Source organism: Coregonus lavaretus (assembly GCF_964263955.1).
Source record: "Coregonus lavaretus genome assembly, chromosome: 2".
NCBI classification, from domain to species: Eukaryota; Metazoa; Chordata; class Actinopteri; order Salmoniformes; family Salmonidae; genus Coregonus; species Coregonus lavaretus.
In genome coordinates this window covers 41106127-41250305 of record NC_139989.1, presented here as the reverse complement: position 1 = coordinate 41250305, position 144179 = coordinate 41106127, and the positions used below count along the sequence as shown (strand labels likewise).

Here is a 144179-nt window from a genome sequence, read left to right as displayed (position 1 = left end):
ATCAAGGACATTTCTAAGTGACCCCAAACTTTTGAACGGTAGTGTATATGTACTGTATATTAACATTTCCATCACAATATATTTTAAATGCATCAGAAAATGTACTTCAAAATACATTCTGAAATACATTTATTGATGTATTTGGTAAATATATATTTTTATGTATTTGGAAATGTTTTGTAAAATATATTCCTACATGCATTTAAATGTATTTGTAAGAAATATATTCTTAAATTAAAATGTATGGCAAATATAAAACAATTCCCAAATCATATTGTAACGAAATGGTGACTGTCTTAACAATGAAACTTTAGTAGGCTCTTTAGTATCACATGCACTTATGTCTGTCTCATTAACAGTAGGGAGGCTATATACAGGGGGGTACCGGTACAGAGTCAATGTGCGGGGGCACCGGTTAGTCGAGGTAATTGAGGTAATATGTACATGTGGGTAGAGTTAAAGTGACTATGCATAAATAATAAACAGAGTAGCAGCAGCGTAAAAGAGTGCAAATAGTCCAGGTAGCCATGATTAGCTGTTCTTATGGCTTGGGGGTAGAAGCTGTTGAGAAGCCTTTTGGACCTAGACTTGGCGTTCCGGTACCGCTTGACGCGTGGTAGCAGAGAGAACAGTCTATGACTAGGGTGGCTGGAGTCTTTGACCATTTTTAGGGCCTTCCTCTGACACCGCCTGGTATAGAGGTCCTGGATGGCAGGAAGCTTGGCCCCAGTGATGTACTGGCCCGGACGCACTACCCTCAGTAGTGCCTTGCTGTCGGAGGCCGAGCAGTTGCCATACCAGGCGGTGATGCAACCAGTCAGGATTCTCTTGATTGTGCAGCTGTAGAACTTTTTGAGGATCTGAGGACCCATGCCAAATCTTTTCAGTCTCCTGAGGGGGAATAGGCTTTGGGCACAAGGTGTTTTGATTGATAGTGTCCTGTCCTCCCAGGCTGTCGGCCTGGTGTAGGATCAGATAGGGCAAAAGTAGTGGAATAGTGATAAGGCTTTAATGGGTGTAGGGTTAGTTGGTGGGGCAATTTTTTCACAAAGCAATTGTGGGTTCGATTATTTTACAGTAAATTCTTGTACACCCAAGTACTTCTCTGCAGCTGCCACCCCAACATCTATCCTCTGTGATTTATGTTTCATTCCTGCAGTACAGGTGACAACCATGGCCATGAACGCCAAGAAAACAACCTTACTGAAGCACGTTATTGCTATCACTCTCTATTGACCTCAGCCTACTCACAGGGATCCTCTCAGGATTCCTCACCCTGGACCCATCTTCCTCTACTACTCTCTTCACTGCTTCAGCATAGGACACCTTCTGCACTACTCTGATCCTGGCAACCTCAACCTGCCTTTCTCTCACCTGACACCTCTGAGACAAAGCAATGTGTACCCCTACCATGGGTACCCCTACAGTTTACACACATAACTTCTTCCAACGACACTAAACATTCCCTCCTGCACACTTCTCACATCTAGGAATCTCCCTCCTACACACTGCTGCCACATGACCATAACTTGACTTTATCTGGTAAAAACTTCACCAACCCAACATTCTCCAACCTCTTCTCCACCCAACCTGACACCACATATGGATCAACCAGAAGGCAAGGATCCATTCTCTCAAAAAATCTCACTCCCACTTGGAAAAAAAACATATTTATCACCATCGGGACGAGGCTCAAACTCGCATCTGCCACCACAGTTTATTCATCCTCACTCTCGTCATGTTCAATTTCCTTCTCCAGCACTCTACATTTACTTTTAATATGTTCCACTTTCTTCATTTTTTCCCTATCCACCATCTTGTGACTCCACAGCAGCTTAACCTTCACAGAACACAACATAACAAATTAACTGCCATGACAATCCGTCTCATGGGAGACCACACCCCCAACAAGCCACGCCTCCAAGTCTTCTAATAGGCTGCCGCCACTACAATATAGTTTGTCAAAATTGTACTTGACACATACCAAAAGCACTAAGATGCATTTAAATGACTACATAAATGACAACACGATACATTATCGGTCATGTAGTGACCGTGTGCAACAAATAAACAAACAAACTTAACGAGAGCATTGCAACCAACGTCCAACGGGGAGAACTTAACGTGTACTGGGTCGTTCTTGCATTCAATTGGACCACCCTGTTGCACACAACAAGCTTCCATTCCCCCTGTCACAAGGGGATTCATGGCTGATTTAACTAGTAATTACCAATGATTTATATATGCACTAGATGACTAATAGGGGGTGCTGTGTTGAAGCCACCGTGTCTCCATCTTGGCACTCCCCCACCGTTATAAAAAATATTGATGAGTGCATTGCAACCAACTTCCAACTGGCAGAACTTAACGTGTACTGGGTCATTCCACGAAATGAGTACCTTTTAAATGCATTTGATATGTTAAGTAGAAATGATGCACCAATATTGCATTTTAAAAGCCTGTTATATGAAATGAAGTGCCCTTTAATATAGACCACATGGAGAATTCAGTAAATCAGATTTTCAATATGAACAAAGACTTGCTAAAGTGCCAATATTCAACATTTTGACATATTCCCATGTGCACCCTCTGTGACTTCTAGTAAGATTTTAACCCACTAACCCCAGAAATACTCAAAGTTTTTACCATCATTGTAAAGCCCTAGTTTTTTTGTTGCTTTAACAAAGTTATATCTGAAGATTATTATTTATTTCATGGGATTAGTGATTCATTTACGTGTCCCCTCATTTTAAGGTTAACCCTGTTACGTGAACTGAACTCTCATTTTAATATGGTGAAACTATTTCTTTTTAAAATATTTCTTTCAAAATCAAAAGTAAAATCATAGTGTAAAAGCAGGTGAGCTGGTTCTACTCTTTTTGGCCATTTTATGGTGTTTTATCATGAAAAACTGAGCGGGTCGAGCATAACACATCCACCCTGCTCTACCCATAGATAGACAGGCTAGAAATGTTTTAACAATTAAAACATTTTTGTGAATTTTTGCATTCAATTGGACCTCCCTGTTGCACACAACAAGCTTCCATTCCCCCTGTCACAATGGGGATTAATGGATGATTTAACTAGTAATTACCAACAATTTATATTCAGTGCCTTCAGAAAGTATTCACACCCCTTGACTTATTCCAAATTTTGTTTTGCGTTACAGCCTTAATTTAAATAAATTAAATTGAGTTTTTTTGTCATTGGCTTACACACAATACCCCATAACGTCAAAGTGGAATTATGTTTTTCGAAATTTTTACAAATTAATTAAAGCTGAAAAGCTGAAATGGCATGGACTCTGTGTACAATAATAGTGTTTAAAATCCAGAAAATCACATTGTAGGATTTTTTATGAATTTATTTGCAAATTATGGTGGAAAATAAGTATTTGGTCAATAACAAAATTTTCTCAATACTTGTTATATACCCTTTGTTGGCAATGACACAGGTCAAACGTTTTCTGTAAGTCTTCACAAGGTTTTCACACACTGTTGCTGGTATTTTGGCCCATTCCTCCATGCAGATCTCCTCTAGAGCAGTGATGTTTTGGGGCTGTCGCTGGGCAACATGGACTTTCAACTCCCTCCAAAGATTTTCTATGGGGTTGAGATCTGGAGACTGGCTAGGTCACTCCAGGATCTTGAAATGCTTCTTACGAAGCCACTCCTTCGTTGCCCGGGCGGTGTGTTTGGGATCATTGTCATGCTGAAAGACCCAGCCACGTTTCATCTTCAATGCCCTTGCTGATGGAAGGAGGTTTTCACTCAAAATCTCACGATACATGGCCCCATTCATTCTTTTCTTTACAAGGATCAGTCGTCCTGGTCCCTTTGCAGAAAAACAGCCCCAAAGCATGATGTTTCCACCCCCATGCTTCACAGTAGGTATGGTGTTCTTTGGATGCAACTCAGCATTCTTTGTCCTCCAAACACGACGAGTTGAGTTTTTACTAAAAAGTTATATTTTGGTTTCATCTGACCATATGACATTCTCCCAACCCTCTTCTGGATCATCCAAATGCACTCTAGCAAACTTAAGACGGGCCTGGACATGTACTGGCTTAAGCAGGGGGACACGTCTGGCACTGCAGGATTTGAGTCCCTGGCGGCGTAGTGTGTTACTGATGGTAGGCTTTGTTACTTTGGTCCCAGCTCTCTGCAGGTCATTCACTAGGTCCCCCCGTGTGGTTCTGGGATTTTTGCTCACCGTTCTTGTGATCATTTTGACCCCACGGGGTGAGATCTTGCGTGGAGCCCCAGATCGAGGGAGGTTATCAGTGGTCTTGTATGTCTTCCATTTCCTAATAATTGCTCCCACAGTTGATTTCTTCAAACCAAGCTGCTTACCTATTGCAGATTCAGTCTTCCCAGCCTGGTGCAGGTCTACAATTTTGTTTCTGCTGTCCTTTGACAGCTCTTTGGTCTTGGCCATAGTGGAGTTTGGAGTGTGACTGTTTGAGGTTGTGGACAGGTGTCTTTTATACTGATAACATGTTCAAACAGGTGCCATTAATACAGGTAACGAGTGGAGGACAGAGGAGCCTCTTAAAGAAGAAGTTACAGGTCTGTGAGAGCCAGAAATATTGCTTGTTTGTAGGTGACCAAATACTTATTTTCCACCATAATTTGCAAATAAATTCATTAAAAATCCTACAATGTGATTTTCTGGATTTTTTTTTCTCAATTTGTCTGTCATAGTTGACGTGTACCTATGATGAAAATTACAGGCCTCTCTCATCTTTTTAAGTGGGAGAACTTGCACAATTGGTGGCTGACTAAATACTTTTTTCCCCCACTGTACAATTACCTCTAAGGTCTCTCAGTCGAGCAGTGAATTTCAAACACAGATTCAACCACAAAGACCAGGGACCTATTGGTAGATGGGTACAAAAAACAAAGCACTTTGGAGGGTGTATCAGTACACCCAGTCACTACAAATATACAGGCGTCCTTCCTAACTAAGGTTGCCGGAGAGGAAGAAAACCGCTCAGGGATTTCACCATGAGGCCAATGGTGACTTTAAAACAGTTGCAGAGTTTAATGGCTGTGATATGAGAAAACTGAGGATGGATCAACACCATTGAAGTTATTCCAAAATACTAACCTAATTGATAGAGTGAAAAGAAGGAAGCCTGTACAAAATAAAAATATTCCAAAACATGCATCCTGTTTGCAACAAGGCATTAATGTAATACTGCAAAAAAAATGTGACAAAGCAATTAACTTTTTGTCCTGAATACAGTGTTATGGTTGGGGCAAATCCAATACAACACATTACTGAGTACCACTCTCCATATTTTCAAGCATAGTGATTTTCAAGCATGGTGACTGCATCGGGTTATGGGTATGCTTGTAATCGTTAAGGACTGGGGAGTTTTTCAGGATAAAAAAAATTAACTGAATGGAGCTAAGCACTGGCAAAATCCTAGAGGAAAACCTGATTCAGTCTGCTTTCCACCAGACACTGGGAGATTAATTCATCTTTCAGCAGGACAATAACCTAAAACACAAGGCCAAATCTACACTGGAGTTGCTTGCCAAGAAGACAGTGAATGTTCTGAGTTACAGTTTTTACTTAAATCTTCTTGAAAATCTATAGCAATACATTAATTCCTATGGAGGACTGCTCCTAGCCAATATGGCCGACTGGTGGCTCCAAAGCCTCTCAATGGCCAATACATAGCATCAACAATCCAGGGTTTATATACATCATTGGTAATTACCAGTTGGAAAGCTGTACAAGTGGATTTTTCCCAGATGTGGTAAATTCCCACTTCCCACTTGGCTACGAATGCACCATAACACCACTAACCATCCACTGTAGAGCTGTATAATACCACTCATTTGAAGCACACAACATAGATCTACATTTTGACATATGGTGGAGCATTATACAATGTATGTTTTTTGTTTAAATTAATAAATATTAAAACAAAAACTATACAAAAACAACTAGATTTTTTTCATTGTTTAATTAAGGCACTTACTGTTTTTTATAGGAAAATTTGTTTTTTATGAAGTTGAACATGTGCTCTTTATGACAGAATGTTAAAATTAGGTGAAATCCTAAGTTGTTTTTTACTCACCATCACAATTTAAATTATATCACCCACAAAGTTTTGGCTTGATGGCCCCAAAAAATGTCTCCATTGATCATTAAGTAAAGAGTAATTTCAGAAGCCGAATTAGGAACCACTTTGGCCACCCTGTACACAAGATGTCAAAGCCATGCATTTCTGGAATATTGTCAGGCATTAATTACATGCATTTGAGCAAAGACGCAAATGTATGTACATGCATCTCTGGAATACAATTTAAGTCATTACATGCATTTTAGTGAAGATGCAAATGTATTTATATGTATTTGAAATATGTACATTTTGCGTGACATTAAATATATTGAAATTGTTTTTTTTCCCATATGGGTCATCATGTGAAGCTCCTTGCAGCCTGCAGACAGTGTGGCCAGTTGGCCTGAAATGGGAGAGGATGCTTCTGCACAGTGACCAGATACAGCTGAGGACTGGGAGAAACAAGTATCTAGGGCATGGCCCACAAAACACTCACTCAATTGTGTCCAGCACTTCACTGGGTAATGAGCGATGAAGTTATGGAAGTCATATGCTGTGGTCGTCACATGGCATGGCAGGAGGCGAGCGGGCGCTTTTAATTCCTCATTTTCATGTTGGCCTGTTAACTTCCTTTTAGAAGCTCCTCACTTTTATTTGACTAAGAGGACACAATGTGGTGTCTCATTTATAATTTAACTCCTCTATCCTTTTGCTTAACAACCCAAATGTTGAGTTTTCAATATTGTTGCTGAGCTCAACCGCAATACTCTAATGCTACAATTTCTCCATTACATTTTACAATATGTATATTCCTATTACATACAATATGTCAAATAACATTATTAGCTATAAGATCTCTCTGACCTGTAATTCAAGGTCGACTGGTTCATAAAACATTTTAACAAGACAGGAGCAAGTCTGAAGAACCACAGTTAAAATCTACTAGATTTTCTGAGAGAGGGCTGCTGGCATGTGGGCCTTCTGTTCTACCATTTCCCACCTCACAGGCCATGCCAAGAAAAAGAGCCTCTGACTGCCAAGGAGTTCATTTCTTGGAGTGGAGCAGCCCTTTGTGGGATATATGGTGTTGCTTCACCACACCTATTGTCACATGCTTCCATGTTTTGAATATTACTGTGGCTGTTTGGCAGTCTCTGCTGTTTCTCATAAAAGCGAACACAAAAAGGTTTCACCATCTCGAAAAGCTGTTTACATCTGATATTTTCAAACTGTCTCAGTTACCTCAGCAACTGAATTGCTGCCTGTCATACATGGTCAAGCTTTTGGCTCAGATTTTGTTTTGTTTTGTGGACTGTACACGTAACATACTGTAGACCAGTGGCAGTCGTTGCCGTTTAAGATGAGGGAGGAGTATTTTATTTTATTTTATGAGCATGGCCTTATTTCTATTACAGCATATTGGATGACTGTCATTCATATTCCATTCACCCAGCTCAATGTAACATCGATAGGTTTAGGCTACTATATGAATGAAAGTTTACAATATATGTGCACAGGTCGAGAGAAAAATGTTAGTAATCAAGGTGGCAGTCAGTGACACATTCAATATCGCCTTGCACACTCTTGCCTGCATCTAGGTGATCTAGGGTGTAATCATTAGTCCAACAGTTGCAATCAAGAGTTTATATTGGACAAATTCAGGTATGTTTATCGCCGTTTGCTTCAGTTTAAGAAATGTTTTTCAACATAATGAATACACCCCTGATCACACGCAAACACAGTTCACTTTCATAGCAGCCACATACAAACAGCATGATCACAGAAATTCCTTCTTGCATCTATGCGCTCTCCTCCTCTCACCTTTTCCCCTCGCTTGTAGACTTCAGTGCACAACAAATCAGCTGTCTGTGACCAGGCAAAAAAAAAGGTTCCAAGCCAAACCTTCATATCATAAACGCTGACCGCTACACCAGCCTACATCGTTGTCACCATATTAGCTGGTAATAAATTAATAAAACCAAAAGCTTACCTTGACTTGGAAGAGTTTGAGTGTTGGATAGCCAGCTATCTAACATAGCATCCCTCTCTGTCAATGTACCCAGAGGAGGACGGAAACTCAATGTCCTCCGGCTACACCATGGTGCTACCGTACAGAGTGCTGTAGAGGCTACTGTAGATCTTCATTGCAAAACAGTGTGTTTTAATCAATTATTAGGTTACGTGAATATATTTTCACTATTTTTATTTTTATGAAATTCACTGAGGAGGATGGTCCTCCCCTTGCTCCTCTGAGGAGACTCAACTGATGTAGACATGATGAGGAGCAGTTGTGAATATTAATGCTACCATCACCCAACAAATCTACCATTCAGGTCACTACAACAGCCTGCTGAGTCACAATGTTGACCATCATTCACATGGCAACTTAAAGTCCTACAATCAACCAATGACTGGAGTGTGTAATCTGATAATGAAGTTAGAGGGATCTGTCTCCTCTCTTTCATGCCTTGAGGATGAAGTAGCTCTCCTGTAGATACCTATACAATGATTATGAAAATCATTCAGTGAACTGTATTTCTGATTCGCAGTGGGTCAAACCAAATGAGGGACTTTTATCTTCACTTCTTTGGTGAGAAAAGAGAAAGGGGGATGTGTGATGATAAACAAGGAAAGTGTCCTGAATTGCAGCAGAAGAAGTTGAAAACGCTTTTGAGCAACTGAGGGTTTTGCTATGTGCAGTGAAACATGTCTTAACCTGTTTTTTGGTATATGGCTTCAGCTAAATAGAAGAGAAATGTAAGGTTCAGTACAACTGCCACACTGGTATATAGTATCATAACCCAATAATTAAAGTAATTTTAATATTTTCTAAAGTCTAGCAACCTTGCCAGCAGGCATGCCAGCTAAGATAGTTAAGACAAGCTACTCTAACTTGATTGATAGCCTGAAATGGCTTGGTAGCTAGTTATGAGGTTGGGAGATTGGGACCCTATTTAGCTAGCTAGCTAAAGCAGAGCTATAGCTAGTATTACAGAGAAACAACAAAACATTGCCCATCACCAGCAGCTAAAATCAAATCAAACGCTGTGTGTCAATCGACGCTCTCTCTCCTCCTTCACTGGCAATACAGTCTGCACGCACTAGAGTATCTAGCGTCCTGCCTATCATATCTTTGCTCATGGTGGACCTTGGAAGGAACCACTTACTAGGGAGGATGTGGGGGTACTTTTTGCCTGGTCCAGTCAGTGTGCCCTCTCTGCAAAATACCGCTGACAGATCTTTTTAGAAATAATGAATGCATAATAATAAAATGTTTAGTAATTAATTGAACAAAAACAGGACAAATATGAGGTGCCCTTGTGACCCCTATGGGCATGATGCCTCTGTATGGATATAGCATCGTTTTTTTCCTCATGTGTTCACCATGAGAATGCCTTTTGGCTCTATTTTATTGCACTTTTAACAAGAGACACTATAGAGGCAAACATAGATGGCCCAAACAGATTCTGCTAAACAAGAGGCCATGCAACAAAATTGTTTGTCTAAAACATTTTCTCTGTTGTTCTGTCCCCGTCCTCTACTCGTCTCATAATAGACATTCATTCATTTGGTTTGGCTACAAAAGGCCTGCATGTGCTTCTGGTTAGAGGCTGTGCTGCACTGCATTAATCAGGAGAGGAGGCGTGGTTCAGCTCAGCCCGATCTATATCCCCCCTCCCTATTCCTTGACCCCATGACTCATGAAAATGAGGAGTATGGTCCTGTGTGGACTACCAATGATCTTCTCCCAGTCAGGCAATACTAAAACAAAAAATGCAGTCTACTAGGTCGCCACGCAATTATCCCATAAGAGAAAGAGAGGGAGAGAGAGAAAAAAAAACCTTGGCCATGGTTCATGAAATGTCCCACTGGACACAGATGTCAATTCAACGTCTATTCCACGTTGATTCAAAGAAATGTCATTGAAATGACGTGGAAACAACGTTGATTCAACCGGTGTGTGCCCGCCCAGTGGGGAAGGTCTTGCACGATATTCTGTGTCAGTTGTGCCAGTCAGCATTTTAAATCCTATTTGATCTTTTCAACTGGGAGGATAGAATGCTCTCCATATGGTTTTATATTCAACTTACAGTAACATTTCCCTTAGACAAATGGCCTCGCAAAGGTAAGAAACATTATCATTTGCAATGATGGATTGAACAAAGGGAGTCTTTCATACTATTTTTAACCATTTGATGTAAAAAAAAGTAAGAAAAAAAAAGAAGTAAAATAAGCACCGTTGTGCAGATCCTGGTGAAGATCGAGCATGTCTGTCATATGTTTTCAGAACCCTGTCAATTCAGCATCCTTGAAACACTGTCAGTGGGTTTGTTTACATTCTGCCAGAGGGCCGAAGCACAGAGACATATTACTTGCCTCTTTTCCACAATGTTCAGACTATGGTGGACTCATAATAGCTGGCAGTGCAGCTTGTCATTGACCCACAACAACATGGCTGCATCCCAAAGTCATAACCCAACCAGCCAAAATATCTTGGAGTGATTTCTTAACCACTGAATCAACAGGAGGATCTTATTTTGCATTTGTGTTTTTACCTGCCTATATGAAGACAATAACAACACTACCTGCATTTATTTTCTGTCAGCTTTGCCTAATGTAGATATCTCTTTAGGTACAGTACATGTCTATTGTGGTTGTTAATTAGGCTGTTACTCCTGGGTCTTCATGCTAGAGAGCACTGGGCCAGACTGCAGTCAGCAGGGCCTGATACTGATTCATTTGGGGGCTTCTCTCCAAGGCCTGGCAGTCATATGAGGGAGCTGTGCTCTACTGCACAGAGCTGGTCTCCAGGGATGCCTGTCAAGGATTCTGGATTTAACAAGAATAATAGATTCAGTTAATGGAAATCCTACTTATTGCTCAGTGAGGAAAATGTGCTATGCTGTGAATTTGAACTTTTAAACAGTTTTTTCCCCCCAGTGTCACGCCCTGGCTCTAGGGACTCTTTTAAGTTGAGCCAGGGTGTGTAGAGTTTATGTTTTGTGCTCGTTGTGTCTGTTCTAGTTTTGTAGTTCTATGTTGGCCAGTGTGGTTCTCAATCAGAGGCAACGTGTATCAGCTGTTGCTTGTTGTCTCTGATTGGGAACCATACTTAGTCAGCCTGTTTCCCACATTATGGTGTGGGATCTTGTTCCTGTATAGGTTTTTGTTTTGCGCCTTTGGACGTCACGTTATCGTTTGTTGTTTTTGTTCGTGTTATCATTCTAGTTAATAAAATATGTTCACCTTCCACGCTGCGCCTTGGTCCTCTGTACCCGACGATCGTGACAGAAGATCCCACCAATACAGGACCAAGCAGCGTGCCCAGGCAGGAGAGGAGAAGCGGCGCCAACCGGGCAGTCGTCGGACAGGCGAGGGGCACCCCCAAGAAATTTTTAGGGGGGGGCACATGGCAGGGACGACGGGGCCACTGGAGGCAGATAAGGGGCGAGTTGGTGGACGAGGAGAGAAGGCCACCGGGTTACGGGAGCCATTGGTGTATAGAGGGAAGGAAAATGTAGAGGCACGGCGAGAGGTACTGAAGTGTGTTGCCAGTCCGGTCCGGCCCGTTCCTGATCCCCGTGTAAGGCCAGTGGTGTGTGTTCCCAGTACGGTCCGGCCTGTTCCTGTCCATCGCGCCAAGCCTATGGTGCGCGTCGCCAGCCCGGCCCGGCCTGTTCCTGCCCCTCGCACCAAGCCTATGGTGCGCGTCGCCAGCCCGGCCCGGCCTGTTCCTGCTCCCCGCACCAAGCCAATGGTGCGCGTCGCCAGCCCGGCCCAGCCCGTTCCTGCTCCCCGCACCAAACCTGTGGTGCGCATCGCCAGCCCGGTCCGGCCTGTTCCTGCTCCCCGCACCAAGCTAGTGGTGAGCGTCGCCAGCCCGGCCCGGCCTGTTCCTGCTCCCCGCACCAAGCCAATGGTGCGCGTCGCCAGCCTGGTCCAGCCTGTTCCTGCTCCCCGCACCAAACCTGTGGTGCGCATCGCCAGCCCGTGCCCGTTTCACCGGTCAGCTGCTCCACCGAAGTCCAGTCCAGCTCCAGCCAGTGGGGCTAGACCAGACCAGGGGCACTACGGGGGGGTTAGTAGAGGGTGGTGGTCAATCCCGGAGCCGGAACCGCCTCCGAGGAGGAATGCCCACCCAGCCCTCCCCTGTTCGGTGATGTTTAGGGGGGGGTACTGTCACGCCCTGGCTCTAGGGACTCTTTTAAGTTGAGCCAGGGTGTGTAGAGTTTATGTTTTGTGCTCGTTGTGTCTGTTCTAGTTTTGTAGTTCTATGTTGGCCAGTGTGGTTCTCAATCAGAGGCAACGTGAATCAGCTGTTGCTTGTTGTCTCTGATTGGGAACCATACTTAGTCAGCCTGTTTCCCACAGTATGGTGTGGGATCTTGTTCCTGTATAGGTTTGTGTTTTGCACCTTTGGACGTCACGTTATCGTTTGTTGTTTTGTTCGTGTTATCATTCTAATTAATAAAATATGTTCACCTTCCACGCTGCGCCTTGGTCCTCTGTACCCGACGATCGTGACACCCAGTTTCGTTCGGGAATTGTACATGCACTTAGATTTTCAATAACCTTGTCCAATTGTGTGATTTGTCCATGCACTTGAGTCTGGTTAAAAACTGTGCTTAGCAGCATGACAGTGAAATAAAGCAGTCCACATCCCCATATGTCTAGTAATTGGTCCACTTTGATGACCCTCCTGAGTGTTCACATAGGTCACAGGACAACGTTCAAGTATGGTTTATAGATGTGATTACCACAATGAATGTTGTCCAAATATGCTCAATGCTAAACACATTTTGCCTTCACAAAGCAGTCTCACAAAACGAGACATGTGAGATTAGTCATATGATCCCCACCCCCAAAGGCATATTATAATGTTGAATGATTCAAATGGGACCTCGGCACGGTAGTTACACAACTGTATATTGTTACAAACCCAATAACTAGCCTACTATTGTTTCACTCACTTTGTCTAGGGGTCCTAGGCCTAGTTACATGGTCTGTAACCTGAATCAATGTGTGCATTTATGTGAGAAATCAGTGTTTGATAACCATGTTGGATGCACATGTCAGCGGGTGCTGTAGGTGGGTGTGGTGTGGGAATCAGGCACAGGACGCAGAAGATAAGTCCAAAAGACTTTAGTAATGCACACTCAAAACACGATCCAACAGCCCGGAGGCGAGAAAATGAGCACACAGGCGTAAACAAAAGGGCGCACTAAACATGTGCGAAAAATACTCTCCTACACAAAGGAGGCAAGCTACAATAGCGCACTGTAAATAGTAGCGCACCAACACGACAGCGAAAACAATCACACACAACACCTGACAAACACAACGAGAACTTATAGGACACTAATGACGCTAAACGACAACAGGTGTACATAATCCAGACAAAACCAAACGAACATAGAAACATACAACGGTGGCAGCTATTATTCCGGAGACGACGAACGCCGAAGCCTGCCCGAGCAAGGAAGAGAGGCAGCCTCGGCCGAAACCGTGACAGTACCCCCCCCCTTGACGCGCGGCTCCAGACGTGCGCCGACTCCGGCCTCGGGGACGACCAGGAGGACGCGGAGCAGGGCGCGTCGGGTGACTACGGTGGAATTCTGTCAGGAGAGACGGGTCCAAAATGTCTCTCCTCGGCACCCAGCACCGTTCCTCCGGGCCGTACCCCTCCCACTCCACCAGATATTGGAGACCCCCCATCCGACGTCTCGAATCCAAGATGGACCGCACGGAGTACGCCGGTGCCCCCTCGATGTCCAATGGGGGCGGAGGAGTCTCCTTGATCTCATTTTCCTGGAGTGGGCCAGCTACCACCGGCCTGAGAAGAGACACATGGAACGAGGGGTTAATACTTTTATACTCAATAGGTAGTTGTAATCTGTAACACACCTCGTTCAATCTTCTCAGGACTTTAAACGGCCCCACAAACCGCCGACCCAGTTTCCGACAGGGCAGGCGGAGGGGCAGGTTTCTGGTAGAGAGCCAGACTCGATCACCAGGTGCGTACACCGGTCCCTCACTGCGGTGGAGATCGGCGCTCGCCTTTTGACGACGGAGGGCCCGCTGCAGGTGGACGTGTGCAGCGTTCCACGTCTCCTCCGAGTGCCGCACCCACTCATCCACCGCAGGAGCCTCGATCTGGCTCTGCTGCCAAGGTGCCAGAACCGGCTGGTAACCTAACACACATTGGAAAGGGGTTAGGTTAGTAGAGGAATGGCGTAGGGAATTCTGGGCCATTTCTGCCCAGGGAACGTACCGTGCCCACTCATCCGGCCGGTCCTGGCAGTATGATCTAAGAAACCTACCCACATCCTGGTTCACACGTTCCACCTGCCCATTACTCTCCGGATGGTAACCCGAGGTGAGGCTCACGAGACCCCCAACCGCTCCATAAAGGCTCTCCAGACTCTGGAGGTGAATTGGGGACCTCGATCAGACACAATATCCTCGGGTACCCCGTAGTGCCGGAAAACATGGTTGAATAGAGCTTCGGCGGTCTGTAGGGCAGTAGGAAGGCCCGGCATAGGGAGCAAACGACAGGCCTTAGAGAACCGGTCCACAATGACCAGTATAGTAGTATTCCCCTGTGAGGGAGGAAGGTCAGTGATGAAGTCCACCGAGAGGTGAGACCATGGTCGTTGTGGAACGGGCAGGGGTAGTAACTTACCCCTAGGCAGATGTCTAGGCGCCTTACACTGGGCGCACACCGAGCAGGAGGAGACATAAACCCTCACATCCCTCGCCAACGTGGGCCACCAGTACTTAGCACTAAGGCAGTGCACTGTCCGGCCTATACCAGGATGTCCAGAGGAGGGTGACGTGTGAGCCCAATAGATCAATCGATCCCGAACCTCGAGCGGAACGTACGTCCGACACTCCGGGCATTGAGGAGGACTAGGGTCGGTGCGCAACGCCCGCTCGAGTTCAGCATCGACCTCCCACACTACCGGTGCCACCAGACAAGACTCCGGCAGTATGGGAGTGGGCTCCACGGACCTCTCCTCCGTGTCATACCGCCGAGACAGTGCGTCTGCCTTACCGTTCTGTGACCCAGGGATGTACGTGATCTTAAATACGAACCGGGTCAAAAACATATTCCACCGCGCCTGGCGAGGGTTCAGTCTCCTAGCTGCCCGGATGTACTCCAGGTTACGGTGGTCAGTCAAAATGAGGAAAGGGTGTTGAGCCCCCTCAAGCCAGTGCCTCCACACCTTTAGGGCCTGTACCACGGCTAACAGCTCCCTGTCCCCTACGTCATAATTTCGCTCCGCCGGACTGAGCTTTTTGGAATAAAAAGCACAGGGGCGGAGTTTAGGTGGCATGCCGGACCGTTGCGAAAGCACGGCTCCTATACCGGCCTCTGACGCGTCCACCTCTACCTGAAATGGTAAAGAGGGATCCGGATGCGCCAGCACCGGAGCCGAGGTAAACAGGTCCTTCAGCCTCCCAAAAGCCCTGTCCGCCTCGGCTGACCACTGCAAACGCACCGGACCCCCCTTCAAAAGAGACGTTATGGGAGCTGCCACCTGTCCAAAACCCCGGATAAACCTCCGGTAGTAATTCGCAAACCCCAAAAACTGCTGCACCTCCTTCACAGTGGTTGGCGTTTGCCAATTACGCACGGCTGACACCCGGTCAACCTCCATCTTCACCCCTGACGCAGACAACTGATAACCCAAAAAGGAGATCGATTCCTGGAAAAACAGACACTTCTCTGCCTTGACATACAGGTCGTGCTCCAACAGCCTCCTCAACACTCGGCGCACCAGAGCCACATGCTCGACTCGGGTAGACGAGTACACGAGAATGTCATCTATGTACACGACCACCCCCTGCCCCTGCATGTCCCTGAATATCTCATCCACGAATGATTGGAAAACTGAAGGAGCGTTCATCAACCCGTATGGCATGACAAGATACTCGTAATGGCCCGAGGTGGTACTAAAGGCTGTCTTCCATTCATCGCCCTCCCTAATGCGCACCAAGTTGTACGCGCTCCTGAGATCTAATTTAGTGAAAAAACGCACCCCGTGCAATGACTCCGTCATGGTCGCAATCAGAGGAAGTGGATAACTGTACTTCACCGTGATCTGATTGAGACTACGGTAATCAATGCACGGGCGTAACCCTCCATCCTTTTTCTTCACAAAAAAGAAACTAGAGGACGCAGGGGAAGTGGATGGCCGTATGTATCCTTGTCTCAGAGATTCGTCTATGTAAGTCTCCATAGCTCTCTTCTCCTCCTGAGACAGAGGATACACATGGCTCCGTGGGAGCGCAGCTCCTGCCTGGAGGTCTATCGCACAATCTCCCTGCCTATGGGGAGGCAACTGCGTCGCCCTCGACTTACTGAACACAATAGCCAAATCCTCATACTCAGGGGGAACGTGCAATGCGGGCACCTGGTTTGGACTCTCCACCGAGGTAGCCCCTACGGAAACGCCTAAACATCGACCCACACACTGGGCAGACCACTCCATCAGAGCCCTCTCCTGCCACGAAATAGATGGGTTATGGATACTCAACCAGGGCATGCCCAGCACCACCGGATACGCAGGCGAGTCGATCAGAAATAGCTGGATCATCTCCTTATGACCCCCCTGCGCACACATCCTAAGTGGCGCCGTGACCTCCCTGATCAAGCCCGATCCCAACGGACGGCTATCTAGGGCATGAACGGGGAATGGGACGTCAACAGGAAGAAGGGGAATCCCTAATTCTAAACAAAATTTCCTATCAACAAAATTCCCAGCCGCGCCTGAATCTACCAGCGCCTTATGCTGGGAATGAGGTGCTACCTGTGGAAAACGCACAGGTATACAGAAGTGCGCAACAGAGAGCTCTGGGTGAGTGGGGCGCCTACTCACCTGGAAGGACTCCCCAGTGCGGGGCCTGTCGTCTTCTCCCCTAGGAGGCCATCCCCAGCACCTAGCCGCGGAGTCCTCCACGGCCACAGTTGGTGCAGGAGACGGGCCCCCTCGTACTCCGACCCCTCCTCTCTCTAGCGCCAGCGCCCCCAAGCTCCATAGGGCTCGGCTCGGAGGCGCTGGAGGGTGAAATGGACGGACCCCCCTCGGAACGTCCGCGGGTAGCCAGCAGGGTGTCCAGCCTGATGGACATGTCGACTAACTGGTCGAAAGAGAGACTGGTGTCCCTACAGGCCAGCTCCCGACGGACGTCCTCTCGTAGACTAAAGCGGTAGTGATCGATGAGGGCCCGCTCATTCCACCCTGCATCCGCCGCTAGAGTACGGAATTCTAACGCGAACTCCTGGGCGCTCCTCCTCCCCTGCCGGAGGCAGAACAGACGCTCCCCCGCCGCTTTCCCCTCCGGTGGATGGTCAAACACCGCCCTGAAGCGGCGGGAGAACTCAGCGTATGTGATGGTAGTAGCGTCTATCCTCCTCCACTCGGCGTTGGCCCATTCCAACGCCTTGCCGGTAAGGCAGGAGATGAGGGCGGACACGCTCTCGTGTCCCGAGGGCGCCGGGTGCACGGTGGCCAGGTATAGCTCCACCTGGAGAAGGAAGCCCTGACACCCGGCAGCGGTCCCATCGTAGGCCCTCGGGAGCGAGAGTCGAATTCCCCTGGGTTCCGGAGCGGGAATGGGCTGACTGGCTGATGGTGATGGCAGGGGAGGTGGAGTTGGGGGTGTCCCTCGGGTCTCCCAGCGTTGAAGTGTGTTAATAACATCCTGCAGGGCGGTCCCGATCCGAAGGATTTGGTCATTCTGCTCCCGGACCCGATCCTCCAAAGTCTCCTGTGCTGCTGCGGCTCCTGCTGATTCCATTCTGAATGGTGTGTGATTCTGTCAGCGGGTGCTGTAGGTGGGTGTGGTGTGGGAATCAGGCGAAGGACGCAGAAGATAAGTCCAAAAGACTTTAGTAATGCACACTCAAAACACGATCCAACAGCCCGGAGGCGAGAAAATGCGCACACAGGCGTAAACAAAAGGTCGCACTAAACATGTGCGAAAAATACTCTCCTACACAAAGGAGGCAAGCTACAATAGCGCACTGTAAATAGTAGCGCACCAACACGACAGCGAAAACAATCACACACAACACCTGACAAACACAACGAGAATTTATAGGACACTAATGACGCTAAACGACAACAGGTGTACATAATCCAGACAAAACCAAACGAACATAGAAACATACAACGGTGGCAGCTAGTATTCCGGAGACGACGAACGCCGAAGCCTGCCCGAGCAAGGAAGAGAGGCAGCCTCGGCCGAAACCGTGACAGCACATGTGCCCAGGAGACAGCAACTTACCGAGTTCAGGGCCAGCTCCGTCTTGACCTCTTGGACGGCCATTCCAAGCAGATTATTATTTGTTCAGATGTTGATGAACCATGAATATGTACAAAAAGGAAAAATACCAAAGGCATGCACAAATTAAAGACTCAAAACCAAACGAAAGGCCTCATGTACACCAAACAAACCCAGCAGCCTCACAGCTCGCCAGCTGGGACAGCCTGATGTGCTTATCAACCAGGTTCAGCATCTGGACAAGGTTGCTGCTGCCCCCTGGGGGAATGGAGTGTGGAAGTGTAACCTGGATAGTGTGTTTGTCTATATCCTAACATTTACCTTCCCCCCAATATCATAACATATATTAATATTGTTTAAGTGAGAGTGACAAGTTGGTAATATTTGTCTGGACACATTTTTATTGTCATTATTACATTGTCATACCAAGAGAGCACGGCCTACATTCATTAGTATTACTGTGTTATTCATGTTTGGTGTCTGATTCGAGCATAAGCATCAAGAGAATCATCTAACTTCTTTCCCATTTAGCTTCAAATGCATCATGAAGTCCTCTGTTCATTATGTTCTACTGAAGCTCTAAATATAACTGCAGAGGCAGAAAGGGTAAATGTATCCCCCTCACGCTGTGTGAGGGTGGCTTGTCATGTGAGATTTTTCAATATACTTTCGCCTGCAGAGTTCCCCTGCAAGGTCTCTGTGTGTGTCCCTCTCTGTCTAAGTAGTCCTGCTTTAAAATGGGACTTCAACAGTGTATGCAGCTCAGAGTGAATGATAAAGGAATCTGACATCAGCAACAGTAGAAAACTCAATATGGCGAGATCCACAATAGGATTAGATGTGGGTGGGAGTCTTGGCTGCAAGGGTTTCATACCGTGCCTATTGCTTCACACGTGTCTTGATGTTTTGGACAAGGAAATATATATTTTTCCCTACTAACATTGTTATAAAGCATTCCCAAATGGAACAATTCCAAGCCTTTTTATCATCAGAATGTGTAACACTTACATTGTAACAAGTGCTGTTATGACATTGTTCTTACGCTGTATTTAGGGTCAGGATTACTGTAATTACAGTAATTACAATACTTGTTATATTACTTACAAGTAAGATCAGTGTCTGATGTATGGTGAAAGACTGAAACTAAATGAGCCATCCCATCTTGTGGTCCTGTTCAAGTATTATGTGCATTGACAAGAAAAGGCACATTTCATCTTGCTATGCCACCTGGTCTTTTGTTTAAAAGCTGTGTGTGTGTGTGTGTGTGTATGTGTGTGTGTGTGTGTGTGTGTGTGTGTGTGTGTGTGTGTGTGTCCGTCCGTCCGTGTGTGTGTGTGTGTGTGTGTGTGTGTGTGTGTGTGTGTGTGTGTGTGTGTGTGTGTGCGTGCTCTTGGCCTGCTAACTTTCACACCCTCAGATTGTTGTATCTGGCAGGCTGTCAGTGTGGAGACCTGCGAGCAGAGATTATTAAACAGTAAACTGGGGCTGTGGAGGCGCAACGTGTGCCCTCCTCTCTCTGCTCTGCCTCCTCTGAAGACCACCAAATAACATTGGGAGGACTCATGTGCATGAGTGTAGTGAAAGAATACATGCCACTATCTTCTATTCACTCATACACACAGATCCACTCATCCTATGATGAATAGAGGGAAGGTTCTTGAAGACAGACACGTACACTGAGTGTACAAAACATTACGAACACCCTCTGAATGGCACACATACACAATCCATGTCTCAATTGTCTCAAGGCTTAAAAATCTGTCTTTAACCTGTCTCCTCCCCTTCATCTACAGTGACTGAAGTGGATTTAACAAGTGACATCAATAAGGGATCATAGCTTTCGCCTGGATTCACCTGGTCAGTCTATGTCATGTTTTGTATACTCAGTGTAGAGTACTATACGTTGATGTAGAAGAAGCCTCTCGAGAGGAAGGTTGTACAATTAAATGTGGTCCTCTGTAGCTCAGCTGGTAGAGCATGGCACTTGTAACGCCAAGGTAGTGGGTTCGATCCCCGGGACCACCCATACACACAAAAAAAAAAATGTATGCACGCATGACTGTAAGTCGCTTTGGATAAAAGCGTCTGCTAAATGGCATATTATTATTATTATTATTAAAAACACTACATCCTAAGGACTGGCAAGGACCAGGATATATTGGTCACATCTGGAATCTTAACGGTGGTTGTGGCAATCCAAACCATTTTGTAGGTCATTGTGAATGTACTTTGCTAATTCAGCAAAATAATTATGTTCTCCAGTGCATTCCTCTCGTCTGACATCAGTTTGTCTTTAGCAAGAGGCTTTTGGGGATTCATTTATCACAGAATCTAAACAACATAGTTTTGGTTTATACACAGCAATGCATCAGAAAACATTCTACGTCGTTAGGATTTGAGGGATCATTTAATGGAGATTACTCAAAGGATTACAACCATTGGAAAAAGTCAAACAAGCTTATGCTATTATCTCATTATATTGAACATCAAACGTCTCAGATGAATATCTTGCAGTAACTTTTAAAGATTTCTCAACTATGACAGTCATTTACTTAATCATCTACTTCTTGCGGCACCAGGCATTGCATGACGCAGAAATTATACCGACCTTTAGAGTTGCTACTATCATTATTAATCAGTCTATTAATAGTTTCTCTGTTGTTTTCTCGTCTTGTCATTCACAGTTTAATATTTTAGATACTCATATTGCAATATTCATATTTCAAGATTATTACCATAGGCATTCACTGTGTTGTTTTATTTCAATTTCAATTCAATAAAGGCACAGATCCTTTCTGCCATGTCATTTAGATTGGAACGTTCCGTTGAAGGTATAGTGTGTCAGTAATGACTTCCCCAGCTGTAACTGCCTCCCTCGCGATAAGCACAGACAAACCTGGAAAATCAGCAAATGTTCTGTGATTCAACACAGCCTGACCATATTCTTCACACACAGTGTCTTCACCGCCAGGGAAGGTGTTTACGAATTCACAATCACATTGCACGATGCAAATTATTACAGTTTTGATTCCATATGTCCATGGCTAGGATATGGTTACAATGATATAGATGTGTTTATTAGCTGATATTTTGAGAGTTTATTTAGATGGTGTCACGAATTCAGCCGAGGCTGCTCTTCCTCCTTGCTCGGGCAGGCTTCGGCGTTCGTCGTCACCGGAGTACTAGCTGCCACCGATCTATGTTTCTGTGTTCTACTTGTTTTGTCTATATTGCACACACCTGGTTGTCACGCCCTGACTCAGGGGACGCTTATATGTTGAGTCAGGGTGTGTATATTCCTTGTTGTGTTTGGTCATTGTTTGTCGATCTAGTATGTATGGTTCTATGTTGGCCGGTGTGGTTCCCAATCAGAGGCAGCTGTCGTTCGTTGTCTCTAATTGGGGACCATACTTAGGCAGCCTATTGGCACTAGTGGGTTGTGGGATCTTGTTCCGGTTAAGGTATGTTGTGTCGTCTACCTTGGATTTCACGTTTCGTTTCGTTGGTTGTTTTGTCGTTGTGTTTAATAGAAAATAAACATGTACGCATATCACGCTGCGCCTTGGTCTGTCCCGTCATTCAACGAACGTGACACTGGTTCCAATTACGATAACTTGTTTCCCTATTTTACCCTCTGGTTCCCTCATGGTGTTGTGCGTGATTGTTTGTTGTTTTGTTGTCATTGACATGTGAGTCTGTATTTTCTTCCCTGCGTGGAAGATATGTTTATTTACTTGTGACAAGTAAAGTACGTCGTTGACTAAGTTCTGTGTCCTGCGCCTGACTCCGTCCTACCGCTACACACTGACGCATGACAGAATCACACACCATTATGGAGTCAGCAGGTACATCCATTCCTCCAGGATCAGGAACGCATCCAGCAGTGGGCCAACGCTGAGTGGGGAGGAATAGACGTGGCATCGGTGCGCTATGAAGATTTCACCCGCCGTTTCCGGCCGGTATTTGATCATCCACCGGAGGGGAGAGCAGTGGGGGAACGGTTGTTCCACCTCAGACAGGGGGAGAGGAGTGCACAGGACTTCGCACTGGACTTCAGGACCTTGGCAGCCAGCGCGGGATGGAATGAGAGGGCCCTGATCGACCATTACCGATGCATCCTACGGGAGGACATTCGTCGGGAGCTGGCCTGAAGGGACACCACCCTTAACCTGGACCAGCTGGTGGATTTATCGATACGACTGGATAACCTGTTGGCCACCCGCGGAAGTCCGGATCAGGGTCCGTCCAGTCCATTCCCCAGCACTTCCGACCCTACACCGATGGAGCTCGGAGGTACTGATCTATGGGTGACCGGAAGGGGGGCTGTTTCCTGCACCAACTGTGGCCGCAGAGGACACACTGCTGGTCGGTGCTGGAAAGGGTCCTCAGGGGGGAGTCGAGGCAGCAGGCAGGGCACTGGTGGACCATCCCAGGTGAGTAGGCACCCGACTCACCCAGAGCTCCCTGTTGCGCACATGTGTGTTCACGTAGAATTTCCTGAGTTTTCCCCGCATTCCCAGTATAAGGCGCTCGTAGATTCAGGCGCAGCTGGGATTTTAAGGACCGTCTATTGTGCCTGTTGATGTGCCCTTCCCTATACATGCCTTAGATGGTCGCCCTTTAGGGTCAGGCCTGATTAGGGAGCTCACAGCTCCACTCTGGATGAAAACACAGGAGGGTCATGAGGAGAGAATTAGTCTCTTCCTGATCGATTCTCCTGCGTTTCCAGTGGTGTTGGGGCTTCCCTGGTTAGCCTCTCATGACCCCAATATTTCGTGGCAACAGAGGGCTCTCAAGGGATGGTCCCGTCAGTGCTCGGGGAGGTGTGTAGGTGTTTCCGTAGGTGCAACTACGGTGGAGAGGCCAAACCAGGTCTCCACTATGCACATTCCTCCCGAATATGCCGATTTGGCTCTCGCCTTCTGTAAAAGGAAGGCGACTCAATTACCACCCCATCGACAGAGGGATTGTGTGATAAATCTCTGGGAGGGCGCTGCACTTCCTCGGAGTCATGTGTATCCTCTGTCACAGGAAGAGACGGCGGTTATGGAAACATATGCCTCCGAATCTCTGGGACAGGGATACATTCGGCCTTCCACTTCCCCTGCCTCCTCGAGTTTCTTTTTTGTGAAGAAGAAGGATGGAGGTTTACGCCCGTGCATTGACTATCGAGGTCTCAATCAGATAACGGTGAAGTACAGTTATCCACTACCTCTCATTGCTAGTATGACGGAGTCATTGCACGGGGCGCACTTCTTCACCAAATTGGATCTCAGGAGCGCGTACAACCTGGTGCGTATCCGGGAAGGGGATGAGTGGAAGACAGCATTTAGTACCACCTCTGGGCACTATGAGTACCTTGTCATGCCGTATGGGTTGATGAATGCTCCCTCAGTCTTCCAATCCTTTGTCAATGAGATTTTCAGGGACCTGCACGGACAGGGTGTAGTGGTGTATATAGATGATATTCTTATATACTCCGCTACACGAGCCGAGCATGTGTCCCTGGTGCGCAAGGTGCTTGGTCGACTGTTGGAACATGACCTCTATGTCAAGGCTGAGAAATGTCTGTTCTTTCAACAGTCCATCTCCTTCTTAGGCTACCGCCTGTCCGCGTCAGGGGTGGAGATGGAAAATGACAGAATTTCAGCCGATTTTAGCGATTCTTAGGGTTTGCCAACTACTACCGGAGGTTTATCCGGGGCTTTGGTCAGGTAGTGGCTCCCATTACCTCCTTGCTGAAGGGGAGACCGGTGCGCCTGCAGTGGTCAGCTGAGGCGGACAGGGCTTTTGGTCACCTGAAGGCTCTGTTCACCTCGGCTCCCGTGCTGGCTCATCCGGATCCCTACTTGGCATTCATAGTTGAGGTGGATGCGTCCGAGGCTGGGATAGGAGCTGTACTGTCTCAGCGCTCGGGTACGCCACCAAAGCTCCGCCCCTGTGCTTTCTTTTCGAAGAAGCTCAGTCCGGCGGAGCGTAACTGTGATGTGGGGGACCGGGAGCAGTTAGCTGTTGTTAAGGCTCTGAAGGCGTGGAGACATTGGCTTGAGGGGGCAAAACACCCTTTCCTCATTTGGACTGACCACCGCAATCTGGAGTACATCCAAGCGGCGAGGAGACTAAACCCTCGCCAGGCAATGTGGGCCATGTTTTTCACACGTTTTGTTTTCACCCTCTCGTACAGACCAGGTTCCCAGAATGCTAAGGCAGACGCTCTGTCCCGGCTGTATGACACAGAGGAGCGGTCCAGGGAGCCCACTCCCATACTACCGGCTTCTTGTCTGGTGGCACCGGTGGTATGGAAGGTTGACACGGACATCGAGCGGGCGTTACGCACTGAGCCCACTCCCCCCCAGTGTCCAGTGGGTCGTGTGTACGTTCCGTCTGACGTTCGCGATCGATTGATCAATTGGGCTCATACGTCACCCTCTTCTGGTCATCCTGGCATCGGTAGGACAGTGCGCTGTCTTAGTGGGAAGTACTGGTGGCCTACTTTAGCTAAGGACGTGAGGCTTTATGTTTCCTCCTGCTCGGTGTGCACCCAGTGCAAGGCACCTAGACACCTGCCCAGAGGGAAATTACAACCCCTACCCGTTCCACAACGGCCGTGGTCACACCTATCGGTGGATTTTGTTATGGACCTCCCCCCGTCACAAGGGAATACCACGATTTTAGTTGTTGTGGATCGGTTTTCTAAGTCCTGCCGTCTCATTCCTTTGCCCGGTCTCCCTACGGCCCTACAGACTGCGGAGGCCCTGTTTACTCACGTCATCCGGCACTACGGGGTACCTGAGGATATAGTGTCTGATCGGGGTCCCCAGTTCACATCAAGGGTCTGGAGGGCGTTCATGGACCATCTGGGGTCTCTCACCCCGAGAGTAATGGGCAGGTGGAGAGAGTAAACCAGGATGTGGGTAGGTTTCTGAGGTCCTATTGCCAGGACCGGCCTGGGGATTGGTCGGTTTACATCCCCTGGGCAGAGATGGCCCGAAACTCCCTCCGCCTCTCCTCCACTAACCTGTCTCCATTTCAGTGTGTACTAGGTTATCAGCCGGTCCTGGCACCATGGCATCAGAGCCAGATCGAGGCACCTGCGGTGGATGAATGGTTTCGGCGCTCGGAGGAGACCTGGAACGCTGCCTATGTACGCCTGCAACTGGCGATCAGGCGACAGAAGGCGAGCACCGACCGCCACCGCAGTGAGGCCCCGGTGTATGCACCGGGGGACTGGGTCTGGCTCTCAACCCGAAACCTGCCCCTTCGCCTGCCCTGCCGGAAGCTGGGTCGGCGATTTGTAGGGCCATTTAAAGTCCTGAGGAGATTGAACGAGGTTTGTTATAGGTTACAGCTCCCTCCTGATTACCGTATTAACCCCTCGTTCCATGTGTCCCTCCTCAGGCCGGTGGTAGCTGGTCCGCTCCAGGAGTTTGAGGTGCGAAAGGTCCCTCCGCCCCCACTGGACATTGAGGGGCCACCAGCGTACTCTGTCCGTTCCATCCTGGATTCGAGGCGTCGGGTGGGGGGCCTGCAGTATCTCATGGAGTGGGAGGGGTACGGTCAGGAGGAATGGTGCTGGGTTCCTAGGAGGGACATCCTCGATCCCTCCCTGTTGAGGGATTTCCACCGTTGTCATCTGACTCGCCCTGCTCCGCGTCCTCCTGGCCGTCCCCGAGGCCGGTGTCGGGGCTGCTCCTCCTCCTTGCTTGGGCAGGCTTCGGCGTTCGTCGTCACCGGAGTACTAGCTGCCACCGATCTATGTTTCTGTGTTCTATTTGTTTTGTCTATATTGCACACACCTGGTTCCAATTACAATATTTTGTTTCTCTATTTTACCCTCTGGTTCCCTCATGGTGTTGTGCGTGATTGTTCGTTGTTTTGTTGTCATTGACATGTGAGTCTGTATTTTCTTCCCTGCGTGGAAGATATGTTTATTTACTTGTGACAATTAAAGTACGTTGTTGACTAAGTTCTGTGTCCTGTGCCTGACTCCGTCCTGCCACTACACACTGACGCATGACAGATGGGCTTAGTTATAGAGGGTTCTCCTCCACTGATATTCTACTATGAATGCAAATACAACCATGAAATCACAAATACTTTTGTTTCATGATCCATTCTGTCAAAATCATTCTGATTCTGTCATCAGTTACAAGGTAAAGGTGAAGAGAGATAAATATCTATTCTGCTCGCTCACAGTATATCCCACATAGAAGGAAGTGCTCTCTTGACAGCAGTAGCTACAGAATTGTGGACACACAGAGAGCTTGATGGGTGTGAATGACCACTGACCACCTGTTTCATGTCTCAGCTCGCTTGCTCTGCAGCATATTTCATGAAGACGAGCCGAATTGCAAATGGCCTACTGAAGCTGTTCCTTTGAACCAAAATGTATTTGGTCTTCAACTGTTCTCCCTCATCTACAGTACTTTACAAAACATTTCGGTAATCGAACTAAACCAACTGTTTGGTATTTCAATTAGTGGATAATGAATGCTAGGTTTTAATGATAACACATCCACAGCTGCTGTGACTGCACTACACTGTAAAAATCATTCAGGGGCTTAGTAAATATTATCCCCCAAAATATATGATTTTCACATACAAATTCAGGTTTCGGGTTTTACGTCAATATTTGTAATACCTTATTACTTCATTTGTGTTCAAAAAGCATGAAATTCGAAAATGTAAATTCAATTTAATATACAGTGTATAATTTACTAAATGTTCATTATATTTACTCTCAACTTAAGAATTTTTAATTTTTGCAACAACTTACCATGTGTCTTCAATTTAGAGGATTGTGGGTAATTCAAAATTGTTTGACTATGATACTTTTACACAACCCTTAATGCTAGAGGCACATGCAGCATCTTGCAATGCTTGCAGTTCTACCTCCACTGACTGCTAGTGGAATGAACACTGTGTTCAGCAATGGGTTAAAGTGGGTTAAAGTGGCAAATAATCAAAAACATGATCACTGAATGTAACTGATCAAAAAGATGAAGTAGATCTAACTGTTTTGGAATTGTATAGTATACATAATAATACCTCATGTTGGAAATACTCAAAAAGCTGATGCAAATAGTTCATTTAAAAAAAGTATAACTAGCACAATGTGTAGTCATTCAGTGATCCCAGTCAGCTGGAATTTAACAGGAAAGTGATACACACACAGGGGCTGTGAGCGGACCTTGGTGCAAAACAACTTAATTGTGCACTCAAGGCAATCTGTGACAAGCACAAATTGTAGGCATGACATATGTGAACTCTCTACCAAAGGGCTTGTTCAAGCCAAGGAGATACATTGGTAATGTTAACACAAAAAAATATTGAGCAGTGGCTTGTGTTTGTGTCACATGCTCTGAGCACTGATATGTGTGAAAGAGTGTGTTCTGGCCTTAGCCTCAGGACTAGGATGGAACAATCTGGGCTTTGAAAGAAGACATGGCTTCTTTCTTTACAGGGAAATGCTAAGAAGTTAAAACTACCCTGCGTTAATCTTTTGAAGAATTCTATTGCCTCCTTACATGTTGTAATTGACGCAAACCTCTCACAATTGATATAAAGCCAAAAGCCATACTGAATTATGATTCATGCAATGCAATCATTATTTATTCATCATTAGAAGTGAGATAACAATCTACAAAAGGATAATTAGTATTTTACCTACAGTACATGTAATACTATTTATAAACATAACCTAATTGACCTAATTGCATTATTGACCAATAAACAAAATACAGGTATAACCTTTTCTTTATCCTTAGGCATGAAATGAACATTTTGACAGAGATGTATGTGGTCTACATTAGTCCAAGTTTAAACTTTATTTGTCCCAGAGGGCAATTGGTTTTGCAGCAAGGAGCACGAGACGTAGAAACATAAAAAACACACATGAATCGCAATGATACTGAATGCAAAGTTAGTACATACAATGCTAGGGCATTAGTCATGGGTTGGCAGCCATCAATATAAATATATCAATACTAATGATCAACATTAGCACCAGCAATAGTACAAAGTAAGGCCTTCTGTGACAAGGTGTGAATGAAGGAGTCAGGCGCAAGAGGTAAAATACCGAAGTCCAGAGTTTATACCGTTTACATAAATAAAAACGCACCCAGCATCAAAACGAAACTATCACAAGGGAAAATATTCCACCTTGGCAATAACAAATGGAAGCTCAACCGAGCTACTCGCTCTCACAATGAAACAATCACTCACAAAGACAAGGGGAACAGAGGGAACACTTATACACATACTAATTAGGGGAATGAGCACCAGGTGTGTGTGATTGACAAGACAAGACATGACAAGTGGAGTGTTGAGAATGGGATCGGCAGTAGCTAGTAAGCCGGTGACGACGAACGCCGAAACCTGCCCGAACAAGGAGGGGAGGCAGCCTCGGCGGAAGTCGTGACACCTACATAGAAGTTAAGTAAATTCTCAAAAACATCACGTCAACATCATAAAAAATATGCTGACCTAAAACTAAGCATAAGAAATTATGATTACATCATCATCATCATCAACATCAACATCATCATCAGCCCATGTAATGACATCCAAGACAATAAAGCTAGTTAGGACATTAATCCAAGGGTACAGTGAAATGTATAGAGGAGAAAGAGTTGGGTTAGTTTAATCTGATATGTATTTTAGTTTAATCTGATATGTACTTTAGTTTAATCTGATAGGTATTTTAGTTTAATCTGATATGTATTTTTTACACCCCCATAAGCACAATGATAGGAGATCAGTGCAAGAGCAATAAGGATTTTTAGGGGCATTATGATGGTGAAACTGAAACACAAGTGCCCCCAAAAGCCCTTCATTCTCCCTGCGGCGTTACATTTTAACTTCACTGGGCACCACTAGTTTGACTATTTATTCTGTCCCAACATAATCACAGTATCATACAAACAAACATAAAGTTGGGCTAATTGGTTTTAAGATGAGAGGGTGAGTCCCAGAAGCGGGACTTTGCGGGCCAGTTGGATTCTGATCAAACTCATCTCGCCCCCAAGATCCCGTGACTAAGATCACACTAAGGCCACTTGACATTCTCATACACATTAAAATTACTTCTAGATACAATATTACATCATCCTCAGCTTTTGTCCTGAGCTCATTTTCAAAGAGTGCAGTTTGTGTGTAGGCTATTGCATGACTGACATTGGGTTATGGTCTAGGGGGTTTGACTGGCTATAAAACAGACGACACACTTTCACTCACTGTTATTAAGAATGTGTCAGTGTCAGCCTGTTATAATCATTAGTTAATCTAGCTACATCCTACATGACCTACAATAAGATTGATTTCATAAGAACAAAGGCTTTACAGTAGCCTGGGAATTTTATACAAATTATGTGCTTATTGATTATGCAATCCTCATGATTTGAATCACTGTGCAATCCTTGAACATGTCCTTTCATAAACTACCCTCTTGATTAGCATCAATCTGACATTTCCTGTACAATAACTGGATTATAACGTGCACATTAATATGATATTGCTGCAATATAACCCTCTGTATAGAATGTAATACAACATGTTTTAATATACAGCTCTTTTGTGCATTTAGTGAATTCACTGGGCGTTAGTTGAGTCCCAGACAGTGTCTGGTTGTCCCTAGAGAGTTCAGGTACTCTCAGACACAATCTGTCTGCTACTATGAGAGCCCACCCCTTGAAAAGAACGGCACATTTAATACAACTCATCATGCAAACCTAATATCAAAACAATAGCATTATCTAAACATTCACAGACAAGTTTATCGTTCATTGTGCTATTCAAAATGATCAATAATATAGGCCTATCATTCTTAGATAATCGGACTGACAGCAATAAGAATTCCCCTCACACCTGCTTGTCCTCCCAGCCCTGGTAGACAGACGACATGACAGCCGCTCAGACCTCTCAAGCAAAACATCTTCCGTGTATCATGGATATAACATCGCTTGAAACTTACCCTGATAATATCAGACCAGTCAGCAGGGTAAGAAGGAACGACTGTCTGATTTGATCTGTTGTTGTTTCTTTAAGTATCCGTGCTCCTAGTGGTGAGCTCACCAGTGTCTGGCGGGTTTGACTCATTGCATTTAAATAAAATCTCGATACCAGCGCCTCAAACATTGCTTCATGGTCACGCCACGAGGTAAGAGAGGCCGTGAAGGGGGTGATGCAGTCTCACAAACAGCAATATGGCATTTATCCAAATATATTTGTTTTTGTTGTTAATTATAGGCTGTTGGAATTCAGAAAAACATTCTAGGGGGTTCGTATCAGTCAGAGATGGCGATGTCCTTCATTGTTTTCTGCAGCTATTGGGGGGTAAAGTTTGGCATATGCAAGGCCTACTGTAAATGGAATTATGACCACTTTTATTTTCTTAAAAGTATCATACAAATATTGAAACTGGGAAATGCTTTCCTAGAAATCCATGGAGCGTCACACTGGTTTGTGCGTTTATGGTGCCCAGAACAGGTCTCCGCGGGCGCCAAAAAGTTTTCAAAATAAGGCTAATGATGAATGGGTTTGAAAATGCAGATGAAATGGGATGTAACAAAAACAAATAATTGTGTTGTTTTAATGTAAAATTCTTACAAAAGTCCCCATGTCTCTCCAAAAATATGAATATATTGCGCAATTTAGCACACTAATTTAGGCAGTCGCAGCCAATATGTCACGTTTCACTCTGAAGGTAGCTACAATGTTACGTACACATTGTGAAGGGAAGATTGTATGGACGCATTTAAAACTTTAGCGTTTGCTGCCCCCTATTGATGCTAATGTAGTTCCACAAAATGTTTTAAAAGTCATGAATGCAGTCGAAGTGAAAATCAACACAAATTTCACTGTTGTGGCTAATCACGTTTTCTATTATAAATTATATTTCGAGTATAGAAATGAGACAGAGATTTTTATAGCAGAAATGCTATCGATAATCACTCAAAAGGCACGGACGGGGTTCGAACCCGCGATCTTCGGTTTACGAGACCGACGCCTTACCACTTGGCCACCGCGCCTGCGCTGGTTAGCGCATGAAAGAGTGTTCCATATCTCATGTAGGCGAAGTAGTATATATATTACACATAGCTACCTCGCGGCGGCTCTATGCAGTTAAATGTTTCATTTAGAAATTATTTTTTCATGGCTTGTGCCGTGTGCATGTTTTTTTAAATGTATAAATTATTTTTTCATGGCTTGTGCCGTGTGCATGTTTTTTTTTATGTACTACATTCAAACTATTTAAATTGGATATAGGTAATGTTTTGTTTAGGACAGTAGTAACAACATTTAAATTGAAAGGGGGTAGCTAGTTGGGCCCCTAACACTGCATGTCAAATATAATGGTTTTTAGCATAGGTCTACTTAAATTAACTGCTACTTTGAACGTGACATTTGGTGTGAGTAAAAACAAAGAATGAGGAAAATAAAATGTTTTGCATGAACCACAAGGGGAGGCTGTTACACTGCACTGTCTTGCAATACTAGCTAGTACACACACACACACACACACACACACAGTTGTTAATTTATTACAATTTATGCAATATACAGTTCAATTCAAATTATTATTCAAACAGTTTTTTACATTTAAATTACCCTTTAAATATGTGATATTCAATCAGGTTGTCTTTGTTGCAAAGACACATTTGTCACAACATTTTAAGAATGACCCAGCTAGTAATGTAAAATGAATGTACTTGCGAATGGCCAAACATTTATATATTTTTTAGGTGCAGTGAAATGTGTTGTTTTACAAGGTCTGCCATAGTATTACGGTGTCCTTGAATGCCTTGTTCAAGGGCACATTGACAGATGTTCCACCTTGTCGGCTCAGGTATTCGAACCAGCAACCTTCCGGTTACTGGCCCAACTTTAACACAAGTTTGTAAATTTCACCCATCCAAACTGTGTTCAAAATACTTATTGAGGAATGCAGAAACGACAAGAGGCCTAAGCAGAAATGCAACATAATCTGTAAAAAAAAAAAAAAAATGTTTTGTTAACGGCAGTGTGTGTTCTTAGAGGCACAGATGGTTTGGTCAGCTGAGTTACACCAGTTGTTTTACTGGGTCCTTTAATCTTCTCTGTCGGTGGGTTCTTTGACAGTGGGAGTGGGCTTCAGTCCTACAGCCTGGAGGGAGGAATAAACAAACACCTTTTGGAGGGAGAGAGAGAGAGAGAGAGAGAGAGAGAGAGAGAGAGAGAGAGAGAGAGAGAGAGAGAGAGAGAGAGAGAGAGAGAGAGAGAGAGGAGACAGACTGCTAGTGATGGGGGAGGGGAGAGAGGAGAAGGAGAGTCACGAGACAGGAAATGTAAGTGTGAGATGTATCCTTATTTTCAGACTGTTAATTGCAGAACATTGGGAACAGACGGACTAACATTCATATTAAATTGCCTTTCTAGGGGGGAAATGTTACATTGTTACTGAGGGTGTATCGTTACAGAAATACAAATCTGTATTTTAGAATATTGCAGATATATTTTAGTGTTATTTTTGAGTCTACTGGGAAAATGCATCCAGAAAAGGAAACTGGAGTTGAACTGCTGTACAGTTTTGATATGGATAGTCAGTACATTTGTATTGCCTCTACATTTAGTGATACAATATGCATGAGGCTGGTGGAGCTCTCACTGTCTTCTTCTTCTCCAAAACCTCAGAGAGAATTGCTTGCCTTAGGGCTTTCATTTGATCAGATATCCTAGGGGTTGTTTCAAAGGCTTTCCAAAATGAATAAGACTCATTACCATTGGGAATGAGTCAGTGTTGAAAACCCACAGATGTTGTGGATGAAACCTTGACCTGCTTATCCCTAATCATCAGTACCTAGAGACGAACAAAAGCTTGCTCTGTTTTATGTTAAACTATTCTGGAGGTTTGCTGCAGCTAACAATGTCTTTATTAAACTAGTTTTACCTTTTATGCTTATTTTTTATACTTAGTAAGTGTAGCAAGCAACTATACTTAGAGATATTTTAAAGCAAAAATGAAATCTAAAAGCACGCAATGAAAAAGTTGAGTTGTGTTTAGTTTGTCTTTGCTTGCTACATCACGGCACAGACATGGCCAACATAAACAGAACATCCACCACAGCTAATGAAGTCACAAATAGTTGTCATTGTTTCGGAAGTAACATGAGGAGAGTGATTTGAGAAGGACAATGGACATGCAATATGACATTATGCAATGTTCAGGACACAAATGGTTTGAATTACCTCTGCTCCTGTCATAGTGTCTAGAAATCACATACAGAATGTGACAGTCAAGATTAGTTGTGGATGGTGTCTATTGTTTGTTTCCATGCTCATTGTTTTGTTGAAGACTGAATTGTAGGTTGAGATTAAAAGTGACTGCAGCTGCTGGCTGCTACTTTGTCCTATGCTGATCATCGGTGGAATTTCATTGTGCATGGTTTATCTCAGGGTTCCAGGTTCTGTGGTCTGGGGACGGTGATAGGTGCAGGGCTGCCCAGTTAGTGAAATGAAGTGAAAACAACATAAACAGTAGGAGATTATTTGTTGGTTCACAGGAATTGTGAAATCCATAAATACAGGTTATACAGTGGTGAAGCGTGGAAAGTTATGGAATTTATGGATTACAATAATCATCAACCACAACCCAAAGCATTTCTATGAGGCCCAAATTATGATTCTTGAGCTAAAAAATACTATGGTGAACACAATTAGAATTGGTAACAAATCTGTAGCTCACTAACCAAATTCGGTATAAGAAAGTCACTTGTATAACGAGAATGGATCTTATTGTATACAGTCTGTGCAAGGTAGTAACTACCCACAGACGTCAATTCATTTGAGAGACGCTCTTATCCAGAGCAACTAACAGTAGTGAGCGCATACATTTTTGTAATGGTCCCCCCTGGGAATCAAACCCACAACCATGTCGTTGTAAGCGCTATGCTCTACCAACTGAGCCACACAGGACTCTCAGTCAACATCTATTCCACATTGGTTAAACGTAATTTCATTGAAATGACACGGAAACAACATTGATTCAACCAGTGTGTGCCCAGTGGGTAGAATCAACAAACATGAACACACAAGTTAGGCTATTCTTACTTTTCTCCTCTGCCAGGCCCTTATTATAAATGCCAAGCACATACACACACCAACATGCTATGTATCTGTCTGCCTATAACAGGGTTGGGCAGTCCTGGCCTATAACATCCAGAATATATTACACTCTCCAGTAGCCAGAGCTCAAGGTTCTGTCCAGAGTTCAGTTGGTACAGAAAATGAGGCTTTGGCCTTGGACAGCCTGATACGCACAGGAGGACATCCATCCTTCTAGCAGTCATTACCAGCCATATCCATTGTCCATTACACTTCTGTTGATAGGATTTTGTTCAGTGACTTTACCTGGGCTTTACTGACCAGTGCCCGTTATGGATGCAGAATGAAGACCGCAGAACATCTAGGCTTTATAGTAAAGAACAGGTATCGGAGGCATGGAGAACATTTGAAAGGGGAACATTTGAAATGACACTGAAAAAATGGTGCCTCTTGTGTTTGAATCTCTATGACAATAAATTGTAACCCTGAAGCTAAAATAGTATGGACTTTGTAATGTCATACAGCATTGATTTTGTGCTCAGAACAGCTCCGTAAATCTGTAAACAGAATCGTAAATCAATTCAGCTCTAAAACCCTGAGAGCTATTTCTTAGCCTGAAATTACATCATTATGAGGCATTTTTATTCATGTGGTGAAACACTAAGAAACTCACTTTCTCCCTCAGAGAATAAGACAACTATTTAATGTAGCTATCTTTTTAATAATGCGTTGCTCCTTGTTATAGACACACTGGCCAAACTGCTCTTTGATAAGCAGGGCTTGTTTTTCGGTTCATGAGGGGAAATATGGGAGTGAGTGTGTCCATGAAAACACAGTCGGCTTCAAATGAGAAATCCACCACTATGAAATATTACCTGATACACGCACAGAGTACTTGTAGTTTATTTTGTCCAAACTGAGGTCTTTGAGTGTTTGTCTCTGTGGTCATACAATGTAGATGTCTTCATTTGTGTATGTGGTGGGATAATGTTTGCTTTGCATTGTTGCAGTAGTGGATCCGTTTGAGGAGTCTCTCTGATGTAGTGATGACGTCATAGTCAGAGAATGTGCAGAGAATGCTGGGAGGTGGCAATACAAACACAATCAAACACAATATAGAGAGGACATTATGTTCCTAACACACCCATGCTATTTTGTAAAATGTGCATCTACTATAATAGTCACTCCCACCAGATGACAGATTTGTAGACTGTACTTTGGCTCTAGATTTTTTTTCTTCTCTAATCCATCTGTTCAGGTATAAATACAAAACATTTCAGGCAAAACTTTCTATCAAATTTCCTCTCTGTGAATATTTCCTCTCTGTAGGTCTGCGTTCGACTGGGGGAGCGTCAGAGAAAATCTGTAGGATAATAAGAAAAAATACATCCTTGTGATCATGACAACAAGATCTTTCTCCCCAAGCCAGGACTTGACTGCTCCAACATCTCACCCCTCCCGAACATGAATCCTGGCTCTCCTTGATACCACTGGCCAGCTGTTACATGTCTTTGAGTGTTGTAGCTCCTCTTCTTTCTGTTACAGTTGCTGGCCAATGTGCCCGAAGGAGTGAAAAACCCCCCACTGAAATCAAGAGAAAATCTGAAAGTAAAATGTATTTTAGTGTGGCGCAATCAAGGCAAATGCAAGTGGCAGGCGACAGCATGGATGTTTGTTGGGGTAGTGTGAATGGAAAATCGGTCATTGTGGGAAGGGTTTGCTGAATCTGACCCTGGCTGCTACAAGACAAGCAAGTGTGAAATTCAAATGAAAGGTAAGCAGCTGATAATGCTATACAACAAAGGCAATATCATCTCTCCCTCTTTTCCCCAGTGTTCTTTTCACTACTCTCATCTGCTTATACCTCTCAGTGGCTGTTGTGTGTTTTTTGGCATTTCGCAATCTTCACTATCCATTAAACACATGCTATCTTTGATCTAAAAATAATACAACTTCAGGTTTTATATGAAAGCGCAGCTATTTCCAGCACTCTCCTTGGCTAGAGAGTTTCTTTTTTTAACCAGACGGGATAAAACCAGACTGGATTGCAGAAGAGGACTCAGTTCAGCTTTCTTTGTTCAAAGCCACTTTTATTTTTGTAATTGTCACCCCTATGTCTCGCCACAAACTGTGATCATATCCGCTAATAGTAAGTGGGCTGTTTCTAATGTTTACCCAGCAATTAGCAGCAAATCACTCATGCCTGCGGGGTCTGTTGCTATAGTTACAATAGGATTCTGCGGACTATCATCTGGTCCTCGCATCCTCCAATGGGGTTGCAGTGAAGAAGCTGCAACATAAAGTAAAGATGCACATCTTTCAGCAACCCACTAGTAAGAAACAGAAACAGGTTCATGAGTATAAGAAAGTAGTCTAGACTGGCAAGCAGGCGACTGCGCCCAGTCATGGCGGACCAGAGAAATCAGAACCGACGACACACTCAGCAGGAGAGGCAGGTGAGAGCATCGACCATTTTCAGACTTAACTGGTTATTGTTTGAAGAAAGTACTTTACGGAACAAAAAAACTGTGACAGTAAACAAGATTAGCCTTCAAATCGAGTCTCCGACCATAAAAGAGGGAAAATAGTCCTATGAGTGGGGTGTCGGAATGGATGAAGAGCATTGTCGGGATGAAAGCAAAACAAAAATGTAGTCAAAGGTCTCTCAGAATTGTTTTTGTTTCAAATGGCGTGATCATAGAACTCCAGCTGAGCCCTTGTTTACTTACGATAGGTGTTGTGCTCTCGATTCGTACATCGAAAGAACGGAAGAACAACAAAGTTGGATCGGTTGGATCAAGCGTTTGTGTCTCTAATACCTTTGTTATCCGTAACATTTGTGACTGAGACTGTACGGGTGACAACAAATTGGCCTAGATCAATCAAAGTCCTCTAAATCTCATTACTCGGAACATCGGACAGAAAGATGTATTCAATAGGCTCTATTGAGGAGCTTTGAATTTGGCCTTCCACACATCAAAGGCCTCAGAGCTGAGATACATTTTTGTTTGGAATCGCTATGTTTTGGAGAAAATCTAGAAACGTCATCAGTGAATGTGCGGCGAGGTAAAGGACAGCGGCCAATGCTGCTTGTTTTGAGATGCCCCCCTATCGGGCGGCACATGAGCCTGTCGATATGGCGGTTTGATGTCAGTCAGAAAATAAGAACCCCCACAACAATCACAGAGGGGGCCGGGACGGAGAGACAAGAACAGAGTAAGAGAGGGGAGAAAGGAAAGAACCATCGACAGATGAACTCAGTTGTGATTAAAGATGGCGGCTGTGCATACCGCAGACTGCGTAGCGCGGGACGTGATCCATAGCAAGACAATCGGAGCAGTCTGCATTTCAGCACAACAAAAACAAGCACCGCGTAACAAGGTAAATTCAAATGGAGGTGGTAGTTTTGCTGTCTGCACAGCTTTGAACCTTTGACAGCGATGGCTGCTTTTGCTTTGTTTACCGCTCCATTTCTTCTTTTCGAACAGTTTAAATGTTTTCTTTCCCAGACGATCTTGTTACTGTTACGGGCCTCCTTGTTTGCCAAGGCAGAGCACATCAATTGTTTTGACTGCTTGAAGTGCATTCCAAACCCAAACTACTGGGCATAATGACAAGCTTTCATGCCTAATTTCATGTGCATTTGTCCAACCCAACAGATCTTGTATGATCAGAGGACTATCGCCATTGGGTGCATGGCCACCGCTGCATGTGACTTTAGGGTTCCATTCCATAACAAACAAAAAGCAGCCTGAATATGTAGTTATATGCATGTTTCGAAGAGTAGAAACTATAAGTAGTAATATAAACTCAAGACGGCAAATCGTTTAATCCTCTGTGCCTAATCCACTCTTGGGTTTGTTAGTCACGATATATTCAGCAATGACAAAGAACATCAGCAGGACTCCAGAATACATTTTCTGACAGTCTTTCGGTATTGCTCTTTCAAGACTTCCAAGCACTAAAAAAGCAGCATATCAATACACCAAAGAGACACTCTTTCTTTTAAGTCCCTTCTATTCAAGTAACTTAATTATTCTTAACCAAAGCTTGACCAAAGCTTGCACTGTGGTTCAAAGTATCCGCAGCTGAAAAACCCCTCAGCCGCTGAAAACATTTGTCTGTGTTTAATTTCATTGTTATCTTTTTATCTGTGTCTTGTTTCATACTTTTCTGATGAGAACTTTGAGACAAATACATATTTTTAATTGCGTTTGATCTTATGCATATTTCATTTTGTGAGTGACTTGAAAACGACTGGTTTTGAAACATGATACCGCCTTGTGTGTACAAATAAATAGAGCATGAATTTGAATGTATAGATGGGCTATTGTCAAGTGAAGAGGCCTCACCAGAGATAAGCCTATTTCAAGCAAGGCCTACGAGGGAGTGAAAATGCACATTGGCAGCCCTAACAAAAGGCATTAGAAAAGAAGAACTGTGGATGTATTAAGTTGTTAAGATTATTCTATGAAAGGAAGCTTGCGTCATTCAATTAGAATAGATGATTGCTGATTTTTTTTTTTTTTTTTTTTTATTGAAATCATTTTATATACTGTCATGAAAGACAGGAAACACACAACTCATTCTTATGAATGTGCTTTTTAATTCTTTGTCATTAGTTGTCATTGTCTGTATTTTAACCTCAAAACCCCAACATTTATTATGGCTTATCCTGATTCAGTCCAATGACAATGTAAACAAATTAATAACATGAAATTAAGGATTTATTCATGTTTATTAAGAAAAATGAAGGTGTACGCATTGTATGTATGCTTCGTCCATCCATCTCTGCATCTTAAAACTGTTCCTAGTGCAGTTAGAATGATGGCAATTACTATATTTACAGTAGTATTGAGTCAATGCCTATTTCGAAAGATGTCTCTACAGCCAAAAGTGGTTCTCCAGAGCAGTGTGAAAGGAAGTCAAAGGAACACCTGCAGGTCGCATTCTGTTCCCTCTCAATCTCAATCGGCCATTATGGCTGTCATTGCCTGTTTATTGAAAGCTTGAGTTGCATATTATTCAGTCACAGCCACTGAAATAGTTGGAACAGAACTTGAGCATTCTGAATGGGTACAGGAATTAGTGACATACAGCTGAGAGATCGGAATGTATTTTGTCTTCGTTCCTGCTGATCAGGATTTTGGAGTGATTGTCCAGCATGTCCTCAAAGGAACTTAGAAACTCCTAAATAAAAAGCAATGAATCAAGCAAGTAGGCATAAGCGTAAAGTACATGTACAAGTATCCTAAACTGTGTCGTAAATGCCATACACAAAATAGGAGTTTATGGCTATGTGTCTGGACTTTTGGCAAAGTGGTATAGCATGTTGGGTTGGCAAGCATCATGTAAGTAAAGATCCTATTCTCAATACTATCCACGTTTCTACAGCAATGAAAAATGTGTCACATACTGAAGTCATTTAGAGAAATAACTCCGCAGTCAGGAAATTATCCCAAAAGGGAGTGAAATTGCAAAAGGAAGGCATGCCCGTTTTTGCTTCATTACATTTCATAAGCTGTTATTTAAATGTATCTGGGATGTAACCTTTAACATAGTCACTGTGAAACATGCACATTGGTCGTTTTTTTCCCCCCTCACCAATGAGACTCTTTAAGCAAACACAGCTCTCAGATGTGCAAATGAGATAAAATGGGCAGGCCGTGGGAGAGCCCTGAGATCTATTTTGGATTTACAGGAACTGTGTCTGGAAAATGAAATGCTAAGCAATCTTAAGGAGAGGAGGTGAGGAGGAGGAGATGAAATTGAAATACCACTTGCTATGCAGAAAGCTCATTTCATTTCATCACGGTCTAAGACAGTGCATGAATTCCCTGCGTGGCCCAGCCCAGGCTCCATTCTTGTGTGATATAGCCCACTGGAGGGATGCCTGTAGAAGCATTTTCATCTGCTGTTGGAGAGCAGATGGCTGGGTCACAGACAATCGAGAACATGAAAGGCGCCTAGAGGCCTGGTTTAGGTTAACTTATCATCTTCGGCAGCTGTGAATTGCAGCACAGGAAATCAAGTACTTTATTAGACCATAGACCATAGGTGGCACATGTTTAAGCTGCTGTTAATTCAGATATGAAAAAATAAAGATGGAGTATTCCGTTCCGTGTGCCTGTTCGTTCTATTCACTTGTAACACAATTGATCTCAGTTCAGTGAATATCTGACTATGGGCTCAATTCAATCAAGCTCGCATTGCAGTAGCATAAACATGCTTTTCCACACTAGGTAGTCCCCCCCCCCCCCCCCCCCACAGGTAAATGCTTACAATTTTCAAAACAAAACTTGTAGTCTTTAGTGGAGAAAAAAACGATACAATTCTATGGAAGCTCTGATTGAATCCCAAGTTTTACTTGGATTTTACCACTAATGCTAAAAGGACTCATGTTAAATTATAACTTAATTCATAACACGTACTATGTTGACAGTGAAGCAGTAGGATGATTAATTGTTCATAAATATTATCTTGCAATAAAGCAGTATTGTATTTTGCATGCACAGCAACTTTGTAAACCTTGCACTTTGCACACCACATGCAAACAATATGTTGACAGTGTACCAACAGATAATACATATTACTTGGACCGGTACAATGAATTGAAGGATTCATCCATGAGTATAATATAAACATTGCATTATTATACCCAAGGGTTTGTCTCCTGGAAATTCAGAGAGGAAGACGAATTAAAGCATAGCTGAAACCAAGATATATTCCTCTGTATTGCATCACTTTGTATTGTTTCATGTGTACAGAAAAATCATCAACATTTGAGACAAATTAACACAGGGACTCAAAGGAAAATCCTTCTTATGTACAGTATATGTGTGATGAGGTGGTGTTGAAGGAGTCAGGCGCAGGAGGGTAAATCACAGAATAACAGGCTTTAATCTACAAAATACAGATTTACGCAGAAATGCGTCAAACACACTCCAGGGCACAAAACAGGTGCGCTGGAAAATACAAGGCACACAGGAAAATACTCCCGTCGATACAAAATACACGAGCTCCACCGAGCTCCACTAACCTCCACAATAAACAATCACCCACACAGACAAGGAAGCAGGGGAAACACTTATACAATGACTAATGAGGGAATAAGGACCAGGTGTGTGTGATTGAAGACAAGACAAATGGAGTGATGATAAATGGATCGGCAGTAGCTAGTAAGCCGGTGACGCCGAACGCCGAAACCTGCCCGAACAAGGAGGGGAGGCAGCCTCGGCGGGAGTCGTGACAGTACCCCCCCCCCTTGACCCCGGCCTCGGGGACGGCCAGGAGGACGCGGAGCAGGGTGAGCCGGATGGCAACGGTGGAAATCCTGTAACATGGAGGGATCGAAGATATCCCTCACCAGGACCCAGCACCGTTCCTCCGGACCATACCCCTCCCACTCCACGAGGTACTGAAGGCCCCCCACCCGACGCCTCGATTCCAGGATGGAACGGACAGAGTACGCCGGGGCCCCCTCGATGTCCAGAGGAGGTGGAGGGACCTCCCGCACTTCAGACTCCTGGAGTGGACCAGCTACCACCGGCCTGAGGACAGACACATGAAAGGAGGGGTTAATACGGTAATCAGGGGGAAGTAATAACCTATAAGTGACCTCGTTGACTCTCCTCAGGACTTTGAACGGCCCCACAAACCGCGGGCTCAACTTCCGGCAGGGCAGGCGGAGGGGCAGATTCCGGGTCGAGAGCCAGACCCGATCCCCCGGTACAAAGACGGGGGCCTCACTGCGGTGGCGGTCAGCGTTGGCCTTCTGATGACGCACAGCGCTTTGGAGGTGAACGTGGGCAGCATCCCACGTCTCCTCCGTGCGCCGAAACCAGTCATCCACCGCAGGAGCCTCGGTCTGGCTCTGGTGCCATGGTGCCAGAACCGGTTGGTAACATAGAACACACTGGAAAGGCGTTAGGTTAGTGGAGGAGTGGCGGAGAGAGTTCTGGGCATATTCTGCCCATGGCAAGAACACCGACCACTCCCCCGGCCGGTCCTGGCAGTAGGACCGCAGGAACCTACCCACGTCCTGATTTACCTGTTCCACCTGCCCATTACTCTCGGGGTGGAACCCAGATGTCAGACTGACCGAGACCCCCAGACGTTCCATGAACGCCTTCCAGACCTTGGACGTGAACTGGGGACCTCGGTCAGACACTATATCCTCTGGTACCCCGTAGTGCCGGAATACGTGTGTAAACAGGGCCTCCGCAGTTTGCAGAGCCGTGGGGAGACCGGGCAGAGGAAGGAGGCGGCAGGCTTTAGAAAAGCAGTCCACAACGACCAGGATGGTGGTGTTACCTTGGGAGAGGGGAAGATCAGTTAGAAAATCAACACTTAGATGAGACCATGGTCGTTATGGAACTGGTAAAGGTTGTAACTTACCAGCTGGGAGGTGCCTAGGTGCCTTACTCTGGGAGCACACTGAGCAGGAGGAGACATACACCCTCACATCCTTAGCCAAGGTAGGGCACCAGTATTTTCCGGTCAGGCAGCGCACTGTACGGCCGATACCTGGGTGACCAGAGGAGGGTGACGTGTGTGCCCAGTAGATCAGATGATCACGGATAAGAGCAGGCACGTACTGTAGCCCATCTGGACACTGAGGTGGAGAGGGATCCGTGCATAATGCCTGCTCTATATCCGCGTCCATCGCCCATACTACCAGCGCCACAATGCAGGAGGCCGGCAGTATGGGGGTGTTGTCGCTGGGCCTGTCCTCTGTGTCATACAGCCGGGACAGTGCGTCTGCCTTCACGTTATTCGTACCCGGGATGTATGATAGAGTGAAGTCAAACTGGGTGAAGAATAGGGCCCACCTGGCCTGGCGAGGATTCAGCCTCCTCGTTGCCCGGATGTACTCCAGGTTACGGTGGTCCGCCCAGACGAAGAAAGGGTGTTTTGCCACCTCGAGCCAATGCATCCACACGGTCAAGGCTCGGACAACAGCCAACAGCTTCCGATCACCAGCGCCGTAATTCTGCTCCGCCGGGCTGAGCTTCTTCGAGAAGAACGCACAGGGGCAGAGCTCAGGTGGCGTACCCGAGCGTTGAGACAGGAAAGCTCCTATCCCAACCTCGGACGCATCCACCTCCACTACGAACGGTAGTGATGAATCGGGGTGGGCCAGTACTGGGGCTGAGGTGAACAGACCCCGCAGTTTGCTGAAGGCCAGGTCAGCCTCAGCAGACCAGCGGAGCCGGGAAGGCCCACCCTTCAACAGGGAGGTAATGGGAGCTGTGACCTTGCCAAAGCCCCGGATAAACCTCCGATAGTAGTTGGCAAAGCCAAGGAAGCGCTGCACCTCCTTAACCGTGGTTGGAGTCGGCCAATTACGCACGGCTGAAATGCGATCTCCCTCCATCTCCACACCTGAAGTGGAAATGCGGTATCCAAGGAAGGAGACGGACTGCTGGAAAAACATACACTTTTCTGCCTTAGTATAAAAGGTCATTCGCCAACAGTCGGGCCAGCACCTTGCGAACCAGGGACACATGCTCGGCGTGCATAGCGGAATAAACCAGGATGTCATCGATGTAGACCACTACACCGCGACCAAGCATGTCCCGAAACACCTCGTTCACAAAGGACTGGAAAACTGAGGGAGCATTCATCAAACCATAGGGCATCACCAGGTATTCATGATGCCCTGTGGTATGCTGAATGCTGTCTTCCACTCATCTCCCTCTCGGATACGCACCAGGTTGTACACACTCCTGAGATCTAATTTGGTGAAGAAGCGCGCCCCATGCATTGATTCAATCACTGAAGGAATGAGGGGGAGAGGATAACTAAATCTGTTCAGTGGTCGATAATCAATGCACGGGCGCAGACCTCCGTCCTTCTTCTTCACAAAGAAGAAACTCGAGGAGGTGGGTGAAGTGGAGGGACGTATATACCCCTGGCGCAGGGACTCTGTGACATATGTTTTCATAGCCACCGTTTCAGCCTGTGACAGGGGGTATATATGACTCCTGGGAGGTACAGCGTCTACCCGGAGGTTTATTGCACAATCCCCGCCCGATGAGGTGGTAATTTAGTCGCCTGCGTTTTAGAAAACGCTTGCACCAGATCGAGGTATTCAGGGGGAATGCGCACGGTGGAGGTACTGTCTGGACTTTCCACCGTGGTTGCACCAATGGAAACACCTAGACACCTACCCTGACACTCTCGTGACCACCCTGTGAGAACCCTCTGCGGCCATGAGAAGGTGGGGTTGTGGAGTGCTAGCCAAGGGATACCTAATACCACAGGGAAAGCAGGAGACTCAATAATGGAAAAAGTAACCTGCTCAAAATGAGTCTCCTGGGTAATCATGGTGACTGGTGCAGTAACTTCCTTAACCAACCCGGACCCTAATGGTCCACTATCAAGTGCTCTGATGGGGCGTGGAATGGATAGGGGAATCAATGGAATGCCTATACGGTGTGCGAATGCCCTGTCCATAAAGTTCTCAGCTGCGCCTGAATCGACTAGCACCTTACACTGGGGAACTACCATGTACTCAGGAAAGGAGATGTGTATTTTACAGTGCACAGCTGAGGGCTCTGAACGAGTGTGGGTGTTCAATACCTGGGGTGATTCGAGAGTGCCCTGCCTGCCGCCTCCAAACCCAGAAGAGCGTTGACGAAAACGTGTGGTGAAATGTCCCTTCGCGCCACCAATGTGGCACTGGCGCTGTCGTCCTCCGCTCTCTCGGCTAGCGGTTCCCCCCATCTCCATCGGTTCTGGATCCGAGTCGGCCGGGATGGAAACAGGCAGACCTCCTCCAGGATGTCCTCTGGTTGCCAGCAGATTGTCCAAACGAATGGCCATGTCCACCAGTTGCGAGAAGGACAACATGGTGTCACGGCAGGCTAGCTCCTGTCGGACGTCCTCTCGCAGATGGCACCGGAAATGGTCGATCAGGGCCTCCTCGTTCCACCCGGACCCAGCTGCCAGAGTTTGAAACTCCAATGCGAAGACCTGCGCAGTCCTCGTCCCCTGCCTCAGGTGGACCAGCCGCTCGCCCGCCTCTCGACCCTCGGGTGGGTGATCGAAGACCGCCCGGAAGAGGCAAGCGAACTCCCCGTAGTTCTCCAACGCGGCTCCTCCTTTGTTCCACACCGCGTTGGCCCACTCCAGAGCTTTCCCCGAGAGGTAGGGGACGAGGGCGGACACCTTCTCCCACTCCGATGGGACCGGCCGTATGCTGGAGAAGTAGAGCTCCAGTTGGAGAAGGAATCCTTGGCACAGCGCCGCTGTCCCGTCGAACTCCCGTGGTCGGGATATCTGGATCCCTCCGGGTGCTGGGGTGTAGGTGGCGGGAATCGGTTGAGCAGCTGGTCTCGACGGATCGGGCTCTCTCCTCTCCAGGTGTTGGACAACCTGAAGAACCTGATCCATCGCTTCACCCAAGCTGGCTAGCATAGTTGAATGCTCCTGGACCCGTTCCACGACTCCAGGCATGCGTGTCTCTCCCGCTGACTCCATGGCGGGTGGGTGATTCTGTGATGAGGTGGTGTTGAAGGAGTCAGGCGCAGGAGCGTAAATCACAGAATAACAGGCTTTAATCCGCAAAATACAGGTTTACGCAGAAATGCGTCAAACACACTCCAGGGCACAAAACAGGCACACAGGAAAATACTCCCGTCGATACAAAATTTACGAACTCCACCGAGCTTCACTAACTTCCACAATAAACAATCACCCACACAGACAAGGAAGCAGAGGGAACACTTATACAATGACTAATGAGGGAATAAGGACCAGGTGTGTGTGATTGAAGACAAGACAAATGGAGTGATGATAAATGGATCGGCAGTACCTAGTAAGCCGGTGACGCCGAACGCCGAAACCTGCCTGAACAAGGAGGGGAGACAGCCTCGGCGGAAGTCGTGACAATATGTCCCTGTTTTAGGAGCGATATAATCATGATGTAATCATGTCAGGTTAATGTGTAACGTAGAGGGTATGATAGTGTTGGGATTACCACCCTGAACATTGTATCTGATGTCCTGACCTCCTTACTCATGCTATGCTCTAGCTCTGCAACATGCAATTATATGATATTTTACCATTTAACTGTTTGTTGATCTCAAAGTGATTATATTACAAGCACCAAAAGGCTCCATTTTTCCAATTATACTGAGAATGAGAATAATGTGTAATATTTCTATGTGAAGTTATGTGAATAGTTATAAAGGAAGCGACCTCATTAGTTACAAGTGGAGACAGTTGGATGGCATGGTGCAAATAAGAAAGAGAGAGCAAGTGCTTGGTTAATGAGTGTGTTTTATTTGGTTAGATAATAATGATCAGCAGTGGATGACATCATTGTACACTATGGGATCTATTTTAACAAACTAACCGCTAACATAAATCTAAGCACACTCGAGTTGTGGGTGTGTCAGAAATACTTTTGCTATTTTGACAGCGGGAATTATGGGCACAACACCTGGCGGTTACGTAAAGAGGCAGACTTTCAATGAAATAACATGTTGTAGGTGTGACGAGGGCTTGACCACTCACTGGCCAATGAAAAACTGCTCCGAAGCTTTTTGCGGTTGCTTAAAGTTGTTTATTTACAGTGTTTGGTGTTCTGTTGTCATAAACTCTGGCGGGAGAAAATGGATGTTCGTGAAAGATAGGGCTACTAGTTTATTAAATAGCATACAGTATAAATAACATACAGTAGTAACCCTATAATAGTCCTATAACAAATGTTTATGTATCCAAATTCTCATATGCCTTTTAAAAAAGGTAATGTGCTTCAACATGGGAAAATTGCATTCAAATTTCGGTAGCCTCTAGCCTAAATTGCATTGCATATCCAAACAATAGACATTGCCTACCAAACAATATAATAAGATTAGCCTACCTTTGCCGTGATATGGCCTGTATGGTGACTTTGCCATGTGAAGAATTCTACAGGTAAACAAACAAACAGTCAAAATATTAGTCTCCATATAGGCAGAGGGGCGGGTTGCCTCCCACAATGTATCCACCTAGGGTCGGGTTTACCAGACTAGGCAAATATTAATACAATAGCGGATTCAGCACAATAATCAGAATTCCTGCGATTTGACATCAGCAGAGGGCAGTGGAAGATTCATTTTTCAACTAAATGATAAACGAGAAACAAGCAGACTTTTAAACAACTTGATGTTTCTAAATAGGCTTGCTGACATCTTTCATTATGTCACGGTTTCGGCCGAGGCTGCTCCTCCACCTGGTTCGGGCAGGCTTCGGCGGTCGTCGTCCCCGGAGTACTAGCTGCCACCGATCTATGTTTCATGTTCGTTTGGTTTTGTCTTGATGTTGTACACCTGTGTCTTGTTAGTCCTCGTTAGTGTCCTATTTAGTTCTCGTTGGTTGTGTTTGTCTTTGTGTGTGATTGCTCTTCTGTTTTCGTGTTGGAGCTACGTATTTCCCTCCAGTGTTGTTGGAGAGGTTTTTCGCACATGTTAGTGCGCCGTTTATTGGACGCCTGTGTGCGCCGTGAATTCGCCTTCGGGCTTATTGTGCTTATTTCTTTACGTGAATATTACACTAAAGTCTTTTGGACTGAGCCTCTGCGTCCTGCGCCTGATTCATGCACCACACCCACCTTCAGCACCCCTTGACAGAATCACACACCCAGAATGGAATCAGCAGGATCTGCAGTTACGCCTGAGTCGCTCGAGGAGCATGTCCGTGGGCAAGATGACCAGATACGACAACTGGGGACCGCTCTACAGGACGTAATCAACACCTTGCACCGATGGGAGGCCAGCGGGGTACCCACACCTCCACCTACCCTGCCAACCCCATCGGCCGGTCCACCAGTCCCAGGTCCGGAACCCAGGGGGATTCGGCTCTCGCTCCCGAGGGCGTATGACGGAACAGCTGCCGGGTGTCAGGGGTTCCTCCTGCAGGTGGAGCTCTACCTGGCCACTGTACACCCGGTGCCCTCGGGACACGAGAGCGTTTCCGCCCTCATCTCCTGTCTCACGGGCAAGGCGTTGGAGTGGGCTAACGCTGAGTGGAGGAAGATGGACGCCAACACCATCACCTACGCTGAGTTCTCCCGTCGCTTCAAGGCCGTGTTCGACCATCCACCTGAGGGCAAAGCGGCGGGGTAGCGTCTAGTCCACCTGAGACAGGGGAGGAGGAGCGCACAGGCGTTTGCTTTAGAGTTCCGGACTCTAGCGGCGGACGCAGGGTGGAATGAACGGGCCCTCATCGACCATTTTCGATGTAGCCTACGGGAGGACGTTCAACGTGAGTTGGCCTGCAGGGATACCCATCTTACCTTCGACCAGTTGGTCGATATGTCCATCCGTCTGGACACCCTGCTGGCCACCCGTGGACGTCCCGAGGGGGGTCCGTCCATTCCGCCCTCAGGCACCTCCGAGCCGAGCCCTATGGAGCTCGGGGGTGCCGGCGCTAGAGAAAGGAGGAGGAGGAGCCCGAGGGGGCCTGTCTCCTGCACCAAGTGCGGTCGTGGAGGGCACACTGCGGCCAGGTGCTGGGGAGGGTTCTCCGGGGGAGAAGACAACAGGCCACGCACTGGGGGGGCCTCCCAGGTGAGTAGACGTCCCACTTACCCAGAGCTTTCTGTTGCGCACTTTTGTATACCTGTTTGTTTTCCACAGGTTGCACCTCATTCCCAGCATAAGGCGCTAGTAGATTCAGGCGCAGCTGGGAATTTTGTTGATCGGAAGTTTTGTTTAGATTTAGGGATCCCTCTCCTACCTGTTGAAAAACCTTTTCCCGTTCATGCCTTAGATAGCCGCCCGTTGGGGTCGGGGCTGATTAGGGAGATCACAGCGCCACTTAGGATGTGTGCGCAGGGGGGTCATGAAGAGACTATACAGCTGTATCTGATCGACTCTCCTGCGTACCCGGTGGTGATGGGAATTCCCTGGTTAAGCACCCATAACCCTGCTATTTCGTGGCAACAGAGGGCTCTCGATGGGTGGTCTGCTCAGTGCGAGGGGCGATGTCTGGGTGTTTCCGTGAGGGCGACTTCGGTGGAAAGTCCAAACCAAGTGCCCGCACTGCACATTCCGCCTGAATATGGGGATTTAGCTCTCGTGTTTAGTAAAACTAGGGCGACACAGTTGCCTCCTCATAGACAGGGGGATTGTGCGATTGATCTCCAGGCAGGAGCAGCGCTCCCACGGAGCCATGTGTATCCTTTGTCTCAAGAGGAGAGAAAAGCTATGGAGACTTACATAGCCGAATCTTTGAGACAGGGATACATTCGGCCCTCCACTTCTCCCGCCTCCTCGAGCTACTTTTTTGTGAAGAAGAAAGATGGAGGGTTGCGCCCGTGCATTGATTACCGTGGTCTCAATCAGATTACTGTGAAATACAGTTATCCACTCCCTCTGATTGCGACCATGACGGAGTCATTGCATGGAGCGCGGTTTTTCACAAAATTGGATCTCAGGAGCGCGTATAACTTGGTGCGCATTAGGGAGGGCGACGAATGGAAGACAGCGTTTAGTACCACGTCAGGTCATTTCGAGTATCTGGTCATGCCATATGGGTTGATGAATGCTCCATCAGTCTTCCAATCCTTCGTAGATGACATTTTCCGGGATATGCAGGGACAAGGGGTGGTCGTGTACATTGATGATATTCTGGTGTACTCGTCTACCCGAGCCGAGCATGTAACCCTGGTGCGTCGTGTATTGAGGAGGCTGTTGGAGCACGACCTATATGTCAAGGCAGAGAAATGTCTGTTTTTCCAAGAGTCTGTCTCCTTTTTGGGTTATCGGTTGTCCGCGTCAGGGGTGAGAATGGAGGTGGATCGTGTGTCCGCTGTGCGTAATTGGCAAACCCCAACCACTGTAAAAGAGGTGCAGCAGTTCTTGGGCTTTGCGAATTACTACCGGAGGTTTATCCAGGGTTTTGGACAGGTGGCAGCTCCCATCACGTCCCTTCTGAAAGGGGGTCCGGTGCGCCTGCAGTGGTCAGCTGATGCAGACAGGGCCTTTGGGAGACTGAAGGACCTGTTTACGTCGGCTTCGGTGCTGGCGCATCCGGATCCCGCATTACCCTTTCAGGTTGAGGTGGACGCGTCTGAGGCAGGTATAGGGGCCGTTCTCTCTCAACGGTCCGGCACGCCACCTAAACTCCGCCCCTGTGCTTTTTATTCTAAAAAGCTCAGCCCGGCGGAGCGTAACTATGACGTTGGGGACAGGGAGCTGTTAGCTGTAGTTCAAGCCCTTAAGGTGTGGAGGCATTGGCTTGAGGGGGCTCAACACCCTTTCCTCATTTTGACTGACCATCGGAACCTGGAGTACATCCGGGAAGCGAGGAGACTGAACCCTCGCCAGGCTCGATGGAGTATGTTTCTCACCAGGTTCGTATTTAAAATCACGTACATCCCTGGGTCCCAGAATGGTAAGGCAGATGCGCTGTCCCGGCGGTATGACACGGAGGAGAGGTCCGTTGAGCCTACTCCCATACTACCGGAGTCTTGCCTTGTGGCACCGGTGGTGTGGGAGGTCGATGCCGAAATCGAGCGAGCGTTGCGTACCGACCCCAGCCCTCCACAGTGTCCTGAGGGTCGGAAGTACGTTCCGCTCGAGATTCGGGATCGACTCATTTACTGGGCTCACAAGTCCCCCTCCTCTGGACATCCGGGTATTGGCTGGACAGTGCATTGCCTTAGCACTAAATACTGGTGGCCTACTTTGGCTAGGGATGTGAGGGTTTATGTCTCCTCCTGCTCGGTGTGCGCCCAGTGTAAGGCGCCCCGACATCTGCCCAGGGGTAAGTTACAACCCCTGCCCGTTTCACAACGACCATGGTCCCACCTCTCGGTGGATTTTGTGACAGACCTTCCCCTCTCTCAGGGGAATACCACCATCCTGGTCGTTGTGGACCGGTTCTCTAAGGCCTGTCGTCTTCTCCCTATGTCGGGTCTTCCTACTGCCCTACAGACCGCTGAGGCCCTATTTACCCACGTCTTCCGGCATTACGGGGTGCCCGAGGATATAGTGTCTGATCGAGGCCCCCAGTTTACCTCCCGTGTTTGGAGAGCGTTCATGGAGCGTTTGGGGGTCTCGGTTAGCCTTACCTCAGGGTACCACCCGGAGAGTAACGGGCAGGTAGAACGTGTCAACCAGGATGTGGGTAGGTTTCTGAGGTCGTATTGCCAGGACCGGCCTGAGGAGTGGGCACGGTACCTTCCCTGGGCCGAGATGGCCCAGAACTCTCTCCGCCACTCCTCTACCAACCTAACCCCCTTCCAATGTGTATTAGGTTACCAGCCGGTTCTGGTACCGTGGCAGCAGAGCCAGATCAAGGCCCCTGCGGTGGATGATTGGATGAGGCGCTCGGAAGAGACGTGGAACGCTGCCCACGTCCACCTGCAGCGGGCCGTCCTTCGTCACAAGGCGAGCGCCGATCTCCACCGCGGTGAGGGGCCGGTGTACGCACCCGGAGATCGAGTCTGGCTCTCTACCAGAAACCTACCCCTCCGCCTGCCCTGCCGGAAGCTGGGTCGGCGGTTTGTGGGGCCCTTTAAAATCCTGAGAAGATTGAACGAGGTGTGTTATAGGTTACATCTACCTGTTGAGTATAAGAATATTAACCCCTCGTTCCATGTGTCTCTTCTCAGGCCGGTGGTAGCTGGTCCACTCCAGGACAATGAGATAGGAGAGACTCCTCCGCCCCCACTGGACATCGAGGGGGCTCCGGCGTACACCGTTCGGTCCATCTTGGACTCCAGACGCCGGATGGGGGGTCTCCAGTATCTCGTGGATTGGGAGGGGTACGGCCCGGAGGAGCGGTGCTGGGTGCCGCGGAGGGACATCCTAGACCCATCTCTCCTGTCGGAGTTCCACCGGGACCATCCCGCGCGCCCTGCTCCGCGTCCTCCTGGTCGTCCCCGAGGCCGGGGTCGGCGCACGGCTGGAGCCGCGCGTCAAGGGGGGGGGGTACTGTCACGGTTTCGGCCGAGGCTGCTCCTCCTCCTCCTGGTTCGGGCAGGCTTCGGCGGTCGTCGTCCCCGGAGTACTAGCTGCCACCGATCTATGTTTCATGTTCGTTTGGTTTTGTCTTGATGTTGTACACCTGTGTCTTGTTAGTCCTCGTTAGTGTCCTATTTAGTTCTCATTGGTTGTGTTTGTCTTTGTGTGTGATTGCTCTTCTGTTTTCGTGTTGGAGCTACGTATTTCCCTCCAGTGTTGTTGGATAGGTTTTTCGCACATGTTAGTGCGCCGTTTATTGGACGCCTGTGTGCGCCGTGAATTCGCCTTCGGGCTTATTGTGCTTATTTCTTTACGTGAATATTACACTAAAGTCTTTTGGACTGAGCCTCTGCGTCCTGCGCCTGATTCATGCACCACACCCACCTTCAGCACCCCTTGACACATTAAATGGGCATCGCACGTGTCTAACGTTTTTTACAGGAGCTGGACATAAATATTATCCAAAAACTGCTCCCAAAAGTGATATTTTAATATAACATTGGTGATATGCTATTCTATTGAATAGGATACTGGGTGCCTCCGCTGGCAAAATCCATGCCATAGACAACTGCCCTACCGCTAAGACCAGCTTTTGGTCTGTCTTTAATATCCCCACAGCGCTGCCTGAAATTGGCACTTTAGCGCACGTTTTTAAGGACACACCTCGAATATTTCCACCCCTCCCACCTCAGCGCAAGCGAGCTGATATAAGACAGGTAAATTACCGACCCTGGCACAAGGGTTTGAAAAGAGCAGAGTGCCTGCTTCAAGAGGTTGAAATTGCAAAAGATTGTGCATTTGAGAATTGCGCTGGGTTAACAGCAGCCGAAAATAGAGCCCTATACCTTTACGAGGCTGTCATCGTGACATGTGCTGCGTCCATTCCTTAGCTGGGTTTATGGTCAGGGATGCCCTTGAAGCTAGTTAATATCACTTGAGATAGACTGTGACATGGTGTCATGATTTTAAAGGTCAAGGAGAGACCGTTAAACTCCCTAAGTACATGCTAAGGGTGGTATGTAAAAATCGCTTGCCACCCTAAACTTGATTTGTGTACCCCATCTTTATTTTTGTTACTGCACTGTGCTTTCCCTTGCATATCTACTGTATATTCCAACCAAACCTTGTAAGGCAGACGGCAAGATTTGCCATACCTGCAAAGCATATGTGATTTCATATAACACCATGGTTTGTTGGACCTTCACTGTACCTTTGCTGCTGAGGCATTGGCATTGGTCAGAAAAGTTACACTGATGCCGGCTACACTTGTGATTAGATACTCAGTGGAGTTTTCCTTATTCAAACTTGTTCTAAGGGCAGCTCTGCCTTGAGGGCAGGAGAGAAGACAGCCCTTACTGTCAATAACCCACCCACCCCTCACTAGCTTGTCAGCTGCCTTGTAGAGGGGGCAGGTACTAGCTCAACCTGCACCTGTCATGCCATTTGTCAATCAGTCCCAAGGCCAATCAGCAGGTAGTCGATTGGCATCTACAGCTGCCAGTCACAATCTCCACACATCATAGTAGAGGAAAACTGCCAAACACAGCTGCCAAATTATTCTAATAGTTTGCTCTATGGGGGGAACATGACATCCATACGTTATATGTGCAGACATCGATATAATGTAAAAGCAACGTGGCCACAAGCCAAATAAAATTAATGTAAGGGTTAACGATTATTTGAGGGCTGCTTCAATGGCTTTATGTAATACTTCATGCAAGACTGACCAGAATTGCAAAGGTAGTTCCTCAATCTGTGTAAATCGTATCCATTCCTTTGGCATTACGCCCAAACTTCTCAATTTTTTATTTTGCTGGTCAGCTGGTGTTGAGCTGAATTGGTATTCCCTGGACTCCTGGAGGCCTGGTGTTGGTTCGCCGTGGGGGGCCCAGCTATCAGGGAGAGGGCTGTGTGTGCAGCTGCTGATGGCATCTGATGGGAGCTCTGCTCTGCCGTTTCCTCTCAATTGGGGAACACTGCTACAGACCTTGTATATTATTCACCAGGTTATGGTAATGTTGAAATAGCCCCTTATCTGGATGACAGTGCTACATAGCTGAGAAATATTGAAATAAACACAGTCTTGAGTTAAAAAGGGGTAGGGGGCCTCTGCACAGCAGTACGTCTCCTTCAAGGTGCTGGTTCTGGCAGGTTTTGGATATTATTTTGAGATGCTTGTTTATTCTCTAAATAATGGCATAAATTCAGTTGATGTATTTCTTCCATTTTTATTTGAGTGAGGTGTCAAAACTTTGAAAAATAAAAGTACAAGTAAATTTGCATTAGCATTTTACATCCTCAGAGCATTGATTTTAAATATTTTATATTTGGTGATAATGCAACCAAATGTTTTCTTGTTCCTCTGTTTCAGAACCGAATGGATAGAAAATACATCCTGATATGGCAAGATTCTCCATGGGCAGGGACCTTCATTCTGCTAGTATTGAGAGAGAAGTTGTCTTTACTGGCACCTGATGTATCCAATGAGATTGCAATGGGAGCCTCAGCAAATGGGTGTCAAATTGGAGGAGAGAAATCCATTAAACAATGGAGTAACATTTTACTAACGGTAAGGCATGTTGTTTTACATAATTAAGCAATAATTTCAAATTCTATTTCAGAACTTGTGGCATTTTTCAATATCGAGCCTATTCATTTTTTTTTTTTGTCTTCAGTCATATGGGCCTGCAGCCTAAGACATGAGCTCTTATTTATAATGAGACACAGATGTCAGGTAGATACAGTATGTCTGTGAGCAGTGCTGCATGTCCTCCTCTCATCGTCATCATATAGAATAGCCCATGGTTAGGTTTGGTCTTTCAAACGATTTTCTTCATTCTATTACTAGCACACCACTCTGCTGCTGTTTCTGTATCTCTTCTGTACATATTTCTTGGAAATGTTATACAAACTTGTTGTGCAGTCATACGTAGACACTCCAGATAATAAATGCTTATAACATGGCATTGTTGAATACTCGTTTCTGATTGGCTTGAAGGGCATTCTAGAGTGTGAATTATTTCCCTATAATGCACGGTAGAATTCAATTCTTACATGTTCTATGTTTGAGCTGCTTTTGAAAACAAAAGTCGGATTGAAAACATTATTGGCATTGTTGAATTTGATTTTCATAAAAGCAAGCTAGGACTGATGGTTTGGTTAAGTAAACTAGGAGACTGTTTGTTTGGTTACCATCTAGTAAACTTGCTAGCTACTTCAGTGGATGTTGAACACATTTCTAGCAGCAAATGTTTTAAATTATAGCCATGGTATGAAGGGGATAATCAACTCGTGGCTCTATGTGTTCTCTGGAAAATAATGCAACTCCGTGGAAGGTCAGTTCCACTCCGCTAGTGCGTCGTGGAACACACCTTCCACGTCGTTCATTAGTTTCCATAGAATGCATAGCCTCTTGTTGATTATCCCTTACATAATGAATACATGTACATGTGTCATAGAGGAGGTGTGATTGGTTCAGGGGCACTGCACTCCAAGTCACTCTATGTTGACAGACAATTCCTCTAGTCAGCCATTCTGTGTCATTTGAGACCTCTGGCATGCTGTGTGCCCTTGTGGCTACAACTGTTGAATAATAGTGCACTTGAATGCAACTGCATGCAGAGGGCTTCGTCACGACATTTTCACAGAGGCAATTATCTATAGGAGGAGAGAGAAAGTTCTGACTTGAAGAAATGTATGTCACTGTAGTTTATAATTTGTCCTCATTGTTTATGGCTGATTCTAGCATTATGGAAATTACATGACAAATCACAATTTTAATGTCTCACAGAATGGACAAACAAAATATAAATGAAACGTTTCATGTGTGTGTCTATAGTACCCTTTGGGGTGAGTGTACAGTGAGGGAAAAAAGTATTTGATCCCCTGCTGATTTTTTACGTTTGCCCACTGACAAAGACATGATCAGTCTATAATTTTAATGGTAGGTTTGAACAGTGAGAGACAGAATAACAACAAAATAATCCAGAAAAACGCATGTCAAAAATGTTATAAATTGGTTTGCATTTTAATGAGGGAAATAAGTATTTGACCCCTCTGCAAAACATGACTTAGTACTTGGTGGCAAAACCCTTGTTGGCAATCACAGAGGTCAGACGTTTCTTGTAGTTGGCCACCAGGTTTGCACACATCTCAGGAGGGATTTTGTCCCACTCCTCTTTGCAGATCTTCTCCAAGTCATTAAGGTTTCGAGGCTGACGTTTGGCAACTCGAACCTTCAGCTCCCTCCACAGATTTTCTATGGGATTAAGGTCTGGAGACTGGCTAGGCCACTCCAGGACCTTAATGTGCTTCTTCTTGAGCCACTCCTTTGTTGCCTTGGCCGTGTGTTTTGGGTCATTGTCATGCTGGAATACCCATCCACGACCCATTTTCAATGCCCTGGCTGAGGGAAGGAGGTTCTCACCCAAGATTTGATGGTACATGTCCCCGTCCATCGTCCCTTTGATGCGGTGAAGTTGTCCTGTCCCCTTAGCAGAAAAACACCCCCAAAGCATATTGTTTCCACCTCCATGTTTGACGGTGGGGATGGTGTTCTTGGGGTCATAGGCAGCATTCCTCCTCCTCCAAACACGGCGAGTTGAGTTGATGCCAAAGAGCTCCATTTTGGTCTCATCTGACCACAACACTTTCACCCAGTTCTCCTCTGAATCATTCAGATGTTCATTGGCAAACCTCAGACGGGCCTGTATATGTGCTTTCTTGAGCAGGGGGACCTTGCGGGCGCTGCAGGATTTCAGTCCTTCACGGTGTAGTGTGTTACCAATTGTTTTCTTGGTGACTATGGTCCCAGCTGCCTGGAGATCATTGACAAGATCCTCCCGTGTAGTTCTGGGCTGATTCCTCACCGTTCTCATGATCATTGCAACTCCACGAGGTGAGATCTTGCATGGAGCCCCAGGCCGAGGGAGATTTACAGTTATTTTGTGTTTCTTCCATTTGCGAATAATCGCACCAACTGTTGTCACCTTCTCACCAAGCTGCTTGGTGATGGTCTTGTAGCCCATTCCAGCCTTGTGTAGGTCTACAATCTTGTCCCTGACATCCTTGGAGAGCTCTTTGGTCTTGGCCATGGTGGAGAGTTTGGAATCTGATTGATTGCTTCTGTGGACAGGTGTCTTTTATACAGGTAACAAGCTGAGATTAGGAGCACTCCCTTTAAGAGTGTGCTCCTAATCTCAGCTCGTTACCTGTATAAAAGACACCTGGGAGCCAGAAATCTTTCTGATTGAGAGGGGGTCAAATACTTATTTCCCTCATTATAATGCAAATCAATTTATAACATTTTTGACATGCGTTTTTCTGGATTTTTGTTGTTGTTATTCTGTCTCTCACTGTTCAAATAAACCTACCATTAAAATTATAGACTGATCATTTCTTTGTCATTGGGCAAACGTACAAAATCAGCAGGGGATCAAATACTTTTTTCCCTCACTGTATATCCCCAAAAAGTGGACTTCTAAACGTTAAGCTAATAAGAAGCATTATCGGTGTTAAATGAAATGGACACACTTTTTGGGGAGACTAAACACATTAGCAAAAGTCTGTGAGTTTGTCAGTCTTAGGTCAAAACATGGATTGCCATTTCGAAGGAAAGGCTTGGCTGAACACATAAACTAAAATTTGGAAAATATTGTAATTTCCATTATTACTTTAAAGAGGACAAACAACTGTTATGGATGTTACACCCTCCGTTATGGCTGTTACAGAGTCTGAAATAGACATTCAAATCTTAAAGATATCTTGATCAAAATCTATCATAACACGTGTTGTCATTTGGAATGTTTTTAAAATGTCAGCAGAAGGCATAGTACCTTATGATTGCATAACTCCAGGCAGCCTGAATAGAATACCATTTCTCTTTAAACATATACAGCTGTCCTCCAGTGTTAGTTATGAAGATTAGATGTTAATGAAGCAATACAGACCCGTAGAATATAATATGTTTTTGTATTGAAAACCCCCTGAAATATTGTAACAAAATATGCAAATGATACAATATACATGTGCCTATACTGCTGATCCACTTTTCTGTATATTTCTTTTTTGGGGGGGGGCTTCCATTTGGAAAAGACACTCCAGGCTCCAGGACTATTCACAGATTGTTGATAAACACTCTTCTCATCTTTCTATCTAAAAAAACAGCACTGCATTGTATGTGCAATCAGAATATATTTTCCAAGAGAATCTTATCTAGAACACATAATTTTCAAGATATCAACAATTGCTTCAGGACAAGTCTGAAGAATACTTCTCAGAACAAGCACACAAAATGTGGTGAATTCACAAGCTTCTGAAGCTAAGATATGATACATCAATATCCATCACATCCACAACTGTTATGGATGTTAAGGAAATCATTGCGCTGAAAAAGGATACTCATAATGAAATGTGAGAAACCAATTATAGACCATATAAAACCTTGTTGAAAGTTGGCTTTACAGAGAAAGTTTCAAGATGATCCAATGTAAGGTGCATGTTTTACAAAAACATTCCTGGATGGATGTTACATTGCCTGTCCCAGTCACCCCACTATCTTTACAAGATAGTAGAACATGAAACAACACTTTGGTCTGTATTGCTATTGCTTCATTAACATCTCATCTTCATAACTAACACTGGAGGACAGCTGTGAGTGGAAAAACCAACTCTGCGAGCCCTTTCTGAAAAGCCTTTTTTGAGACTTGGTAGCCTACTCTGTAATGGTCCAAATTCATGCAATTTCCTACTTAAACTGGTCAAATAAAGCTTGAACTCCAACATATAGAATAATTATCAACGTGGTTTCATTTGGAAATGACTAACTTTATTTGTACATGCTCAGGTTGACCTTCCCACGAAATCACCCTTATCTTATTTGTATTGCACAGTGGTGTACAGTCGTGGTCAAAAGTTTTGAGAATTACACAAATATTAATTTTCACAAAGTCTGCTGCCTCAGTTTTTATGATGGCAATTTGCATATACTCCAGAATGTTATGAAGAGTGATCAGATGAATTGCAATTAATTGCAAAGTCCCTCTTTGCCATGAAAATAAACTTAATCCCCAAAAAACATTTCCACTGCATTTCAGCCCTGCCACAAAAGGACCAGCTGACATCATGTCAGTCATTCTCTCGTTAACACAGGTGAGAGTGTTGACGAGGACAAGGCTGGAGATCACTTTGTCATGCTGATTGAGTTAGAATAACAGACTGGAAGCTTTAAAAGGAGGGTGGTGCTTGAAATCAATGTTCTTCCTCTGTTAACCATGGTTACCTGCAAGGAAACACGTGCCGTCATCATTGCTTTGCACAAAAAGGGCTTCACAGGCAAGGATATTGCTGCTAAATCAACCATTTATCGGATCATCAAGATCTTCAAGGAGAGAGGTTCAATTGTTGTGAAGAAGGCTTCAGGGCGCCCAAGAAAGTCCAGCAAGCGCTAGGACCGTCTCCTAAAGTTGATTCAGCTGTGGGATCGGGGCACCACCAGTGCAGAGCTTGCTCAGGAATGGCAGCAGGCAGGTGTGAGTGCATCTGCAAGCACAGTGAGGCAAAGACTTTTGGAGGATGGCCTGGTGTCAAGAAGGGCAGCGAGGAAGCCACTTCTCTCCAGTAAAAACATCAGGGACAGACTGATATTCTGCAAAAGGTACAGGGATTGGACTGCTGAGGACTGGGGTAAAGTCATTTTCTCTGATGATGCCCCTTTCCGATTGTTTGGGGCATCCAGAAAAAAGCTTGTCCGGAGAAGACAAGGTGAGCGCTACCATCAGTCCTGTGTATGCACTCACTGGTGGTGCCCCGATCCCACAGCTGAATCAACTTTAGGAGACGGTTCTGGCGCTTGCTGGACTTTCCAGTTGCTCTAGATAAGAGCGTCTGCTAAATGACTAAAATGTAAAAAATGTAATGCCAACAGTAAAGCATCCTGAGACCATTCATGTGTTGGGTTGCTTCTCAGCCAAGGCAGTGGGCTCACTCACAATTTTGCCTAAGAACACAGCCATGAATAAAGAACGGTACCAACACATCCTCAGAGAGCAACTTCTCCCAACCATCCAAGAACAGTTTGGTGACGAACAATGCCTTTTCCAGCATGAAGGAGCACCTTGCCATAAGGCAAAAGTGATAACTAAGTGGCTCGGGGAACAAAACATCAACATTTTGGATCCATGGCCAGGAAAGTCCCCAGACCTTAATCCCATTGAGAACTTGTGGTCAATCTTCAAGAGGCGGGTGGACAAACAAAAACCCACAAAGTCTGACAAACTCCAAGCATTGATTATGCAAGAATGGGCTGCCATCAGTCAGGATGTGGCCCAGAAGTTAATTGACAGCATGCCAGGGCGGATTGCAGAGATCTTGAAAAAGAAGGGTCAACACTGCAAATATTGACTCTTTGCATAAACTTAATGTAATTGTCAATAAAAGTATTTGACACTTATGGAATGCTTGTAATTATACTTCAGTATACCATAGTAACATCTGACAAAGATATCTAAAAACACTGAAGCAGCAAACTTTGTGAAGACCAATACTTGTGTCATTCTCAAAACTTTTGACCACGACTGTATATTGAAGCACACCATGGTGGCATAGAATCTGCACTTCAAAGACAAGACTCAAAAGAATATAACAAGAATTGACACTTCATACGACCTATTTCTCAGAGTCTTTCATATTTGTCCATCTTACTTTTTCAAAACAATAAATATATATTTGACCTGATAAAAAGAGTCAAATAAAAAAAGGATGAGGTCACAGTGAATTCTCAGAAGAAGATGGCTCCAGGCCAATCACATAAAGTAGATCATTTACAGGACTTTTTTGCCATTGGAGGTGAAAGGGTTTTTAAACAAGAAAAGATAACTTGAGAAAGATATGATCTTCCACAATACCAGCAAATAGCCTGAGCATGGTCAAAACACATTTTTATTTTGTAAGTGCACACAAAAATTCAGACCATTGAGAAATCATTTTGAAAATATTTGTTTTTAAGCAATTTGTTCAGCCAGAAGTGATTATTTTGGTTTTTAAATTTGTCATTCATTAAATATAAATTATATTATTGAGCTGACTGTGTTAAAGACATGCTCCGGTACTTTGCCAACTAAGAAAGTATTTTTTAAACCTCCTGCTTTGGGCTAGATGTGTCAATGTGTAGTTCATACATGCATAATCTATTAACAGAATTACTGTCTTACGAAATCCCTAGTTTGAAAGCGACTGTTTTCTTGAAGTTGTACGGCCTTTTCCCTACATTTCCCTCCACGTGGGCCAGCCCACTACCAATTCGAGTTCTAGCCAATGAGCTGTAGCCCCTCGCATTTGAGTGACAGCTAGGAAGAGGCCTGCCCAGCATTATCCAATGAGATTGCAGGGCAGGCCCAATGGCTCAGTGGACACAGGAGAGAGAGAGCGAGAGAGCGAGAGAGCGAGAGAGAGAGAGAGAGAGAGAGAGAGAGAGAGAGAGAGAGAGAGAGAGAGAGAGAGAGAGAGAGAGAGAGAGAGAGAGAGAGCAATGACTTGGGGCACATATGTGGCGTAGTACACAATTTCCCGTTGACCACTTTTGGCTCGTGAGTGCTACTTTCAGAACTACTGGCTAAAAAGTATACAAAAGTACCCAGAGAATCTCTTTAACAAAATGTGCCTTGAAGCATAAAGTTATGACATTCAGTCATATTTAACCTCAACCAGGTTACAACAACACAGGGTGTAACTAAGTATACCTCAAGATGTTGTTTATACTCTGATCATTTTACGCAACACAAGGACTTCCAATTCTTGAAGGGCTGCACATATGCCAGATTTGTCTTGGCTCATTCAGTTGCAGTGCAGGCATAAATCCAGCCCCCCCCCCCCCCTAAAATATTATGTACATATAGACTGTACATATATTTGAAAAATATGTACAGTCATTCTCTGTTCTTTTTGAATGATCTAATCTAATAAAATCATCAAGACCAGTAATGTCTTTCTGCATTCCAATGGCCTTTGATCTCAGTACAGTAAAGCCTTGAGATTACAGACCTGATTGTTTGCAGGTGTGTGCAGCTAGTTTGCAGGTCTAGATCAACACACAAAGTGTGATACACAGTCAAAACACATATTGGCCTTGCAAATATACATTCCAGTAAAAATAAATGTTAATTCTTACTCCCTTGTGTATTTCTTAAAGGGGGCTAAAGATTAGTATAGCAAGTTGAAAGCCACCTGTATTAACTTTGTCTAAGCATTTCTATCCTTTGGTCAGGTGGAGGAATACAATCACAGGAATACCTTTGATCTTTATCTCTTTACAAGCTGTGAAAAGGGAGCTAGAAGAGTTGAAGAGTACCAACATACCACCTTGCATTTCTCTTTGGTAAACTCTGGCAGAGCTGATAGATTCAAATGATAAGATATAATAAATACATTCATTGGCTGTTGTAATGTAGTGCACATATGGTGATAATAGAGTTCTCTCTGGCTCTCTTCTTGTATTTGTATTTGTATTTATTATGGATCCCCATTAGCGCAGTTACTCTTCCTGGGGTCCTGCAACATTAAGGTAGTTAATGGTAGATAAACTGCACTCCAAGTTCATATTCCATGTGTGTTAATATTGATGTTTCACGGACATTTTCAAAGTAAACTAACTACAGCAGGCAAACACAATAACCCCATTCTTCATTATTCTGTGCCAGCCTCTGTAAATTATTTCCCTGATATGAGCGTTTTCATTTGACCCTTTCTGCCAAAGGATTTCCAAATAACGGTATAGATGTGTCATTCTAGGCTTTTGATTTGTTTAGATGGTTTGATCAGGTTGTCTTTATTGTCATCAATACATGTGATACAAGATTTTGTCGCCAGGGTAGAGAAAGCCTAGCTACACTATAGAATATTTGAAGAGAATTCACCTCATCCCTCTCCCTCCAGTTCAGGTTTACCCCCCATTCCATTTCTTTTACACGCAGCAGTATGTATTTTGAACGCTCGTGGCGCTGTACATCTTCTGAACCACCACACAGACAGGAGTGAGAGACAGCCATGGAGAGGTGGAGAACGGATTGTTTTCTTTGTTATTTTTAAACTCTTGCTATTCGCATCTATGACACGATTCACAGTGAGCTGTACGAGCAAAAATTCCCGATGCACTCGAAAACGGCAAGTAGGTTTTCACAGGTGAAGTATAAAGCACTTTTTTTCAGCTCATGGTTTGGGATTGCGGTAGCCGGAGATGATATGTGCCATCGCTTTGCTGTGTGTGTGTGCGCAAGTCAATTCTGAGATCGAGTGTTCTATCTCTGCTGCGTCTTTTATCGATTCTGAAAAATTGTGGGGTGTTGGTTGTGAACATCTCTGAACATTCATTACCAAAGATACTTACATTTTAGTAGGCAAATAGTGTTGCAAAGTTGTGTACTAGTGGGTCGGCTGCGGAAGGGCCTGGGTGTGTGTACGGAGTTTGTTTCAGCTTCCCCTCCCCCATCCGTTTCTGCTGCTGTGCTGCTCATACTCAGAGGCCAAGACATGAATGCAATGAATGTGGGGCTCACTTCAAAGCATTAGGGATGGCAGGGAATGGGTGTAGTAATACAGTTATAGTAGCGACAGATTACGATCTTTGGAAATGTACGTGCATATTACGAAACTGAAGACAGCAACACATTATTTGTGAATGTGCGCATGATAATGCTTGCATGATCTACGTGTTCACAGTTGGAATCATATCACAGCCTGTTCTTGTTAGATGTGATCTTGCTATTTTGGTAAATATGCTACTACGTAGGCTACGTTGTGGTTTAATAGAATTCCAGCATCAATATTGTAACTTTTTTTGTTACAGTGTAACGTATTAGGTTCCTGCATGTTTGTTACGTTGTTGCTGGAAGGCTGTGTTGCTAAATTAATTGATTCCAGCAGTGTTGTTTTGGTATTGTACACAGTGAAAGTTGTGAATTCATTGTAGGATTCGTTTTTCATTCTCACCTAAGCTTTCCCCCCTGATTTAAATTGAGCCGTTGAATTAAAGCAATAAAAACGTAGATTTAGGGCTTTGATATTGACATGACAAATTGCATATAATGTTGATGATAGTACAAATCATGATGAATAGTTGGCTGAAAACTAATGCCCAGTAGTCAAAGCAGTTGTCATTAGCTAACGTCCACACCAACTGTATATATATATATATATATATATATATGTTTTTTTTTTGAACTTTTATTTATCCAGGTAAGTCAATTAAGATCAAATTCTTATTTACAATGACGACCCGTCATGGAGCAGGCACAGCACGTTTAACACACAAATAGGTTAAACAGTATCATAGACACAACAGTCAAAAGTACACATAATACCCAGCCAGTAAAAAAATCTGTAAGAGATTCAGTAATGGGCAGCATTTAAGTGGCAGGGGAAAACACATGCAGTTATCAGTTAAAATCTCAGACAGTTGTTTTTAAAAGTACCAGTTGGCTCAAAAGAGCTTAGTTTCAGTGTTTAAAAAAAACCATGGTCCAGTCTCAAGCAGCAGATCATTGAAAAGCATTTTCACCAAAGATACTGAGAGCCTTGGGGATTGGCAGGTTTATGTAATTGCTGGATCTCAGGTTGCTGTTTGTTGTGGGGAGTCTTAGTAGTGAGCTGAGATTTTTTTATTTTTTTATTTAACCAGGTAAGCCAGTTGAGAACAAGTTCTCATTTACAACTGCGACCTGGATAAAGGGGGGGTCTTGCCGAGGAGGGATTTGTATATGAATGTGAGCCGGTGGGTTTGATGTTGTACATGTAGGGATGGCCAGTTAATGGATGACTATAAGTCACAATGATGGGTTTGGAATGGGGCACGAGTGACAAAGCTTATGGCAGAGTGGAAAAGTACGTCCAGTTTATTGAGGGCGGACTTGGGGCCATCCTGTAAATGACATCACCATAATCCAGGATGGGGAGTGTTGTCATTTGGACCAGGGTGTGTTTAGCAGAGTATGTGAATGTAGATTTGTTTGGGTAGAGAAAGCCTATTCTGGATTTGAACTTTGCTTTGAAGATTATTGATGTGTGTGTGGAATAATCGTGCTGTGTCCAGCCAGATACCCAGGTATTTATATGAGCTGACAAATTCTAGGTCAGTTGGTGTCTAGATAGATGAGGACATTCTAAAGATATTGAGAGTCTTGATCTCAAACATGGAAAAATGTCTACGTTTATTTTCAATAGTGAAGAGGGGTCGATGTGCACATTGGTCTCTAATTACAGGAAAAAAAAAAAAAAGAACTTGACATTATTATAGAATGGAAGGAAGCGTCACCTACTACTATGTACATAACCCTTTTTCTTTCAGTTATTTTCAGCCAACCATACCAAGTCGGAAATACATTCAATAGGATTGTCACGAAGCAGTTAGGCTATATCCAAAATAATTTTCTTTATTTTCGCTACCTCTGTATTTTATAGAATAGATTTCATTCATACTAACATATACCCTAGCCACAGTTCAGAAACCTAACAATAAAAATAGGTTCTTGACTCTTGTGAAGTTAAGGTATTGCTGTGGGGAATCATTAGTGGAACGTGCTAATCTGTGTGAACATATGACACACAGATCACTTTTTTTCGTGAGCATCGATTTATTCAATGCCCTTTGCTAAAGCTTTAGGGATTATAGAATTTTATTTCTTAGTAGTGAAAATATTTTTTAAACCTTTAAATGTGTGCTATTGATGTGAGCAATGAAATAATTTATGGCATCTCTGTTTTGGCAGGATTTATTTTTGAAATATTAGACATGGATATGCAGTCAGTGATTTTATTTTCTCAGTATTGAATGCATTTAAAATTTGCCTCAAACGTTTGTTCTTTTTTACTAAGTTGTCAAAATGAGATAAAAACGTCTGAATCATTGCCTGTGAATATGTTTACATTTTGTGTGTTTTAAAGCTTCCACTCATTATGTATTTTTTGTATTTTTCTTACAGGAGAATTTCTTTCACAGTGTCATAAGTAGAGGTGTGGATCTGCTAGTTCTGCACTGTGGGCTGTGCTGGGACGGGGTGTATGGACGCTGTGAACATGAGCGTGGGCAACAAGGTGGGGGGTTACCTGGTGGATCTGGGGGGCAGCTTCACTGAGGATGCCCCTAGACCCCCGGTCCCTGGGGAGGAGGGAGAGCTGGTGTCCAGTGATGGACGGCCCTACAGCCACGGCTTCTATTCCTTCAAGAGCGAGAGCCTCAAGAACGAGGCCTCCACGGCCACGCCCAGACGACCTGACCTGGACCTGGGCTATGAGCCGGAGGGCAGCGCCTCCCCCACGCCGCCCTACCTTAAGTGGGCAGAGTCCCTGCACTCCCTCCTGGATGACCAGGATGGTATCCACCTGTTCAGGACGTTCCTCAAGCAGGAGGAATGCGCAGACATGTTGGACTTCTGGTTCGCCTGCAGTGGCTTCCGTAAACTCGAGGCCAACGAGGGCCAGGGCGAGGAGAAGAAGCTGAAACTGGCGAAAGCCATTTATAAAAAGTACATCCTGGACAACAATGGAATAGTGTCGAGACAGATCAAACCAGCCACCAAGAGCTTCATCAAGGACTGTGTGATGAGGCTGCACATTGACCCAGCCATGTTTGACCAGGCTCAGACTGAGATTCAGACTATGATAGAGGAGAACACCTACCCACTGTTCCTCAAGTCTGACATCTATTTGGAATACACCAGGACTGGGGGGGAGAGCCCTAAACTCTACAGCGACCAGAGCTCTGTTTCTGGGGGTGGGAAGGTTTTACCAGGGTATTTGCCGACGCTGAACGAGGACGAGGAGTGGAGATGTGACCACGAGTTGGAGGAGCAGCAGGAGAGCGATCCCACTCCCAGCAACCGGCTCACTCAGAAGCTGCTTCAGGAGACAGCTTCCCAGCGCGTCACCAGCACCAAGAGATTCCAGGACAGTCACGAGTACAGGTAAATCCTGTCCCAACACTGTCTCTCTCTCTCCTCCAGTCTCTATAACTATCTAGCTTCTCTGTGCGAGTGCTGCCTGAAGTTGGAGATGAAAAGAGACTCTGAGTTTAGCACAGCGGACAGCTTAAGATGAGAGGAATGCAGTGTAGGCAGAGGCCTTTAAGTACCTGTGACTGTGATGGCGAGGCAGGGGTCGGAGGGCGAGCATTTGATGGCTGTTAGAAGGTGGAGGCAGACGCTCTTTGTGTTCCCCACGCAGGTGTTCTGTGAATGGCAGGCTTTTCTAGTGGAAGAAAGGTTCTCTCAGAGAAAAGCTCAACATGATTTCTCTTTTGACTGTGGAAAATGGAGAACTCTGGTTTAACTGTAGCAGAAAGTCAAAGGAAGTATTCCCTGTCTAAGGAAATGAACCTGGCACTAAAAAAGGAAGCATTCCCTTATTTCTCTTCTGGATGACTAAAATAGGATTGTAAAAGTACAGTCTTGTTTATCTGTCTTCCATTCTTTAATCAATAGTAATATGATGCTTATGTTATATTGTACAGAAATCTTTCAGTGTCACAGCCTTGTGACATTCCATATGCGCAGAATGGGATTGTGAGATGTGACTGACTACTTAACTCTAATCCTCGTCCTGTTGCAACAGAAACAGCGCATCTGGGCTTTTTAGCCCACTATGCAAAGGATTAGGCCTACAAATGTTCGTGCCAAAGTCTGTGAATTAAATATCAATATTTTTAAAAAATACATATTCCCACATCTCTGAATTTGTTCCATATTTGTCACTAAGCAAAGCTGCTATCATCACCAGCTGTGAGATTAATATGTGGAGGGATTTTGCAGCTTTATGTTGCCTTGCTCTGAAATATGTAAGAACTCAGCATTTTTACTTTTCAGATGTGCGTAAGGACACTGTATTCACTGTTGGCATTGTCTGGTGCTGAGATTGAAGATTGCGGAATTCTATCACTAGAAGTTGATCCACTTTTCTCACAACAGTCTTAGACAAACCTTGACATATGTAGAAGATGAGGGACTTGAAATCAGTGTTTTCAGTTAGCCTGACTAAAAAGTAACATTTCCAAGTCTTTGTTTCAGTTTAGGACTAGTGTTGTGATTTTGGAAATAGGCCTACTCAGAAATAGCACATAGTTTAGGCTATTGGCCTATGCTAAGGAATATTGTTTTGTCTGAATTTAGTCTATTTGGCTCCGAACAGCGTTTTTAGTATAGTTACAGTGTAAAGGCCTATACGGTGGCTTTTCTCATTTCCAACTGGCCTATAAATGTGACAGAATGAAAGACTAGGATATTTTAAAACCACAAACACTCCACCCTACTTCTGATTGTGTATTCTATGGCCCCTGGATATGATTGGCTTTAATTAGTGAGAGCAGAGCTTTTTTTTAGGTTGTTTTCAAATGACTATTTCATTAGGTCTAGTATTTGGCGGAAATTACAAAAAGATTACCCTCCATTTTTAAATAGCCTTTTAGCATCACCCTTCGGGTTTTTGTGCAACTAAATTTTGCACCAGTCAGATGTCTCTTAATGTGCGAAGACATGGAATCCAGGGAATTAAAAGGGAGCAGCTCTGTTGTGAAGATGGATCCGATTAATTTAGAGAAACATTTTTTTTCTTCAGTTTTGTAGTAATGCACAAAAAATGTTGCAGGATATTTTTGTTGTTCTCAGACAGCCAGTCACTGTTGTTGTAGAGACACAGCTCTCTGAATATGTTTACATGCTATGATGAGCATGAATACAAATGTATATAAAACTGTTCATTCTGAAAGACTAATTTCAACCTGTCTGTCAACTCATTCAATTCACCCCTGACTTATTTTCCATGGGGAACTTTTCTCCTGGTGCCCCTCCTCTCTCTAGGTCTCCCTCGGAAAGTAGCTTAGATTGTTTATCTCAATGACAATTTCTGGTTTGAACAGATTAGATATATAGCCTACATTTTTATGTAACCCTATCATCTTCAGAGTAATTGTAGAGAAAATTTTATGAGTAACTAACCTGCTAGCAGGTCTGATTCCTTCACTTATGTTCCTGTGTATGAGCAGGGCTTTGATAAACCAATCAGTGGTGATCCAGGGGTGGCTGCACTCCGATGTAAAGGGGAGGGACAAAGAACCAGTCATTATTCTCTAGGCGCAAACAAATGCCCAAGTCGTTGGAACAACAAAAGGTCCTACGTCTAATGATTTCGCATTGAGCTTCTCTTACTGTGCCCCCATGGTGCATTAGGAGGACAGTTTAATTGAGTTTTTCAGGCTTAGGCTATTCAAAGGTATGGATGATTTTGATGGGCTTTCTGGGAGGTATGAGTAACGTTTAGGCAAGTGCTGCTGTTGTACTCAGGTATTTCCTCATGTTCATCGAAAGCCATCTAGCCTACATCAAAAGCTTACTCAACGGTCATAAGAAACGTGATGAAATGTGATCCATTTACAGCTGTGCACCCACACTGACAGACTGTAGCTAAACAGAGCAGAAAAATACAACAATAATGAAACCAGTGTTGGTTTGAAAGCATCTCTGTCCTCCGGCTCCCTCTCTTTGCTGTCTCTCTGTGATCCTGTTAACATTGACATCATGGCTGCTGCTTCAATCATTAGAAGATTCTAGATCATGGGCTTGAGTGCTGCCTGGGAATAATCATCAGAGGCTGCAGTAATCCGAGAGCTGCTTCCATCCATGATCCATCCCTTTCCTCCTCTCTGGCTGAACCAGGCTGGGCTTAGAGGCTCATAAACAGATGCCTCACTACCAGTCAGTAGGATGGATGGATGGATGGCTATAGTTCAGGTTCCGGTAGGAGGCTGACATTTTCCCTGTGGTGCCCTGAAGAGAGAACGCAGCCAGGTTTAGAATTGGAAGCCCTGGTTTCTAGGGGGAAGCAGGCTTCCAGGTCAAGGGGAAACCCTGGTAGAAAGGAGGCTTCCTGCTTGGCGCTCGCTCCCCTGCCGTGCAAACTCCTTAAAACAGACTGGCCTCCTGCCGCTGCTCCTTTCATTTGCATTTCCTCTCGGAATGCTCCCTCCTTTTAAATGAATCCCACTCATTTGAAACCTCAGCCATAGAACGTGGTCGTTATCCACAACCACGTTGCACCTCAGCCACAAAATGTACATTTCTATGCATTGACGGCTCCGTATTGGTTGGACTTGTTTTTGTTTGATGAATGTATCACGAGGGATGCCATCATGGTGTGGGTTTTGTTCATCAAAGCTGTTTTTAGAGCATGAGTAGCAAATAAGTGTTCTCCTCAGAGCCTCTGTTTTGAGAAGTGAATCGATTTTTACTACTCAAAAAAAATTTTTTATTGAGAGGCTTTTTAGACTTCAATGGACACTTGTTTTTCTCACTTTTATTGCAAAATTGCAGACCATTCCAAATCAAGTACTTATCTGAGCTCTTTTCCTTGTTATCTTAGTTCTTCACATTATGACATTTCATGTTTTGTTAGGTTAAGGCTAGTAAGCTAAAAGCAAATGTCATGCATGTTCGCCATAGGTAATTCAGTAGACAGATTATGTAATGGTTTACAGCTCACAGTGCTTATGGACTGAAAATGCTAAAAGGCCGTAAGCATAATTTCATGACTAGAGTGCTTTAGTATTAAACTGTATTCTCTTTTCCAGTGATAAAAGCTGATAGGACTTATGGTTGATGGACAGGGCAGGGCTCTCTCTGTTCAGCAAACATGACTGTACACATGTTTTCTAAGAAGATTAGACCTATATTTACTTCCATGTTATGTTGAATAGGAAGTGAGGCTTGTTTCTGTGTTTTTTTGGGGGGTGGGGAATTTGCCTCCGGGATTGTAGAGGAATAGCCTGTCTTACTTTATTGCGCTTTGCCGAATAGTTGTAAGCAACCCTGATATGGTCCTGGTGAAATGTGAAGGCAGTACCACTAGCCTACATAGCTCCTGTCATCTATAGCCAATAACCACGTTTCCATCCATAGTTTTTATGCGAGTAAAGTCATACCATATAAAACAAACTGTTGTGATGGAAACAGGAAGTTTCAGTACAATTTTATAAACACAGACAGATAATTTGTTAATTTGACATGGTCGGATCTTTTTGTGTCGGTATAATGTAATTATGCGAGAAATGGGGTGGAAATGCCTTTATGCGCAAATATTGATACAGTGGGGGAAAAAAGTATTTAGTCAGCCACCAATTGTGCAAGTTCTCCCACTTAAAAAGATGAGAGAGGCCTGTAATTTTCATCATAGGTACACGTCAACTATGACAGACAAAATGACAAAAAAAAATCCAGAAAATCACATTGTAGGATTTTTTATGAATTTATTGGCATATGATGGTGGAAAATAAGTATTTGGTCAATAACAAAAGTTTCTCAATACTTTGTTATATACCCTTTGTTGGCAATGACACAGGTCAAACGTTTTCTGTAAGTCTTCACAAGGTTTTCACACATTGTTGCTGGTATTTTGGCCCATTCCTCCATGCAGATCTCCTCTAGAGCAGTGATGTTTTGGGGCTGTCGCTGGGCAACACAGACTTTCAACTCCCTCCAAAGATTTTCTATGAGGTTGAGATCTGGAGACTGGCTAGGCCACTCCAGGACCTTGAAATGCTTCTTACGAAGCCACTCCTTCGTTGCCCGGGCGGTGTGTTTGGGATCATTGTCATGCTGAAAGACCCAGACACGTTTCATCTTCAATGCCCTTGCTGATGGAAGGAGGTTTTCACTCAAAATCTCACGATACATGGCCCCATTCATTCTTTCCTTTACACGGATCAGTCGTCCTGGTCCCTTTGCAGAAAAACAGCCCCAAAGCATGATGTTTCCAACCCCATGCTTCACAGTAGGTATGGTGTTCTTTGGATGCAACTCAGCAATCTTTGTCCTCCAAACATGACGAGTTGAGTTTTTACCAAAAAGTTAGATTTTGGTTTCATCTGACCATATGACATTCTCCCAATCCTCTTCTGGATGCACTCTAGCAAACTTCAGACGGGCCTGGACATGTACTGGCTTAAGCAGGGGGACACGTCTGGCACTGCAGGATTTAAGTCCCTGGCGGCGTAGTGTGTTACTGATGGTAGGCTTTGTTACTTTGGTCCCAGCTCTCTGCAGGTCATTCACTAGGTCCCCCCGTGTGGTTCTGGGATTTTTGCTCACCGTTCTTGTGATCATTTTGACCCCACGGGGTGAGATCTTGCGTGGAGCCCCAGATCGAGGGAGATTATCAGTGGTCTTGTATGTCTTCCATTTCCTAATAATTGCTCCCACAGTTGATTTCTTCAAACCAAGCTGCTTACCTATTGCAGATTCAGTCTTCCCAGCCTGGTGCAGGTCTACAATTTTGTTTTTGGTGTCCTTTGACAGCTCTTTGGTCTTGGCCATTGTGGAGTTTGGAGTGTGACTGTTTGAGGTTGTGGACAGTTGTCTTTTATACTGATAACAAGTTCAAACAGGTGCCATTAATACAGGTAACGAGTGGAGGACAGAGGAGCCTCTTAAAGAAGAAGTTACAGGTCTGTGAGAGCCAGAAATCTTGCTTGTTTGTAGGTGACCAAATACTTATTTTCCACCATAATTTGCAAATAAATTCATTAAAAATCCTACAATGGGATTTTCTGGATTTATTTTTCTCAATTTATCTGTCATAGTTGACGTGTACCTATGATGAAAATTACAGGCCTCTCTCATCTTTTTAAGTGGGAGAACTTGCACAATTGGTGGCTGACTAAATACTTTTTTTCCCCACTGTATAATAGCCATCATATCGAAGTAAACTTGGAGTCACTCAATGACATGGTGTGTGGTCCTCCCACTACGACTCAGGAAACCATGTAGTTTATTAGGCTACAGATTAAATAAGTTATGATGAACTTCACAGGGTGGTGAAAGTGCACGGTATGAGCTTGATGCTCCTTTCCAATAAATGTTGAGGGTCTTATTCTGATGACATGATGATCGATGCTTGACTGCCGTTTGACAAATACAAATATTCTCGCTCTTATCCGTAGTAATATCATGTATTGTAGACTAGCCTACCCACAGAGCCTACCCGCTCTGTATCTGCCAGCTGTTGGCTAAAGCGCACGTGCCAAGACCAGACTAGTCACATTTGCTATTTAATGCAACAGTTTTTGTGACAAAACTATCGGTAGAGTTGAGAATGCGATGGAAACACGTTGAACTTCAGATTTTTATTAGGTCCATGACAACGTAAGCAAAAAAGTACATTTTGTCTGCACTACGTCATCACGCACTGATTTTTATCCACAACAATTCCGTTTGGTGGAAACACACCACTGATGGGAAACTGCGCATATTTTCTTTGTGAATTTTTGAATATTCGCATGAAAATCTGTCACCAATTGGATGGAAATCTAGTTTATATCTTGATTTGATTTGATAGATTGGCAGTCTAGTTATGACACAATAAATGCTATCCTCTGTCACGACTCTCATTGCTTTTCAATGAGAACCAATTGTAATTTGTCATTTCTAGACATTAGAATCTCATCCCTTTTACTTATATCATGTAGAACTAAAAGACATTCTTCAACTACTCTCCTTTTTTCCTCTTAATCTAAACTGATTTACCACCTCACAATAGATTTTATTTTTTCTTCATTTGGGCAGAATATGGGCTGACTAATGATAGCCAGTCAGAAGTAGCCTGGGTTTGGTTTGGTCTCTAGTAAGACTGAGAGCTTCAGAGATCCCAGGGAGGGAGCACGTACTGAACACTTGAGGGATCTTCTTCAGTTTAAAGATGAAGAGAACAGAGTCCAGATCTATAATTCATGTGAAGGGAGCAGTTTGAGGAACGTGTTGAGGGAGGTTGAGTCAATGATGGAGGATGTGGTGATGCGATGCCTCCAATAAGAATTAAGTGAGCATCTCCCCTACTGTACCTATCCATAGAAACCCTCTCTGAAGGATATTCATTATGACAATGTGGGTGGTTTTGTGTGAAAGGCATGTATTACTACAGAGATAGTAGTCTTATTTGTAAATGTTTTTTTGTTTTATATCTAAATTACATTTACATTGTCACTCAGTTCTTATCTGCTCTTGTCCAGAATAACTGACAACATACTTCCCTTTGAATGTCATGATAATACAGTGCAATAACCTTCATAAAATGTACTTTCATGTGTCTCATGTGGACCTGAATCTATTGTTTAATGGTGCTAATACACTCTGACATCATTGATTTTTGTTATATAATGTGCTATGTATTGTTAATGACTTTGCCTTAATGCTCTCTCTCTGAATGTTGTGGTTCTTCCAGACATGTTCCGTGGCGGGAGCCTGTCAACCCATACTATGTCAACATGGGCTATGCCATGGCCCCTGCCACCAGCGCCAACGACAGCGAGCAGCAGAGCATGTCCAGTGCCAGCGACGTAGACACACTCTCCCTGACCGACAGCAGTGTGTATGTACTCGCACAGCCTCCGCATCACCTCCCACTCACACAAATGCACACACACAATCGATCATACTGTACTAATCCATGCTGAGCTATACCTGGGTCGAATTCATTAGGGCGCACATTAGAAAAACGTTTTGCACACACACGATCGGTCAAACTGTAATAGTACATACAACGAGTAAGGGCAGCGTCTTGCCTCGAGAATGAAGTTTAACTTCCCTGTTCCTTGCCATTCAGCATAAGGACCTTCACAAACAATTTCATGAAATGTGAGTGTGTGGGTATAGAAAACAATAGTATGTTATTTTCTATTTAATCCATTCCCAGTATATCTGAGCTCTACCGTGGTCGTATTCATTAGGGCACACAGTAGCAAAATGTTTTGCCACAGAAAACAGAAACAAGTTTCTCATTGGACAAGTTCAGGTAGTCCCTCTCTGTTTGAGTATGTTTTCTTCCGTTTGGTGCTGAATGAATAGGACCCTGGTCTGACTGTAGCGCCTCCTGCTGCACGCCGACTGGTGCCATTTCCCCCTGTCTGTCTCCTCACTGGGAGCAGCAACACATCTCTCTCTGCTCCTCTCCTCAGAGAACAGCCATCTGTTCATTACCCACACAAATGAAAGCTCCTAATGTCATTACTTATGCTAATTATAGAGCTATAAACTGGGAGGTATGACGGGGCACAGGTTGTCATTTGAAGACATTGACTTGTTTCCCTTTAAATCAAGTTTCCTGGAATTCTAAGGAAATGGTGGAGAATTGACGGTAAAAGAGCAGGTTATTGAAATAAATGCTAGTGATATTAGAAAGTGAATGAGTTGTTCTCTCACTAGAGTGATGCACAACATTGGACAAAGGTTTTCTTCATATTTGTTTAATCACATTTCAAGCTAAGTAGATTTTGACAGGCTCTCATAATTGCGTAAAAGGAATCGGTACACAATGAGTAAAAAGTACATGTTATAGCCTACGTCTTATAAGACATGCCCACATTGCTTGACAATGGTTTGTTTCAAGATGGGTAAATGTATAAGCATTGCCTTTGGAGGATCCAATGTCGGACACAAGCTGTTATTTAGCACAACAATCCTCTTTCTTCCGCATTAGCGGGAAGCAGCATGTTTCCTTAAGAGTAAGTGGTGCTGTTAGCAGAGGGAAGCCAGAGAAAGAGAAGAAAGGAACTGTGCTGTAAGTTCAGAGATGGCACTGGGGGACGCATGTTAAAGAAATATCAAAGGCTGCTCAGCAGGACCAAAACATGTGTCTGAAGCAGGATAGATTAGAGGCCGTTATCAGCTGTTTTGTTCCACAGCTCCTGGCACAGACGAGTCACACCCAGCGGGACCACTGCGACTTGGGATTAAACAATTCATAATGTTGGTATCAGTGACCGCGCCGCTCTCTGGTTGCTCACTGCTGTGTAGGGCTACAGCGGAAACTTCAGGGTATAGATACTCTGCTATTTACCGAAATCTAAGTCCAGAATTCTCAATCCGCTCAATTTACCACAAACTCCCAAAATGTTGTTGTTCTCTTAGGTTGATTCTGCTACCGTTAGAAATGTACATACAGCTTCAAAGTAACCCATGAGTTGTTTAGTTTTGAATATGCTTGTAAAATGTTCCTTGTTTTTGTTCCAGAGATGGGGTTCCACCATACAAATACCGCAAACAGCATCGACGAGAGATGCACGAAAGTGCCAAAGCAAATGGGCGAGTGCCACTACCTCATATTCCTGTAAGTTAACCTTGGTGTAGCTACACACACACCCCTACACATACAAGCACACACACACACCTGTAATAACCCCACTAGCTCATCAAAGACAGGTTACAAGGCTGTATTCTGGTATTATAGAAACCTCAGTCTTTCTCAAATGTTTCCATCTCTCCAATTTCCTGCATTTGTAAGATGCCTGCCTCCATCTCTCTCTGGGCCAGTGTAGGGTGTGTGAATAGCTCATGGAGAGGCGTGTGCTGTCTAAACTGTGCTTGGTGCTCTCCTCAGCCCTCAGCTGTCTGTCTGTGTTTTACATTGACATTTTAGTCATTTAGCAGACGCTCTTATCCAGAGCGACTTACAGTTAGTGAGTGCATATATATTTTTTCATACTGGTCCCCCGTGGGAAACGATCCCACAACTCTGGCGTTGCAAACGCCATGCTCTACCAACTGAGCTACACGGGACTGTGTTGAAGCCCATCAGACAGCAGTGTTTTTCCTCTGTGGCAGTCCCGCCTCCCTGCATGCCTCTGCAGCTCACTACAGGAGAACTCCCATCCTAATTGGGCTGCTGAGTCAAGAGTCCTGGTTGACAAGACTCTCTCCCTCACATTAGGATGCATGTACAGTGCCTTTGAAAAGTATTCAGACACCTTGACTTTTTCCACATTTTGTTACGTTACAGGCTTATTCTAAAATGGATCAAATAAAAATGTTTCCTTATCAAGCTACACACAATACCCCATAATGACAAAGCAAATACATTATTATTATTATTATTATTATTATTATTTGCATATTTATAAAAAATCAAAAACAGAAATGCCTTATTTATGTAAGTATTCAGACCCTTTGCTATGAGACTCGAAATTTAGCTCAGGTGCATCCTGTTTCCATTGATCATCCTTGAGACCACCATCTCTGCAGCACTCCACCAATCAGGCCTTTAAGGTAGAGTGGCCAGATGGAAGCCACTCCTCAGTAAAAGGCACATGACAGCCCGCTTGGAGTTTGCCAAAAGGCACCTAAAGGACTCAGACCATGAGAAATAAGATTCTCTGGTCTGATGAAACCAAGATTGAACTTTTGGCCTGAATGGCAATCGTCACGTCTGGAGGAATCCTGGCACCATCCCTACGGTGAAGCATGGTGGTGGCAGCATCATGCTGTGGGGTTGTTTGTCAGCAGCAGGGACTGGGAAACTAGTCAGGATCGAGGGAAAGATGAACGGAGCAAAGTACAGAGAGATCCTTGATGAAAACCTGCTCCAGAGCGCTCAGGACCTCAGACTGGGGCGAAGGTTCGCCTTCCAACAGGACAACGACCCTAAGCACACAGCCAAGACAACGCAGGAGTCTCTTGAACCCGATCGAACATCTCTGGAGAGACCTGAAAATAGCTGTGCAGCGACGCTCCCCATCCAACCTGACAGAGCTTGAGAGGATCTGGAGAGAAGAATGGGAGAAACTCCACAAATACAGGTGTGCCAAGCTTGTAGCGTCGTACCCAAGAAGACACGAGGCTGTAATCGCTACCAATGGTACTTCAACAAAGGACTGAGTAAAGGGTCTGAATACTTATGTAAATGTTATATTTCAGATGTTGTTTTTTTGTATACACTACCGGTCAAAAGTTGTAGAAAACCTACTCATTCAAGGATTTTTCTTTATTTTTACTATTTTCTACATTGTAGAATAATAGTGAAGAAATCAAAACGATGAAACAACACAAATGGAATCATGTAGTAACCAAAAAAGTGTTAAACAAATCAAATATATTTTCTTCAAATAGCCACCCTTTGCCTTGATGACAGCTTTGCACAATCTTGGCATTCTCTCAACCAGCTTCATGAGGTAGTCACCTGGAATGCATTTCAATTAACAGGTGTGCCTTCTTAAAAGTGAATTTGTGGAATTTATTTCCTTCTTAATGTGTTTGAGCCAATCAGTTGTGTTGTGACAAGGTATACAGAAGATAGCACTATTTGGTAAAAGACCAAGTCCATATTATGGCAAGAACAGCTCAAATAAGCAAAGAGAAACGATAGTCCATCATTACTTTAAGACATGAAGGTCAGTCAATCCGGAAAATGTCAAGAACTTTGAAAGTTTCTTCAAGTGCAGTCGCAAAAACCATCAAGCGCTATGATGAAACTGGCGCTCATGAGGACCGACAAAAGAATGGAAGCCCCAGAGTTACCTCTGCTGCAGAGGATAAGTTAATTAGAGTTACCAGCCTCAGAAATTGAAACCCAAATAAATGCTTCACAGAGTTCAAGTAACAGACACATCTCAACATCAGCTTTGCAGAGGAGACTGTGTGAATCAGGCCTTCATGATCGAATTGCTGCAAAGAAACCATTACTAAAGGACACAAATAAGAAGAAGAGACTTGCTTGTGCCCAGAAAAACAAGCAATGGACATTAGACCGGTGGAAATTTGTCCTTTGGTCTGGAGTCCAAATTTGAGATTTTTGGCTCCAACCGCCGTGTCTTTGTGAGACACGGTGTGGGTGAACGGATGATCTCCGCATGTGTATTTCCCACCGTAAAGCATGGAGGAGGTGTTATGGTGTGGGGGTGCTTTGCTGGTGACACTGTCTGTGATTTATTTAGAATTCAAGGCACACTTAACCAGCATGGCTACCACAGCATTCTGCTGCGATTCGCCATCCCATCTGGTTTGCACTTAGTGGGACTATCATTTCGTTTTTCAACAGGACAATGACCCAACACACCTCCAGGCTGTGTAAGGGCTATTTTACCAAGAAGGAGAGTGATGGAGTGCTGCATCAGATGACCTGGCCTCCACAATCCCCCGACCTCAACTCAATTGAGAAGGTTTGGGATGAGTCGGACCGCGGAGTGAAGGAAAAGCAGCCAACAAGTGCTCAGCATATGTGGGAACTCCTTCAAGACAGTTGGAAAACAATTCCAGGTGAAGCTGGTTGAGAGAATGCCAAGAGTGTGCAAAGGGTGGCTATTTGAATAATCTCAACTATCAAATATATTTAGATTTGTTTAACACTTTTTTGGTTACTACATGATTCCATATGTGTTATTTCATCGTTTTGATGTCTTCACTATTATTCTACAATGTAGAAAATAGGGAAAATAAAGAAAAACTCTTGAATGAGTAGGTGTTCTAAAACTTTAGACCGGTAGTGTACATTTGAAAAAAATTCTAAAAACAATTTAATCCATTTTAGAATAAGCCTGTAACATAACAAAATGTGGAGAAAGTCAAGGAAACACCTGCTCTTTCCATGACAGAGACTGACCAGGTGAATCCAGGTGAAAGCTATCATCCCTTATTGATGTCACTTGTTAAATCCACTTCAATCTGTGTAGATGAAGGGGAGGAGAGGTTATGTTGTTTGTGTATATGTGCCATCAGAGGGTGACTGGGCAAGACAAAATATTTAATTGCTTTTGAACGGGGTATGGTAGTAGGTGCCAGGTGCACTGGTTTGTGTCAAGAACTGCAACACTGCTGGGTTTTTCACGCTCAACAGTTTCCTCTGTGTATCAAGAATGGTCCACCACCCAAAGGACATTCAGCCAACTTGACACAACTGTGGGAAGCATTGGCGTCAACATGGGCCAGCATCCCTGTGGAACTCTTTGACACCTTGTAGTCCATACCCTGACAAATTGAGGCTTTTCTGAGGGCAAAAGGGGGCGCAACTCAATATTAGGACGGTGTTCCTAATGTTTTGTACACTCAGTGTACAATCTTCACTAATAGAGGGTAATAGCCACAATAGTGTAGTAATTTCTACAGCCAGATCTTCTAAAGGCCATAAAGCTACTCAGGACTTTTTGTATGTAAAGCTTTGCCTGTGTTGGGTAAAATGAATATGAATCCAACTGAAACCGAATTCAAAGAAAAAATATCATCAGGGCTGGAGAAATCTCCTGCTTTGTAATCAGCATGTGGACATATCCTGTGTGCTTTGGTGGGTCCCTGAGTAAAACAAACCCTCTACAATATTTAGCCTATCCCCCAGAATGTACTTTAATCTCTCTTTGCTAGATTACTACAACAATGCACCTTACAGGCTTGAGTTGTGTTGGGAATACCAGCTAAGAGCTGATTATAGCCAGCATCTCGCTTTGATAAAAATGTACTTCACTCTGCTGCCTGTAATTAAACGAACATGCAATGATGGGGATTATTTTGAACGGACAATCACCTTTTAGTGATTTAAGTCTGGTCTGTGGTGTACCAGTGAGTTTCCAGACGTGGCCTGTAGCTCAGATGCTGTCAGCCCCATGTAGTGGGGCATGGTGTCACGCTGCGATGGGTCAATCTGGAGATTGATTTCTATGTTTTTTTTAATGGCTATTATAAAGTCACTGACCAACAGAAAGTTGTTTATAGCTGATATTTGACTGACTATCCTATACATTTTCTTCAACTTTGGAAGTACCCTATGTTGAAACTTTTCATTGTTGAGATGAATGCCTGCGGCTTACAGCATGCGTTATGCAGAGCAGCCTACATCAGACTATTCTAAGTCTTAAACCATGTCAAACCAGACCTTGTAGATACTACAGTAGCTACTAGGCAATAGTCTTCTTGACTTTGGTTGAGGTTATTGTTTTGGCACCTTCATTTCCATTACATGTCCCCTGATAGCTTTTCCCTGATAAACTATAGACTTATTTGATCAGTCTTTTCTCCTCTTCTATACCACTTTCTCCCTTCTGTTCTATCATCAGAAGTGAACAGCATAGTGACCACTGGTTTTACCTTGAAGAGAATACGTCAACAATGTTATCAACTAATGACTACTGGTACAATTGAAATTAACTGGAAATGATTTGTTTCCCTCTGTAGCGCACAAACCGGATACCAAAGGACATTCACGTGGAGCCGGAGAAGTTTGCGGCGGATCTGATCAGCAGGCTGGAGGGGGTGCTGAGGGAGAGGGAGGCCCAGGAGAAACTGGAGGAGCGGCTGAAGAGGGTCAGATTGGTACGTTGTTGTCTACAGAAATACCACCCTGCTGTCTGTACGATCCCTCTCCCTGGTGGGGCACTATGCTACTCTATATGTCCCCACCATCCTCTTAACAACCACTTACCATGTTCTATATAGCTGATCACTGTTTGTCTGACTGTCTATCAGAAGGTACACTGTAATATCTCCATTGTTTGAGTAATGAGGGAAAGGACTGGGTTGATTCATTAAAAGGGAAACAGACATTATGCCATTCTGAATCATTTATAGAAGTCTAGCTCTGGCCTATCAGGGATCCATCCCACTGTATCCTGGATCCCTTTCTCTCTGGCATCAGATGGAACACCTGCAGACAGCCTGAGCCACTTGTGAGCCTGGCGCACTGTATTGACTTTGTTTGAAGTCAGTTGGAGTGTGAAGAAATGCCTGTGCTCACCGCAAATGGAATCTCTTTCAGTACACAGAGCCAGGTCTTAAGTCTCAAGGCAGATATTTTATGTAGTTTGGCCCCTCCATAAGAGGAACCTCCATCATGGAACGGTAGGTTTCTCTTTATTAAGGGCTGGAGGCAAGCAGGGGAGTGACAAATAGTGACTCTATTAACTGATATTCTTACCGTAATCAAATATAAGGTAGTTCAACCCCCCCCCCCCCTCCCCAATTCCTCTCCTCTCTTACCTTGTTTTCATCCACAGACTTACACCCTGATCTCACTGAATGTGGCCTAAAATCCAATGTTGATTGGTGGAGAGGTCACATCCGGTCTAGGCATACTCCTTCAGTAGTCTCTGAAAGGAACAAGTCAATATTGCAGGATAGCCTGTGCTATTATGGTGCTGTTGACTGATGAAATCATTTGTCTTCTTCATCTCTCCTCTACATAATACCGAACCTTTAGGATCAATGCATTGGTGCCACTGAGAGATAAATAACTTAATAGGCATTTTTCTCTTTACTTTTCAAAGCTCTGAATATTGGCCCACCTAATGTATAATTTACATGTTCAATGGCAGCAGTACGTTCCAATTCCCTGAGGTGAGAGTGAGCGAGAGAGACTAAGTACATCACATTCATTAGTAGATGCCTTTCAGCAGGATGGGCTCAGCAGGTCTGGATCTGGCTTCATTTTGGCGCGAACAGGGTAACAGAGTGCAGAGCAATGGCCTGCACAGCTGCTCTGAGCCAGAGACCGAGAGCCAGGCCAATATCTGCATGCGCCAGCCAGACCCTCATCAGAAAGTCCTTAGCTCCCGCCCAGGAATCCGCTACCTGGAGTGAGCATCAAAGCCTCCACCACATCAATTGCCCACTGTTATTTGCAAATGATTCCCATGTTGAAATGCCATCAAAGGTGTGTGGGAAGGGTGAGGTGGTGAGGAGCCAATGGGGGCTGATGTCATTTAGTTAGAGGAATGGACGACTGGGTCCACACATCCTTAGCCATTCAGTTAGTTGCAGAGACAGACCTGGTGAAATAAGGGCACAATGGTATGCACAGTTGCTCCATGTCATACAGTTAGTTACTGTGGCTGACTGCACCTTTGTCTAGGAACTAGAACATAGCAGGATTGTAGCTTTGAAATATATAGAGCTATTTAATTGTAGTAAAAATCAAGGGTCTATTGAGAGCTAAGATTATGCTGGCTGACTGATGTAGAGTGAAATAGCTTTGCATCACAGAGGAAGAACATTCCCTCTGCAGCAGAGCAGTGATAATGCCGCGGCACGTGTTAACACATGGTTTTGTGGAATTGTGCCATCTGCTGGTGTGACTGATTGGAAAAAATAGCCTTTGCCTTTTGAAATGACTTTAGCAGTTGTTCTTTCGCAATGTGGTGAGTTGGGACCCCCTTTCTTTCTTTGGGAAAGGACCAGACACTAAAGCTCATACATGTAGGTTGTAATTGAGATTTGTCTCAATGTACAGCACAAATTAATGTGTAGGATATATTTGTATATTATATACTGATGTGATATGTCAACTTGTAGTATTGCTGTTGAGTAGGGTAGAAACCATTTTCAGTATGTTTAATTATAATTTATTTTTCTTTCTGAAAGGAGGAAGAGGGTGATGATGCAGACATCTCCACAGCCACCTCGTTCTCCAGTCACAGACTGCCCCCTGGTGCCCACCCACAGCACTACAACAACCCCCGCTACTCTGACATCGGCTACAACGGCTTGGTGCTGCGACCTGATGCCCACGAGGAGAACCCCGAGAGCATCCTGGATGACCACGTCCAGCGAGTCATGAAGACCCCCGGCTGCCAGTCCCCGGGCACCGGCCGCCACTCCCCCAAATCCCGCTCACCCGACGGCTTCCCTGCAGGTGGCAAGGTGCCCGGACCTGGGATGCCACTGCCCACAGGCCCGGGCAAACACCCAGCTCGGCTGGGGCCCAAGGGGGAGGCTGCCAGCCACCAATACCACCACAAACACATGCACCACATCCACCACCCTGCCGGAGGGAAGCCCAAAGAGCAGGTGGAGGCTGATGCGACCATCAGGGTCAATGGTAACTTCCCCTGGGGGATGGAGCAGCACCACTACGGGTCCAAGTCTCGCAACTATGCTGACGGCATGGGCCCCAGCCCGATGGACCCTATGGGATACAGGTATGCACAAAAACACACAGCCTCTTCATGTCTCTTTGAATTATGTTTTTCGTTCTTCAATTTTTTTAAATGTCTCAGATCTTTTTTGTTTTACTTGCCATTAACGTAGTTGTCCTTTTTTCATTCAATTCCTGTAGTAGCAAAGGTAGCACGCTATCGAAGAGGCCGTTTAAGAAGGGTGAGGAGGTGCGAACCATTGAGGTGCCCGTGCCTCCAGAGGATGTAGAGAGGAACCAGAAGATCCTCCAGTGGATGATGGAGGGAGAGGCAGTCCGCAACAAGAAGAGCCCCTACGGGTGAGTTGCAGCTTATGGGTGACCGCTAGCCGTCTTTCCCACTTAGGGAATCAGTAACGTATGACCAATGCAAGTCAATTTAATTAACTCTGATCCGTATTATGATGGTTTGTGTACATTTGGGTAAAACAATGACAATGATTTTGTCTCTGTCTCTCAGGAGCACCACAGGGTCCAAGAAGACCCCGTCGAGCCACGAGGTGTCGCGGCCCAGCTCTGTGGAGCGTCCTGGGGCAGTGCATCCTTGGGTCAGTGCCCAGCTGCGGAACAATGTGCAGCCCTCGCACCCCTTCATCCAGGACCCCACCATGCCCCCCAACCCGGCCCCCAACCCACTCACTCAGCTGGAGGAGGCTAGGAGGAGACTGGAGGAGGAGAAGAAGAAGACTGGGACCTTACAGACCAAGCAGAGGTGAGTCGGCTTTTCCTGGGGAGGAAGGGAGATGTCTCTGTCAAAGCATGGTTCTTCATGTCATGTCTATCCATCCATTGTATTGTTATAGTGATGGTGGCAGCCATGTGACTGAATCACCAAACTCATCCTTTTGATACTACAGGAAAAAACAATAACGTTGTTATCGAAAAGTAATGTTGGTGCTAAAACAGCAAATGTTGGGGTGAGCTGAAGCATGACAGGGTCTCAGAAGACTTCTAAAGAATTAAACATTCTTAACTTTTGATCAAACCCTCTTTTGAGTAGCGTGATGCACTGACCCTTTTTTTCCTTCTTCATTGAACATCTGTGCATGATCACTGGTGTGTGTATCCTGGTTGGTATGGCCCTGTGGCCGGTCAGTGTCTAACTCCCAGGGTTGTTGGGTCCTTTAGGTATGTGATGGAAGTGATCCAGCGGGGGCGTGCTGCTGTCAGGCCCGCCCTGTTCCCACCGCTCAGCGTGGTGCCTGCCGTCTCCGACACGGAGCTCTCCGAGTCCGAGTACGTCCAGTCTGGTTTACCCCAGTAGCCCTTAACACCCACCCCACCTCGGCCCCCATCCCAACCCCCATCCCATTGGTCACAGCAGCACCCCACCTCACCACCACCTCCCATGTCTATCACCAGCAGCATCCAGACCCGACTGCTCTGTACCTGTATCTGCACAGCCAAACAGAGGCCTAGACTCCATAGAGATTAGTAGAGGCATATACTGTATGTCTGCCTTCTATGAGTAATCAATCATGTTTGATTACTGGCACTAATACTTGTATCCCCATAATCTAGTAGTAGTTTCCTATACAATAGCATCTGTGTGTAGTTTAGTTTTTTGAAATGTAAATTCATATTTGATTTGCTTGTGTATGGCAGGGATTAGAATAATCAGTCTCACCTCTTCAGCCATTTCTTAGAGTCAGACAGTAATCCATAGCTGCAGGGTGAGGGCTAAGACAGTGGATGACAGTGAGAATGATCATACCTCTAGCTTCACACTGGTAAGCAGAGGGGATGAGTAATTAGAATGATATTAAGTGGAGAGAGATGGGGAAGATGGAACTGGAGGACAGGGGGGGAGGTGGCAGGAGGCAGCAGCTAGGGAGAGGTGTACTGTAAGCTGTGTGGGGCGAGAACAGAGAGCAGAGCTTTGATGTTCTCTGTGTGAAGCTGCAGTCTGTTTGATGTCCTGTGGCTTCTTCCTCAGATGGACAGTTTAGAGATGTAAGGGGACAGGATAGCTGCAGTAAGGACCAAATGAAAGCCTGGCTATCCTGGCAAAGCCCCTGGGCCTCTACCACCCCATCCTATCACTGGGCCTCTACCACCCCACCTCACCCCACACCATCAAACCCAACATCAGGCCCGGGGGCATGCATTTGGAACACTACTTACTGTAGTAACCTTCTCCCTGCTGGTAGCATTAGGGCGTAACACCTCCTCACAATCCCATGTAGACTGAGCATTTCCTTGCTGGAACAACATTACCTCCATGAACTCTGATTGATAAATGAATACTTTCCCATGACAAGCTTCTTAGGGCAATATTACCAATACCAGGAGTGCTCAATTTGATAGCATTTTAGAGGAAACCCAATGCTGTGAAGTCACACATTACAAGTGGCTCATTAAATATTCAAATCATGAAACTGATTCTTTGAATTTGTGTGTCAAACATATTTAGCCTTTATTGGTTATCTCCTTTTTGGCGGACCTCTGGAAATCAAACTAAGGCCCCATTAAGGGTCCCACAGCCCCCTGGTTGATTTATGCTTAGCCACCTAAACAGTAATTTGCTGCATTACAACTCTGGTGGTGTTCACAACCAACATTTGTATAAGTTGTAAAGAAGGAGTATGAGTGACTTGATCTAGTTTTCTTACATCAGATTCTGACTGAGAGGAAATTATACCTCTGGATGTCTGAATTGTCTTTCCCACTCTTACTCTGTCAAATGATCAGAGCTTGCAGTTGGAGTTCTGCTGAGGTTATCTCATGCAAAAGATGAAAGGAAGCCTTGACTTGACCCATTTAATGAGCTTCTTGCTTGTTTGTTTGCAGACATAAAGCGACGAAGAAGCCTGCGTGTGAGAACATTACAGTGGCCTACTACTTCTGTGGGGAGCCCATCCCGTACAGGACGTCGGTCAAAGGTCGCATGGTCATGCTGGGCCAGTTTAAAGAGCTGCTGACTAAGAAAGGAAGCTACAGGTGAGGTCACTACTCTACTTGATGAGGCACAGGAAAGTAGATTTACAGGATGATGTTATAAAATGTTTTAATCTATTAAACTCTGAAGTCCTTGAAATTGAATATCATGTTTTTGTTGTGTTTATGGTCATGTAAAATGATGAACCACATTTTTCGTATTATGTAAATTTGGTGCGTAATAAATAAAGCTTTTTCAATGGACTTGAACTAACAACCAACTGTTCTCTATCCAACCGACTCTAGGTATTATTTCAAGAAGGTAAGCGATGAGTTTGACTGTGGGGTGGTGTTCGAAGAGGTACGCGAAGATGATGCAATCCTGCCCATCTTTGAGGAGAAGATCATTGGGAAAGTGGAAAAGATTGATTGACATGGAGGTGGAGAGGAAGGAGATGTTCACAAAGTCAGCCTGCGATGGAGCTATTGATGGATGAGCTGTTCGCTTGAGAGAGACAGAGAGAACGTGTTTGATTAGAGGGAAGATTGGCAGGGGAGAAAAGGTACGGAGTAAGTCACTACAGGAGGGAACGGATGAAAGGAGAAGAAAAGGAGGAGAAGACTGCATAGTGGACACTGTGGGAGACACTCATGACTCCAAGGCTTTCATATCTGCTCAGTGCCACTGCATTGTGCAGACAGAGTAGGAAAGCATTGGACTAAAAAAGCAAAGACATTCTCTCCTTCAGTGTCTTTCTAACTGAGTGTAATGTAATGTAGCATTGTACAATTTGACTAGAAGAAAAATACTATGAATCTGCTTACTAAAGCAGCATATTATTTTTGATATGACGTATCAGAAGGTATCCTTTCTAATGTAACCAAGCTTGTCATTTTTATATGTGTTGGTACCAGATGTGTACAGATTGTCTGTTTAAAACATAACGATAAAGTTTTATATTATCTATTTAAATATTTTAAAAAGCTAACGTTTTAATCCTATTAAAGCAGTGGCACTGTTCCAGTTCGACGAGATCCAAGTGTTTTGATGGGGCTGTTTTTCAAGTATTGTAGGAACTATTATACAACCCCATGTTCTACCAAGTGCTTTTTACAGTAACACTCAACCTTGCCAGTCCTCTAAAGTTAAGTGGCATTGAGTTGTCGTGTTGCACTTATCACTGTATTATGCGTTAGTGTCAGTGGAGCAAAATGAAAGCCTTCTTGAGTATGCCCTTAACTGATTCCGCCTTTTGTGTTTTTCAGTTAGAAAAGGGACTCCCCAGCAGTAGCTCAATCTGTGTACTATGTACTGTACTCTGAGGTCTCTTAACCTTCCCCGGAGTGTACGTATGTATGCACATTAAATACATTATTATACCCATACCTGCAGACATCTGCCAATCCACTATGTTCAATAACTTTTTCGATTTTGCTACAGTTATGTCTTTATTGTAGCATATCAGCGCAGAAAATAACATATTTGATCAGAGATAATCACAACCAGTTGAGTACATACTACTGACGTTTCAAATTCACATTCTATTTACAGTCTAGAGCTTTTGTAGGCATTTAAGATCAGAGTCCATAGTAGAAGTCTCCTGAAGGTTCATACATGGGTGTCTGTGTAGAGAAAGGGTCTGTATGCGGAAGTGTGTCACTAAGTAACTACTGAGTTCAATAGAGCATTGATCATCTAATTGGTGTGTGCGTGCATGCATACAGAAAGGCTTCTGACCCCATGGTTTCACTCTGGCCACTGGACAATGAAAGGACATAATATATGTTTACCTAGTTAATGTATCACAAATACAGCTGAATAATGACTTGTAGCCTTTCATAGCTCAATAGAGCTAAATTTGGTGCCTGGTAGAAATTGTCTCTAGAAATAACTTTAGTATGAAATGATCTTCTTTTTGAATGGTCACAATACACCAAAGAGAACAGTAGAAGTTTGATACATGCGTTGTCCCCCTTTCTCTGTTTATTTACCCTCATTCACATGGTTACTCTTGATTATTCTCCTTGTGTTAAAGTGGAATTATCTTGCACATAATGTTCTAGGGCAGGGCTCTCCAACTCTGTTTCTGGAGAGCTAGCCTCCTGTAGGTTTTCGCTCCAAGCCCAGCTATAACTAACCTGATTCAGCTCATCAACCAGCTAATTATTAGAATCAGGTGCGCTAGATTAGCGTTGGAGGGAAAACCTGCAGGACGGTAGCTGTCCAGGAACAGGGTTGGAGAGCCCTGTTCTAGGGAATTGTGCTGGGGTCAGTGCAAGGTGGAATGTGCTAACCATTGTGTTTGTGATTAGGATGGTAAGGACAAGTAGATACAGACCTTTTAATCAGAGTGCTGTATTGCTGGGTGTTGTGCTGTATAAACACCACATATAAGACAAAGATATCCTTTTCTGAGATGCTGTTTTTGTATTTATTTAGATGGATATTTTTGAAAGAATCTGTATAAAGTTAACATATGTATTGGACAACCCTTTATTGCTCCCGTTAAAGATTTGAATAACCATATTTTACGTTTTTAAAATGAGAGGTATTTACTCCATGATCTTTGACAATATTGGTACTCAATCATCATCTGTCACACTACAATGTATAATTTGTCTCTCTGTTATAATTTTCATTCGATGATTAGATGGTCACTGTTTGTATGTATTACCAATGGAGGGCAGTGATTCTTACTGTGAAAGCCCCAACGTGAACTTCCCCCACTTATGATCAATGAAATGTATATAACAACGATCACAGAGTGCCTTTATTGTCGTCCTCATGACATCCGCTATGTGATTCTCAAGTATTACCAGGGCCTAGCTTTATGTTTTTATTTAGCGTCTTACAAAGGATGTTCTGTTCAAGTGTTTCCTATGTCACATCTCACTTTGGATACAACTTTTCTATGTAAATATGTACAAATGTACGTGTCTTCAACCAGCAATTCAATTAGGAGATATTCAATACCCTGGACCTGCTTCTTTGTGCTGAGTTGTATGGTTATCATTTAAAGGTACTTGAACAATAAATACATGTAATAAACCTGAACTTATGCATTACTTGTAGTCATTAAAATGTGTTAACTGTTTACTACTGATTTATAAACTAACAACACTTTATGAAATATGTACAAATTCCTATTTAAGTATACTTTACTATGTACAACTGACTAAGTATACCCCTTTCCCTTTTTACACAAAATCTGCAGTGTTTAATGGCACAGCCTCAACTGAAGATGGCAGTCTTGACCCGCTGACAATGTGAGCAGTGCTTGAAGTGGGCTGGTTCTCACCTGTACCGTATCTGCACCTCAAGTGTTCTACTGCTTGACTACCGGGAACCTCTTCGAAAATTGGCTCTAAAATATGACACCTAAATACCTAAAATTAGTACTGTAAACAATTGCAGTCTACGTCAAGCAGAGTATGAGAAACATTTCCTAGTGTAAGGAGTAGATTCTCACACCCGGCTGAGATGACAGCAGCTGCAGACAAATCCTTTGATATATGGTTCTGGTGGAGAATTTTGGAGAGTGTGGGTGTTGTCTGAATAACGGTTCAGACTTCAAGATTGAGATAATTAATTGGAACATTGCTACAGAATCACATTTTGAGAATCAGAATCAAACTCTTGATTGACTCTTGTTGTGGATTGTATTAGAACAGCTTTCCTTTTTCATGAGTTTGGAAAGAGTTTGTAGTGTTTATCAAGTCTAATTACAAAGGAAGATGTTGCAGTTAAAAATCATTGAGTCTATTGACCGTGCGTCAATCTAAGTAACAACATAAAAAAATCCCCATCAAAATCCGTCAGTTTAAGCTGGAGATATCAGTTTGCGTGGGCTGCCTCTCAATCCACTGCATCTGCCTATGTCTGCCTTCCGCATCTGCGGTGTTTGTCAGACCATGAGACATCACGAAAAATGTCTGTACGGTTTCCCCGACAAACTACAACCCCCACAGGTGTCACGAGACTAGTCTGAAGGTAACCCATACAAATGAATGGTAGTATTGAGGTAGTTTTATAGGGGGTTAAAATATGGGGTTAAATATGTTATTTTTTTAACGTACAATATTTCCATAGCTTTCTTATATCTCCTAGATATAGGACAGACACTTCAAAACCTTATTCCTTATGATTTATTTTTTATTGTATTTTTTGCCATTTATGATTGTGGCATTCAATGCGTTTCTATGGGCTATAGTATATTCTTTGGTGGGGATACCTTAAGGGGTCCTAAAATTCCAAATCAAATAGCTAAATGAACCATGGTATGACCATCTTAAAACAATTCCATATGTTAGCGTAGTACCCCAACAGCTTAGACTTTTAGAGGTTAAATTGGCCCATTACAAGCTACATAAAATAAAAATAAAAATACATCAGAAATAGCTGCATATACAGACACAAGTCAGACGTGAGTGATTACATTTAAAGCTGTTATAGATGTGTAATGAATGATAGAATTGACTGATTCACTTTGATGCAGACTTACGAAGGGACAATGTTGTGATAAGAGACAGATTCAAGTATTTTTGAAGATGGTTTGCATGTGAATAAATGTTATTAAGTTAAGATGGTTTGTGGAAATACTTGACATTTGTATAAAGCAGAAGCAACGTTACACTTAAAACAAGTGTTCTCAGAAATGACAGGGTTTCTAAGATCAAAATTGATGATAAGAACATTTGTAGGACGTTCTCCATTAACCTTCAATGACACTCTCTTGAAGTCTCTTTGCCGTGTGGGTGATTATGCATCAAGTAATGACTCCATATAAAGAGCTCTTCATATATCTGCACATTAGCTACTGTTACTGCTCAGAAATAGCTTCCTTTGTCTTCCAATCCCTAGTTTGAGGCTTGTCCTAGTTCCAGACAAGTGTTAGAAACACTGCCACTAGCACACTGTGTTGGTTAATTGTGTTCTCGCTCACTTCTTTCCAATCCAATAGCAGTACCCTGAGGCCCCTGCTGTTTCATCCCAACAGGCCCCCAGCTCATATTGACTTGTAATTAATTCTGGAACACAATGTTGGGCTCCGTTTAGAGAAGCAAGCAGCTTAATTGAAAAAGTAAGATCATTAGTGTGTTCTCAAGCAGTGTCTAAAACTAGCCAGACCAAATCAAAAGAAACAGGCCTTCGTTAGTGGGTGCCACAGTCCAAGACATATATAAATATATATCCAAGTTGTTTTTGCTACAACTTTGCCCTCCATTCCCTTTTGCAATAGAATCTAGCCACCGAACGTCAATTCAAGGTTGTTCTGTAGTGATCAGACGTGTGCTTTTCTTCTCTCTTCTGATGGAGACGCTGTGTACTTCCTGTCTGACCTCTCTTCACACCATCCCTGTTGATGACTCTCTTTGTATGATGGTGTTATGTCCTTTTCCAGCATCTCGGTTCTTTAACATGTACTACAGTAAGTCTACTGCGTTTTGTCAGACCACAATGTTCTTCATTGTCTTGACACATGCACAAAAGTCTCTGAAACAGCAGGGTGCACCTGCTTAAAGCAAAAAGCATGAACATGCACTGACATGCACTTAGTGTACCTAAAGAAAGGCCACACTGAAACGTTGGCTAGGCTGGTGACCATATACAAATACAGTGCCTTGCAAAAGTGTTCATCCCCCTTGGCGTTTTTCCTATTTTGTTGCATTACAACCTGTAATTTAGATGGATTTTTATTTGGATTTCATGTGATGAACATACACAAAATAGTCCAAATTGGTGAAGTGAAATGAAAAAAATAACGGAAAAGTGGTGCTGCATATGTATTCACCCCCTTTGCTATGAAGACCCTAAATAAGATCTGGTGCAACCAATTACCTTCAGAAGTCACATAATTATTTAAATAAAGTCCACCTGTGTGCAATCTAAGTGTCACATGATCTGTCACATGATCTCAGTATACAGTGGGGGAAAAAAGTATTTAGTCAGCCATCAATTGTGAAAGTTCTCCCACTTAAAAAGATGAGAGAGGCCTGTAATTTTCATCATAGGTACACGTCAACTATGACAGACTTTTTTTTCTCCAGAAAATCACATTGTAGGATTTTTAATGAATTTATTTGCAAATTATGGTGGAATATAAGTATTTGGTCACCTACAAACAAGCAAGATTTCTGGCTCTCACAGACCTGTAACTTCTTCTTTAAGAGGCTCCTCTGTCCTCCACTCGTTACCTGTATTAATGGCACCTGTTTGAACTTGTTATCAGTATAAAAGACACCTGTCCACAACCTCAAACAGTCACACTCCAAACTCCACTATGGCCAAGACCAAAGAGCTGTCAAAGGACACCAGAAACAAAATTGTAGACCTGCACCAGGCTGGGAAGGCTGAATCTGCAATAAGTAAGCAGCTTGGTTTGAAGAAATCAACTGTAGGAGCAATTATTAGGAAATGGAAGACATACAAGACCACTGATAATCTCCCTCGATCTGGGGCTCCACGCAAGATCTCACCCCGTGGGGTCAAAATAATCACAAGAACGGTGAGCAAAAATCCCAAAACCACACAGGGGGACCTAGTGAATGACCTGCAGAGAGCTGGGACCAAAGTAACAAAGCCTACCATCAGTAACACACTACGCCGCCAGGGACTCAAATCCTGCAGTGCCAGACGTGTCCCCCTACTTAAGCCAGTACATGTCCAGGCCCGTCTGAAGTTTGCTAGAGTGCATTTGGATGATCCAGAAGAGGATTGGGAGAATGTCATATGGTCAGATGAAACCAAAATATAACTTTTTGGTAAAAACTCAACTCGTCGTGTTTGGAGGACAAAGAATGCTGAGTTGCATCCAAAGAACACCATACCTACTGTGAAGCATGGGGGTGGAAACATCATGCTTTGGGGCTGTTTTTCTGCAAAGGGACCAGGACGACTGATCCGTGTAAAGGAAAGAATGAATGGGGCCATGTATTGTGAGATTTTGAGTGAAAACCTTCCATCAGCAAGGGCATTGAAGATGAAACGTGGCTGGGTCTTTCAGCATGACAATGATCCCAAACACACCGCCCGGGCAACGAAGGAGTGGCTTCGTAAGAAGCATTTCAAGGTCCTGGAATGGCCTAGCCAGTGTCCAGATCTCAACCCCATAGAAAATCTTTGGAGGGAGTTGAAAGTCTGTGTTGCCCAGCGACAGCCCCAAAACATCACTGCTCTAGAGGAGATCTGCATGGAGGAATGGGCCAAAATACCAGCAACAGTGTGTGAAAACCTTGTGAAGACTTACAGAAAACGTTTGACCTGTGTCATTGCCAACAAAGGGTATATAACAAAGTATTGAGAAACTTTTGTTATTGACCAAATACTTATTTTCCACCATCATATGCCAATAAATTCATTAAAAATCCTACAATGTGATTTTCTGGATTTTTTTTTCCATTACATGTCTTGGTAAAACATACAGTGGGGAAAAAAAGTATTTAGTCAGCCACCAATTGTGCAAGTTCTCCCACTTAAAAAAATGAGAGAGGCCTGTAATTTTCATCATAGGTACACGTCAACTATGACAGACAAAATGAGATTTTTTTTCTCCAGAAAAACACATTGTAGGATTTTTAATGAATTTATTTGCAAATTATGGTGGAAAATAAGTATTTGGTCAATAACAAAAGTTTCTCAATACTTTGTTATATACCCTTTGTTGGCAATGACACAGGTCAAACGTTTTCTGTAAGTCTTCACAAGGTTTTCACACACTGTTGCTGGTATTTTGGCCCATTCCTCCATGCAGATCTCCTCTAGAGCAGTGATGTTTTGGGGCTGTCGCTGGGCAACACGGACTTTCAATTCCCTCCAAAGATTTTCTATGGGGTTGAGATCTGGAGACTCCAGGACCTTGAAATGCTTCTTACGAAGCCACTCCTTCGTTGCCCGGGCGGTGTGTTTGGGATCATTGTCATGCTGAAAGACCCAGCCACGTTTCATCTTCAATGCCCTTGCTGATGGAAGGAGGTTTTCACTCAAAATCTAATGATACATGGCCCCATTCATTCTTTCCTTTACACGGATCAGTCGTCCTGGTTCCTTTGCAGAAAAACAGCCCCAAAGTATGATGTTTTCACTCCCATGCTTCACAGTAGGTATGGTGTTCTTTGGATGCAACTCAGCATTCTTTGTCCTCCAAACACGACGAGTTTAGTTTTTACCAAAAAGTTATATTTTGGTTTCATCTGACCATATGACATTCTCCCAATCCTCTTCTGGATGCACTCTAGCAAACTTCAGACGGGCCTGGACATGTACTGGCTTAAGCAGGGGGACACGTCTAGCACTGCAGGATTTGAATCCCTGGCGGCGTAGTGTGTTACTGATGGTAGGCTTTGTTACTTTGGTCCCAGCTCTCTGCAGGTCATTCACTAGGTCCCCCCGTGTGGTTCTGGGATTTTTGCTCACCGTTCTTGTGATCATTTTGACCCCACGGGGTGAGATCTTGCGTGGAGCCCCAGATCGAGGGAGATTATCAGTGGTCTTGTATGTCTTCCATTTCCTAATAATTGCTCCCACAGTTGATTTCTTCAAACCAAGCTGCTTACCTATTGCAGATTCAGTCTTCCCAGATTGGTGCAGGTCTACAATTTTGTTTCTGGTGTCCTTTGACAGCTCTTTGGTCTTGGCCATAGTGGAGTTTGGAGTGTGACTGTTTGAGGTTGTGGACAGGTGTCTTTTATACTGATAACAAGTTCAAACGGGTGCCATTAATACAGGTAACGAGTGGAGGACAGAGGAGCCTCTTAAAGAAGAAGTTACAGGTCTGTGAGAGCCAGAAATCTTGCTTGTTTGTAGGTGACCAAATACTTATTTTCCACCATAATTTGCAAATAAATTCATTAAAGCTCCTACAATGTGATTTTCTGGATTTTCTTTTCTCAATTTGTCCGTCATAGTTGACGTGTACCTATGATGAAAATTACAGGCCTCTCTCATCTTTTTAAGTGGGAGAACTTGCACAATTGGTGGCTGACTAAATACTTTTTTTCCCCACTGTACACCTGTTCTGAAAGGCCCCAAAGTCTGCAACAAGCGGCATCATGAAGACCAAGGAGCTCTCCAAACAGGTCAGGGACAAAGTTGTGGAGAAGTACAGATCAGGGTTGGGTTATAAAAAATTATAAAAAACTTTGAACATCCCACGGAGCACCATTACATCCATTATAAAAAAATGGAAAGAATATGGCACCACAACAAACCTGCCAAGAGAGGACCGCCCACCAAAACTCACGGACCAGGCAAGGAGGGCATTAATCAGAAAGGCAACAAAGAGACCAAAGATAACCCTGAAGGAGCTGAAAAGCTCCACAGCGGAGATTGGAGTATCTGTCCATAGGACCACTTTAAGCCGTACACTCCACAGAGCTGGGCTTTACGGAAGAGTGGCCAGAAAAAAAGCCACTGCTTAAAGAAAGAAATAAGCAAACACGTTTGGTGTTCGCCAAAAGGGATGTGGGAGACTCCCCAAACATATGGAAGAAGGTACTCTAGTCAGATGAGACTAAAATTGAGCTTTTTGGCCATCAAGGAAAACGCTATGTCTGGCGCAAACCCAACACCTCTCATCACCCCAACACCAGAAGCATGGTGGTGGCAGCATCATGCTGTGGGGATGTTTTTCATCGGCAGGGACTGGGAAACTGGTCAGAATTGAAGGAATGATGGATGGCACTAAATACAGGGAAATTCTTGAGGGAAACCTGTTTCAGTCTTCCAGAGATTTGAGACTGGGACGGAGGTTCACCTTCCAGCAGGACAATGACCCCAAGCATACTGCTAAAGCAACACTTGAGTGGTTTAAGGGCAAACATTTAAATGTCTTGGAATGGCCTAGTCAAAGCCCAGACCTCAATCCAATTGAGAATCTGTGGTATGACTTAAAGATTGCTGTACACCTGCGGAACCCATCCAACTTGAAGGAGCTGGAGCAGTTTTGCCTTGAAGAATGGGCAAAAATCCCAGTGGCTAGATGTGCCAAGCTTATAGAGACATAACCCAAGAGACTTGCAGCTGTAATTGCTGGAAAAGGTGGCTCTACAAAGTATTGAGTTTTCTGTTTTTTTGTCTTATTTCTTGTTTGTTTCACAATAAAAAAGATTTTGCATCTTCAAAGTGGTAGGCATGTTGTGTAAATGAAATGATACAAACTCAATTTTAATTTTAATTTTAGGTTGTAAGGCAACAAAATAGGAAAAATGCCAAGGGTTGGTGAATACTTTCGCAAGCCACTGTATATCAGTAAGTCATTGAACACATTGTACATGCTGTGCTTGGTATGGAGACCTGGACTGGACTGTACATCAAAAAGAAATGAATGTCACCCTGTCAGGTCACTATTGTCCAATGTCCCAGGCTAGTGGAAGGTAAATGCCAGTCTAACCTCCTTTCATGCATTACCTTCCTTACAATACCACACTGCCTTACGTACTTTACCGGGTCATAGATCTATAAATGGATCATATCCTTTTGAGACGTATCTCACCTGTAAAGGATGTATGCAACACCCAAGGAGGCAATGTTCTGACAGAGAAACCTGTATTGACTGGGAACAGTGTGTGAGAAACATAGAGAGAGAGATGTAGGGAGGGGAGGGAGGGATAATATGTTTTCTATTGCATGCAGTCCTTGTATTGTTGACTAATTTATACATGTTTTAAATTGCAGCACAGCAGTCCAGAGCCTGAAATCCCCATGGTAACCAAATCTAAACACTCATATTTTATTTAATCACGATGCATCCTTTAAAAGTAAATGTCAACATGGCCTCCATCAAGATAGCATGGTGAAGATATATCTTAGTAAAGATATGCTCCCGTTAAAAAAATTATTGCTTTTCGTTAGACTGTGTCAGGACTCCCATTCTACATTCACACCGTTATGCATTAGCTGTTGTTGTGTGTGGGGTTGTATCCAGTGTTGAGAATCACTGGCGACTAAAGCACACATAAAGAGCAGCTGTGCACTTTGCTCCCACCCAACAGAAACAGTGTGCCTAATTAGACTCAATCAATTAGTCATGCATGGCCCAGAGGAATCCACAGACAGCAGCACATACAGGATTTCCTCTGTGTAGAAAATGCACAATTACAGTACCTGTTATTTATGACATATTCTGCTTAAAGTATTGGGCAGCTAAACAGAGCCCTGCAAATGATGTAGGTAGGATAATCATCATATAGGTGTCAATAAAACTGTCAACTGTGTATGAACTGTGTTCAATGTATCATGGATATGACAATAGAAAAGTGGATAAAGGAATGAAGAAATGTCAGTCAGGTTCTGTGCTCGTGTGAAAAACAGCATTGATGAAACCACAATGTAAACAGGCAGACTGTGAGCCCACTTCCATGTGGTTAAACCAGTCAATAACACAATGGATATGTCAAACTAATTGCAGCAAGCATCTTTTCTAACTAGGCCATAGTAACAGTAGATTCATTTGAGCTATTTTCTGCTGTATCTTTTCCCACTGCATGGGGTTGTGTTAATTGTTGTTAAAACGTCTTAATGTGACTCAGCTCAGCTCATTCATTTCCTACCCATTTCCGAGACTTGTAACATTAATTGTTGTATTTGTATGCCAAGGCAGCAGCTACTCTTCCTGGGGTCCAGTAACATTAAGGCAGTTATATACAATAACAAATATTACATGACATCACATTTTATAACCCTTTTCACAACACATTAAGTGTGTGCCCTCAGGTCACTACTCCACTACCACATATCTACAACACAAAATCCATGTGTACGTGTGTGTAGAGTGTGTATTCATGTGTCTTTGCCTGTGTGTGTATCTCTTCACAGGCCCCTCTGTTCCATAAGGTGTATTTTTATCTGTTTTCTAAATCTGATTCTACTGCTTCCATCAGTTACCTGATGTGGAAAAGAGTTTAAGGTAGCCATGGCTCTATGTAGTACTGTGCACCTCCCATAGTCTGTTCTGGACTTGGGGACTGTAAAGAGACCTCTGGTGGCATGTCTTGTGGGGTATGCATGCAGCATGTCAATACTTCTTACAATAACAAGTAGTAATGAAGTCAATCTCTCCTCTACTTTGAGCCATGAGAGCTTGACATGCTCCTGAGTGGCGCAGCACTCTAAGGCACTGCATCTCAGTACTTGAGGCGTCACTACAGACCCCCTGGTTTGATTCCAGGCTGTATCACAACCGGCCGTGTTTGGGAGTCCCATAAGGCAGCACACAATTGGCCCAGTGTTGTCCGGGTTTGGCCGGTGTAGGCCGTCTGACTTGCCTAGTAAAATAAAATATTATTAATGTTAGCTCTCCGTGTATATTTAAGGGCCAGCCTTGCTGCCCTGTTCTGAGTCAATTTACGTTTTCCCAAGTCCCTCTTTGTGGCACTTGACCACACGACTGGACAGTAGTCAAGGTGCGACAAAACTAGGGCCTGTAGGACCTGCCTTGTTGATAGTGTTGTTATGAATTAATCCTAAATCAAATAGTATGAAAATGTCAAGATTTTATTTGTTCTTTTCATGTATATTCATTCGACCAGCTGCATTTAATACGTGTTTTGAGTTGTGCATATGACAACTACTTGTTTTCAAGATGACTTGCGCTAATTTTCAGAACACTCTCAGTTCAGGATACTCTGTTCAAAGTGCAGCACTCCAGCATATCACAAATTTCTCACGGCTTGAGAAATGTCAAATCAATTAAAAACACCACTGGTATCCTGGATGCATCATGAAAAGGCTTTAGTAAAGAAAGCAATTTGTGGAAGGTCAATGACAGTGTTTCCCAACCCTGGTCCTCGAGTACCCCCAACAGTACACAGTTTCGTTGTAGCCCTTGGAAACAGAGGTCTATGAAATCAGGTCCCTCGTAATATCGGGGTTCAGATCGGCTTCCAGCCTGTTGTCTGCAGAATGCATTCATTCATTTTGCATGTGTGTGTGTGTTTGTGTGTGTGAATGTGTGAGTGTGTGAGTGTGTGAATGTCTGTGTGTCTGTGTGTCTGTCTGTCTGTGTGTGTGTGTGTGTGTGTGTGTGTGTGTGTGTGTGTGTGTGTGTGTGTGTGTGTGTGTGTGTGTGTGTGTGTGTGTGTGTGTGTGTGTGTGTGTATCCTCACCATGCCGCTGCCTGACTGCATTATCCCAAATTCTGCTTGTCTAACACATTGGTACTCCAGACAAAAGTCATAAACCAACATCTCAGCCGTAAACTGCGTTCATCTGGGTTTCTTCGCAAACATTGAGGTTCACATCTACATAAAATGTAACATCTGCTCAAAATTTAAAAAATGTGGCTAGATTATTTTTGTATTATCAGCCTATGTGTTGTCCTCAGTATACATTTCCTCAGTATACAGTAATCCTACACTGTTATCTTGCTCAGAGGCGAAAGGGAAAGACCAAATGCAGCATAAAAAATGCATAATCATTGATTTGTGGACCTGTAAGTAACTCTTACTCCCTGTTAGAGGGAGTTTTGATCGATACTTCAAATAATTTTTCTTTCATATATTCTTTGAGAAGGCTTCAGCCTTCACCATAGAAAATAGAGAATATATTGCTACTGACACACCTCTTTTCAATTCTCTTTAAACAAGAATACGTTTCAATGCTCATCAAGACAGCAATCGCAGGATCATGCAGAGAATAAATCAATCCAAAGCCTTGTACAGTGTCAGAATCAAAACTTTCCCACCCTTGACCCAGCATGTTTTCCTCCAAGTTGTCGGGTCTGTCAAGATATTGTAATCTGATCCATCAGACTCTATTTCCCATAGTTTGTTGCCATGGTGCCGTGAGGGAAGCCTAGGCAGAGTGCTCTGTCAATATTATACCTACTGTTGTTATTTTTAAGTGATTTTTGTTTAATTCTTTTAATATATTTTTGGGGGTTTGATAACCTTAAGCTACAATATCTGGTGGTAACCCATGGATTTGCAGGACTGACGATGGCAAGTCTGGTTACTTGGCTTGGCTAGCTATAGCTCGCTAGCTAACATTAGCTGGATAATCTAAATTTGAATGATGCACCGGTTATTTGTTCCACTTGCCCAGGTTTCTGGAAGGATGTGGATTGTGAGGGGATGACAGAGGCTCGCCTTGTAGGAGACTGTTGCTGATTACTGACATGCGGTGGTCTCTAAGGCGCTTATAGCTGCCGAAGCATCACCCAGGTGTGTGCTACACTTTTCGGTGGTGAAGCTGTTCCAACCGCCTAGGAGGAGTAGCTGTGAACTTCAGAGACAGAGGTGCCTGATAAAGAGCTCCAGGCCTGCCTGTCTGACTAATCTTACTCCCTAGCTGGACCATCGACGCCACCTCAACTCAAGCTACTCCTGTACAGAACTGCATCATCATCCAGCTGTGGAAGACCATCTCCCATGAACTGCCAGCTCCCTGACATTTTTTTGTGTGACTGAGAATCTGTACAAAAAGTGCTCTGTATGATAAGTGCTATTACTATTATTATAAAGATCCTATTAAATTACTAGAGGCGTTCTGTCATAAACCCTCAAAGTTCCAGAATGGTATGTACTCCCGAGTGGTGCAGTGGTCTAAGGCATCGCAGTGCTAGCTGTGCCACTAGAGATCCTGGTTCGATTCCAGACTCTGTCGTAGCCGGCCGTGACCGGGAGACCCATGGGGCGGCGCACAATTGGCCCAGGGTAGGGGAGGGAATGGCCGGCAGGGATGTAGCTCAGTTGGTAGAGCATGGCATTTGCAACGCCAGCATTGTGGGTTTGATTCTCACAGGGGGCCAGTATAAAAATAATAATAAATAAATAATGTATGCACTCACTAACTGTAAGTTGCTCTGGATAAGAGCGTCTGCTAAATGACTAAAATGAAAATGGCAGCCATTGTGGTCAGGGAGAAATCCAAACCAGTTTAGTTGGAATGAATGGCAGTAGAGGCATAGGTGATGCATTTCCTGCTTTGATTTATGCATGGAAATAAAAGTAAGGCATGTGCAGGGCGTCATTTCAGCTAAACCTAGGGTATGGCAAAGTGCAGGGGGTGGGGTTTATAAAGTTCAAGCTCTTTTACTGCATTTCTACACAATTCAAATCTCTAAAATGCATTTTGGAGAACAGCAAAAACAACCAAAATGTACTCTAGCCATTATCACCTTGGCTGCTGTAACTTTATTCACCTCAGTCGACAGGAGACTTAACATTCTACAAACACGTCATACAGCAATTCTCTGCTATACGCACTGGCTCAGCACTGGGATAAAAAACTCTAGCTTAGTTTCATGTCAAGTCAAACAGCAGTTACCTAGCCATCTAGAGACCAGATCTGCACTGTTGCGCTGTTCACTCACTGCAGAGCTGTGTCAATGCGCTGTCCATAGTCCTAAAGCCAGCTAGCCAGGCAAACAGCCTTACCCCCTGCTCTGAGCTATCCGCATAGTCCTAAAGCCAGCCCATTAATACTGCTAAACTGAATTTGCCTTTTAATTGGGATTGGAATGATTTTAGTAGCCTATTTTAAATTGTTGGTGTTGAGCTAGGGTATGGTAACTGTCATACTCTGCCATACCCAATTGGCACCCTTGGGCATGCGATGTATCAGAAATTGTGTAACAGAATTATTGTCCAGCAAAAATATTGTTATATCATTATAAGTAAAGTTTACACCGGTTTTATACTAATTTCAATGTTTGTTTTCTTGGAAAGCTGTGTGTTATGATATGATACAATTTTGGTACTCGTGCATTTACAACTTGTCTAAGTCCTATCAACTAATTTCAGCAGTGTATGGCTGTGGATTGACTGCATTGTTTGTATGGAATGTTGGCATATTGACAGTTAATTTGAAAAAGTATTGGAATCATTCCACTTAAACTGTTTGGCTAGCAAGCTAACAAACATACTGTGGCGATAATCTTCAAATGAATTGTTTTACATAATATCTTATCACAGCACTGGCTGACCACTGGCTTACCAACTCCCTTACCAAAATGGCTGACCTTTTATATCGTCATAAGAAGGTTCATGTCCATTCTAGTATTCTAATTCCTAATTCTATGCTATTTCCTCACAGTCCTTAGATAAACCTGTGCTTAGTCAAACTCAAACCATATATCCAACTGCCCGGCATTACCCTCTCTTGACCCAACATTTGATTTCCCTTTAATAGCTGATCTGTCCATGCCAGCCTTGCCTATTAGTGTCTTCAGTATTCTAGATATTTAAAAGGCAAGAGGGACGCACACAGCACCACTATCAGCAAGTAGAAGTTAAGTACACTGTATTTCCTTTAAGGGTCTGTAGGCACACTCCCTCCGTCAGCCAGCCATGCAGTTCTTGTTGGATTGTTGTTGGATGTTTCTGCAGCCCTTGTTTGATTTCACGTATTGGATTGAAAAGTACTCTTGTTCAGAGAAACCGTTTATCCGTGAATTTATCCTAAATTTGTATGCCTGGTGCCTTTCTAATTAGGCCTACATCGGTAGGAGAAGGCTGCTATTGCAGGGAGCGAGGAGGATAATAAATGTAATCCGTGGGTGAGGATTACATCCCCTGTGTAGACACCAGCCCTGAGCTGGAATCACAAATGAACAGACACAACCAGAGTGGAAATATTATGCCCTACGTTGGAAACTGTTGGAATAAACGCCCATATGACCATTACGCGAAGGACGTGCGGTGGCCGTAGATATAATTACAGTGACCTATTTCAAAAAACAACTTGCATACCTCTAATAATTTGATATCAATGAGATGGACACATGTAGTAGTTACAGAAAATCGATTGTATACATAAATTATGTACAAAATGACCAAGTGGAGACCGCTATAAACTGTCATATACCAGATAGGGTATATCAAAAGCAGTAAGGGAACTTGCTAACTGCATGCTGAGTGTTGGAAATTATGAAGTCCCTTCTATTAGAGAATTAAAGTGTGTGTGGCTGTGCATGCGTGTGCATTCTGTTCTGCCTGACTTTCTTAGATCCATATCAAACAAAAAGGCTTTAAAAAGAACAGTCTACATCTTGCTAAGAAGTAATTGGGGTGTTTTTTCAAACGCCCTCTATTTATGTCTTAAATTGTTCTTTAGACTTAATTCTACCCTGAGTCATAGCAACCGGATGCTGACGTCTCATAGATCATGTTTACTGCTGCTTGACACCCACAGATTTCGGGAACGGAGGGGTTTGAACAGCGTCAAAGCCATGACTAAAGCACCACTCCTCTAGACTTTCAGCTCTGCTATGATCATCTTCACAGGAAGTGTTTACACTGCAGATGGGTTCTGGAGGAAATGGAGGTTATGGTTTGTCCACTCACCTCTACGACTTGCCCTTGGATCATCAGTAATTACAACACATGAATACATATTTCACCTCTTCTTTCAAGAGTTCATATTAATCATGACATATTCAATGCCATCTTATCTAACAGCATATTCCCTATATACACTTAGTGTATGTTTGTAATCCACCCAGTTGGCCCACACTTTATCACCCAAGCTTAATAAAGTCCATAATGCCCATGAGAGAGGAGAGACTGTTACATAAGAACAGATTCAATTATGTTCAAGCCTGAAAACGTACAAATGAAACCATTAATCACTAACCACTAAATTGTTCTTCAAGAAAAAAGTGTCTGAGGCTTAAAGCAATAAGGGTAGCCGGATATAAAAACTTTTCAAGTCTATCAGTCCACTGAAATGCTGCAATAATGGTCTTGAGGAGTAAGTAACTCCCTGTGGTAAGAGACAATGATGTATTTTTCAATTAAAAAGACAATTAGATGGAGTATTGACCTGCTGGAAGAGAATGTTCAAGCTGTACTGCAAGGCAATAAAACCATTTATAAAATCAAAGCACAGACATTTAGCCAGTTTGTCGGAACGCATCATTAAATTTGTTTGTCACAAATCTTTCATTATCCTGCTTCTAATTTGGTAATATTGAAGGATAATGGACATTGTATCTGATTGTAGGCTACCAATGGAGTTGTCTTTGAAAGATAACTCATTGCAGTTGTATCATCTGCCCACAGATTGAAGTGGTAAAATGCCAAACGGTATGGCGCTTGATTCTTGACTCAGCTGGTGGGTGGACAAGGATTTGAATCTCTGTCTTTTGTCAATATACAAATCCAGGACATTGTGTCCGAGCTGCATCATTCTGGGTGGAGGAAGTATTTGGCAAAATGTAGTTATCCTAACAGTGGACGAGTCAGAGAACACATCTCAGTGACGAATCCGTAGAGACAAACCACTCTCTATTTAACTTCAAATCGTGTACCACCACTACACCCTTGACAGATGTTACAGTCAATTACTGTGTGCCAAAATAAAAACTTTCTTCCCAGCCGTAATCGCTTGCTTTGGGGTTTGGGTGTGATTACATGAAGGAATGCAGTCCCACCATGATGATGATACACTTATGAGTCATAATCATGCTGTGTTTATGCATAACGTTGCTTTCGTTTAGCACACATTGGCTAGAGTCATTCTGTAATGTCCATGCACGATAATTACATTTGACTTTATTCTTTCCAAGCTTTATTATTTCATCAGGAGCTCCTTCAAAGTGAAGCAAAGAGGCAACTCCTGTATGCAAATGCTGCCTGCTCCCAGGTCAAATTCCAGAGATACAAGGATCTCTGGGGGCTCCCTCTCTCCCCCATTTCTCACTCTCTCACTCTCTCTTGCTGCTTTCATTGATATTCTACTACAGCATGAGTTACTTCCTAGAGGAAAAGGAAGAACCATCAATGAACAATCTGCCAAGAACAGGTAGGCCTAAATCAGTGGAGGCTGCTGAGGGGAGGACGGCTCATAATAATGGCTGGAATGGAGTCACATGTGGTTTCCATGTGGTTGATACCATTCCATTGACTCCATTACAGCCATTACTATGAGCCATCCTCCCCTCAGCAGCCTCCACTGGCCTAAATGGAGCAAAAACAATCCTCTTTCGTGTATATGCACAGCACCGTAGTAACCTACTCTGAATCTTTATACAGTTTCATATTTATTCCATGTACAAACGGGGTCAGATGCGTTCAAGGATGTAATGCTCCAAGGTTTGAAAAATATGAGGGTAAGGACAAGGAAGGCTGCAGGCTTAGTGATTGGTTGCCACGACAATTCAGAACAAAGTACTGAGCCTTATAGAGCATCATTTAAAAATCCTCCAAAAATCGCAAGACAAACATTGCCTTTCTATAATCATATCAGTGCAAACAGAGAGCCTGTAGTTCAATAATTATATTTACTGTCTGTACTCATTGTAATGCCAGTGAATGAAACATGGGAAATTATTGCCTGCCATGGAAAGCATAGGATCAATGGAGTGGGTGGATGTATCGAACCACCATTTGGAGAGACAATTATCAAATGTGTAGGATGGTGAGCCTGACTGGAAAGGTCTTGGAAAATGCTTCATAAGAATTGGGTGAGACTGAACCTGTGACTGTTAGTTTGATAATATACATTTTATTAGCCATATACCTGAAGTGGGATTTAGCTAACTGAGGCTCCTCACGTCTTGCATTGTAAATGAGTTCTACTCTTTGCATGATAATAGTTGCTCTCTTCTATTGAGATCGGATTATCTCATTATATTTTCCAACCCTCAGAATAAAAGATGTGTGATACTGACCACTTTAGAACATCATTGTTCTACTACCTTTTAGTAAAGGTTCTCAAAAAGAACATGCAAAGCATTTCTGATGTGAAGTGTGTGTCACATGTGTATCCTCCTATTATTAATGGGTGAATAAGAAAAGGATGCAAACTCCATCCTGGCTTTTAAAGAGGTAATGTGCATGTTGCATAGCATAGCAAAGAACACAATATATAATATATAATGATGTGACTGTTAGAACTTCTTATTGCTTTTCTAAACGTTTCAATACTGTACTTATGAATATTGATGTAGGGACTGAATTCCCATATAAGGATAAAAGCAATTCCCATAAAAGCAATTACTATTCCCCCAGGCGGAATTCGCTTTTAATTAGTCATACTGAGAGTTAGAGACGTTGAAAATCTACAGTATATGGGCTAAGATATCATTGAGGTGATGAGCTATTTGTTTCACAGGAAAAGTAGTTAATAAGCTGAACTAATTCAGCTTTTAAAGCATGGTCTGCTAGAGCTTGAATGTTTAGAACACAATATTTGTTCATTTTAGTTTAAACGAATTGCTTATAAATAGCTACTTTACATGAACATACCTTTCATAAAGACTAATTAGGGGTATGTCTAAGTTTAGGGGTGAATCAAGGTGTGGCCATGAAGCTATGGTAAGGGTTAGGGTTAGGGTTGAACCCGGTTGTGCACATGAAGCTAGGATTATGGTTAGATATGTTACCAATAATAGCATTAAATACTCAGAAAAGTACCGTAACATAAAACCTTTTATTTGATCATTTCTATTTACATCCACTTCTAAAATGTTTTGCCAATATTTTACCAAATACATAATCTCATCCAATACACATAAACAACAATTGAGAGAAATACATAAAGTACAGACATAAGGAAGTGTCACAAAGGCAAAAAACTATTATACAGAAAGCACATTGCATTATGACAAAATTGCCGGGTATGAAGGAGAGTTCTAAATATAAAATATATACTGTTCTGTTCTGGCCTTTTTCAGGTAAATAGTCCTGCTGGTGGAAAATGGCATTTCTTGGAATCTCTAAATGAGAGGGAGGGTAAGAACATGAGAAAGAAGCAGGGTAGTTTAACACAGCAGTGAGGTAGTATACAAGCTTTTAAGGAGACTCAATTAGGAAAGGGGAAACTAGGAAAGTGAAGAAAGGAAACAGAGAAAAGAGAAGTTGACTTCATAGAGTTTAATAGACTTTGATTAGATAATATAAGTGAATAGAGGCCATAAATGATAATATAGTTGGCAGCATGGAATTTACAACAGCAACGCAACTCTTAAGTGACTGAGTGCTGTAAACATCAGAGAGAAACTTGAAAAATACAAATATATGCAAAGCAAAAAGATAACACCACCAGCCTAATACATTTGTGAACCATCAGATCCTCCTCTCCACCCTCTACGAGTTGGGCATCTCCGGCGCTGCTCACTCCTGGATTGCGTCCTACCTGACAGGTCGCTCCTACCAGGTGGCGTGGCAAGAATCTGTCTCCGCACCACGTGTTCTCACCACTGGTGTCCCCCAGGGGTCAGTTCTAGGCCCTCTCCTATTCTCTCTATACACCAAGTCACTTGGCTCTGTCATATCCTCACATTGTCTCTCCTATCATTGCTACGCAGACGACAATTCATTTTCTCCTTTCCCCCTTCTGATAACCAGGTGGCGAATCGCATCTCTGCACGTCTGGCAGACATATCAGTGTGGATGTCGGATCACCACCTCAAGCTGAACCTCGGCAAGACAGAGCTGCTCTTCCTCCCAGGGAAGGACTGCCCGCTCCATGATCTCGCCATCACGGTTGACAACTCCATTGTGTCCTCCTCCCAGAGTGCAAAGAACCTTGGCATGACCCTGGACAACACCCTGTCGTTCTCCACTAGCATCAAAGTGGTGACCCGATCCTGTAGGTTCATGCTCTACAACATTCGCAGAGTATGACCCTACCTTACACAGAAAGCGGCACAGGTCCTAATCCAGGCACTTGTCATCTCCCATCTGGATTACTGCAACTCGCTGTTGGCTGGGCTCCCTGCCTGTGCCATTAAACCCCTACAGCTTATCCAGAACGCTGCAGCCCATCTGGTGTTCAACCTTCCCAAGTTCTCTCATGTCACCCCACTCCTCCGCACACTCCACTGGCTTCCAGTTGAGGCTCGCATCTACTACAAAACCATGGTGCTTGCCTACGGAGCTGTGAGGGGAACGGCACCTCCTTACCTTCAGGCTCTGATCAGACCCTACACCCAAACGAGGGCACTACGTTCATCCACCTCTGGCCTGCTAGTCCCCCTATCTCTACGGAAGCACAGTTCCCGCTCAGCCCAGTCAAAGCTATTCGCTGCTCTGGCACCCCAATGGTGGAACAAGCTCCCCCACGACGCCAGGACAGCGGAGTCACTGACCACCTTCCGGAGACACTTGAAACCCTACCTCTTTAAGGAATACCTGGAATAGTATAAAAGTAATCCTTCTACCCACCCCCCCATAAAAAAGGAAAGTGGTTGTCCCACTGGCTATCATAAGTTGAATGCACCAATTTGTAAGTCGTTCTGGATAAGAGCATCTGCTCTAGAGATCCTATTCATAGGTTGCACCTCCATCACTCGGTCGCGTCATGCCATTGTTATGAGCATTCTCAAGCTGCCCTCCACCATAGTGGTGCCCAAAAGTTGTGATAAACCCAATCATTCTGAATGGAGGGTTTCGTTTAAATGACGTTGATAAAGTAGACAAATATTTACTATGAAACCACTTTGCCATCATTATCATTTCGTCAAATGTACTTTAGACAGATGGTAGTGTTGTCATTAGCTAGCAAAGTTAGTCAAAAATAGCTAGCAATGCTAACGTTAGCTAACTAAAATTCAGTAGTCTCACTTCAATCTTAGCTTGCTAGCTAACGTTATTCTGGAAGTCCATCTGGTGAAAAAGGTTTTCCTACAAATTATTTGCCTCATTTTGAAATGTCATTATTTCCAAGCCATTGTAATGCACTTGATGATATCTTCATCTGGGCTCATTGATAATGCATTGAGTAGAATGCTCAGTCGGCATCAGTTCTAAAACAAATGTTCAAACCAATATTGAAACGCAGGTGCAACCCATAAATTAAATGACTAGTATTCTAATTTGTAATTCTCTATTTGAACCATTCTCATGCTCTCTTTACCCTCTCATCAAATTCCCATTTGTCACCATCTCAAAAACCGAGATACTGTCATCATCCCTTTGAGGTTGGAATCCAAAGTCTTTGTGATAAGGCAATCTGCACAGAGTCCTTTACCATAGGCCTCATCATTCAAGGCTGTTTCTGAAAATGGCTTATAGTTGCTTCCCTCGGCTCGGCGATGGGCCGGCTGCTCATCTCACAGTCATTTTGTCGTACATTGTCCTCATTCATTTGTGACACTTCTGTGGACCCCGCCTCGAACCCAGGCACCGTGTTGGCCACATGTATCACATGCACTTTATTCCTGCTGTTCTTACTGAGAATGCAGCTGAATACCTTCTTGAAGCCTTTGCGAAAGTGCTTGGACACCAAGGCGTACACAATGGGGTTGAGGCAGGAGTTGGCGTAGGCCATGCAGTGAGAGAGGATCCTGAATGCGTATGTAGTCTGGTTGAAGGGGAAGTCTCCGTACAGGTAGCACAGGATCACCACATGATAGGGCAGCCAGCATATGCAGAAGAGCACTGTGACGATGATGATCATTTTGGTGACTTTGCGCTTAGCCCTCTTGGACTCTGACATCCCGTCCAGAGGGTCCACAGCTGTCCACAGGTACTTGATGGTTCTGGTGTAGGACAGGCTCACGATGAGCACGGGGATCACATAACCAAACACGAAGGTGCACGTGTCCAGCACCTTGCGGTTGTACTCCTCCCAACCTGGAACACACACGTTACTGTTGGCGTAATCTATGAGGTCGTAGTAGCTCAAATACGGTCCTGCAAAGATCAATGATAGTCCCCAGATGACTACCATGGCAACCACAGCATTACAGGGCGTTCTCAACTCTCTAGAGCGAAGAGGGTAGCGAATGGCCAGATACCTAGACCAAACAGAAAGACAGGTACATATTCCATTAAAACATAATACCATGAATCAATTTACACTGAGTGTACAAAACATTACGAATACCTTCCCAATATTGAGTTGCACCCCACCCACCCTTTTGCCCTCAGAACAGCCTCAATTCGTCGGGACACAGACTCTACAAGGTGTCGAAAGTATTCCACAGGGATGCTGGCCCGTGTTGACTCCAATCCTCCCCACAGTTGTGTCAAATTGGCTGGATGTCGTTTAGGTGGAGGAACATTCTTGATACACACGGGAAACTGTTGAGCATGAAAAACCCAGCAGCGTTGCAGTTCTTGACACAAACCGGTGCACCTGGCACCTGCTACCATACCCCGTTCAAAGGCACTTAAATATTTTGTCTCTTCACCTTCTGAATGGCACACATACATAATCCATGTCTCATTTGTCTCAAGGCTTAAAAATCCTTCTTTAACCTGTCTCCTCCCCTTCATCTACACTGATTGAAGTGGATTTAACAGGTGACATCAATAAGGAATCATAGCTTTCACATGGATTCACCTGGTCAGTCTATGTCATGGAAAGAGCAGGTGTACACTCATTGTATGTTGTTTGCTTTATATGTGTAATTGCAAGTCAACTGGGATTTCATTATACTCCACCTTCTAAATGGAATTAATTGTTTTTACTGTTGTGTTGCTTGCACAAAGACATTAAAATATTATTAGCTCTTGCTTCTGGGGGTTAATATAAAAGCGGCACATTGGTGCTGCAAATGGAACTCATGAAAGGGCAATCAGTGTGTGTGTGTATTGTTCATCCCGACCTGGCAGTGAAACAATTGCTGCTGGGTATTCTAGGTCTCAGCTGTAGCCTGAGTGGATGCTCATTTTTCACATCAAATGAATGTCCCCCTCCAAAAGGTAAACGACTGTCACGATCGTCTGAAGGAGCGGACCAATACGCAGCGCGTGGAGTGAACATGATGACTTTATTATTTAAAGCAACCACGAAGAAAACAACAAATGACGATACGTGAAGTTCAAATACTGATACAGACTAACAGCAACACGGAAACAATAACCCACCAAACAAAGGAGAAAACACACAGAATATATATGGCTCCCAATCAGAGATAACGAGCCGACAGCTGACACTCGTTACCTCCGATTGGGAGTCATAGACCAATCACCATAGACACAAACAAAATGAAACTCACCCATCCCCAACACCACCAAATGAAATACACCCAAACACATGAAAATGAACAACCCTGGCTCAATTATAAAGTCCATAGAGCCAGAGTGTCACAGTACCCCCCCCTAAAGGTGCGAACTCCGGGCGCACCAACATCAGGACTAGGGGAGGGTCTGGGTGGGCGTCTGTCCACGGTGGCGGCTCTGGCCCCGGTCGTGATCCCCACCCCACCACAGTCACAACCTGCTTCGGTAGCCTCCTCCCAATGACCACCCTCCAACTAACCCCACCTGGACTAAGGGGCAACACCGGACTAAGGGGCAGCATCGGCCTAAGGGGCAGCACCGGGATAAGGGGCAGCACCGGGATAAGGGGCAGCACCGGGACAAGGGGCAGCACCGGGCTAAGGGGCAGCACCGGGCTAAGGGACAGTACCTGACTAAGGGGCAGCACCGGACTAAGGGGCAGTACCAGGCTGAATGGCGGATCCCGGCTGGTCGGCTCTGGCGGATCCCGGCTGGACGGCTCTGGCGGATCCCGGCTGGACGGCTCTGGCGGATCCCGGCTGGACGGCTCTGGCGGATCCCGGCTGGACGGCTCTGGCGGATCCCGGCTGGACGGCTCTGGCGGATCCCGGCTGGACGGCTCTGGCGGATCCCGGCTTGACGGCTCTGGCGGATCCCGGCTGGACGGCTCTGGCGGATCCCGGCGGGACGGCTCTGGCGGATCCCGGCGGGACGGCTCTGGCGGATCCCGGCGGGACGGCTCTGGCGGATCCCGGCGGGACGGCTCTGGCGGATCCAGGCTGGACGGCTCTGGCGGATCCTGGCTGGACGGCTCTGGCGGATCCTGGCTGGACGGCTCTGGCGGATCCTGGCTGGACGGCTCTGGCTGCTCATGGCTGGCTGACGGATCTGGCTGCTCATGGCTGGCTGACGGATCTGGCTGCTCATGGCTGGCTGACGGATCTGGCTGCTCATGGCTGGCTGACGGATCTGGCTGCTCATGGCTGGCTGACGGGTCTGGCTGCTCATGGCTGGCTGACGGGTCTGGCTGCTCATGGCTGGCTGACGGATCTGGCTGCTCATGGCTGGCTGACGGATCTGGCTGCTCATGGCTGGCTGACGGATCTGGCTGCTCATGGCTGGCTGACGGATCTGGCTGCTCATGGCTGGCTGACGGATCTGGCTGCTCATGGCTGGCTGACGGATCTGGCTGCTCATGGCTGGCTGATGGTGCTGGCTGGGCGGCTGGCGGTGGAGGCGGACCCCAGCCTCGGATTGCAGTCATCACCTCCAGCAGGGCGGCTCCCATCTGCAGGAGCTGCTCTTGCTGGTCCCGAACCTGAGCTTCCAGTCTAGTATGGGCTGCGTCGGCTCCTGCTGATTCCATAGCAGGTGTATGATTCTGTCTGGCGGAAGGCTCTAGCGGCTCCTGTCTGGCGGAAGGCTCTAGCGGCTCCGATCTGGCGGACGGCTCTGAAGGCTCATGGCAGACGGGCGGCTTTGCAGGCTCAGTACAGACGGGCGGCTTATGCAGCGCTTGGCAGACGGGCAGTTCAGACGCCCTAGGGCAGACGGGCAGTTCCGGCGCCGTTGGGCAGACGGCCAGTTCAGGCGCCGTTGGGCAGACGGCAGACTCTGGCCGGCTGGCGACGCACATCGTGGACCTGGTGCGTGGAGTAGGAACAGGCCGGTCCATACCGGGAACACACACCACTGGCCTTAACTGGGGATCAGGAACGGGCCGGACCGGACTGGTAACACACTTCAGTCTCTCATGCCGTGCCACAACAACTTCCCTCCTTCTACTCGCCAATGGCTCCCGTACTCCGTTAGCCTTCTCTCCTTTTCTCCCTGTGGCAGCCTCCTGCTGCCCAGCTGCCCAAGCCATGTGCCCCCCCAAAAAAATTTCTTGGGGTTGCCTCTCTTCCACGGGCTTCCAGCCTCGCCTTCGCGCTGCCTCCTCGTACCACCTCCTCTCGGCTTTGGCTGCCTCCAGCTCTTCACGAGGGCGGTGATATTCCTCCGGTTGTGCCCAAGGACCCTTTCCAGCCCGAATCTCCTCCCATGTCCAAAAATCCTTAGGAGGCGTCCATAACTCCTGTGTAGGTAGGTCCTGTTGCCGCTTGTTACGCTGCTTGGTCCTTTTGTGGTGGGTTATTCTGTCACGATCGTCTGAAGGAGCGGACCAATACGCAGCGCGTGGAGTGAACATGATGACTTTATTATTTAAAGCAACCACGAAGAAAACAACAAATGACGATACGTGAAGTTCAAATACTGATACAGACTAACAGCAACACGGAAACAATAACCCACCAAACAAAGGAGAAAACACACAGAATATATATGGCTCCCAATCAGAGATAACGAGCCGACAGCTGACACTCGTTACCTCCGATTGGGAGTCATAGACCAATCACCATAGACACAAACAAAATGAAACTCACCCATCCCCAACACCACCAAATGAAATACACCCAAACACATGAAAATGAACAACCCTGGCTCAATTATAAAGTCCATAGAGCCAGAGTGTCACAACGACACCAGGGTTTCTGCTCCCTTATTTAATGTAGAAAAAAAAGAGCAGTTATTTTCACTGGGCTGAGCATAGCTAGGGCCCTGCAGAATCAAAGGCATCCATTTATGCAGGAAAGAAGAATACATCAATTTAATGCAGGGATAATACATTAGTGCTCTTTTACTGTACTCAATCACAGATTCAGCCTCAATTTCAGGTCAAGACCTACTCTTTCATTTCCACATTTTAATGCAGATAAAATGCCCTTCCCTTGATCACATGAATACTGGGTTTCAATTAACGTGACCAACAGGGTTGCCAATAAAGAAATGCCTGATCCACATTCTCCCTATCTCCCTATACTCTGTGAAAATGTCAAGGCTGTTTTGTAATAATGACCAATGGATGACTACAATATAGGTTACTTCCTTGTGCTTTGCTAATTGAGCGTCCATCCTCTTCTGTAGAAAGAGCATAGGTCGCTTGTATAGAGAGGAATTGTGCTGGACTTTAATGAGGTGAGGGGAATAGTGACCTTGGCTTGGCAATAGAACTCAGTACTATAATTGGCATTGACCTTTAGAGCTGCTGCACAGGTTATGTCTCTGTGCATTCGGTTAGAACTCAGCCAAATAAAAATGACAAATTATTTCACAAATTAAGTCTATTCCTATCAGGTCCTCGTTATGTGCCATAAAGAAGTAGTTAACCCAAAATTGGAATGTGCATACGAGTAGAAACATTTGTATACAGTATTTCAATGTTTTGACATTTGAACGTAAAATGAGACATTAGCGAACAAGAGCTACAGCGTACATACCTGTCGACAGAGACGGCGGCAAGCGTGAAGCTGCTGGCGTACATGGTGAGGTTGATGAAGAAGTGGACCACCTTGCACATGAAGGAGCCAAACACCCAGCCCTCCAGGGAGTAGATGGTGGCTTGGAAAGGCACGCAGAAGACGATGAAGAAGAAGTCGGCCACGCTGAGGTTGAGGATGAACAGGTTGGTGGTGTTGTATCCCACCTGGCCGCTGCGGAGGAGGACGGCCAGGACCAGGCTGTTCCCAATGGTCCCCAGCAGGAAGATGAGGGAGAACACCACGGGCACGATCACACTGGTGGCATTCAGCTGGTAGCTGTCTGATGTGTTCCAATGCCCTGCTGTTTTGCTGAAGTCTTCCAGATCTGACATTTTGGGAGTGCTTTAGAAGTTCTGGAAGAGAATGAGAGAAGCACATGATGTGGTTCATGCTGCTAAATTATGACTGCAATGGGGCTACAGGGACTTTAGGGAACACAAGATTGATCATTTATGAACGTATGAATTCACAAATGTTTTAAAACCAATTAATTCTAATGTTCAAACCACGAGGATAGGGAGGAAAGTTCATTAATTATTTCTGGTTCTCATAACACTACAATTTATATTATGTCTCATGTCCTGAATCACTAAATTGCACAAATTTGAGCAACTATTTCCTTTTGGATGTTTTATTTTACAAGAATGGTGGATTGTGTTCCAACTGTGAGGATCAAAGATGAGCTCACTCCTAATAGGTTTAATCATGAGTCACCCTGGTAATGCTCTAATCACAGTGTTGTTGCAGAAATTAGTGATGGTTCCACAGAAACTGAGAGATAAAATAGTTCTGAAATCAAAGGCTAGTGTTCAGAAAAACCAACAGATTATGCTCCCATGGTATTTTCAAATGAATCATGCACAATAGTTTGATGCTCGTTTCACTGGGACTGATGAAAGAATTGTGAGACCAAAGCCGCCCTGATAGAATTCCTTCCAATATACAACACTACCCATAGCAAGTATGATAGCTAATCTAATGCTTTACTAGATATGGGAAAGGCAATCTATCAGTTAACACAGAACACAACATGTAGTAGACAGTGTGAGAAACCCTCCAGCTCTACAGTTCTATTGTCAACAGAGTCTTGTGCTAACAGGTGATTGAATAGGAAAAGGTGAAATGGTTTTTCTTCCACTTCAACAATCAACAGAGCTGCGGAAAAGAAAAGAAAAGACAACCATGTATTGGGGTTGTCATAACAGGGAGCCGGTGCATGCTCAGACTACCCAAGGAACCTGTCCACTCCACTCGTGTCTTTTCTATAGCCTTAGTGACCTGGTTAGCCTCTTGCATTCAACCTCATGGCATGAAAATGCACACATCCATTGGGTGCTAAGCCATACCAGCAGCAAGGTCTTTTAAAAATTGAGTAGGGGGAGATGTTGCTTTCTGGTGGACAGGTCTCAATAAATCATGTGCATAGAAATAAGTAAATTAAGAAATCTTTGGGAGTGCTCACTTCAAAATCTGCAGGGATATCATTGTTTCACTCAGGGTTTCCAAACTCGGTCCTGGGGACCCCAAGGGGTGCACTTTTTGGTTTTTGCCCTAGCACTACACAGCTGATATAATCAAGTCATCATTAAGCTTTGATTATTTTAATCAGCTGTGTAGTGCTATGGGCAAAAACCAAAACAAGTTTGGGAAACAAGTTTTACATACTGATGAAATCAGCATATCAGACCGCATCTGATTACAGTAGGCCAGAAAGCACAGTGGCTTTGGAGTGTGCCTCAATAATGTTTCAATGATGCCCATATTTGAATAGAAATGGTTGAAATGACATGACACACATACACATTCACTATCATTATTCAAATTCATGATTCAGATGGAACCATGAAAGATTATGCAGAAATTGATTTGTTAGTATGAGAGTGATTACATTGTACTGTCGTCCCCCCCCCCCCCCTAATTTTTTCTAATGCAATGAACGAAAGCTTAAGGTAGGCCTATACAGCAGAGGCTTGTTTGAATGTACAGTTCAGCAGTCATAATCTTATTTGTGAACTAAACTATAAATAAAAACACATATTGTACTTCCTAACCCCATGCAGATATGAAATCAGTCTATATTTAGCTTTGTTGAGGACCATGCATACTGATGTCATTGGACCATTCTCACTCTATTTTTCCTGTTCAATGTTCATGTTGCACCAACGATGAGTGCTGGTAAATTGGAACTTGCTGTTAGTGCCACTCTGGACAAAGTATGGCTCATCCTCCAAAATACAGCAGAAGCTGCTTGTACAGTCACTCACTGTAATTCATATTTTTTCTCTGAGATATAATATATCACTGTCGGTATCTATCATAAAAGGAGTAAAACATTGATGGTATTTTAGATTTTACAGTTATTGTTTAGGGTTCAGTTAAGCTAGTTTGCTCTACCTCCACTGAGGTCCAAAACCTACTTGTTATCAGAGATTGGTTATCAGTTATACCATTAAAACACAGGAAAAATAGGTTACAATATATCTGTTGGCTTGGATTGTACTTGACAGCTCTTAGAAAACACACATTTCTCAAAGCAGAGCTATACCGCCATTTACTTTCACCTCAAAGATCTCTATCAGCCTACACCAGACCCATTACTCCTCATAACCAAACTGGACTTGATCCAGCACAGGACTGACTGATCTCTACTGTACCATGAACATGACAAGTCAGATGTCAAAACAACAGCTGCTGTAACCAACTTTAAATTGCCATGACAGAGGGTAATGTTTCGGCCAACTAATTGGCTAGGGATCCTTTTAGGTTTGTGACATGACTGCTAAGTTGGTTGCCAAACTGACATCAGCTGTCATGATTGCGCTTGATTGATCTGATATGACATTATTATTATTACAGTTTTACATATTTGTGACAGAGGAGTCAAGTCCCACTATAAAATAACAACAACTGTAAAGGCTTTATAGCACATTCATAACGTCTTAAAATGAACTACTTCGATTCTTCACAAATCATTCATAAGTCATGCTACATAAAGGGGGATATGAAAGTACATCTGGTGATTTGTCAGTGTGCAGCATCCTCCCTTTCCTACCCTTTAAATCACATGCCATTGGCTTGATCTCTGGGTTAATATAGGGATCATGAAAGCCTTAAAAGTAATATTTTGTCAAATCACTGTCAAATTATTATTACATCAGCTGTAAGTCAGGTATTTGAGGTAGCCTAGCGGTTAGCATGTTGGGCCAGTAACCGAAAGGTTGCTGGTTCGAATACCTGAGCCGACAAGGTGAAAAATCTGTCAATGTGCCCTTGAGCAAGGCTTGTCTTTCTACCTCCTATTAAATCTCTTACAGACTCCATATTAAATCTAATTGGAATATCTGGGAGATGACAATTACAGTAGCAAACACTGACTCAACCCGGGAACACAAACACAAAGAAGCAAACATAATGGAACGAACGCATCCAATATGTGACCTTGAATAATAATGAAAAAACAAACTGTCAACATCCGTCTGTGGCTAATGGCTGATTACCAAAAGGGGAAAGGAGGTTATGTGAAATATTTTTATATTTTTAAGAATCTCTAGTATCCTCAATGGAGTTGTATGAGACAATAAGTCAGTAGTAATGGTATTTAAATCAATGCTCTCTAGCCTACCACTTTAGCTTTATAGCTACTGTCTAAATTCAATTTCCAAAAGGCGTCTCATCACTCCTGTTGTCAAGAGTAAGAGCCCAGACTCTCCTCACCCTCAGCAAGCTGAACTCCCAAGGGGAAACAATCTTGACATACATGTCATTTGACTTTTACTGTGGGATGTCGGTTGAGGAGCAGGAGCTGGCTGACAGGAAGAGCAACATGACAGCCAGCCTGAGAGACAGGAAGAGAGGCAGCCTGAGAGGCAGGAAGAGAGGCAGCCTGATAAGCAGGAAGAAAGGCAGCTTGAGAGGCAGGAAGAGAGGCAGCCTGAGAGCCAGGCAGAGAAGCAGCCTGAGAGGCAGGCAGAGGCAGCCTGAGATGCAGGCAGAGAGGCAGCCTGAGAGCCAGGCAGAGAAGCAGCCTGAGAGGATGAGCAACATGACAGCCAGCCTGAGAGGCAGGAAGAGAGTCCCCAGTCCCCAGAGCTCAACCCAAAAGAGCATCTTTGGAAGGAGATGGAACGGGCTGTTCGCAGTATGAATGTACCGCCGTCCAATCTGCAGTAACTGCGTGATGCCATTGCATCAACATGGACCAACATCCCTGTGGAACGTTTCCGACACCTAGTAGAATGCCACAAAGAATTCAGGATGTTCTGGAGGCAAAGGGGGTCCGACCCAGTACTAGATGGGTGTACTTAATAAACAATCCAGTGAGTGTAGATCAGTGGAATAAATATGTTTATAATCAACCAATATAATTAAACAAAATGAAAGTGAAGACACAGACAACATGTAACCAAACTTCTGAAGCACATTCTCATTGCATCGGTAAGAGTAATTAATTTCCATCTAGCATCGCACATTCCAGTGGTCGGCTGATATGCACCTCCTCACAACAGAATATGGTACATTGTAAATGCATATGAAACCTTCAGAAGAATTGCTTTATAAATATTTGAAGGCGTTGGTGTATGTATATGCATGAATGTAGACACATCATGCAAATTAAAAGTATTTAGGGTGATTTTTACTTACCAGGATTACTGGCAAATGATATCCGTTGTTCAAATGTCCTGTTTATGTTTGTTGTGTTCTGCTACTCCCAACAGTAAAACAATGCTGCTCATGCTAATATCTGCTCCATAGCCTGAGATCCCTCTCTCCTCCCTCTCCTCCGTTACACATTGATATTCTGCCTGTATCTCTCTCTCTCTCTCTCTCTCTCTCTCTCTCTCTCTCTCTCTCTCTCTCTCTCTCTCTCTCTCTCTCTCTCTCTCTCTGTTCTCTCTCTCTCTCTCTCTCTCTCTCTCCTGTTCTCTCTCTCTCTCTCTCTCTCTCTCTCCTGTTCTCTCTCTCTCTCTCTCTCCTGTTCTCTCTCTCTCTCTCTCTCTCTCTCTCTCTCTCTCTCTCTCTCTCTCTCTCCTGTTCTCTCTCTCTCTCTCTCTCTCTCTCTCAGTTCAACCCTTCTCTTTCCCCCTCACATAAAGGCTCCTCCTCCACATTTAATTGAATGTTCACACTTCACTGCAGAAGAGGACTGCAGAGTAGAGGTACATTGTGTTTTACACACTACTGTCCGCTCTGGAACAAGGTTAAACAACCACTCTTATTATCCGCTGGTGTGACAAAGGAATAACCTCAAGCAATATTATCAATCATACCCCTGCTGGACCCAGGTTGCAGTACTACGGCTAGAACTCATCAGCTATTCATGTGGTGCAAAGTTTTCCATAAATTCATCATTAAGGCAACTTTGACGGGTAGTTTATTGTGAACAGTAGCTCAATAATGCTCTCTTGGATTGTTCGTACTAATGTGTTAGGAGTGCTTTTCTTTAGGTGCTTTGAACTCAGAAAAGGGTGATATATTACAGTTTTTCTCAATTGCTAAAACACCATTTCTGAAACCTTGCTCCATTTCCTGAAAACATTCAACACAAAACCTCGTCTTCAAGCACTATTTACAAAACCTCTGACTACTCTCACAAAATGAAACATTCGCCTCAAAACAGTTTTACCTGTGTTCAAAATCAAACACTGCTCTGAAATCATAAACAAAGTGATCAAAATGATATACACTCTCAAGCAGTCAGTAAACAATATACCGAAAAATAGAAAACACATTGTTCAAAACATACAGTTCTCAGGGAGAAGTACATTTTTAATCTCAAAACAAATTTTATATTTTTCCGTCATTGTCTTTTGATGAACGAAAACATGTTCTATCATAGTAGCTCAAAATTGATCAGAAATTACTACTCTGCTTTGCTCTTTGCAATTTTGTTTTTTGTTCTTCCTCCTCCTTGTAAACCCTATTTTTACAGTACTGTACCCTGCATCTCACAAACTTGTCCTTTGTCTCTGTGATACTGTAATTCTTGTTCTTTGTTGATATGAACCTGCAACCAGTCAAAATCTATTGAGCAGTCAGTACTGTTAAGAAATGGAAAGCACAATGTTCAGAGCCATACAATTTGTCCATTGTACAGTATACAGCCTACAATGCACTGTACTACAGTATACAATACTAAAAGGGACAAAAATCTAAGGAGTAAACATGTGATCAATGTGCTTCTTCTTGTCTTTGGGCTGGGTCAGGCCAGAGCACTTCGTCGACATCACAAGCAATATTGTCCCTCCTGAGGCAACGGGGGAAGAAGCCTCTTGTGTGCCGTATCCAGCCCTGACATGATTCCTCACCTTTATCACCACAGGCTAAATCCATGGCTTGCAGCAGATTTACTCTGGTGTAGGGTTATCTATCATACACTTTCCATCTCCAAGAGCAGACAAACTCCTCAATCGGATTCAGGAAAGGCGAGTATGGAGGGAGGTACAAGTTCATAAACTGCCCATTGATGTTAAACCATTCCCTTACCTGAGCAGCTCGTGGAAACTGACATTGTCCCACACTATCACATATGTGGGAATGGGATACTCATTTAGCTCTTGACCCTGCTGCTCTTGAACCTGCTGCTCAAATAAAATATCTCTTAGATTGGCAATAAATCTTATAAGGTGCTGGGTGTTATATGGCCCGAGTGTAACATGGTGATGTAGAACACCATGGTTGCTGATAGCAGCACAGATTGTGACATTGCCACCTCGTTGATCAGGGACTTCAACAATGGCCCGCTGTCCAATCATGTTTCGGCCTCTCCTTCTCCTCTTTGTTAGATTGAAGCCTGCTTCATCGACAAAGATGAACTCATGGGGTCGGTCCAAGGATTCCAAGTCAAATATTGTCTGTGTAGAAATACAATATACTGTATGTAGGATTTTGTAAGTCGTACACAGACAGTGCTATACTGTAGAGTACAATTAGGCCTACTGTATGCACTTCTGATTCACATTCATTGTATGTACTGAAGAGTAATGTCATTCACATAGTATGTGTTAGTACTGTAGACAATCTGGATTACAGTAAATGTTTCTGAATGTACACTTACTTGCACATACTGAGCTCGCAGTCACCCTTGGTGAGTTGCGCTCAAAAGGTACTCTGTAGACTTGTTTCATTCGCATCCTGTTACGATGGAGGCCACGGTCAATTGTGGAAATGCTCACACTGTTGATTCCCTGGAAGTGTGTGTTGTCTTGTATCACTCGTTCCTGGATTTCTCCGAGTCGTATTGCATTATCTTGAAGGACCATGCCAACTATAACGGCCTCTTGCTCCCGAGTGAATATAGCTGTCCTTCCACCTGCATGTGGCAGCCTTGCAATTCTACAAAAAGTAGTTGTACAGTTACAAAACATATTCATGCAGTACAATACATACAGTGATTAACTTTACAAATGTATATTGAAACAGCTGCATATAGTGTGGTACAGTAAATTTGCAATTGCAAAAATACAGTAGTACACTGTACCTGTTCTCTTCTCTGAATGTCCTTACTATGATGGAGACACAAAATCGGCTCAAATTGGGTTGCACTCTAAGTCCTGCTTCCCTCATTGTCAGTCCATGGACAAGAATATGGTCTATGACTGTTGCTCGAATTTCATCAGATATTTCCACTCTTTGTCTTCCTCTTCGTCCTCCTCTTCCTCTTTCTTGCCCTCCTCCTCGTCGCCCACCTCGCATTCGCACTCGTCCTCATCCTCTCACATTGTTTCTTCTATCCATTCTCAGACTGTCTCCTTCCCACCTTCAACAACCTGTTTGCTCTCTGAACTGGCTTATATTGGTTGTGTCGCATCATTTGAAACAGGTTAAATCAATTTTGAGTGGTTGTGTTCAATCAATGACATATGTTCTCTATTTGTATTTGACTGTTGCCACTTGTGTTTACCAGTATGGATGACATGTGCATTAGAGTGCAGAATGTGTTTTGAGAATGAGAATGTTTTTAGAGTTTTGCTGAAAAGTCTAAGTGAGATCTGCAAATTGTGTTTTACCATGTGAAATGGGTTAAGGTATTGACAACAGACAGCATAATTAGCTAAATGAGTCCAGGCAACTGAGAACTTTGTTCAGCCAATGGGTTTTAGTGTTTTAGCAATTGAGAAAAACTGTAATTGTTTGGTTGTGAAATCAAGTTGCAACGTTAGGGAATATGGCTATGCTTTATGCTTTTCTAAACTAAACCCTTTTGGATGACCAGATACAGTAGCTTGATAAAGCAGCCCCTAAGTAAACGGAGTCTCTAATCTACATATACAGTGGGGGAAAAAAGTATTTAGTCAGCCACCAATTGTGCAAGTTCTCCCACTTAAAAAGATGAGAGAGGCCTGTAATTTTCATCATAGGTACACGTCAACTATGACAGACAAAATGAGAAAACAAATTCTCCAGAAAATCACATTGTAGGATTTTTAATGAATTTAATTGCAATGGTGGAAAATAAGTATTTGGTCAATAACAAAAGTTTCTCAATACTTTGTTATATACCCTTTGTTGGCAATGACACAGGTCAAACGTTTTCTGTAAGTCTTCACAAGGTTTTCACACACTGTTGCTGGTATTTTGGCCCATTCCTCCATGCAGATCTCCTCTAGAACAGTGATGTTTTGGGGCTGTCGCTGGGCAACACGGACTTTCAACTCCCTCCAAAGATTTTCTATGGGGTTGAGATCTGGAGACTGGCTAGGCCACTCCAGGACCTTGAAATGCTTCTTACGAAGCCACTCCTTCGTTGCCCGGGCGGTGTGTTTGGGATCATTGTCATGCTGAAAGACCCAGCCACGTTTAATTTTCAATGCCCTTGCTGATGGAAGGAGGTTTTCACTCAAAATCTCACAATACATGGCCCCATTCATTCTTTCCTTTACACGGATCAGTCGTCCTGGTCCCTTTGCAGAAAACAGTCCCAAAGCATGATGTTTCCACCCCCATGCTTCACAGTAGGTATGGTGTTCTTTGGATGCAACTCAGCATTCTTTGTCCTCCAAACACGACGAGTTGAGTTTTTACCAAAAAGTTATATTTTGGTTTCATCTGACCATATGACATTCTCCCAATCCTCTTCTGGATCATCCAAATGCACTCTAGCAAACTTCAGACGGGCCTGGACATGTACTGGCTTAAGCAGGGGGACACGTCTGGCACTGCAGGATTTGAGTCCCTGGCGGCGTAGTGTGCTACTGATGGTAGGCTTTGTTACTTTGGTCCCAGCTCTCTACAGGTCATTCACTAGGTCCCCCCGTGTGGTTCTGGGATTTTTGCTCACCGTTCATGTGATCATTTTGACCTCACAGGGTGAGATCTTGCGTGGAGCCCCAGATCGAGGGAGGTTATCAGTGGTCTTGTATGTGTTCCATTTCCTAATAGTTGCTCCCACAGTTGATTTCTTCAAACCAAGCTGCTTACCTATTGCAGATTCAGTCTTCCCAGCCTGGTGCAGGTCTACAATTTTGTTTCTGGTGTCCTTTGACAGCTCTTTGGTCTTAGCCATAGTGGAGTTTGGAGTGTGACTGTTTGAGGTTGTGGACAGGTGTCTTTTATACTGATAACAAGTTCAAACAGGTGCCATTAATACAGGTAACGAGTGGAGGACAGAGGAGCCTCTTAAAGAAGAAGTTACAGGTCTGTGAGAGCCAGAAATCTTGCTTGTTTGTAGGTGACCAAATACTTATTTTCCACCATAATTTGCAAATAAATTCATTAAAAATCCTACAATGTGATTTTCTGGAGAAAAAAAATCTAAATTTGTCTGTCATATTTGACATGTACCTATGATGAAAATTACAGGCCTCTCTCATCTTTTTAAGTGGGAGAACTTGCACAATTGGTGGCTGACTAAATACTTATTTTCCCCACTGTATTACATTGCAATGTATTGTTAAAATACATTTATGTTGTGTGTGCGTTCGTCAATGCATGTATGCGTGTCTGTCTGCCCTGTGAGTGTTTACATCTAGGGTGACATTTTATTGATATTGATATTCAATAATTTCTTTCTTAATCTAAATAATCCATTACATTAGCCTTAGAGTTATACATCTGTTTGTAGAGTTCAGTCTCCAATCTTCCTAACATTTTGATCTGTTTTTACTTCCAACAAGTTACTCACACCTTGTAGCCTACGAGAAACTCCCACAACCAGCTTGTAATTACACACAGTTGGCTTGGTGTGTGTAATTATGCATTACAAAAATAGTATTATCGTTTTTTTGTAATAATGACAACAGCACATTAAGCACATCTAAGTGGGAAATTATTCAGCTGAACAGGAATTAAAGCTTGACCTCCCAAAGCAGCCTCTTAACCAGTTGAGAAGGAGGCTTAATGCTCTTGCATACAAATACTGTGAATTATGCATATTTGAGCATACCCTGTGCTCAAGAGTTGCTTTAAAGGTCCAGACATTTACAGTATATCTCAATATTAAATCATTTCTGGGTAACCATTAAGTACTTTACTGTGATTGTTTTCAATTAAAATTGTCAAAAAGAAACAAAACTAGCTTCTTAGCAAAGATTAGCAAACAGCAATATCTCAAGCAATAATTTTGATAGGACGGTCTGGGAGTGGGGAGGGGAAAACTAGCTGTTATTGGCAGAGAAGTTTGGAACTCTCTTTCTTACATTTTTACATTTTAGCAGACGCTCTTATCCAGAGCGACTTACAGTTAGTGAGTGCATACATTTTCATACTGGCCCCCCGTGGGAAACGAACCCACAACCCTGGCATTGCAAGCGCTATGCTCTACCAACTGAGCTACATGGGGCCTTCTTATTGGTGTATTAACTAATTTACCGCCTGGTGATTACACCAGGCACTCAAACTCCATCCCACCAAAACAGGTTGAAATTTCAGGCAGTCTTTCATTATCACAATTACACTGTATTATTTCAACCTCATAGTATTGAAATATTTATAAAACCCTGGAAAATCACATTTTTGACTGCAATGGCCCTTTAAAGACGAGTTGTTCCAGCTGGTATGTCCTTGGTATTTACTAGGAAATGGTGTGGTAACAATGCATACTCCTTCTGGTGTTCCTTCAAGTAATTCAACACAATTGGTAATTAGCTGGGATTATAATTAACTAGTACAAAGAAACATATATATTGTATTTATCAAGTAATTACTAAGCAATACAATTTTTGCATATTATAATTTTAAATGGTAGACTTTTTTAAATAATAATTTTTGTATTTTATTCTGTACGGTTAGGGAAGCGTATGGAGGCAGTAACCAGACGATTTCAGGGAGATTACAGTGAGGAGATAGATGAGGAAAGCCAAACCTCAGAGGAAAACACACGAGGCTCACAGTATTGACCTTCTAGTACCTCAGCACCACTTTATGCCTGATCTGAGCGCTCCAGAGCTTTCTGTCCTCAGTTACAACACACCATATTATATTACCAGGGCCGTGCACAGACCTTTCAGGGGGCAGGTGCTCAAAATTAAAAAAGGGTACCCAAGAGGCATCCCCCACTCACCCTTTCCCCCTCGCTAGATTTTTGTTGTTGTTGACATTCATAGTTCATATCTCGAAATACATAACATACTAACTGACTCTGTAGCCAAAAATTTACATTTTTTGGGCGTAAGCTATTTATTTCTAAAACACACACTCACTCATCACAAATTGTAAGAAGGTGGCAGGTAGCTTAGCGGTAGTTGGCAGTTAAGTGAGTTGGGCCAGTAATCGAAAGGTCGCTGATTCGAGCTCCTGAGCAGATAAGTTGAAATATCTGTCGACGTGCTCTTGAGCAAGGCACTTAACCCTAATTGCTCCTGTAAGTTGCTCTGGATAAGAGTGTAAGTGTAAGCAAGCTAGTTACAGTGCTTCCTAAAGACATGATTGACATTGGGAAAAGAGGGTGGGCTATCAGCTGATCGTTGATGTAAATCTGCTAGTTAGCTAGCTCAACAATTGTTTTTACTTATTGTGATTTATCTTCAATGCTCTTAAATAATAACTTCATAATATAATATTCATCATTTTCTAACTCATGATATATGGCTAGCTGGCTAGTGGCTTGTATGGATAGTTTCAGTATATGATGGTTAGCTAGAGTTTAGACTACCTGTGTTGCTGCTGCCCTGACACACATGTGCAACTCCTGACTGAAGAAGGGATGGAGTTGGGTCGGAGGGTCGTAGATGTAGCCACTCCACTGCCTTTCTGCCAACCGGACCGAATATTGATGATGATGTAAATCAATTGTTAATCAAATGTTATGCTGCAGCTACTGTGGCAGTACTGTTGATGTTTAAACTAGGTAGCTTGCTACACACACTTGACCGGTGACCGCATTGCAAGCCATGCATGTTTGAATACCGGGCCCATGCAAACTTTTTACAGGGCATACTGGGAGCTCCATACAGCGCAGACCAACAGGTTCAACGGACGGACGGGGTGGGGGTGGGGGGTGGTGAACTTGACAACAAAAACTGTATACAAAAAATATATATACAGTATACCACCACGCAAAAGGGAGGGCAAAGGGGCAGGTGTTCAGGTAGACCCCTATCTGTACATGTGCCTGTACACTGAGTATACCAAACATTAGGTACACCTTCTTAATATTGAGTTGCACCCCATTTTGGCCTCAGAACATCCTCAATTCGTCAGGGCATGGACTCTACAAGGTGTCGAAAGCTTGAAAAACCCAGCAGAGTTGCAGTTCCTGACACAAACTGGTGCGCCTGGCATCTACTACTATACCCTGTTCAAATCTTTTGTCTTGCCCAGTCACCCTCTGAATGGCACACATACACAATCCATGTCTCAATTGTCTCAAGGCTTAAAAATCCTTCTTTAACCTGTCTCCTCCCCTTCCTCTACACTGATTGAAGTGGATTTAATAAGTGACATCAATACGGGATTATAGCTTTCACCTGGATCAGTCTATGTCATGGAAAAAGCAGGTATTCTTTAATGTTTTGTATACTCAGTGTATATTACAAGGCTTTAATGCAATTACAAGGAGCCATTGAAGTTACACTACATCACCTTAATGTTTTGGGATACAGTCTATCTGCATACAATGTTGTAACTTTTAATGCTAGGCAGTTGCTGTTTTCATTGTCACGCTAAACAACCTACCCTCTTCTTGAAACCATTATCATCACGTGACAAAGAAAATCAGTGTTTCATGAACAATTGCACAGCTTTGTCTTGTCTGAGAGCATAACCAAATGGTCAGTGATATAATTGAATGCTGCATTTAAATAACCTGTAATGGAACAGGTTGAGAGCTTCAAGTTCCTTGGTGTCCACATCACCAACAAACTATCATGGTCCAAACACACCAAGACAGTCGTGACGAGAGCACGACAAAGCCTATTCCCCCTCAGGAGACTGAAAAGATTTGGCATGGGTCCTCAGATCCTCAAAAAGTTATAAAGCTGCACCATCGAGAGAATCCTGACTGGTTGCATCACTGCCTGGTATGGCAACTGTTTGGCCTCCGACCGCAAGGCACTACAGAGGGTAGTGCGTATGGCCCAGTACATCACTGGGGCCAAGCTTCCTGCCATCCAGGACGTCTATAGCAGGCGGTGTCAGAGGAAGGCCCTAAAAATTGACTCCTGCCACCCTAGTCATTGACTGTTCTTTCTGCTACCGCCCGGCAAGCGGTACCAGAGCACCAAGTCTAGGTCCAAAAGGCTTCTTAACAGCTTCTACCCCCAAGCCATAAGACTCCTGAACAGCTAATCATGGCTACCCGGACTATTTGCATCTCTTTTACGCTGCTGCTACTCTGTTTATTATCTATGCATAGTCACTTTAACTCTACCCACATGTATATATTACCTAAATTACCTCGACTAACCGGTGCCCCCGCACATTGACTCTGTACCGGTACCCCCTGTATATAGCCTCCCTACTATTATTTTATTATACTGCTGCTCTATAAAAATTTTTTACTTATCTATTTTTTACTTAACACTTTTTTTCTTAAAACTGCATTGTTGATAAAGGGCTTGTAAGTCAGCATTTCACTGTAAGGCCTACACCTGTTGTTTCGGCGCATGTGGCAAATAGAATTTGATTTGATTTGAAATAAGAGTCTAAGCCCTGTCAAAGCCGGGAGGTTTTCTTTACAAAGGGGGGGGGGGGGTTTGGGGGGGGGGTTAGGCTAAGCTTTATGGAATTGTTTTTTAGAAGGTCATTCCAAGGATAATTTAGCTATTTGATTTTGAATTTTAAGACCCCAAAAATATATATTTTATTAAACATTTTATTTGTCCTTACTGCTATTAGCCCATACAAGCGCATTGAATAACAAATTCACTACATGGAACAACAGATAGTCCCCTAAAAAAAATATCAAAAGGTAGTTTGTTCTGAAGTGTCTGTCCTATTTTTATTTATTTTTTTACATGTATTTAACCCCTTATTTAAAACACCATACATATGCAGTGCATTCGGAAAGTATTCAGACCCCTTTACTTTTTCAACATTTTGTTAGGTTACAGCCTTATTCTAAAATTTATTAAATTGTTTATTCTCCTCATCAATCTACACACAATACCACATAATGACAAAGCAAAAACATGTTTTTAGAAATGTTTGCAAATGTATTAAATATATAAAACTTAAATATCACATTTACATAAGTAATCAGACCCTTTACTCAGTACTTTGTTGAAGCACCTTTGGCAGCGAATACAGCCTCGAGTCATCTTGGGTAGGACGCTACTAGCTTGGCACACCTGTATTTGGGGAGTTTCTCCCATTCCTCTCTGGAGATCCTCTCAAGCTCTGTCAGGTTGGATGGGGAGCGTCGCTGCACAGCTATTTTCAGGTCTCTCCAGAGATGTTCGATCGGGTTCAAGTCCGGGCTCTGGCTAGGCCACTCAGAGACCTTATGATAACTCAGCTATACAGCTGATATCTGCTGGACTGTTCCTTTTTACGGTACTACATCCTGTTTATGTTTAGCCTCAGCCCAAACATGGTTAGTTTATTGTTGTTTCGGTTATTTCTAATTGTACTATATCACTGTAGACCCCCCAGCCTAGCTAAACCTGCCTTAGTTAGCTCCTTTGTCCCTCCCCCCATACACTCAGAGACCGACTCAATTGATGCCTCTAGAGATACTATCTCTTTCATTGTTACCCAACGCTTAGGTTTACCTCCACTTTACTCATATCCTTCCATATCCTTGTCTGTACATAATGCCCTGAATCTTTTCTATAACACCCGGAAATCTGCCCCCTTTATTCTATGTACCCAACGCACTAGAAGACCAGTTCTTAAAGCCTTTAGCCATATCCTTATTCTAGTCCTCCTCTGTTCCTCTGGTGATGTAGAGGCTAACCCAGGCCCTGTAGCCCCCAGTATCACTCCTACTCCCCAGGAGCTATCATTTGATGACTTCTGTAATCGCAAAAGTCTTGGTTTCTTGCACATAAATATCAGAAGTCTACTTCCTAAGTTTGAGTTATTCACTGCGTTAGCACACTCTGCCAACCCTGATGTTCTAGCAGTGTCTGAATCCTGGCTCAGGAAGGCCACCAAAAATTCTGAAATTTCCATCCCCAACTATAACATTTTCCGTCTAGATAGAACTGCCAAAGGGGGTGGAGTTGCAATCTACTGTAGAGATAGCCTGCAGAGCTCCATCATACTATCCAGGTCTGTGCCCAAACAGTTTGAGCTTCTACTTCTAAAAATCCACCTTTCCAGAAATAAGTCTCTCACTGTTGCCGCTTGCTACAGACCCCCCTCAGCCCCCAGCTGTGCCCTGGACACCATATGTGAATTGATTGCCCCCCATTTATCCTCTGAGTTTGTACTGCTTGGTGACCTAAATTGGGATATGCTTAATATCCCAGCCATCCTACAATCCAAGCTAGATGCCCTCAACCTCACGCAAATTATCAACGAACCTACCAGGTACAACCCTGAATCCTTAAACATGGGTACCCTCATAGATATCATCCTGACTAACATACCCTCTAAATACACCTCAGCTGTCTTCAACCAGGATCTCAGCGATCACTGCCTTATTGCCTGCGTCCGTAACGGGTCCGCGGTCAAACGACCACCCCTCATCACTGTCAAACGCTCCCTAAAACACTTTAGCGAGGAGGCCTTTCTAATTGACCTGGCCCAGGTATCCTGGATGGATATAGATCTCATTCTGTCAGTAGAGGATGCCTGGTTGTTCCTTAAAAGTAATTTCCTCTCAATCTTAAATAAACATGCCCCATTCAAAAAATACAGAACTAAGAACCGATATAGCCCCTGGTTCTCCTCAGACTTGACTGCCCTTGACCAGCACAAAAACATCCTGTGGCGTACAGCATTAGCATCAAATAGCCCCCGCGATATGCAACTTTTCAGGGAAGTTAGGAACCAATATACACAAGCAGTCAGGAAAGCAAAGGCTAACTTTTTCAAACAGAAATTTGCTTCCTGTAGCACTAACTCCAAAAAGTTTTGGGACACTGTAAAGTCCATGGAGAATAAGAGCACTTCCTCCCAGCTGCCCACTGCACTGAGGCTAGGAAACACTATCACCACCGATAAATCTACAATAATCGAGAATTTCAACAAGCATTTTGCTACAGCTGGCCATGCTTTCCATCTGGCTACCACTAACCCGGCCACCAACTCTGCACCCTCTGCTGCAACTTGCCCATGCCCCCCCCGCTTCTCCTTCACACAAATTCAGACAGCTGATGTTTTGAAAGCGCTGCAAAATCTGGACCCCTACAAATCAGCTGGGCTAGACAATCTGGACCCTTTCTTTCTAAAACTAGCCGCCGAAATTGTCGCAACCCCTATTACTAGTCTGTTCAACCTCTCTTTCATAACGTCTGAGATCCCCAGAGATTGGAAAGCTGCCGCGGTCATCCCCCTCTTCAAAGGGGGTGACACTCTAGATCCAAACTGCTACAGACCTATATCCATCCTGCCCTGCCTTTCGAAAGTATTCGAAAGCCAAGTTAACAAACAGATCATCGACCATTTCGAATACCACCGTACCTTCTCCGCTATGCAATCCGGTTTCCGAGCTGGTCACGGGTGCACTTCAGCCACGCTCAAGGTCCTAAACGATATTATAACCACGATTGATAATAGACAGTACTGTGCAGCCGTCTTCATCGACCTGGCCAAGGCTTTCGACTCTGTCAACCACCGCATTCTTATTGGCAGACTAAATAGCCTTGGTTTCTCAAATGACTGCCTCGCCTGGTTCACCAACTACTTCTCAGATAGAGTTCAGTGTGTCAAATCGGAGGGCCTGTTGTCTGGACCTATGGCAGTCTCTATGGGGGTGCCACAGGGTTCAATTCTTGGGCCGACACTTTTCTCCGTGTATATCAATGATGTCGCTCTTGCTGCTGGTGACTCTCAGATCCACCTCTACGCAGACGACACCATTTTGTATACATCTGGCCCTTCATTGGACACTGTGTTAACAAACCTCCAAACGAGCTTCAATGCCATACAACAATCCTTCAGTAGCCTTCAACTGCTCTTAAACACTAGTAAAACTAAATGCATGCTTTTCAATCGAACGCTGCTAGCACCCGCCCACCCGACTAGAATCACACTCTCGACGGGTCTGACCTAGAGTATGTGGACAACTACAAATATCTAGGTGTCTGGTTAGACTGTAAACTCAACTTCCAGACTCACATAAAGAATCTCCAATCCAAAGTTAAATCTAGAATCGGCTTCCTATTTCGCAACAAAGCCTCCTTCACTTATGCTGCCAAACATGCCCTCGTAAAACTGACTATCCTACCGATCCTTGACTTCGGTGATGTCATTTACAAAATAGCCTCCAACACTCTACTCAGCAAATTGGATGTAGTCTATCACAGTGCCATCCGTTTTGTCTCCAAAGCTCCATACACTACCCACCACTGTGACCTGTACGCTCTTGTTGGCTGGTCCTCACTACATGTTCGTCGTCAAACCCACTGGCTCCAGGCCATCTATAAATCACTGCTAGGCAAATCCCCGCCTTATCTTAGCTCATTGGTCACCATAGCAGCACCCACCCGTAGTCTGCGCTCCAGCAGGTATATCTCACTGGTCATTCCCAAAGCCAACACCTCCTTTGGCCGCCATTCCTTCCAGTTCTCTGCTGCCAATGACTGGAACGAATTGCAAAAATCTCTGAAGCTGGAGACTCTTATCTCCCTCAATAACTTTAAGCATCAGTTGTCAGAGCACCTTACCGATCACTGCACCTGTACACAGCCCATCTGAAATTAGCCCACCCAACTACCTCATCCCTATATTGTTATTTATTTTGCTCTTTTGCACCCCAGTATCTCTATTTGCACATCATCTCTTGCACATCTAGCATTCCAGTGTTAATACTATTGTAATTATTCTGCACTATAGCCTATTTATTGCCTTACCTCCATAACTTGCTACATTTGCACACACTGTATATATATTTTCTGTTGTATTTCTGACTTTGTTTTTTTTTACCCCATATGTAACTCTGTGTTGTTTTTATTGCACTACTTTGCTTTATCTTGGCCAGGTCGCAGTTGTAAATGAGAACCTGTTCTCAACTGGCTTACCTGGTTAAATAAAGGTGAAATAAATAAAAAATAAAAAATTCCTTTGACCTCATGGCTTGGTTTTTGCTCTGACATGCACTGTCAACTGTGGTACCTTATATAGACACTTGTGTACCTTTCCAAATCATGTCCAACCATTTGAATTTACCACAGGTGGACTCCAATCAAATTGTAGGAACATCTCAAGGATGATCAATGGAAACAGGATGCAACTGAGCTCAATTCCAAGTCTCACAGCAAAGGGTCTGAATGCTTACGTAAATAAGGTATTTCTGTTTTTTATTTTTAATACATTTGCAAAAATGTATAAAAACCTGTTTTCGCTTTGTCATTATGGGGTATTGTGTGTAGATTGCTAAGGATTTTTACAGTGGGGAAGAAAAGTATTTAGTCAGCCACCAATTGTGCAAGTTCTCCCACTTAAAAAGATGAGAGAGGCCTATAATTTTCATCATAGGTACACGTCAACTATGACAGACAAACTGAGATTTTTTTTTCCAGAAAAACACATTGTAGGATTTTTAATGAATTTATTTGCAAATTATGGTGGAAAATAAGTATTTGGTCACCTACAAACAAGCAAGATTTCTGGCTCTCACAGACCTGTAACTTCTTCTTTAAGAGGCTCCTCTGTCCTCCACTCGTTACCTGTATTAATGGCACCTGTTTGAACTTGTTATCATTATAAAAGACACCTGTCCACAACCTCAAACAGTCACACTCCAAACTCCACAATGGCCAAGACCAAAGAGCTGTCAAAGGACACCAGAAACAAAGTTGTAGACCTGCACCAGGCTGGGAAGACTGAATCTGCAATAGGTAAGCAGCTTGGTTTGAAGAAATCAACTGTGGGAGCAATTATTAGGAAATGGAAGACATACAAGACCACTGATAATCTCCCTCGATCTGGGGCTCCACGCAAGATCTCACCCCGTGGGGTCAAAATGATCACAAGAACGGTGAGCAAAAATCCCAGAACCACACGGGGGGACCTAGTGAATGACCTGCAGAGAGCTGGGGCCAAAGTAACAAAGTCTACCATCAGCAACACACTACGCCGCCAGGGACTCAAATCCTGCAGTGCCAGACGTGTCCCCCTGCTTAAGCCAGTACATGTCCAGGCCCGTCTGAAGTTTGCTAGAGTGCATTTGGATGATCCAGAAGAGGATTGGGAGAATGTCATATGGTCAGATGAAACCAAAATAGAACTTTTTGGTAAAAACTCAACTCGTCGTGTTTGGAGGACAAAGAATGCTGAGTTGCATCCAAAGAACACCATACCTACTGTGAAGCATGGGGGTGGAAACATCATGCTTTGGGGCTGTTTTTCTGCAAAGGGACCAGGACGACTGATCCGTGTAAAGGAAAGAATGAATGGGGCCATGTATCGTGAGATTTTGAGTGAAAACCTCCTTCCATCAGCAAGGGCATTGAAGATGAAACGTGGCTGGGTCTTTCAGCATGACAATGATCCCAAACACACCGCCCGGGCAACGAAGGAGTGGCTTCGTAAGAAGCATTTCAAGGTCCTGGAGTGGCCTAGCCAGTCTCCAGATCTCAACCCCATAGAAAATCTTTGGGGGGAGTTGAAAGTCCGTGTTGCCCAGCGACAGCACCAAAACATCACTGCTCTAGAGGAGATCTGCATGGAGGAACGGGCCAAAATACCAGCAACAGTGTGTGAAAACCTTGTGAAGACTTACAGAAAACGTTTGATCTATGTCATTGCCAACAAAGGGTGTATAACAAAGTATTGAGAAACTTTTGTTATTGACCAAATACTTATTTTCCACCATAATTTGCAAATAAATTCATAAAAAATCCTACAATGTGATTTTCTGGATTTTCTTTCTCATTTTGTCTGTCATAGTTGACGTGTACCTATGATGAAAATTATAGGCCTCTCTCATCTTTTTAAGTGGGAGAACTTGCACAATTGGTGGCTGACTAAATACTTTTTTCCCCACTGTATTTATTTAATACATTTTAGAATAAGGCTGTAACGTAACAAAATGTGGAAAAAGTGAAAGGGTCTAAATACTTTCCGAAGGCATTGTATGTACTTCCATTCATTTTTTCAACTGGTACTGGGGACCTTCAGACGAGTCTTGTGAGGCCTGTGGGGGTCCTAGAGCAAAACAACATGTATGTGTTCGTGAGAGTCTCACCTTTTCAGAATAGTTTGTAGGCCAAACAGTTTGGACGCTACAGATGATTTTGTGAGAAGACCGATTTTCGGGATGTCTCGTGTTCTGACAAACACCGCTCTAGCTCTGTCACCTTTCACCACAGATGCAGAAGTGCAACATTGACGTATGTGGTGGATTGAGACACATCCAATGCAAAAAATCAGATATCTGTAGCTTAAACTGACAGATTTGTATGGGGATTTTTTATTATGCTAATTCGTTTTCCGCGGGGGTGCGGACATCGTCTCTAGGGGGTTAATGCTGCATTTAAAAAGCACTGGCATAAGTGGTACTTTGTCATCACACTTTTTGAGATTTCAGAGAGTATTGTTGTTAAGCATTGTTACAATATTCAGAAAGAAATGTCATAAGGTACAATGCAATGTATGACTCAAGGTTGCCTAGGGAAGCTTTTGTTGGCTGCAAAGAGCTTTTCAATGAAAAGTCATCGTGACCTATTACACAAGACTTGCATGTTGTGGGCAGCTTTGCAGTATATTGCGTCATGATGTATTTAGTGAATGGTAAGATGGGCGTCTGTGGGTGGGGGAAAAAAAACACTAAACACTATATAGGGAATTTATTCCAACCTTCTATTTCTCCCCTAAACCTTCAACATCCTATAGGTTCTCATCTCATATAATATTTACTCTAATGATGGGCTTAAGAGGAGCCAATCTTGCAGAGTAGGTAGAGGTGCTGTATGTACTGTAAATCCTTAATCAACTCATTTCATTCTAGTACTGTATGGTTGGAATCTGCAGACCTGGCCTGCTGGTATGCAATAATATTAAACAGGAAATAACACTAAATCACAATCAAATGTTTGGTTTGGCAAGTGGTTGACATGATACTTCTCACTATTTTAGTTCCAGTCAACGTCAACACACTAATACTAAAATGGATAAGAATAATTAGATCGGGATAAACATTCTCTGTCGATTAGTCAGTTGAGGTACATTACAACTAATGAGACTCAACCTTTCATATCCATAATACCATTAAAGCTTTCATCTCATTTGCAGAGACGTCAGATAAATCTGTTCACAGTGACATTTTCTAAAAGCAGGCTGAAAATGATCCTCATCACAGTCATTGTATAACCCATAGAAGGGTATATTTTGGATCATGATTTGGGCTATTTTCCAGAGCACTGTGGTGATTAAAGGGAGATCCTCTCCCCCATCATGATGAAAGCCCAGGAAGCTGAAGTTGCTCAGATGACCTGAGGGGAGTAGCTGCTTTGATTAGGACAGGCCAGGCAGAGGAATATCTACTCCTATCTACAACAGAATGTGTAGAGGGTGATTACCTCTTTTCACATCAGTGTATATTGTGCAGCACCTTGGCAAGCACCCAGAAACTTGCTGCATATGAGTTCTTAATTGACTGGGTAAATAAAGGTTGAATAAAATAAACGAATGGTCTCTGTCTTCAAATGTTGTACAGTAGAATTGTGAGACAGATAATCGTCTCATGAGGATTCTGTCCTGATATAGCTCTCATTGTGTTTCTTCCCATTTGGAATGTAGCTGAACCTGTGTCCTCTGAGGTCAACAGCAGTGTCAGCTCAGATCAAGTGATTTCATTTAGGAGCTAACCTCACACTCTCACCCAGGCATTTTAAGTGTTAGAGGAAGATATGTGTCCACTGAAGCATGGAAAGAGAAACACAACATTTGACACAATTCGGTTACATTGAAGGGTTTGTGATGTTAGATAGGTTACATGAAAATGGAGTCACAGGAATCCTCTGACACCACTGAACAATCATTCTGGTAGAGTCATAGGCCTGTCAATCACTTGAAGGTGTTGTTTCCTGTCTATCCGGCATTGCTGTCAAGGACAGTACACTACACACTGACATAACCATGTCACATCTACTACCTTTTGAGTTCATGCTTGGTTTTCACTACAAGGTCACAGGCTTGGCATATAGTATGTCAACTTGTAACCACTTTAGTCTATCAGGGCTTGTTATCACAGCGAGAGCCTGGCTTAGTTTAAGCAGTTCCCTCCAGAACTGCAAAAAACACTCTGTTAAGAGATTACCTATGCTGTAAATTGGGAGTGGCACTGGGATGAGCTAACATAGGCAGCGTCTGAAATGGCACCCTATCTCTTAACTATAGTCCTATGGGAATAGGGTGCAGTTTCAGATTTACCCTCTAGACTTTCAATATAAACTCCAATTACTATCTTCACCTTCGATTTCATTGTTTCTTTATGTCGTTTTCATAATTAAAAATTAATTGAAAATACATGTGTTTCTGAGTTGATATGCCAACATTGTTCTACATTTTGTTAGTTTAAGTATTTTCCCTCAAAGATGCAATCCATAGCGCTGAAACTGCCACGTCCCTCAGACATCATTGCACATCATTGCACCCGCGATATAAAAGCGGAGTATATAAAAAAAAAGTTTTACCATGATTCTGGATGCCCACTTCCTCGAAACAATAACAAATGCCCCTGGGACAGCCAGTGGTGCTGTTTCTCCTATTGTGGATCTCAGCTTTAAATCAGGAGTAGTCATAATGGGATCAGTCATGTTTTATCCCCAGATCGGGAATATAGGGATCTGTCCCAGCTTCCAATAAATACACAAATCACTTCCTGTCTTTCCCCTAGTTGTCATGGAAACACAAGTATCTGAATTCAGACAGCGTTGTCTGTTTACATTTACATTTTAGTCATTTAGCAGACGCTCTTATCCAGAGCGACTTACAGGAGCAATTAGGGTTAAGTGCCTTGCTCAAGGGCACATTTACGTCATTTAGCAGACGCTCTTATCCAGAGCGACTACAAATTGGTGCATTCACCCTATAGCCAGTGGGATAACCACTTTACAATTATACTTTTTTTTATTTTTTTTATTTTTTTATTTTTGGGGGGGAGGGTGGGGGGGGAGGGGGGTAGAAGGATTACTTTATCCTATCCCAGGTGTTCCTTAAAGAGGTGGGGTTTCAAATGTCTCCGGAAGGTGGTGAGTGACTCCGCTGTCCTGGCGTCGTGAGGGAGCTTGTTCCACCATTGGGGTGCCAGAGCAGCGAACAGCTTTGACTGGGCTGAGCGGGAACTATGCTTCCGCAGAGGAAGGGGAGCCAGCAGGCCAGAGGTGGATGAACGCAATGCCCTCGCCTGGGTGTAGGGACTGATCAGAGCCTGAAGGTACGGAGGTGCCGTTCCCCTCACTGCTCCATAGGCAAGCACCATGGTCTTGTAACGGATGCGAGCTTCAACTGGAAGCCAGTGGAGTGTGCGGAGGAGGGGGGTGACGTGAGAGAACTTGGGGAGGTTGAACACCAGACGGGCTGCGGCATTCTGGATGAGTTGTAGGGGTTTAATGGCACAGGCAGGGAGCCCAGCCAACAGCGAGTTGCAGTAATCCAGACGGGAGATGACAAGTGCCTGGATTAGGACCTGTGCCGCTTCCTGTGTAAGGCAGGGTCGTACTCTCCGAATGTTGTAGAGCATGAACCTGCAGGATCGGGTCACCGCCTTGATGTTGGCGGAGAACGACAGGGTGTTGTCCAGGGTCACGTCAAGGCTCTTCACACTCTGGGAGGAGGACACAACGGAGTTGTCAACCGTGATGGCGAGATCCTGGAACGGGCAGTCCTTCCCCGGGAGGAAGAGCAGCTCCGTCTTGCCAGGGTTCAGCTTGAGGTGGTGATCCGTCATCCATACTGATATGTCGGCCAGACATGCAGAGATGCGATTCGCCACCTGGTTATCAGAAGGGGGAAAGGAGAAGATTAGTTGTGTATCGTCAGCGTAGCAATGATAGGAGAGGCCATGTGAGGATATGACAGAGCCAAGTGACTTGGTGTATAGGGAGAAAAGGAGAGGGCCTAGAACTGAGCCCTGGGGGACACCAGTGGTGAGAGCACGTGGTGCGGAGACAGCTTCTCGCCACGCCACTTGCTAGGAGCAACCGGTCAGGTAGGACGCAATCCAGGAGTGAGCCGCGCCGGAGATGCAATGCTCGGAGAGGGTGGAGAGGAGGATCTGATGGTTCACTGTATCAAAGGCAGCAGACAGGTCTAGAAGGACAAGAGCAGAGGAGAGAGAGTTAGCTTTAGCAGTGCGGAGAGCCTCCGTGACACAGAGAAGAGCAGTCTCAGTTGAATGACCAGTCCTGAAACCTGACTGGTTTGGATCAAGAAGGTCATTCTGAGAGAGATAGCAAGAGAGTTGGCTAAAGACGGCACGCTCAATAGTTTTGGAAAGAAAAGAAAGAAGGGATACTGGTCTGTAGTTGTTGACATCAGTGGGATCGAGTGTTGGTTTTTTGAGAAGGGGTGCAACTCTCGCTCTCTTGAAGACGGAAGGGACATGGCCAGCGGTCAAGGATGAGTTGATCAGCGAGGTGAGGTAGGGGAGAAGGTCACCGGAGATGGTCTGGAGAAGAGAGGAGGGGATGGGGTCAAGCGGGCAGGTTGTTGGGCGGCCTGCAGTCACTAGTCGCAAGATTTTATCTGGAGAGAGAGGGGAGAAAGAAGTCAAAGCATAGGGTAGGGCAGTGTGAGCAGGACCAGCAGTGTCATTAGACTTAACAAACGAGGATCGGATGTCGTCAACCTTCTTTTCAAAGTGTGGGGGGGGGGGGGGGGGGGGAGGATTCAGCAGTGAGGAGAATGTGGCAAAGAGCTTCCTAGGGTTAGAGGCAGATGCTTGGAATTTAGAGTGGTAGAAAGTGGCCTTAGCAGCAGAAACAGATGAAGAAAATGTAGAGAGGAGGGAGTGAAAAGATGCCAGGTCGGCAGGGAGTTTAGTTTTCTTCCATTTCCGCTCAGCTGCCCGGAGCTCTGTTCTGTGAGCTCGCAATGAGTCATCAAGCCACAGAGCTGGAGGGGAGGACCGAGCCGGCCGGGAGGATAGGGGACACAGGGAGTCAAAGGATGCAGAAAGGGAGGAGAGGAGGGTTGAGGAGGCAGAATCAGGAGATTGGAGGGAGAAGGATTGAGCAGAGGGAAGAGATGATAGGATGGAAGAGGAGAGAGTAGTGGGAGAGAGAGAGAGCGAAGGTTGCGGCGGCGCGTTACCATCTGTGTAGGGGCAGAGTGAGTAGTGTTGGAGGAGAGCGAGAGAGAAAAGGATACAAAGTAGTGGTCGGAGACATGGAGGGGAGTTGCAGTGAGATTAGTAGAAGAGCAACATCTAGTAAAGATGAAGTCAAGCGTATTGCCTGCCTTGTGAGTGGGGGGGGATGGTGAGAGGGTGAGGTCAAAAGAGGAGAGGAGTGGAAAGAAGGAGGCAGAGAGAAATGAGTCAAATGTAGACGTGGGGAGGTTGAAATCCCCCAAAACTGTGAAGGGTGAGCCATCCTCAGGAAAGGAACTTATCAAGGCGTCAAGCTCATTGATGAACTCTCCAAGGGAACCTGGAGGGCGATAGATGACAAGGATATTAAGCTTAAATGGGCTAGTGACTGTGACAGCGTGGAATTCAAATGAGGAGATAGACAGATGGGTTAGGGGAAAAATTGAGAATGACCACTTGGGAGAGATGAGGATTCCTGTACCACCACCCCTCTGACCAGATGCTCTCGGGGTATGCGAGAACACATGGTCAGACGAGGAGAGAGCAGTAGGAGTAGCAGTGTTTTCAGTGGTAATCCATGTTTCCGTCAGTGCCAGAGGCTGCCTGAGACCTGGAACTCCAGGTGTGTGGTGCGTGCAGGGACCACCAGGTTAGAGAGGCAGCAGCCACGCGGTGTGAGGCGTTTGTGTAGCCTGTGCGGAGAGGAGAGAACAGGGATAGGCAGAGGCATAGTTGACAGGCTGCAGCAGATGGCTACAATAATGCAGAGGAGATCGGGATGAAATGAACTAAACATCAGGGAAAGGAGAGAGCAGGCCTCCCTCACCAAAAAATATATATATATATATAACTCTCCCAACTTCCACCTCAGAAACTATAATTGTTTCACTGAACCACCCGAGTAAAACTCTCCCAACTTCCACTTTAGAAATTAGAATTGTTGTAAACTACAGCAGACTGTTATCAGTAGCTGTAATTAAGTACAGCAGCTACCAACCACCTAACGTTAATGCCTCGGATGAGGTTAGAAAAACAGCTGAATGGTAGCAGCTAGCTGGCTCAATCACAGGTACTCTTAAGCATGAAATAACATTGGAAACAATTAACCACAGTTGCAAAAAGTTACCAGTAGCTACCCGCTAGCTAGCTAGCTAGCTAGCTTTGTTGGTCCAAGTAGTGGGTAGGCTAGCCTCGTGCTTCGCCGGAGTCCGCCGAATACAGTCCTTACCTACAATAATTACCTACAATAACCTTCAATAACTACCTGAGTAAGCTACCTATAATACCAAACTACAATACCTACCTACAATCTAAATACATGGTTTAAGCTTAACTCAACACCATATAAGAAGCCAAGCTTACCTTTCATAACGCAGCAACGATTAAACGTTGGGTAGCTAGCACAAAGATATTGTATTTAGCTACCACAGTACAGCCTGCTGGTAGTGTTGGCTGGCTAGCAATGGCTACTGTGTTGACTTTGTTTGAAAAACGGCGTCGCTGCGAACGAATGTAGCTGGCTAAAAGGATATTGTTTTTAGTTGCAACCGTTGCTAATAGCAACTCGCCAGCTAATCCAGGAGGTGAGTTAGCTAGCTAGCTTCGTGCTACATCCGGCACCGCCGAATACAAAAGTAACCTACAATAACTACACAACAGCTACCCACAACAGCCCACGATGCCTACCTATACTACTTAATAATATACAGCCCACGATGCCTACCTATAGTACCTAACTACAATCTAAATACATAGTTTAAGCCTTACACGACAAAGCCCAAGCTATGTATAAAGCCAAACTGGCAGACTGCAATCAGTAGCCGAAATTAAGTACAGCAGCTACCAACCACCTAACGTTAATGATAATGAGGTTAGAAAAACAGCTGAAGGTGGCAGCTAGCTGGCTCAATTACAGGTACTCTTAAGCGTGAAATAACATTGGAAACAGCTAACCACAGTTGCTAAAAGTTACCGGTAGCTACCCGCTAGCTAGCTAGCTTTGTTGGTCCAAGTAGTGGGTAGGCTAGCCTCGTGCTTCGCCGGGGTCCGCCGAATACAGTCCTTACCTACAATAATTACCTACAATAACCTACAATAACTACCTGAGTAAACTACCTATACTACCTAACTACAATACCTACCTACAATCTAAATACATGGTTTAAGCTTTACTCAACACCATATAAGAAGCCAAGCTTACCTCCTGCTGTTGGTTGTTAGATAGAGTTGACTAATTGCTCTGACCTAATATAAAATTCTCTAACATGTCCTTGATGACTCTCCAGTTCAGTAAATCGTCAACCAGTTCTTCTACCCAGATACAACAGTTTGCATAGCTTCAGAGACTGATTAGATTTTTGGTGTGCAAAATCATCAAAGAACAATAAATGCTGTTTAAACTGACGGACTTTGATGGGGATTTTCTTATTATGTTACTTAGATTGACAGGATTTTTTTTATTGTTACTTAGATTGACGCATGGGTGCATCAATTGACTCTTAAGGGTTAATCAAATTGATTGTCTCAGTGATTGCATGCTCTACCTAGTGCAGATGACTACATTTAATATATATTATTATATTATGAATAGGCTAGCCTATACTACAATGACAATGGCAAAGTATACTATGGTATTCTGTGAGCTGTAAATTGCATATCACTGATTGCATGTTCTTCCTAAACTGCAGATGAATAGCCTACGCTACGATCACAATGGCAAAGGAGACACTTGTGTCTGATTTCTCTGACCTAGATGCTCTCCATTTTTTGGTCAGGCTAATGAGAGCCGGCCTTGAGCCTCACAATATACAGTCACAGCTCAATTTATTCATAATCTCCATTGTCACTTCACAGTGGTGTATCCATAGCCCCAGGAAGTAGTTTGGGGGTGGGGGGTACTGCAGTTTTTTTCTCCAACGTCTAAATCGGTCCTCTAATACAGGACTAGTAAAGGCCCAGTGCACTACCTTTGATGTGGATGTTTTGTGTCTTTGCCCATAACTTTGCACCTTTTGATGGAAATGTTTGAGGACAGGGTTTTGTTCTTTCTGGATTCAATTAGAATGACAATCGCAGAGAAAGGGACAGAGCAACAACTCTTACAATTCCAACTATTGAATCATGCAAGACACTGTTATTAATTATACAACTACATT

The 144179-nt window shown here is 44.1% G+C and overlaps 2 protein-coding genes across 4 annotated transcripts; one reads left to right on the top strand and one right to left on the bottom strand.

Moving 5' to 3' along the window:
* Nucleotides 1-35740: 35740 nt before the first annotated feature.
* Nucleotides 35741-90025, top strand: LOC311147747 (axin-1-like). Of its 3 annotated transcripts, XM_084184519.1 has the most exons (11): nucleotides 35741-36221; nucleotides 54779-54976; nucleotides 66378-67358; nucleotides 74656-74802; nucleotides 76443-76539; nucleotides 81366-81503; nucleotides 83547-84103; nucleotides 84241-84399; nucleotides 84560-84811; nucleotides 86890-87039; nucleotides 87283-90025. In XM_084184519.1, exons 3-11 carry the CDS (start codon nucleotides 66457-66459, stop codon nucleotides 87407-87409), a joined length of 2529 nt encoding a protein of 842 aa, XP_084040645.1. In that variant the 5' UTR covers nucleotides 35741-36221; nucleotides 54779-54976; nucleotides 66378-66456; the 3' UTR covers nucleotides 87410-90025. The 3 variants fall into 3 exon arrangements, with proteins under 3 accessions (XP_084040645.1, XP_084040644.1, XP_084040646.1); XM_084184518.1 differs by lacking the exons at nucleotides 35741-36221; nucleotides 54779-54976 and adding an exon at nucleotides 63423-63582; XM_084184520.1 differs by lacking the exons at nucleotides 35741-36221; nucleotides 54779-54976 and adding an exon at nucleotides 63436-63568.
* Nucleotides 90026-109900: 19875 nt separating this feature from the next.
* LOC311142887 (galanin receptor 2b) lies at nucleotides 109901-115558 on the bottom strand (the record flags this gene model as incomplete). Its single annotated transcript, XM_084178602.1, has 2 exons — nucleotides 109901-110654; nucleotides 115185-115558. 2 exons carry the CDS (start codon nucleotides 115556-115558, stop codon nucleotides 109901-109903), a joined length of 1128 nt encoding a protein of 375 aa, XP_084034728.1.
* Nucleotides 115559-144179: the final 28621 nt, after the last annotated feature.

Excerpts from the sequence above, each read along its gene's own strand:
- LOC311147747 (XM_084184519.1), top strand. The coding sequence starts at position 66,457 with ATGGACGCTGTGAACATGAGCGTGGGCAACAAGGTGGGGGGTTACCTG. Across the intron at positions 67,359-74,655 it reads CAGGACAGTCACGAGTACAG|ACATGTTCCGTGGCGGGAGC; the intron begins GTAAATCCTGTC and ends TGGTTCTTCCAG. Across the intron at positions 81,504-83,546 it reads GGCTGAAGAGGGTCAGATTG|GAGGAAGAGGGTGATGATGC; the intron begins GTACGTTGTTGT and ends TCTTTCTGAAAG.